At 46.5% G+C, this 116,256-nt stretch overlaps 1 protein-coding gene across 2 annotated transcripts; it reads left to right on the top strand.

The window, feature by feature from the left end:
- Positions 1 to 16,049: 16,049 nt before the first annotated feature.
- PLCD1 (phospholipase C delta 1) lies at positions 16,050 to 114,729 on the top strand. Of its 2 annotated transcripts, none has more exons than XM_050942529.1 (15): positions 16,050 to 16,261; positions 41,873 to 42,037; positions 62,075 to 62,303; positions 71,727 to 71,856; positions 77,483 to 77,714; positions 83,620 to 83,821; positions 85,320 to 85,464; positions 86,856 to 87,005; positions 98,622 to 98,789; positions 100,631 to 100,787; positions 101,364 to 101,480; positions 103,663 to 103,841; positions 105,544 to 105,676; positions 112,160 to 112,309; positions 113,498 to 114,729. In XM_050942529.1, exons 1-15 carry the CDS (start codon positions 16,228 to 16,230, stop codon positions 113,587 to 113,589), a joined length of 2,283 nt encoding a protein of 760 aa, XP_050798486.1. In that variant the 5' UTR covers positions 16,050 to 16,227; the 3' UTR covers positions 113,590 to 114,729. The 2 variants fall into 2 exon arrangements, with proteins under 2 accessions (XP_050798486.1, XP_050798485.1); XM_050942528.1 differs by lacking the exon at positions 16,050 to 16,261 and adding an exon at positions 29,234 to 29,810.
- Positions 114,730 to 116,256: the final 1,527 nt, after the last annotated feature.

The raw sequence follows: 116,256 nt of genomic DNA, 5'->3' as shown, positions 1-116,256 counted from the left end.
GCTGCCAGTTAATGGTAGAGAAGCATGATGTTGCCATTTGCTTCAGAAGAATTGCAACATTCTCTCTTATTACAAATCCACAGATTTTGTTCTTTTGCCACTTTTGCCATACCAAGATGGTGGAAATAAGATTTTTCCCTTAAACCAAGTTTTTGCACTCCCATAATAATGTGTTTCCCAGATGCACTTTCTTCCTGTGTTCCTCTGCCACTCTGCTGCCCTGTAATGAGGGGACTCTGTTCTCCATAAGCCCACAGTAAAACCTTCAAAAACAAACACTGTATTAAGGCAACTGTTATGATCAGACACACAACTATGTAAAAATACCTCCTGTTTATTTAATCATTCTCTTCTTCTCTGTGTGTGCCTTCAAAGGGTATCTTTTCCTTTACTGGCAAAACCATGTGTTTCCTCCTGTTAGCATTGCACAGCCAATACAGCTGTGAAAGAGCCATCTGGATTCTGCTCTCCCTCATGTATTATCAGTAGAATTATCACCTTTACTACTGATGATGATATCTGGTAAGAGCAGAAATAACAGGATTTTCAAATCCCAAGCTGAGGTTGCACGTCTGATGGCTGAAAAAAAAATATTATTTTGTCTTATGCACTGAGCAGTCTTCATGCTGATTGGTTAAAATCCCAAACAGATCAGTTTTTGAAAATTTCTTCTCAGTTTTTCAACCCTCCTTTGTCTTATCTCTGTAAGGATCAACCCCTCTCAGGAGCTCTGACTCATGCCCAAGGCATCTGCCAATTTCTCCCCAAAGGAGGCTGGGAACTTGCCTAGTTTTCTAGGAGTTATTTGGAAATCTCCTGTGTTTGGTAGTTTCATCTGGATATTCTTCTTCATTTCCTGTCCTAAGCTACTGTGTAACATTTCTGTGCTGCTCTCTCTCTCCAGAAGCTAGCCCTCTCCTTTTCTTCCGTTGCTCACATTCTTGACATTGAACCTTCCTCCACTTCCCAACTCTCTCCTAGGTCTGCAGATTTGCCCATCGCCATAATACTGCCCTCATTCACATTAATTCTGCGCCACCTTCCCCTTAAGTTGTCCTCTCTCAAAATGGCTGCCACATCCCATTGTTCCCAGACAAGAGTGAAGCCAAGTGGCCCTCATCTGCCCCTCCAATGCCAGGAGGCTAAGGGGAATGCTTGGTCTCATTGAAAGCTATGGAAAATAGATGCCCTTCTCAAGATGGCCACATGAGGCCACTGTATGGCGCCTCAATCCCATTGAAAACAATGGGAGAAAGCAGCCATTTTGGAGGAGGGCAATTCTGAATGGGACTCTCTTGAGTAGGTTGTAAGGCCCTGCAGAAAGAAAACCTTTCAGTTCTGACAAATGGGGTGGTGGAAGAAATGAACATTAATCCCCAAGAGAAACGTAGCCCAGGCACAGGATTTCAGAGAGTATTAACAATAGGGGAAGTGATTTTTAAGGCCAGAGGGGACCATCACCAGTATTGCCAGCCTCATGAGTTCAGAAATGCTGAGTCAGGCCCCCAAGGTTATAAGCCTGGCCTAAAAATGAGATGTTTTTAAAAGAAAGATTATAGCATGGGTTTTTTTGGTCTGTCTTTGGATTGACACCCCCTCACCCCAACCCCGCACTTCCACCTAAGTGTGTGTGTGTGTGTGACAGGTAGTGTGTCAACACTCCCCAATTTCTAGGTGTAACCCTTCTGCCCCTCTGAGTTGGCAGCAACAAGGGCCGGGTTCAGTATCTAGGGGTTCCGTTTCAATAACACAATGCATAACCAGCTCGAGCCCCCACCCAGTGACCTGGGACACTTACATACCACCCCCCTGGGCGCCTCTAGGAGGCAATACTTCCCCTCTCGCAAGCACGGAGTCTGAGTGTAGCAAAATCCTTTTAATAAAGGAGGGAAACAATGCGTCACATTGGAGAAACACCACAAACAGGATTATAACACAAACCATAAGCAAAAAACCCACCTCCAAGTATGTTTGGCAATGTCCTTTCCCCTTTAGGGTCTTAAGTCCAATCACCCCAAAGTCCAACAACCCAAAAGTCTCTGGTCAGAGCCACCCCAGAGTTCAAAAGTTTATCTGCAGAGTTTTATCCCCCTCAGCCTGGGTGGAAATGGGGAGGGCAACACAGGGTGGTGGGGCCCACACAGAGTGGTAAGGGGCACCTTATGTGGGCCAAGGCCAACTGCTCCGCCTCTCCGTGGAGTTCTGCTGCAGCCTTCACCACAACCAGCTCCACTTCACCAGCTGTGCCACCCTTCCAGCCAACCCACAAGCCACTCCAGCCGTCCCTGCAAACAGCTCCAGTCTGCTCACTGTTCCATGGGCTGCTCCAACATGCTGCAAACTGCTCCACTCTGCCAGCCACTTAGCAACAGGTGTAACCCTTCAGGCTCCCCCACTAGTTAACACAGCACTCAGTGCTCTCAGCTCAGCAATTCCAGCTCTTTAGTGAGTTCAACTCTTAGCAATTTCAGCTCATAGTAGGGGAGCCCCAGTGCTGATGCACCATTGGCCCAACATGAATTCAGCTCAGTAGCTTTAAATAGACTCCTAATGGAATCAAAATTAGCTCTACTCTTTAAGAGAGGCAGCTGTGCAATTGCTACTCCAGACCCACAGGCAAGCCCCAACCTCCCTCAGTTCACTGGGCATTGGAACCCATGTCCCTTGTCTAGCAAGTGCTACTTAATTGAAGTTGAGTCATTTCTGTCATAGAGCAGTCTCATAGTTCCTCATTCACATAGTCAGGGTAACTCACTTTATTCTTCCTGCCCCAATAACAAAGAAATTGGGGATCCCAGAGCTGTCAAAATAACCATCCCAGGCTGCCGTGTGCTATGCTAGGTGGAGTGGGTGTGCCAATGCAAATACCTAAAATTCCTTTCCACACTCCCCATAATTCACCACCAGATGTCAGGGTAGGGCTCTTCCTGACTCTGCTTACATAGTTAAAGGTGATTTCAGCCCCAGCTGCAGCTCTCACTTCCATGTCTGCCCATCCTCTGCCCAGCAATTAATTGGCTCCCAACCTTCAAATCAAATCAATCCTCCAGTTGCCTCAACAATTCTGGACTTCCCAACCCTCCCATCAGTTTGGACCTCCAAACTCACTTTTGCTTCTCCTGGGGTTCTTCACCCCTTCCTCTTGAAGACTAGGTTTGAGGGGAGGGTGTGCTTGCAGTGCAGTCCCCTCCTCTCTTCCAGGCTGGAGGGTGCGTGCGTGCGTGCGTGCATGCGTGCGTGTGTGTATGAGAAACTCCAGGGGATCCTTACCCCATACTACGTCCCAGGCTGGGTGTTGCGGGAGCAGTAGGAGATGACCTCTCAAGGTCCCTTCCAGTCCTAGAGTCTAGAGTCTATGAGTCTATGAACAGAGGTGCCATTCTGCATCCTTCATTGCTCCTGTGAGGGAAGGGGTGCAGAGGGAGTAGAACTGTCCTAATCTGCTGGGCTATTGCCAGAACCCCGTGTTTTTCGCAAATGCGATATAACATGACATTTTAAAAAAAAATTAAAAATTAAAATCATTAAAATGAAATAAATAAATAAACAAAAACACCCTGCAGCAGCAGTGCCTGTGGAACTCCCTGCTCCAGGTGTGGTGAAATGACACCATGGGGTTGCAGCACCACTCAGTATTGTCAAATTTGAGTGAATGGCCCTGTACACTGGGTTACAACACCCAGAGCATGGAGCTCAGCCCTGCCTTGTGGGACAGAAGCTGCTGCTGCAGAGTGAATGTGGAGTGAACTTATTCTGAAACACCCCCTAAGACCTCCCATCCCCCTGGGATCAGTACCAGACCCACCCCACACTGGAGATTCCTGCCCCCCCCCCCCGAGGCAGAAACAGACCCCTTCCCCAGGGAAGAGGAGAGGAAATGGATAAAATGAAATAACAAGAAAGTCCCCCAAATAAAATTAAAAATATATATATAAAGGGGCTTTACCAATTTCTGCTTCGCCCTCCCCCTCATGGGAATGCCTTTGGGGGTTTTTTGGGGGGCCGCAGGGGAGAAGAGAGCTCTTCCTTCAGCTGCTCTGATTGATTGCCCAGCCTCAAGAGGCATGACAGTAGGGAAGGCCGCCAATGAGAAGAGGTTCTCCCAGGCAGGGCTCACATTTGCTACAGGGCTGGAGCTTCTCACATCTGTGACACTCCCCAGGGGTACCCAGGGTTGTGAGGTATCTCCCCACTACCTGCCCTTACTGTAAAGTGATATGGTGTAGGCTTGCTGTGGGTCAGCTCCCAGAAATGAACAGCTTCTGGTAACACAAGCACTGCCTTCCAGGCCTCCGCAGTCCTTGCTCTGTCTGTGCAGGCTAGGAGCAGGCACACCCTAACTCCTGAGACCTCTGAGGGTTTCCTGTAGCATCCAGCCCCTTATCCACTGAACTTACAGAATGACCAGGCATGCTGTTCCCACAGAAGCAGTACATACCAGCTAGTAAGATTCAACTCAAGATCACCACTTTGCTTAACACCACAGCACTGAGATCTATTTATAGCAAAAAGCAAAATAAACATTTATTATCAAAGAACAGAGATTCCAGTGATAGTGAGTAAGACAATCGGAAACAAACAGTTACATATAAAAAGAAATCATAACACACTTTCAAGAGACTAAACTGAACTTACAGGTTACCACTCCTATCTAAAGAAGCTTATCTCACACAAAGTTCTCTCCAGCATTTTCAACCAAGCCTGGTTGAGACCCATTTTTCATGAAGCAAACTCACTGTCCTTTTACTTGGTCAGTGACAAATGAGCTGTGTCTTCTTTGCCCTCCAAACAGAGTGGAGCAAACCCTTGATCTGCACCACCAGATAGGGTTCTTTCCCCCACTCCCTATTTTTGTTTTAGGATTAGTTTCTTTCTTTGAAGTTCTTCCAATCCTTCATTTGCATTAATTTCAGACTCGTGATAAGGGAACCCCTATGAATAAGACAATACTCAATTTGCACAGAAACATAGATAGACAGACAAACATCTCTTGTCTGACAGAAAACCTGATTTTCATCTTTGCTGGTGACCAGTCCCTAGACACAGTTTAAGAACATATTTTCAGTATGTAAGCAGAGTCAGGATGAACTCTACCCTGACATCTGATGGTGAATTGTGGCGAGTGTGGAAAAGAACTTCAGGGGCTGGTCTTGTTTGCATAGGCATACCCACTCCACCTAGCATGAGCCCACAGCTGCCCCAAATGGTCTCTTTGGCTGCTGTGGGATCCCCAGTTTCTCTGATATTGGGGCAGAAAGAATATAGTATTGTTACCCTGATTATGTGAATCAAGGCCAGTGGAACTGTTTTATGACAGAGGCACTCACCATCAACTAAGTAGCTCTCGCTAGACAAGGGACATGGGTCCCAAAACCCAGTGAATTGAGAGAGTGAGTTTGAGGAGATATGTATTTGATGGTCTGGGTGCTGAAACAGCCATTGTACTCTTTCCACTGTTGAATAGTAATGTTAATTTTGAGTCCATTAAGGGTCTAGTTACAGGCTACTGTGCTGAATTCACCTTGGGCTAATGGTGCACCAGTACTGGGGCTCCTCTACTGCAAGCAGAAATCAGTAAGAGCTGAAATCGTTGAGTGCTGTGTTAACTAGTGGGTGAGCCTGAAGATATATTGCTAAGTAGCTGGCAGAGCAGAGCAGTTTGTGGGATGTTTGGAGCAGCCCATGGGATGGCAAATGGAGCAGAGCAGTTTGCAGGATGGTTGGAGTGGCCCATGGGAGGGTAAGTGGAGTGAAGTGGTGCAGAGTGGAGCAGTTTGTGGGGATGGTGGGAGTGGCTTGTGGGGAAGGCTGCAACAGAACCCCATGGAGAGGTGGGGCAGTCAGCCTTGGACCACATAAGGTTGCCCCTTAACCCTCTGTTTGCCCCTTTCTCTCCCACCACCATTTCCACCCTGCTTGGGCAGGGGTGGGTGTAGACCTCTGCAGATAAACTTTTGAACTCTGGGGCTGCACTGACCAGGGACAGAGACTTTTGGGTTGTTGGACTTTTGGGGGGATTTTTGGGTCGCTGGACTCAAGAGACTCTTGGGGTGTTGGACTTTTGGGACTTTGGGGTGATCTTTTGGGTGGCTGGATTTAAGACCCTAAAGGGAAAAGGACACTGCCAAACTAGCTTGAGGGTGGGTCTTTTGCTTATGGTTTGTGTTATAAATACTGTTTGTGGTGTTTCTCTAACTGTATGCCACATTGTTTCCATCTTTTATTAAAAAGATTTTGCTACATTCAGACTCTGTGCTTGCGAGAGGGGAAGTACTGCCTCCTAGAAGCACCCGGGGGATGGTATTTAATTGTCCCAGGTCACTGGGTGGGAGAGTATCCCAAAGTGGGGACACCCCAGCCCAGGGGTGGACAAACTTTTTAGCTTGAGGGCCACATCGGGGTTGCAAAACTGTATGGAAGGCTGGGTAGGGAAGGCTGTGCCTCCCCAAACAGCCTGGCCCCCACCCCCTATCTGCCCCCTCTCTCTTCCTGCCCCCTGACTGCCCCCCTCAAAACCCCAGACCCATCCAATCCTCCCTGCTCCTTGTCTCCTGACCGCTCCCTCCTGGGGCCCCCTGCCCGTAACTGACCCCTGGGACCCCACCCCTATCCAACCCCCCCTGCTCCCTGTCCTCTGATTTCCCCCTCCCAGGACCCCCACCCCTAACCGCCGCCCCTGGGGCCCCACCCCGTATCCAACCCCCCCGCTGGCGGCACGGTGAGCTGAGGATGCGGGGGAGGGGCCAGGGGCTAGCCTCCCCATCCGGGAGCTCATGGACTGGACAGGATGGTCCCGCGAGCCATAGTTTGCTCACCTCTGCCCTAGCCCCTGGCCTAAGTGACCATGACAAGACTGGGGGTTGTCGAGCACCAGCCCTGCCACATAGGAGAGTGGAAGGTGAGTCTCTGAGGTCAGGCAGACCTCAGGTAAAAGGAGTGGGCTCGAGGACTCAGATCCTTTCGCTAGCCAATTTCACCCAAGTAGTGCATAAGCCAGGAAATTTCCGCACAATAGCGAGACCATTCCCCCACTTACACAGAGAAAAGAACGCAGTCACCACAAGGCAATAGGGAACTTTTTGGTGGTGAGGGTGTGTGGGCAAGAATGAGGGGTGGGTGGAGGCAGCCAGGAGGCACCTTCTTCTTAGGAAATACCTGGTTATCCTGAAATGTCACATTCCTTTGAGATGATGACTTCTTCCTATAAGTGTCATTCAGCAAACACATTCCTCAGGCCTTCATCAGATCAGCACATCAATCTCTGCTTAATTTGAGTTTCATTGTGGTTTAGAGTTTGCCTCTAAATAAAAGCACAACAACCCTCCTTCCCTTTAAATTCCATAAGCATCTGGCTTCCCATGGGTGGATAGTCCCTGATTTAACCTGTGTCTACATGGAATGTGCCAAGGGGTGGGGTTAGCTGTCCTTTACCATACACATTCCCTATTTGATTGAGGAATTTATCATTACAGTGAGTATGGGAAGCTAGGTAGGTGGTGGGGGCCTTTTTACACAGATCCTGCCCCCATCTCCACAAAGGTTACTCTGGTCTCCTTTCCACTGCACATGTGAGGCTAATCAAGGTTTAGAACATTATCCTTAGTAAAATTTGTAGCACTGTCCTCACAGTCTTTGGGGTTGCAGTAGAAGTGACTTGGGCAGCCAACTGTAAACCTACAGTATATGTTAGCCAGGCACTGCAAATACCCTGATCTTCCCTCCTAATCACATTGGGAAAAAGAGTCAATTTCTACACTGAGAACTGGGAAGTTAAGGTTCAAACTGGATGTTTTTAAACCTCTGTTTTTGCAAATTCCTTTCTGAGCATTTTAAATTGGCAGATGAAATTGAGCAAGAAAAGCAGTCTGTTAGAGCTCACAGTAACTTCTTTGGCTGATTACGCAATGGCTGTGATTGTGGTCCATTCATGCTCTGAAATAGCAATGCTTAAACACAGTAAATCAGATTCTGATCTGAGTTACATTGGTTAAAATCTGGAATAACTCCACCGATTTCTATGGAGTGACTCTGGATTGACACTATTGTAAATGAGATCAGAATCTGGCCTACTCGCTATGGTGTACGAGCTATGTAACCAAAAGGAGATGGTGTCTTTCTGTTTCCTATGTATATTTCACCTTTCAAGGTAGAGAATTCCCATCCTATTACCATTTTGTGCTTCACTCCAGATGGAGATTATTACTGAGCGAGTCACTATTTTCTCTTTCTGTCTCTGTCATGGAGTCTTTAGCCCTAACTGCGGATGAACTGAGCCATGGAATATGTGGGAACAAGAATAGCTGTGTGCCATCTTTATGCCTCCTTGATTCTGGAGGCCGCTGGGGGAATGAGGCTGTCCCCAGTAAAAGCCAGAAGTTCTGGCTGCAGAAATAGCCTGTTTGTGAGAATCAAGGAGAGCACTGTGCTTGAAGACCAGTGTGTGTGAAGGGATTTATTATCAATGTTGAAGACCAATGCCTCTCTCCATCTCCAGAAATGTTCCCTGGGCAACACAGCCCCTTAGCACTCAGCATCGAGTGAATACCTTCCAGAGTTTATGCAGGAACTGTTTTTGCACAGGATTCAGAACCAGGTCTGGGTGATGGAGCTGAGATGTTAAGGCCATGAACATCAGAAAAATCAAGGCGATGGTTTCCACAGAAGCTGTAACTCCTGCCCAGTCAGACAGTGGGCCAGATTTTGGCTGGCAGCTGCACAAAGAAACTCTTCCCCCTCCGGTGACCCTGTGCCCAATGTGGGGCTGAGGAATGCAGGTCTTGCTCCACCCTTAGCAACCTTGTGGCTCCTACCTCTGTCAAAGGGATGGAAAGAGGTGGTGTGAGGGTGGAGCCATGACCACTTCCCCTGTCTCATCTTTGGTGAGCAGAGCTAGCCAGGCAGAGAAAGGCGAGCATGTGGCACCATTTCTAAAGCTGGTGTAGCTATTATGCTGGTGTGTGTTGTCTGGGCACACTGGCTGTGTATGCCTTACTGCATGTACTGTATGCCTTAGAATACAGTGTGTGTTCAGTGTGTCAGTGAGATCTGTTAGACTGTGGGATAGTCTCTCAAGAGTGGGAATGGAAAGTCTATTGCCTGAGTCATTTAAAACCGATTTGGAGTACTGGAAGGAACTATCCTGCTGCACTGGCAGAGGATGGATACGTAGCCTATTACTACTATGTGTCTTCTGTAACTGGGATGGGTTCTATTAATGCTCACTTTAATATAAGACAAATAATGGTAGAAGAGTAATTCAGTATATTGACATTATTTACTAGGGAATGATTGCATAATTCACGATGAATGACTGAGTGAATCATTGTATGATAATCCCTAAGAAAAGCAGTGATGTACTTAAACCATCTCTCCTCCTCTTGGTGTGTGTTTTACTGCCCAATTTATTCTGCAGAGAGCTGGAAAACACAACAGTGATGTGATGCACAGAGAACAGGCATAAATGTGTGGGTGAGAACTAGGGCCCTACCAAATTCACGATCCATTTTGATCAATTTCATGGTCAGAGAATTTTTAAAATTGTAAATTTCATGATTTCATCTATTTAAATCTGAAATTTCACAGTGTTGTAATGGTAGGGGTCCTGACCCAAAAAGGACTTGCGGGGGGAGTCACAAGATTTTTTTAGGGGGGAATTGCAGTATTGCTAGTCTTACTTCTGTGCTGCTGCTGTCAGCAGTGCTGCCTTCGGAGATGGGCAGCTGGAGAGTGGTGGCTGCTGGCCGGGAGGAATACTATTACCACCTTACTTCTCCGCTGGTGCCTGCAATGCTGGGGCCTCAGTCAGTAGCCACCACTCTCTGTCCGCCCAGCTCTGAAGGCAGCAGCACAGAAGTAAGGGTGGCATGGTGTCATATTGCCGCCCTTACTTCTGTGCTGCTGCTGGCAGGGCGCTGCATTCAGAGCTGGGCACCTGGCCAACAGCCACCACTCTCCAGCCGCCCAGCTCTGAAGGCAGTGCAGAAGTAAGGATGGCAATACCACAATGCCTCTAAAATAACCTTGCAACCCCCATGCACCTCCCTTTTAGGTCAAGACCCCCAATTTGAGAAACGCTGGTCTCCCCTATGAAATCTGTATACTATAGGGTAAAAGCACACAAAAGGCTAGATTTCACCAGGTGGGGGGAAGACCAAATTTCATGGTCCGTGACATGTTTTTCATGGCTGTGAATTTGGTAGGGCCCTAGTGATGACCAGAAGATATGGAGAGTGTAAATGATTGCTTCCTGGTCCATCAATGTAGTATTTTGATTCCTGATCCGGCAGCCATTTTCCTTGTGAGTAAAGATTGCAGAATCTTGTGCTAGATAGAGAATGAAGAATCACATAAGAACTGCATGCAAAGGGCTTTCCTCTCCTTGAGTCAGGTGCCATTATTCAGTTGCTGTTGTCATTTTTATTGTTACTATATTTCTTTCTTCTTCCTCATCTCCAACCCAGCCCTTCTTACTGACAAAGGGCTGGAGAGAAGGGGTGGATCTTACATCAAGCTCTGGAGATGGGTCAATGTAAGATGAGTATATTGCAGGGTTTAATCACCAACTCTAGAGCTGGCAGAGGCTGGCAGTGCCATGAAGGCAGAGCACACGGCCTTGAGTAGGGGAACGGAGACGCAGTTTGAGGAGCACTGCCAATAGACCCTGGGGAATTCCATCCTTTCCTCTTTGGCCAGGAAAGATGATTCTGGGACTAAATGTGATGGCAACAAAGGAAGGGAAGGAAGGTCACTTCACAGCCATAGAATGCCAGCTGACTGGGATTTATTAAATAAAGTGCCCTAAAATGCACATAAAACACTGTGGTGGGAGGCATAGCTGCACTCAGCTTTAAGGCCATTGCTCACCATGAGATTTTGGGTGCATTTGGAGTGTGCACAGGACACCAAAGCGAACAAATGTAGCTCCCCGAAGTGATTTATTGAAGTATTGTGGAATTCAGGATTTCATCTTATTGTCAGAGCAGGGCAGGGCTGGGCTGGGCCCATGTTGGTGGATAGGCCCAACTATGCCAACTTTTTGGTTTTTGACTGGTTGCAGTAGGAAGGAGACCTCCACACCCTGAGGATTCTTCCCATATCCTCCCTCTCCCTTCACTATGGCACAGTGCCCCTCCTTTTGGCCTGGTGAAAATCCCTCCCAAGTCCACACAGCAATCCTCCAGTTAGCCCAAGAGAGATCACTAGACCAGGGGTTCTCAACCTTTTTCTTTTTGAGGCCCCCCCAACATGCTATAAAAACTCCATGGCCTATCTGTGCCACAACAACTGGTTTTCTGCATATAAAAGCCGGAGCCAGCATTAAGGGGTCGCAAGCAGGGCAATTGCCCAGGGCCCCATGCCACAGGGGTCTCCGCAAACTAAGTTTGGCTTCAGCCTCGGGTGGCAGGGTTTAAGGCTGTGGACTTCAGCCCCATGTGGTGAAGCTTTGGCCCTAGTGAGTCTAATACTGGCTCTGCTTGGTGGCCCCCCATAAACCTGGCTGTGGCCCCCCAGGGGGCCCCAGACTCCTGGTTGAGAACCACTGCACTAGAGAGCAATGCCAGGTGCTTTCTCAGTACTCCTCCTCAGTTCCCTGTAAGTCAGATCAGAGCAATCCTGCACGGGTGGGAGATGGACCCGATGACCAACGCCATATGTCTTTTTCATTTCTATCTTCTATGATTCTATGAAGATGGAAGCTTCTTAGAAAGCAATGATATGTGGTGATGTGGAGTATGTATGGTGGAGCTGTAACTAAGGTCACACATTTATACACTTCTGAGACTGCCAGCACATAACTCAGTCCTGATTGTGGTGGTGACGTTTTGTGATATAGACATTTGAGACCTAACTTCCAGAGATGTCGTGACTACCCATAACTCCAGCAAAAGACAGTGGGAGGAGGAGGCATTCAGCAGCTCTGAAAATTAGGTTCACGTTGCTCCTCAGGAAAAGGACTGAGGCCACAAATTCATTGCAAATGCAATAAGCCATTGAGAGGCTGTCTGGTGGGAATGAACGACTTTTGGTTGCTACTAACTTGTTCTGTATTTGAAGAGTCTATCCAGGGGTAAAATAATCTTCATCCAATTTCCAGCCCTGTGGTCCATTCACTCTTCCTGAAGATGGACATGCTTGATCTCTCAGATGTTGACCCATCTCCACAACCAGTGCTGCCTGCTGGCTTATTCAAGAAACTACACTAGTGCTGGTTTCTGTGAATGTTACCAAAGCCATATGCTATGTTAATGGCGGAATCTTAGTATTTACCTATCTACCTTGCTAGATATTTGTATCAGAGTCATAGTATAGGAGCTGGGTATTTGAACACCTAGTATCTTTAGAGAGTGGAAAGGTTAGCACAAGAGCCAACTTTAACTGCATTCAGAATGGGGCTAGCAGTTTGAAGATGAAGCTTTAAAGATCAGGAAAGAACCGATAGTACTCGGCACCCAGTGGGAAGTATTTCTCAGCCTCTGTTAACTGTGAATTGAAATGAATTACGAAAAACAAACACATTCTCTTGGAGCTTTCTGGTGATGGCTGCCATTGCGCTAATGTGTCGGTGACATTAAATTGGCTCTCATCCTGTTCTAATACAGGTTTAGCCAGATGAAGAATGGTGTTCTCAACGTTTCATTGTGTTTCTTAAATTCATACCTCTTCACCAGCCAAAGCCCAAATGTGGGATGCAATGTGTGACAAGTATCAGAGGGGTAGCCGTGTTAGTTTGGATCTGTAAAAGCAGCAAAGAATCTTGTGGCACCTTATAGACTAACAGATGTTTTGGAGCATGAGCTTTCGTGGGTGAATACCCACTTCGCTGGATGCATGAGGCAATGTGTGACAAAGACCCAAAATGACGGTCACACAGATTTCATTTATGGAGGAATCTTAAATTGCTGTGGGCTTCCCTCCATTACTATAAATGACTCTGTCCATCTCCTCAGTTTCCTAATTCTTTATTTCTGACATAAATTATTTTCCACAAACAAAGAAGGGGAGCCCTATATGTGCATGGAAGGCAAGTAATGCTGGGACTAAAAGGAGTGTCCTCTTTTGAAATAAGGTACCAGCTGAGAGGTACGCAGCATCCCACGTGCTTGCAATCAGCTGTAAGGCTTAATTATGTAAGTATATTGTCCCGGCTTCTGAAGTTTGGACACCATAGGCCTATCCTTTAGATCAGGGGTAAGCAACCTATGGCACATGTGCCGAAGGCAAGACGTGAGTTGATTTTCAATGGCACTCACACTACCTGGGTCCTGGCCACCAGTCCGGGGGGCTCTGCATTTTAATTTAATTTTAAATGAAGTTTCTTAAACATTTAAAAAACCTTATTTACTTTACATACAACAATAGTTTAGTTATATATTATTGACTTATAGAAGGAGACCTTCTAAAAACATTAAAATATATTACTGGCATGCAAAACCTTAAATTAGAGTGAATAAATGAGGACTCGGCATACCACTTCTGAAAGGTTGCGACCCTACTTTAGATATACAGGTACAACTCCCATTGCTTTCCTTTATTTGAGGTCAGAACTTGGGCCCTAAGTGGGTTATTTTCTTGTTGGTCTATTTTGCCCTGAGTTTGCATGTATAACTCCTGCTAGCCTCACGGTGTTATGTTTGTGTTCACCAAGGAGACAAAACATACCCATAAGGCTGTGAGTTAGTGAATTAGCTGATTCATGCACAATTTAATCTTCTCCTTTCTGTTACCACTGGTTCCTGAAGCCCTTCAAAGTGCCGTGCATCCTCCATTCATCTCAAGGGATGACAGCACAGAAACTTAAACAGTTTCATTCACGTACATGAATTCTGTTGATCTTGAGAGGACCAAGAGCATGTGGGCTGGATCTGAGGGAGCCCTACCCCAAATGTAATAATTCTCTGCACTGCTGTGGTGTGACTATTTCTGGAATACTGTTCTGGGCACTAATTTACCAGAGAGATAGTGGTAACTGGAGAGAAACAGAGAACAGCAAAATGACAACATCATTTAAGTTTCATGTGACCACTTTGAAAAAACTCTGCTCCTCTTCACTTATCCCCACTTGTCGAGATTGTGTTGCCCTCATCACTTCCGCTCCACTAATGTTCCCAAGCTTCTTTGCCCATTTGTTAGTTTCTTATGCAATCACCTCTGTGCTTTCTTCCACACGGCCCACAATATATGTGATAGAACTTCCCCGAGCACATCTGTAAAGCCCTGACCCTGTCTATATCAAGACCCATGTCTGCCATGTTCCCTATAATGAAACTAGCTGACTCGTATATAAATTGCCTATTCCCCTTCCCCAGCCGATATCTCCATATTCATTCTGAAACGGTGGGGTCCTCAGACCAGAGACAGTCCTTCTTGAGTGTTTGAAAAATGTCTGGCTAATGGTGAGCGTATGGATGATAATATATAATAAAAATAGTAACAACAGCAAGGAGATGGGAGGACTGGTTTGTAGAAAGGCAGTGAAGGAGCTAAATGTCTACAGCTTGGTTAAGATTTAGATTATAAATTCTTTGTGGCAGGACTTTCTTTGTGTTCTGTGTCTGTGCAGGACCTAGCATAATGGACTCCCAGGTGCTATTGCAGTACAAAGACAAGTAAGAATGATTCAGAGAGCTGGTTGAAAATGGTTCATCTAAAAGGTTTTTTTTTGACAAAAAAATGACTTGTTGACCAAAATGAAAATTTTTCAATTTGCTTAAAATTTTTCCTTTTCTTGACCAAAAAAAAAAAAGGTAAATGGAAATGAGAATACTCATTTTGTTTTGAAAACTTTCTCTTTTCGTGTTGTTTTATTTTTTGGCTGGGCTTTGCCACTTTTTTACTTTGATCCTCTTTTCAAGTAGAAAATAGCAAAAATGGGAGGGGAGGGAGTAGGGGTATGTCTACACTACCCGCCAGATCGGCGAGCAGTGATCTATCCAGTGAGGATCAATTTATCATGTCTAGTCTAGACACGATAAATCAACTCCCGAGCCCTCTCCCATCGACTCCTGTACTCCAGCGCAGCGAGAGGCGACGGGGGAGCAGCAGCAATTGACTCACCGTGGTGAAGACACCACGGTAAGTCGATCTACGTGCGTCGACTTCAGCGACGTTATTGACGTAGCTGAAGTTGCGTAACTTAGATTGATATCCCACCCCTCCCCCGCAGTGCAGACCAGGGCTAAGTGAGCTAATAGCACTTGTTTTCAACATCTGTGTCCCAGATCTTCAGCTGCGGCAAACTGGCAAAGTTCCATTGACGGCTATAAATCTATGCCAATTTATACCAGCTGAAGCTCTTGCATTGTACCTCTTCTAGTTTTGTATCCAAATGCCCCTGATTAAAAAACAATTTGTTTTTTAGGGGAGGTTTCCCCCCAAACTGGAGTGCTCTACTCTCACCATGCAAGCAGTGCCTTTCTGTTGTAGGCCAAAATGTAACTCAAGAACAGGGAAAGACGTCTGTAGAAAATCAATTTAACAGAGTAAAATTTTGGGGCAAGGCAGAGTCCTTCTACATTCCACTTCTGTGTCTAGAATTTATAGCCTGTAAAGTCTCCCATCTCTGAGTTCCTGTGTCTATTCTGAGTGTGCTTGTGGTTTGCAGATTCTATTTCTGCTCTTGGCAATTTGTTCCATACACTTTTACTCCCTCTGCAGAATGTAATTTCTCCTGACAACCCGTTTAGTCTTACTGCCCAGGCCTTGGCTTCTGTAAGTGTCTTTCTCTGGATTGGGGGCCTCTTACCCTCTGGGATAGTTTTGTGGCATCCACTTTCTTCTGTGAACCGCAAATGTCTCTGAAAAGAGCAGACAGTGAATGAAAGGGTGTTTCTGCCAATCTCAGCCACAGCAGAAACAGGGCTGGGATGAACCAATGGGCGGAGGCCTAGATTTCAGCTGCAGGCAGAGACTTGAGAGCTGGGAGGGGTTTGTGCTGTGTGCAGAGCAGGCATTTGGGCTCTTGGCATCTCATAATCATTCTCTGTGTTGTGGCTGTAGCAGCTCTCTGCTGCAACAGAGAAATAAATGAGTCACCCGTGCAGAGGAATACGTCCACGCAAAGTGAGGGTCCAGTGATACCAACCAGCCTGGCCAACGGACTTGTCACGAGGACAGAAAACAGAGTGAGCCTGGCACATCAGGCTCCCACACCAAGTCACGTTCCAGCATCTGGGCACATCTGTTCCAGGAGCTCTTTGCTGCTTCTTCACATCTGCACTTTTCCCCACAATGGAATACAATGGCAGTTTCTTTCCTTGCAATAGTAAGTCAATAGCAGAGACTATAAATATCTATGTATTTGCAGGACGTCTTCTAACTCTTCCAGAAGGGTGTGTGTGCATGTGTGTAAAACTTTATACAGAACCGTTGCAGTGAGTAATGTTACAGTGATGTGTCACTGGTCAAACCTTACACCTAGGAAACAACTGATGTTTCGTTTTCATTGGGGTTATTTGTGTTTGTTGGAAGGTGTTTCAAGGATGTGGAGCTGTGATAATATGAATGGAAGATTCCAAAAAGTTATGCTTCAACTATCCTTTTGAAACACACTAAAATTTCTTCATGATGAGACTGAGGCTTTGTCTACACTGCACTTTTGTCTGTAAAACTTTTGTCATTCAGGGGTGTGAACCCCCACCCCAACGTGAAAAGTTTTACTAAAGAAAAGCACCGGTGTGGACAGTGCTGCTCTCGTTGGAGGTGGATTTATTTTGTTGGCGGGAGTCCTCTCTCCGGCCGACAAAGAGCGGCTACACTGCGCATCTTTTAGCGGCATGGCCGGAGCAGCACAGCTGTGTTGTTAAAAGATGCGTAGTGTAGACGTGGCTTGAGACAATGGTACAGGACAGATCCTCAGCTGGTGTAAACTGTCCTAGCCCCTTTGAAATCACTGGAACTATGACCATTCACACCACCTGAGGAGCTGCTTCCCATTCAGGATAAAAGCTACTTTAAAAATGTATCTAAAATGAAGAAATCTCCTCGTTTCCAGTGAGGGAGACTTATGTGGTCTGAATCTATGTATTTACAGCAACTAGGAGCTTGATAACAGGAAGAGGAGTTAATCAGAATTCCCTTATTCCCTTCCCCAACTTTACTATGTTATTATGTTACCACTTCATGTTATTTTATTCTCTTTACTGAGCAGAAACAGATAAGCACCATGCATACCTATGGCTTATGTACTGTAATGGGACATTATGATCTAGTAGTAATTGAAAGAGTGTATTCAAGTGCCTATTCTTTTTCAAAGGCATCTGTGTAGGTGATCTCTTGTTATAGAGGCAATTTAAACTGAAATATATAGATAGATAGATAAATGAATAAGTGCCATGCATATCTGTGGCATTAAATATAATCATCCGTTTTCAACGAGAGAAATAGGAGTAGGTCCCACATGCTCAGGATATCTTTTCTCCGGGGTTGTCAGATGTTATAAATCCATCGGTGGGGTGAAATCGGGGTTAATGTTAGTCATTGCAGGGGAATTGTTCGTTATGCAGCTCATCAGGGAAAAGAAAGGCGAGGAAGGCATCTGGAACTATTAGGAATCATTCCCATTCTGACTTCTAGGTCATTTTTAAGTGGCTATTATTCAGTCTTGGGAACTGGCTAGTTGTTAGGCAGGATTTCAGTGGCTGTTTGTATTCTTCACTGCTTGTCTGAAGCAAAAAAGAAGTAAATATTGCATAATCTTAGCACTTTTTTTAAAATGGCAATTCTTAAGATTAGAGCCCTTTCATGCACACACACAAACACAGCAGTACCTTCACATGCCAAACTGCTCAGGTGAGCAGACTTACTCACATGCTTACCTGTGTGCAGAATCAGGGGAAATATTGACCCATCATGTATGTCAAAGTGTCTAAACTGCAGAAACTCTCTGGTGATAGGTGCATTGTAAAACGGGTTGGCAGTGTGGCAGATAGACGTTGAGGCTCTTGCTGTTTCTAAATCTGGGTCTAGTGGAGATATGGTAATTAATGTATGTTACAAAATTAAAATAATTAACAAGGAGAAGACCATCAGAAGAAACAACAAACACAGAATAAGTCTGAGCTTAATTAATCCAGTGGTTTTTAAAAGATTATCTGGGTATATTTTACTTAATCAGTTCTCTACCTGCGGCATACAATAGTTTAGTCTCCTATGGGCTGTAATACATTGGTCTAATGTTGGTACTAAAGGATAGCTAGCAGGTGCTAGGTGGTGTTGGTGGCCTGTTATATACAGGAGGTCAGACTGGATGATATGGGGGGGTCTCTTCCGGCCTTTAACACTATGCCTCTAAAGACATTCAAGAGATCGTCCAGACTAAAAAGCCATAAAAGTCCAATACATGTATTACAAGCTAGTGAGTGTGCTCAGTGAATTTGTAGGCTGGTTTGTTGAGTAGAGATGGGCGGAGAGCTGGACTGGTCCAGTTTTGCCAGTTACACCGGTACAGCTCCAATCAATTAACTTTTCTGTGCTTCATGTCTGGACTTGTTTGGTTCAACTGTAGGCGCCTCAAGGCTGAGATCTTATCTTATTACTTGTTCTGTGAAATGCCATCTCCAGTTATCGGGCAAGAAATCTGCCAGATTCCGCAGTCCATTAATTGTTTCTCTTCTGCCTCTACCTGGTGTTTCTATCACAGTTCATCAGTTAAAACATGGCCTACACTGTGTGTGAAGGGCCACAGCCACATTAAAGGAAGGCGACTGCATTATGTTGCAGCAAAAATACTGGAGTGGGAGTCAATAGTAAAGAGGTTACAAGTATTCATAAAATCCTTATTGAATGGCTCACTTTCTTGTTTCCCATGTCCCCATCAGGGCCCTGAGGACTGTTCCCTTCCCCTCCCTGAATTAAACCCTTGAAGCCACATGTCATAGTCCCCTATCTTTTCTACCTAGGGCACTGGACCAGCTCTGTTTGGAATCTAACACTGTTAGGCAGAGAGGGGTTCCTGTTGAGTAGTCTGCAGCCATCCCTTAACCACCCCAAAGGTTTGGCATCGTGCTGATCTTTGCAGCACAGTTAGTTCTGGGTAGGGAATGGGTGGGACCAGGACTCTCTATTAAACTGGAGAGGATTCCTGACCCACACATAACTAACCTCAGGGGCTGTTCTGACTAGTAGTGAATAGTGTTGGTAGCACCCAAAGCCCTCAGTTGGGATTGGGACCCTGTTGTGCTGGGTGCTGAAATGTACATGGACCCCAGGGTGAAGACCAGGCCCAAGCACAGACAAAAATAATGCATGGGGCAACAGTTCGGGCATGCCAGGGTGTGAAGGCAGAGCTGTAGGGTGGATTCATGGGGGCGGGGGGAATGGGCCTTCATGAGGAACTTGAAGAGGAAGAAGGAGCACACTTGGCAGGTCGGGAGGCTGCTCCATGCAAAGGGGCAGGGATACAGCTGCTGAGAGTGGGAGAAGGCAATGACAGGAGGTGGAAAGGTTGGAAGGTGTGCAAGAAATGGGGGAGAGGGGGAAGGGAGAGCAGAGATAGAGCTGAGATCGTGCAGGGCAATGAAGGCCAGGATGAGGATCTTCAACTGCTGACCTTGAATGCACAGCACTGGCAGGCAGGGCCAGCCTTACGGGTCGGCAGTGTGGCAGACTGCCCCAGGCGCCGTGGTTGGGGGGAGGGGTGCCATGGAGGCAAGGAGCAGGGCAGGGCTGGGGTGTGAGGCTGAGGAAGGGAGCTTGGGGCAATGTGGGGGAGAGGCAGTGGGGTCTGGGGGCGATGGGGGGTGGGGAGGCCCGAGGAAGCAACACAGGCCAGGGGTTCCAAAATACACGTTCTCCCAGGATGACATTTTCCCTAAGGCCAGCCCAGCTGGTAGACATCATTGCAACCGATGTGGGGAGCAAAGAGTAATTCCACCTAATACAGCGATAAAAGAGGTGTAACCAAGCGTGGCTGCAGGAAAGCCACAGAGAAGTATGAGGTGCTTGTAGATAACCCTGTCTCCAGTGACCGTGCAGTTTCAAACGATTCCCAGTTAACACCAGACATAGGTCTCAGCCTGCTGGAAACTCAGGCCCCAGGTTCACTGAAGGGCTTCTGAATGTTTCTGCAAACAAGGGCCATATTTCGAATTGGTAGCAACCCTCCTGCTCGGAACCATAGCCCTGTCCATGCTAGCAATAATCTAACCTGGTTTGGAGGAAAATTATTACACAGACCATGACCCCATTGTGCTAGGTGCTGTACAAACACAGAACAAAAAGAGTCCCTGCCTCCGAGAGCTGACAATCCAAATTTAAGAGACGTTTCAATAATGTGGTTTCATCAATGGAAGTGAAATGTTGCTACATGAAACAGTTTTCCAAACTGGTTTAGTGTTCCCACATTACCCCTCCAACAACAAAAGTCTTATGCACTCAACCATATTAAGAGAGAACAGGATTCAAAACCCAGTCCCCTAGCAGCATTCAAACACTGCTCTGAAATGCAGTTTTTGAATGACTGAGAAATTACTTATTGCAGGCAAACCCTGTGCTTGTGTTTGAAAGTGGCAGTGTGGCCACAGATTCAGAGTGATCCCTGAAACGGCCTGGCAGGTGTTTAAAGTGAACATCCGTGGCTCAACGGGTAAACTTTAAAGCTCTCACAAGACAAAATGGATCAGCACAAACACCCTCAAGCACGTTTGCTGTTGTGAAGGGAGGAGCGGGCAAAGGAGAGGAGTGGAACAGGCAGAGAAAGTCTAAGTCTAAGCAAACCTGCAATGGAGAAATGAGGCTAGAACTCACACTACCTGCTTCATGAATTAGCTTATTCCTAGCGTCAACACAAGGTGGAACTTGTTACATATTCTGCATACTAGAGGATGTGAAACTAAAAGCAAACAACTGTGAAGCAGCAGAATCATAGGCCTGGAAGTCACTGCTTTCCTTGGAAGCATGGGACACACTGGAGAAGCCAAGGGCATTGTTGATGAGGAATTTCTTTGTTCTTCTGCTGCAGGTTCTTTTAAACTTATGGAGATGTGTAAGTAACATAGCTTAGTTAGAAGATGGTGGGTAGGGCCAAGGAAAGCAATTCTGCACCTTTCACCAGCAGTAATTTTTTTTTTTTTTAATAATTGGAGATATACCTATCTCCTAGAACTGGAAGGGACCTTGAAAGATCATCGAGTCCAGCCCCCTGCCTTCACTAGCAGGACCAAGTACTGATTTTTGCTCCAGATCCCTAAGTGGTCCCCTCAAGGATTGAACCCACAACCCTGGGTTTAGCAGGCCAATGTTCAAACCATTCACTAAGAAAAATGGAAACTACCCCCAGGAAGTGTCACCTTCGGTCTTCTTAGATTGTTTCCTCAACACAGTGTGAAAGCTCTAGTGCAGATTATGGTGTATAGAGAATGATGGCTGATTAGAGGTGAAGTTAGCCCCCTAACACTGAGATGACCTGGGAATTATTTACACCCCCTGCCAATGGCTAAGAGTGTCTGAAGTACTGTAACATGCATCTTGACTGTCTCAGTTCCTGTAACAGGCATATTGCATACAGATTTTCCTCTCGCAACAGTTTTACACGGGTATAACTCCATTGACTTCAAAAGAATCTGGCCTCAAGGGTGGCAAAAATGATGTCTCCCAGGGCAGTCTGAATAGCTGTAATATTGCAGTGACCCTGCCTGACACATAGTAAGGGCTAGTCAACACTGAAAACTTACATAGCTACATATCTCAAGACTAGACTGAAAAATCCACACCCCTGAGAGACATTGTTAAAACAACCTAACTCCAGTGTAGACAGCATGAGGTCAATGGAAGAATTCTTCTGGCAACCTAGAAACTGTCTCTTGTGGAGGTGGATTAATTACAGGGGTGAGAGAATCCCCCTCATTATTGTAGTGTCAACACTGAAGCGGTCCAGTGGCATAGATGCAGTATTTTCAGTGTAGACATGACCTCTGATAAACCTCAAAAGGAACCACAGTCAAGGGAAAGGAGTGCTGTGAAAGCTGAGAGCTCCCCCTCCCCACGGTTCTCATTCCCTTTGACAAACGCTTCTCTGTAGACGTTGGTTTCCACAGTGATGTCTTAGGGCCAGATCCTCCTACCCTCACTCACATCTCAGTTTCTGGATTCCTTGGGACTGTTCTAGTGGTGGCAAGAGGCCTTAGTGTAGCTGAGAGGCAGCTTATTCTGGGAGTGGTCCCATTGGTTTCAGTAGGGCTATTCACAAAGAAAGGTGCTACTCAGCAGGATGAGGAGTATCTGAATCTGGCATTAAATGAATGTTGCCTGGAGGGATTTTTTCAGAGGGTGGTGGGTGTCGATCTGAGTGCCAGCTTTCTCCTCCTGTTTTTAGTCTCTGTAATGCAAGTGTATGCTTTGCATGGCACGGTTTAGGCCCCATGCAGGAGCAGGAGCAAATTAAGAAACACAGTAAAAAAACTAAAGAAGAGCCACCATGGCTTAACAACCATGTAAAAGAAGCAGTGAGAGAGAAAAAGACTTCCTTTAAAAAGTGGAAGTCAAATCCTAGTGAGGCAAATAGAAAGGAGCACAAACACTGCCAGCTTAAGTGCAAGAGTGTAATAAGAAAAGCCAAAGAGGAGTTTGAAGAACGACTAGCCAAAAACTCCAAAAGTAATAACAAAATTATTACATCAGAAGCAGGAAGCCTGCTAAACAACCAGTGGGGCCCCTTGACGATCGAAATACAAAAGGTGCACTTAAAGACGATAAAGTCATTGCGGAGAAACTAAATGGATTCTTTGCTTCAGTCTTCACGGCTGAGGATGTTAGGGAGATTCCCAAACCAGATCTGGCTTCTGTAGGTGACAAATCTGAGGGACTGTCACAGATTGAAGTGTCACTAGAGGAGGTTTTGGAATTAATTGATAAACTCAACATTAACAAGTCACCGGGACCAGATGGCATTCACCCAAGAGTTCTGGAAGAACTCAAATATGAAGTTGTGGAACTATTAACGAAGGTTTGTAACCTGTCCTTTAAATCGGCTTCGGTACCCAATGACTGGAAGTTAGCTAATGTAATGCCAATATTTAAAAAGGGCTCTAGAGGTGATCCTGGCAAATACAGACCGGTAAGTCTAACATTGGTACTGGGCAAATTAGTCGAAACAATAGTTAAGAATAAAATTGTCAGACACATAGAAAAACATAAACTGTTGAGCAATAGTCAACATGGTTTCTATAAAGGGAAATCGTGTCTTACTAATCTATTAGAATTCTTTGAAGGGGTCAACAAACATGTGGACAAGGGGGATCCAGTGGACATAGTGTACTTAGATTTCCAGAAAGCCTTTGACAAGGTCCCTCACCAAAGGCTCTTATGTAAATTAAGCTGTCATGGGATAAAAGGGAAGGTCCTTTCATGGATTGAGAACTGGCTAAAAGACAGGGAACAAAGGGTAGGAATTAATGGTAAATTCTCAGAATGGAGAGAGGTAACTAGTGGTGTTCCCCAAGGGTCAGTCCTAGGACCAATCCTTTTCAATTTATTCATAAATGATCTGGAGAAAGGGGTAAACAGTGAGGTGGCAAAGTTTGCAGATGATACTAAACTGCTCAAGATAGTTAAGACCAAAGCAGATTGTGAAGAACTTCAAAAAGATCTCACAAAACTAAGTGATTGGGCAACAAAATGGCAAATGAAATTTAATGTGGATAAATGTAAAGTAATGCACATTGGAAAAAAATAACCCCAACTATACATACAATATGATGGGGGCTAATTTAGCTACAACGAGTCAGGAAAAAGATCTTGGCGTCATCGTGGATAGTTCTCTGAAGATGTCCACGCAGTGTGCAGAGGCAGTCAAAAAAGCAAACAAGATGTTAGGAATCACTAAAAAGGGGATAGAGAATAAGACTGAGAATATATTAGTGCCGTTATATAAATCCATGGTACGCCCACATCTCGAATATTGTGTACAGATGTGGTCTCCTCACCTCAAAAAAGATATTCTAGCACTAGAAAAGGTTCAGAAAAGGGCAACTAAAATGATTAGGGGTTTGGAGAGGGTCCCATACGAGGAAAGATTAAAGAGGCTAGGCCTCTTCAGCTTGGAAAAGAGGAGACTAAGGGGGGATATGATAGAGGTATATAAAAGCACGAGTGATGTTGAGAAAGTGGATAAGGAAAAGTTATTTACTTATTCCCATAATACAAGAACTAGGGGTCACCAAATGAAATTAATAGGTAGCAGGTTTAAAACAAATAAAAGGAAGTTCTTCTTCACACAGTCAACTTGTGGAACTCCTTACCTGAGGAGGTTGTGAAGGCTGGGACTGTAACAATCATAGATTATTAGGGTTGGAAGGGACCTCAGGAGAGCATCAAGTCCATCCCACTGCTTAGAGCAAACCCAATCCCCAGATTGCCCCCTCAAGGGCTGAACTCACAACCCTGGGTTTAGCAGGCCAATGCTCAAATCACTGAGCTATCCCTCCTCTGATGTTTAAAAGGGAACTGGATAAATTCATGGTGGCTAAGTCCATAAATGGCTATTAGCCAGGAAGGGTAAAGAATGGTGTCCCTAGCCTCTGTTCTCAGAGGATGGAGATGGATGGCAGGAGAGAGATCACTTGATCATTGCCTGTTCTGTTCACTCCCTCTGGGGCACCTTGCATTGGCCACTGTCGGTAGACAGATACTGGGCTAGATGGACCTTTGGTCTGACCCGGGACGGCCGTTCTTATGTTCTTATGATGTAACAGTTAGGCTATGACTGCCCTGGAGAGCATACAGTGGGGCAGTCGCACTGATGCAGCTGTGCTTCTGTAAGCTCTCTGTGTGGCCGCTCTAAGCCAACGGGAGAGAGGTCTCCTGTTGGCTTAATTACTCCAGCCCCAGCGAGTGGCAGTAGCTGTGTTGGCAGGAGAAGCTCTCCCACCGACATAGTGCTGCCCACTCCGGCACTTAAATTGGCATAAGTTATGTTACGTCAGAGGGGGTGGCTAATTCACACCCTTGAGCAACATAATTTATGTTGACTTAAGCTGTAATGTAGCCATAGTCTTAGTTCAGTAAACTAGGAGCACATCAACATTCCAAATGAAGGCGTGATTGCAGTGCAAGGAGGCATAATTACACAACCTTTAATCTAGCTGGCAGAGGTAACAGTGGTAGTCAGGAGGTGGTGGCATGGCCTTCAGTGTGAACTATTCACCCCGGTATGTACCCGCTGGGGATCCTGGGCATGAACTCGAGTTGCTGGCTCACACCAGGGTCTGTGCTGCTGTGTCTTCAATATGGTTGTTATCCGTGCTAGCTAGATTAAAGCTAGCACAGGAACGCCTACCTGCATTACAATTACATCCTAATTTGCTATAGACCAGGGGTAGTCAAAATTTTTTTGTCAAGGTCCAAATTTCTTGGTCAAGGTATAGTCAAGATCCAAACTCAAGAGAAAAATAATAAAAAAATAATAATGATACTGATAATAAGTAAATAAAGAGATTTTGGAGTCTGTTCAAAAGCATCTGGCGGTCTGGATTAGGCCCGCAGTTCGCCTATTGACTACCCCTGCTGTAGACATATGTACTCACAGGGTTGAATTAGAACCCCGGAACCAATTTTGAATGTGGATCTGGATTTAAACTTTGCAACTTGGTCCCTTCTTTGTATTTTGGTGTGAACAGCATATTGTTGTTTTCCCTTGCGTGATGTTCTGGTTGTCTGAGTGCAGTTCCTGAGTATCTCGTCCAATGGGCTCATTCCAGCCCCTTCTGCGAGAAAGTTGGAAACTTTTCCCACTTCACCTTCAGACATTCACATTCTTGCAATTCAAGTTCTTTGGAGATCGTATTGGGGTTTGGGAAGGTACAAGAGGAAATGTGGCACTGGCTCTTTTCACTATTATTCAGTACGATTCTCCAAGGAGCAGTCAGTATCTAATGATGGAGGTGTCGTGCTCATTTTCCAAGAGACAATGCAGTGAATGTACTATTCGCACTAGGCTTACAATTCTGTGGAATAACATTATTCCTATGTTACATACCATAATGACAGAAAATTCAGCAAATCCCAGGTTGGGGAATATTGTCCAGGTTTGACACTATTGCCATTTTGTAAGGAATTCTGACATTAACTGGGCAAGCACATGAAGTGGAGGTGAGATTATAGTGTCATTTAAAAGAGATGTATTTTTCCTACATTTACAGGTGTAGGGCCTGTAATGTGTGACCTTTGCCCTCTGGGGGAAATTCCCATTGACATCAGCAGGAGTTACCTAACGGGCATGTGCTAAATAGTCATGATTATTCATGGTACAGGATCTTTCATCCCTTACATAATAATGAGTTACAGCATCTTAAGTCACCAAAGACCTCGTGCTCTGGTTGTGTGAGCATGGGGCTAGGAGCCAAGCATTCCTGTATTCTAATCCCAAATCAGACATTAATTTGGGCAAATCAATTAACTTTTCTGTTGTTATTTGTATTACAGTAGTAATCAATAATCAGACCCCCTTCGAGATCACAGGCCCATTGTGCTAGGTGCTGTACAGGTGGAGAGTAGAAGGACCGTTCCTGACCCAAAAAGCTCAAAAATTGATCTGCATCCTATAAAATAATAATGCTACTTTTAATAGGAGCATGGTGAAGAGTAATTCGTATATTTGGAAAATGCTTTGAAGCTGTGAGCTGTATGTATAATTATTGTTATACATGTATACTCCTTTTCATTCCAAAGAATCCCTAGATCGTTTCCTTTTTACTGTCTCTAGGATCCCCACCTTTCTCTCCATCTAACGGGCTCACTTCCTTGGCATCTAAGGCCCAGATCCTCAAACTATTTAGGTACCTAACTCCCTTTGAAATAAGGCAACTGGGCCTGAGGATCTGGGTCTAAGTACTTGGCTAACTTTGGGACAAGATTCTGCCATCCTTTCAGTGAGTACTGCCTTACTGCATGAGTAACCCTACTGAAATCAGTGGGACTGCTAACTAAAGCCCTGATCCTGCAAACACTTATGTACATGGAAAACTGTACTCACATGAGTAATCTCATGTGATTTCAGTGAGATTGCTCATATGGGTAAAGTTGCATGGTTGCGGAAGCATTTTGAGGACTGGCATCCAAGCAAGGTACTATCCAGTTGAGTAAGGGTAGGAGAATCTGGCCTGTAACATATACACAGGAATCATTCCCTTCCACGCTGAATGCAGCCAGCTCTGGAATGTAACATGATATCATGTAACACATATTGTGATTAGGTAATAATGTATAACACATAATGTCATCCTCTCGCCATCAGGAAGATATACGCAACGTTTGTAAAATATGTCACCTTTCTGTAACCCCAAACTCCAATGAAATAAAGATCTATTGTTTTCCGAAGCAAGGATTTCTGGCCCAAAACCTTCACCTTTGTTTTAAAACCAAACAGTTTCCTGTCTCCAAAGCCCCAAAGTAAAATCTAGCTTGCACCTTGCTGTGTTTGTGATCTGCCTAACCTGGGTAAATGCCCATACTGCTCCAGATAGTTTGTCCAACTTCAGTGAAGGGGGACAGCTCTTTACTCAGAACAGTCTTGAAGATCAGGTAGATCTTGCACTTGAGCAACCTGCATTGTTTAAAAATGAATTAGTGCTGGTAAGAACATAAAGCAGGGATGTTCCGTGTGCTCCAAGTTGGAGCCCTAGGGGAGTGACACTAGCTGCTGCCAGGTCAGAAAGACATGTTAAAGGAAGCAAATTGCCAGCGTTGCCAGGTGATTGGTGTTATGCTATGGTGCTTTGTTTTTCTGTTTAATTAGGCTGGTATCCAGTGCCATGCTGTGTGAATTAAAAGTGCTGTTTAGAGCCCCATCTTGTAGTTCATAGATATTATAAGACCTATTAGATCATCCAGTCCGTCTCCAGGCCAAGGTAGGATTTCTCCCTAGAGTTCATAACTCCCAATGAGAGCCTTGCCAGAGAACACTCTGCAGGGGCAGGCCCTTAAACATCTGTGAAGAGTAAAAAAACCCAAACAATTATGTACTTATAAGTGAGAAATTTTCCTCTCTAACCTGTCTAATCCCTGGTTAAAATGGTCAGTAACTTCCTAGCCAGAGGATGCATTTCCCCTGTCCTCCAGTTATTTGTCTGTGGCTTGCAATCACATTCGCTAAATATGACAAAATCTTGTTTGTTTATTGCAGTTCCAAAACCCGTCAGTGGCTCTCACTGATCCCCAAGGCATTTCACTATTTAAACTCTGCAGAGGGCAGCGGCAAATGATTCTGATCATGTCTTTGGGTTTGATCAAAAGAGCCAGATTATCTATGCTGATGCATGAGTTTTTGACTTATGGTTCCTGTGAAAGGTGTAGTGGGAACGGACAGAGTATAGTGGTACTAGATAAAGTGTCTCCTCTCCCCCTCCCCGCCCCGTACTATAAAACCTCTTTTCTCTGCCACTTGGAGTTTTGATCTAAAAACCAATGACTGGCTTAGCCTCCTTATGGAAAGACTAAAACCAGGGTTAGAAATACATAGTAGCTTCCTCTTATCACCACTACATCTCAAAGCCTGATACAAAGGAGGTCAGTATCATTGCCCTCACTTTACAATTGGAGAAGCGAAGATGCAGAGAGGTGAAGTAACTTTTCCAAAGTTACCTGGCAGGACAGTGTCAGAGCCCGGCTCTTCTGAGTCTGAGTCAGTGCTCTGTCCACTAGGCAGCACTGCTCCTCTCCTTGTTACCCACACAGGGAGCTGCGCATGCGGCAGTAACAGGAAATATTAGGGAAACAAGGCTAGTGAAGCTAAGACCTCACCTCTAAAAGTGCCAGCCAGGATTCAGAAAAGAAAGATGCTCTGCTCTTTGGGAGTCTGTCTTTAGAGGTCCCAGCTGAGGTCATGACTCCATTGTGCTAGGCACTGTACAAAGATGTGGTAAGTGACCCAAAGAACTCCCAGTACAAGTAGATAAGACAGACAAAGGGTGGGAGAAGAGAAATATTATCCTGGTTTAGCACATGGGGAATGGAGCCACAGAGTAAGTGACTTGCCTGGGGTCACACAGGAAGCCTTTGGCAGAACTGGGAACTGAACCCAGATCCCTACTCTAATGCATTAACCACAACTGATACAAACACAAGGGTGCGGTAGCACCCTCTGGCTTGAAGTGCTTTCCACCATATGCAGGGTTTACAGTTTGGTTCAGTGGCTCTCAGCACCCCCACTACACCAACTGTTCCAGTGCCACTGTACAAAATGCAGTTCACACGCACATTTGGACTCTTTTAACCCCATTTTCACGCGCCGAAGGAAATGCCTTCGCCCCGCTTCACCAACAGGGGTTGCTAGCCTACAGGCTCCTTGAAACAAGCAGGGCTGTCGACGTTGTCAGGGTCGCTACAACAGACCATCCTTTGCATCTGCTAGCGCTGAGCTGACAAGCCCCGAGCAGAGGCAGGAGTGACCTCTGGGAAGCTATTTGCCCTGGAGGTGACGCACAAAGAGTTTAATTGCGCGGGGACTTTACCCTTCTCCACCCGGGGAGCTGCTGTAACTTCTCCTCCAGTCTCTGCTGCATGTGCGGCAGGCTGTGAACAAGCCAGGGAGGAGAGACATCCCATCGGCACACCCACAGCCTGCCGCCTCCTCCTCCTGCTGCTGTTGCTGGCTTCCTGAAGCTTGGGAGTTGTTTAACAACAATCCCTGGAGGGGAATTTGGATGATCAGAGAAGGACCAGGGAGGCTGACGGCTCCCCAGTCCCCTCCAGTGCCTCCCCCTGAATCCCAGGCTGGACCATGCAGTGCTTCTGGAGACAACCCAAACACAGCAAATCCCGGGATAACTTCTTGCAGGAGCAGAGCAATAGAGTGGCAACGCAGAATGGCATCAGACTGGGTAAGGGACGAGTCAGAGCCAAGCCCTCAGTGCTGGTTTGCTAGCGGCCCGTCTAAATCTAATCTTGGCACTCTCTTTGTAGCGGTGGCAGAGGCACTAGTCTCTACCCCACCCAAAAGCAAACTCCGAAGCTCTTTTTAAACCCCGGAGGTTTCGTTTCTCTAACCACCCTCCAGATGTGCAGGCTGTTTGGTTTCAGGCATGGAAGAAGATTGGATCTTTCGGGCTAAGAGCCCATTTCTAAATCTCTTGTTGCCTTTGTGCTGAAATGTTACTGAGCTGTTGATGGCTGTGCGGTGGATGTATAGGGCACAGTGATTTTCCAGCCTGGTTATTAATACTACATTATTATTAATTATTTGTATTGTTATGGAGCCTAAAGTTACATGAAAGGGTCTGAATTAGATTGGTTAAAAAACCCAAGAAATTCAGAGCAAGTTTCCTAATCTCTGCATTATTCACCGATTACTGGTTACTGTTGTGTGGATTTACACAGGGATGATTTTGGCTCAGCGTCTTTCCTCTCAGCAGATCTACCCTGGGTACAAGGGTGCAGTGGAAGTTGGAGGAGTTTCAGACTTTACCACAGCATTGCTCTGGCTTTTATCCAAAAGACCTGTTTGCTCTTTAAACTAACACCATTAGATCTGAGCTACAGCAGATAGTAAAGACAGGGTGTGGGTGTGCGTTACAGTAGTTGAAATTTAAAATATTGTCAAAGCATATAAATCCTGCTCATCTGTAGATGATATGGAAATGCCTATTGTTACAGTCTCATGTACACATCTCATGAGTGCATCTGTCTTCTGGGTCTCTATTTCAGCGCCATCACTGAAATTTTCACTGTAAGATTGGGACAGATCATGTACTGGGGTTATAAGGGATGCCATTTTTAGGGTCTTTAAATTGAAATCCTTCCCAGTCAGGGACTTTGTTTGTGAAGGCTCATCTACTCTGTAGGATTGTGTGTTCTCAGTGTGTTATTTTACTATTATTAAATATGACACATTTTACTCTAACCATTGTACACTAAATAGCCCAGGATTATAATATTTTAAAGTATGCGGTTGGTATTTATTGGGGAGAGGGGAAGGTGGCTGCCTTTTGAAACCATATTTTTGGAGATTTAATTTTTTTTGATCCATACAAAGATGTGTCAATAATTTTAGGGTCAAAATGTATTTTGTATAATGCCGAGGCTGCTAACTAAGTGAGGCCCCAGTCCTGCAGCCTAATCTGTGCAGGTTTAGGACCTAAAATGGAAATTGACCCCAGTGTGGAGGGCTTGGAAAAGGCCCTCAGTGTGAGGTATGCCTACTATTTGCCCAATTTAAGTTCTGTTATCATCATATAACTGGAAAGAAATGTCTTTAGACTACTCTGTAATATTCTCAAGATCTTTAAATAACGTGGTAATAAAACTGGTGTGTATTGTGACTGTGGTTTCTTTCATACAAAATCTTCTGAAGCCACAGTGGATGGATTTCCCATTGATGCAGAAAGTAGATATTCAGAGCAAATCCCATTAGCTCCAAACAGGATGTTAGACAAGAAAATCTTGTCAATGGGAAAATCAAGTCTGAGATTATGAGGCTTCTAAGAATAGATTTGTTTATAGAAAGTAGTTCAAATAAACACCTAGGAGTGTTGTCCCATTGACATCTCGCTCTGGTATTTATCTGGGATCTTATCACTATAGTATCTGAACACCTCACAGTCTCTCATGAATTTATCTTCACAGCATCCCTGTGGGCTAGGAAGGTACTGTTATCCCCATTTTACAGAGTGGAAACTGAGGCACAGAAGAGTACAGTGACTTGCCTAAGCAGGGGTGCTAGAACAGTTTGTATGGTAGGGGTGCTGAAAGCCATTAAACCAAACTGCAAACCCTGTATATGATGGAAATCACTTCAAGCCCAGGGGTGCTCTAGCACCCCACATTACATAGGAAGTCTGTGGTGGAACAGGGACTCAAACATGGGTCTCTTAACACTTAGGCTAGGGCCCTAACCACTGGACCATTTTTCCTCTAGAGAGCAAAGCCCACAGTTATCCCCAGAGCAGGTATACCGCAGACAGTGCCCGCTCAGCTATACCAGTGTGCTTCCACACTTTGGAAAGAGGGTAGCTCACTCTGGACTTTGTGTCACTATTGATATGGCCGAGATTTGAACTGTTCTTTAGCCAAAAGGGCCTGTGTCATTATAGAATCATAGAATCATAAACACAAAAACAACAAGGAGTCCAGTGGCTCCTTAAAGACTAACGGATTTATTTGGGCAGAAGCTTTTGTTACCCACGAAAGTGTATGCCCAAATAAATCTATTAGAATCATAGAAGTGTAGGACTAGAAGGGACCTTGAGAGGTGTTCTAGCCAGTCCCCTAGACTCAAGACCAGACTAAGCATTATCAATCATTCTAGACCATCCCTGACCGGTGTTTGTCTAACCTGCTCTTAAAAACCTCCAATGAACGAGATTCCACAGTCTCACTAGGCAATTTATTCCAGGGCTTAACCCCCTTGACAGTTAGGAAGTTTTTCGTAATGTCCAACCTCTAAGCCTCCCTTGTTGCAATTTAAGCCCATTGCTTCTTGTCCTAACCTCAGAGATTAACGAGAACAAATTTTGTCCCTCCTCCTTGTAACAACCTTTTATGTACTTGAAAAACTGTTATCATGTCCCCTCTCAGTCTTCTCTTCTCCGACTAAACAAACCCAATTTTTCCAATCTTCCCTCATAGGTCATGTTTTCTAGACCTGTAATCATTTTTGTTGCTCTTCTCTGGACTTCTCCAATTTGCCTAATCTTTCCTGAAAGGTGGCTTCCAGAACTGGACGCAATATTCCAGTTGAGACCTAATCAGCCCAGAGTAGACCAGAAGAATTACTTCTTGTGTCTTGCTTACAACACTCCAGCTAATACATCCCAGAATGATGTTTGCTTTTTTTTTTTTTTTTTGCAAGTGTTACATTGTTGACTCATATTTAGCTTTTGATACACTATGACTCCCAGATTCCTTTCTGCAGTACCCCTTCCTATACCAGCCTCCTGAGCCATACAGTGCCCATCAGGGGTGGGAAAAGGGAGCTAGTCACATCCCTCCATCAGCCTCCTCTTTCTTCCCCCAAGTTCTCAGCCTTGGCTTTTCCACTGGCCCTGCCCTCTCTGCTCTCATTTCCCCCTAGCTTCCCTGCCTCCTTGCTCTCTCCCATCTTTTTCCATGCAGCCTCTTTTCCTGGAACCTCCCTCTGGCCAGGGCATCCAAGGTGACTGCTTTCTTTGTTCAAATTCCTTCCGAAGTCCATACGGCTTCTGCCCAGCCTCTCAGTGTTAGTTGGAAGGGCTGTGATACACCTACTAGCAAACCATGCAGGGCTCTGTAGCCTCCCTCTGGCCACTCAGATCATGTGTGTCTGTAGTGACTTGCATCCTCGCATACAATTTGGTGTTCCGTGATCCCGCTGGAAGCAGAGGGAGTATTGGCTAGTCTGTCGGTTCAGGCCTTTAGTCTGCAAGCAACTTGGGACAGGGATCGTGTCTTCCACTGGATTTCGTACAGCGCCAAGCATATTGTCAGCACTCGATATTGATGCCCATGTTTAATGTATTGTGGCAGCAGAATGTAATGGTTGTGCATAACACAGTGCATGTGTGTAATGGAACATGTTACACTTAATGGGCGTTACTCACTACACATTCATGTTCTGATCAGTTCCTTCCATGCCCAGATCTCACCTTGGGTGAGGAGCACAGCTGCCTCTGCAGGACTGTTCACCCTACTGCCCACTCCCAGGACTCCTCCATGGATTCAGGACCTGAGCCTGGAGCGGGGGAAGGCCGGGAGCAGGAATGGGAGTTTGGTGAGTCGGGTCAGGAGGAATGAAGCTTGAATCTGCATTATCTCCTCTCACCCATTTCATACTGGCAGAGGCAGCAATGGAGCTGGAAGTGCGGCTCTAAGCGAGGATGGAATCCCCATTCTGGGATGGAAGGCACAAAACGTCCACATGGCTGATGCTGGGCTTCCATAGATTCTCCCCAGAGCTGCATGAATCTCATCAATCCGTGAGACTGGGGGGTCCAGGCAATTGCTGATTCCATGAGTAGGGTGAACCCTACCCAGGAATGATTTGAGGGGAAAGGTTCATGTTCTCCCCCCCACCCAGAACTTTCCTATGGGAGTTTCCTAGAAGAAGAAGTGATCAGCAGGGATCCTAGAAATCTGTTTCCCGTGGAAAGATGCTGAATTTGCATTTTTACAGAGAATCTTAAGTTTTTACATTTTGTGAAAAAAAAATATATTAACTAGGAACTATATTTTACTGAAAGTACCAGTGACACTTACTCAATGCATGCAATGTCCTCCACTTCTGGTTGATTGTTAAACGGCTTTAAATGTATAGTGGAGTCCCGTTTATCTGATTTAATTGATACCGGAGCCAGATCGGATAATCAAAAATTGGGATGATCAGGAGAACTGGCAAAGAGCTTTCTATCCCTTATTTTAAGATGGGAGAGGGACTCGGGTGATCATTCCCTTGTATGCTGGAGTCCACTCACCTGGGGGTGACCACCCGAGTCTTGTCGCTGTCATCCCCAGGTGGCTGGTGGTTCGGTTAATATGGAGAGCTTGATAAATTAGGTTCAACTGTATATCAATAAAGCATTTGGTTCAATTGATACCTATATATATTGTGGCCTGGGAAACTAAAGTTCAACATTTCATTTTAATCACAGACAAATGCTGATTTTTATGTTTTGATTTTTTTTTAATCAGAGAATTTTGGTGTTTTTTTTAAATCATTGTGGTCCCGGGTGATCAGGCCCTAGTTTAGTTAACCTCGATCACCACCAAATCAGAGAACAAAGCTCAGAGGCCCAGGGGTGCTCTCAGACAGAGAGGCGTCTAACAAAAGTGAGCTGAGATGTGAAAGAGTTAGCCAAGGCAGTGCCGGGAAGAGAGGCCTTGATAACCTTGCCAGAATCTCCATCTCGTTTCTACATCTGTAGTTTCTGTAATACCCCTTGCTTGTGACTCCTGAGCTAGCCTCAGGATCTAGGCCTCCTTCTCGGCCTCTGTAAAGTGAGTCCCGTGCTGGTGAAATGTATCACAAGGAAAACCCTGGAGAGGGAAGTCTGCCATCTTTCCACAGGGCATGTATGGCACAGGCAGCATGGCAGAGGTAAATTGAGGGAGTGGCCAGGTGCTGTGCCCTAGAGGAGACCCGAGAGCAATGACTTGGTGGGATCAAAGAGAGGTTAAGACCCAGAGCTCCTGGACTGTATTCCCACTTTGCTATAAACTCCCTGAGTGACACTGGACAAGTTGCATGTTAATGTCTCAAGGCCTGAGTTTCTGTGTAAAGTGGATATGATAATACTCACCCATTTCACAGAGTGCTGTGAGGTTAGTTACTTAATGTTTGTACCATGCTGTGAGATCCTTGCTAGGAAGGTGCCTGAAATCCCAAAATCCAAAGTTATTTTTACTGAGATCTCAGGCTGTGCTTGGCAACCGAAAATGTTACCTTCAGTCTGATCCACTACAGCGCAGTCTTTCTGCCTCTTCTCTAGCCTACAAGCACACAGCTGTGCAGTTGTCTGCATGTTCCTGGCCCTGCTATTATAATAACTATTATATATTATTTGTATTACCATGACACTTAACGAGTCCCAGTCATGGATCAGGACCCCACTTTGCTATGTGCTCTACAAACACAGAACAAAAGACAGCTATCTCAAACTGGCCACACTAGTTTTGGGGCTGGCTCATAAATTCTGAATATTTGGGGATGGCAACACTGACTCAGGTGATCAGCTGCTCCTACCCACATCCCCAGCTTAGCCTGTAGCTTAAAGACACATTTCAGCTCTAAATATGATGCTGTTACACTTCCTTTAGTGGTAGCTAAGCCTAGTTAGGTTTCCTGTCTGACCTGTCAGGCGTTTGCTGTTGATGTGTCACAGGAGGTTCTTAACTGCAGACAAACGTGTACTAATCAGCTGTGGATTTTCGTGCCTGAAATGGTGCCTGGGTAACCTGTTACCAGCTGGGTGGATTTGATTTAAATCAATTTGATTTCAACCATGGTTTAAATCACCAGTCAGGAAGACTCAATTTAATCATGGATTTCTACGTAAAAATTCTTGTTGGTTGTTATAACCTTCATACATATTCTTCACAACTCATTAATAGATGTAGGTTTCATTTTTAGAAGGTACAAACTATACATTTTTAAAGTGATTTATTTTGAAAAATTTTCAGATTCAATTTACAGCTATATCAGAAAATGAACGATTGTTTGGTTATTAATTTACCAAAGGTAATTGAAGCAGATAGTTCACCTCCCAATGACTTCATAACTATGTCCAATTCAACAGGTTAATCATTAATATTTGTAGGATTTTGTTGCCATGCTGTATTAGGAGGAGAACATCACCAGACAGACATTTAAATTGTTTTATTTAACTAAAACAACAATGTTATGTTTTCTGGATTTTTTTTCTTCAATGGCAAACATAATATTTTAACAAAACATGATTCTTTGAATTTAATGAAACATTCAAGTTTTTTAAAATCAGGTTTGTTTTTGTTAAAATTGTTTTTAACTAAAATAGTTCAATGAAATATTTAAAAAAAAATTAAATCAACTATGTCAGCCAGGTCAAAACAAGAAACTTAAAATATTAGCCTCTGCAGCTAACTCAGTCATCTTCACCTTCATTTTCCTGTTTAGTTCATAATATGGAAAAGAAAAACAAGCGTTCCGGCTTTTTCAGGTCCCAAATGATCTCTCAATTTGGAATGAATTAGTCCAAAGGAAGAAAATAGTCTTTCTACACCGGCAGAAGAAGCTACTGCTCTTAAAAGTGAGATGATCACTTCAACAGTCTCTGAATCCAAGTGCTTAAGTGACTTCCAGCAGTTCACTGGTGGGACTTTCTTTAAAACATCAGCAGCAAACATATTTCTTGAATGGTTCTTATTCCCAAACTGACTCTCTCTTATGGCCTGCTGCCATTATAGGTTTTCCCTTCTAGTGAGAGAATGGCATGGTAGACCTCAAATCAATGAAGGCTACACTCAGAAAGACCTCAAGACTTCTGGAATGAGCTGCTCAGACAGTTTCACTTTTGTTTCTACTGCCTGTCCCTCCCTTCTCACATTTATCTCCAGACTTCTCCTTGTCCAGATCTATTCCGCCCCCAACAATCTTCTATTCAATGAACTTTTTGAAACGTTGCACTTTTAGAGAGAGGTAAGGGATTGACTCTGTGTACACAAATTTACAGGGGGGACAATAGGGGTGAGGTCTGTTATTTCTCACCTCCATATATTATTTATTTGTTTAAAAACATTTTGCTGCTAACAAGCGTGTTATCTCTGGAGACACAAATCTCGAGTTTGAGAACTGCAAAACTAAGCATCTCTGATGGTATCTTCTAGACCAGTGCTTCTCAAAGTGGTAGTCCACCATCAGCTGCCGGTCTGCAGCGAGTTTCCTCATAAGAGCGTGGAATAGGATAATAACATGGCACCAGTCCCTGGCACATTGGAAAAAAAAATTGCCAGTCCCCCACATCAGATAGCATGAGAAGCAGTGTTCTAGATTGAGCACTGAGTCCCATTGGGGAGATAGAAAGATTAACCTAAATAATCTATACAGAAGCCCCTGGAACCCCATAAGATTGGGTCCCTAATCCATGAACTATTGGAACTCATTTACAGAACTTTTCTTACACATTACATGAATATGTTGTCTCATACTATAGAATTAGAATTTATAATCCCTATTCCATGGTGAGAGATCTTTGAGCTATAATGTATCTCAATTAAAACTATCTGATTTAAATGATTTTTAAAAAAAAAAATCATTGATTTTTATCCACCCTGGTTACTAGCCCCTTCCAGAGGGCAGCGGCTCACATCAGCTGTATGTTTAAAGCAGGAACTAAGTTAATGACACAATGGAAATCTGCACAACAATCACATTACTATCCCATAGCCCAGTTCAAATTCCTTTTATCGGTTATGAATCACACTGCTGGAATGACCATTATGCTGCATTATGTAGCGCTGGGAAGTGTCCTAGGGAACTGAATTATTCTGATGACTGTGAATACCAGTGAGTGCTGCTTAATCAGGAAGATGTTGGCAAAAATTGGACTTAATGGGGGTGCATTTGACGCGTGCCAAGGAGTTAAGTGGTGTTTAACCAGCTCTGGAGTGTGGCTTTTTATATAAGGCCAGAGGTGTGCATGATGCCTCAAAACTGACACATACTGTGTCTGGAGAACTGAGACCAGGTCCGGTGCAACCATTTAGGCAGACTAGGCGGTTGCCTAGGGCGCCGAGATTTGGGGGTGCCAAAAAGCAGGCGCCCCCCAATTTTTTTTTTAAATGGTTGAGCAGCCGCTGCCGCTGGGACAGAGAGGGAGTCTGAGCTGCCGGCAGCAGTCGGCAGCCCAGGGTATCCCCTGGGTCAGGGCGCCTCCGCAGCAGCCCACAGTCCAGGGTGTCCCCTGGGTCACGGCTCTGCCGGAGGGGGCGACAGGCAGCTCCCGTGGAGCTGCCGCAGTGGTGCCTGCGGGCGGTCCGGTGGTCCGCAGCTTGGGTGGAGCTGCCACAGTTGTGCCTGCGGACGGTCGGCTGCTCGCGTGGCTTCGGTGGACCTCCTGCAGACACCACTGCAGCAGCTCCACCGGAGCCATGGAGCACCGGACCCTCCGCAGGCACAACTGTGGCAGCTCCACCGGAGCCGTGGAGCACCGGATCCTCCGCAGGCACCACTGCGACAGCTCCACCGGAGCCGTGGGACCAGCTCGCAGGGCGGTGAAATTGCCGTGCGCCTAGGGCGCTCAAAACCCTAGCGCCGGTCCTGACCGAGACGTTGTTGTCATCATCTCCCATTCCTATGTTCTTCCCAACACATGCTCCATATTGTTCATTATAATGTTCTGCCATCTGGTTTCCCCCAAAGGAAATAGTTTAGTGGTCTAAGAACTAGGCTGAGAATTTCTATTGTCTCTGGAACTCCAGGTTCCGATTATTATGGATTTAAAATGGTGTCTAGGTGTCCCAACCAAGGTCAGGGCTCCATTGTGCTAGGCACAAAACAAACAGTGAGGCGCAAACACTCTCTGTCTATCTTCATATATATGTGGCTATCCGTTACTATAATATCTCAATATGTCATAGTCTTCATTGTACAGTAGAACTAGGGCTGTCAAGCGATTAAAAAAGTTAATTGCGATTAATCGCACTGTTAGACAATAATAAATACTATTTATATAAATATTTATGGATGTTTTCCACATTTTCAAATATATTGATTTCAATTACAACACAGAATACAAAGGGTACAGTGCTGTTTATATTTATTTTTATTATAAATATTTGCACTGTAAAAATAAAATAAATAGTATTTTTCAGTTTACTGTAGTGCAATCTCTTTATCATGAAAGTTGAACTTACAAATGTAGAATTATATACAAAAAAAACTGCATTCAAAAATAAAACAATGTAAAACTTTAGAGCCTACAAGTCCACTCAGTCCTACTTCTTGTTCAGCCAATCACTCAGATAAACAAGTTTGTTTACATTTACAGGAGATAATGCTGCCCGCTGCTTATTTACAGTGTCACCTGAAAGGGAACAGACTTTCACATGGCACTGTTGCAGCCGTACAAGATATTTACATGCCAAATGGACTAAAGGTTCATATGTCCCTCATGCTTCAATCACCATTCCAGACTATATCCATCCATGCTGAAGATGGGTTCTGCTCAATAACTATCCAAAGCAGTGCAGACCAATGCATGTTAATTTTCATCATCAGAGTCAGATGCCACCGGCAGAAGGTTGATTTTCTTTTTAGTGGTTCAGTTTCTATAGTTTCCACATTGCTCTTTTAAGACTTCTGAAAGCATACTCCACACCCTGTCCTGATCAGATTTTGGAAAGCACTTCAGATTCTTAAATCTTGGGTCGAGTGCTGTAGCTATCTTTAGAAATCTCACATTGGTACCTTCTTTGCGTTTTTGTGAAATCTGCAGTAAAAGTGTTCTTAAAATGAACATGTGCTGGGTCATTGTCCAAGACTGCTATAACATGAAATATATGGCAGAATACGGGTAAGACACAGAGCAGGAAACATACAATTCTCCCCCAAGGAGTTCAGTCACAAATTTAATTAACACATTATTTTTTTAACTAATGTCATGAGCATGGAATCATGTCCTCTGAAATGGTGACTGAAGCATGAAGGGGCATACGAATGTTTAGCACATCTGGCCTGTAAATACCTTACAATGCTGGCTACAAAATTGCCATGTGGACATCTGTTCTCACTTTCAGGTATCATTGTAAATAAGAAGTGGACAGCATTATGTTCCGTAAATGTAAACAAACTTGTTTGTCTTAGCGATTGGCTGAACAAGAAGTAGGACTGAGTGGACTTGTAGGCTCTAAAGTTTTACATTGTTTTGTTTTTGAGTGCAGTTATGTAACAAAAATAAAATCTACATTTGTAAGTTGTGCTTTCATGATAAAGTGATTGTACTATGACAGTGGTTTTCAAACTTTTTTTCTGGGGACCCAGTTGAAGAAAATTGTTGATGCCTGTGACCCAACAGAGCTGGGGATGAGGGGTTTTGGGTGTGGGGTGTGGAAGGAGCTCAGGGCTGGGGCAGAGGGTTGGGCTGTGGGGTGAGGGCTGTGGGGTTGGGTCAGGAATCAGGGGTTCAGGATGTGGGAGGGGGCTCTGGGCTGGGGCAGGGGATTGGGGTAAGGCAGTGGGTTCAGGCTCTGGGCTGGGGTACAGGTTCTGAAGTGGGGCAGGGATGAGGGGTTTGGGGTGCAGGAGAGGGCTCTGGGTTTGGGGGGCTTAGGGCTGGGGCAGGGGGTTGGGGTGCGGGATGGTGTCAGGGCTCTGGGCTGGGGGGGCTGGGGTGCAGGAAGGGGTTCTGGTTTTGGGGAGGCACAGGGCTGGGGCAGGGGATTGGGTACAGGGTTGGGGTGTGGACTTGCCTCCAGTGGTTCCAGGGTGCAAATGCAGGCTTCCCGCCTGTCCTGGCACCGCGGACCATCTGCGCCTCGGAAGTGGCCAGCAATAGGTCCAGAATGGAGGTTGTTCATAACTTTGAAATGTTCGTAACTCTGAACAAAACATTATGGTTGTTCTTTCAAAAGTTTACAACCGAACATTGACTTAATACAGCTTTGAAACTTTACTAAGCAGAAGAAAAATGCTGCTTTTAACCATCTTAATGTAAATGAAACAAGCACAGAAACAGTTTCCTTACCTTGTCAAATCTTTTTGTAAAACTTTCCATTTATTTTTGTAGTAGTTTACATTTATCACAGTACTTCATTTTTTTTTTTTTTTTTTGGTCTCTGCTGCTGCCTGATTGAGTACTTGTGGTTTGAAAGGAGGCGTGTGGTTGACTGGTTGGTTCATAACTCTGAGGTTCTACCGTATTGATTCTCACACCACCACGAGGGACAACAATGCTATCATCTCCATTGCATAAGAAAGGAGTTGATGCACAGAGATATTAACTGAGTTGCCTAATCTCACACAGGAAGTCTGTAGCAGAGTGGGGTTTTGAACTTAAAGCTCCAGTCTCAGAGTTGTGTCTGAACCACAAGACCCTAGTTCCTCTTCTGTAGAGCACAATACCTCCTCTGTTTGGATCCTAGTCACTGGCTTTTTAAAATCTAAACTGCATTAACACAGCCTTTATGAAGAAGATAATTTGAGTATCACGGATTTACTATATGGCAATCTTTTGGACAAGACCATAAAAGCAAGGGTCCAGGCTCTTTGTGTGGGAAAGAAAAAAAGATCCTGGATATTTTTTGTTTTGCAAGGGAGGAGTTTGCCCCAGTGTTTTCCAAAATTCTCTCTCCCTCTACATTGTGCTAATTATTCTCTGCTCTCCAGCCCAGAGCTGGTTGCATTTCATTGGTGTATGTATATGACTTGGGGATTCTTCTGGATGGAAAGCTCTGTGTACATAGATATTTATTATACTAATGCTAATGCTCTTCTGTGCAGGCCTGCAAGGTGACAGGGATCTGTCATTCCTCCTGAAGGGCAGCCAGCTGCTGAAAGTGAAGTCTGGCTCTTGGAGAAAGGAGAGGTTTTACAAGCTCCAGGAAGACTGCAAAACCATATGGCAGGAATCCAAGAAGATGCTGAGGTCTCCAGAATCACAGATCTGTAAGTGACCGTCCCCTTATCCTAGGGATAGTGTAATGTCCAGCTGTGCAGTGGCTAGAGAGGTAATTGGTTGGGAGAGTAGGCCCTAGGGTGATCAGATGTCCCAATTTTATAGAGACAGTCCTGATTTTTGGGTCTTTTTCTTGTATAGGCTTCTGTTCCCCCCACCCCCTGTCCCAATTTTTCACACTTGCTGTCTGGTGACCCTTGTAGTAGGCCCAGGAGACAGGAAAGGAAAAGCAGGCATTCCCTTTATAGTCAGTGAGTCTGATCCAGTGCTCAGTCTCCTGGTGTCATAGAATATCAGGGCTGGAAGGGAGCTCAGGAGGTATCTAGTTCAACCCCCTGCTCAGTGCAGGGCCAATCCCCAAATAGATTTTTGCCCTAGATCCCTAGGTGGCCCCTTCAAGGATTAAACTCACAACCCTGGGTTTAGCAGACCAATGCTAAAAACCACTGAGTAATCCTTCCCCCCACCCCTTAAGCTAACTTTATGCCTTCTGGATTCAAGGTTACTCTAGGGGCTGAAATGGCCCCTGGCAAAACCTAGGCAGCTCTGAGGGCTCCCTATGTCTCCCAGTACTGCTCTGCACTTGTGGGACAGGGCCAGCGTAGGAATTCTCCCCTCAGCCTTTGTGGGCTGTTGACGGTTGCTGTACGCTCCCAGAGTGGTGTAAAACAGCTGTTTCAGAATGAGACCGGGGGAAAGACTCTCCACCTACACCAAGCCCACCTAAGCCAGCAAAGGCTGCAGCCAGTGAGGACAGGCAGAGCTACTTCTGGGTGTGGACTGGGTCACACCCACAGACAAGGGAAAGCCCAGCACAGAGCCATAGGGGCTCCCGTTTACTGCAGCTGTGGAGAATTGCAGCGTCACCATGAGAAAGCAGAGCGAGGGGCCGAGGAGATAGTGGGAGCCTGCTGGCTCAGAATCAGGTCTCAGAACGAAAGAGAGAGCTGCAGGGATCAAAGAGAAAGGGCAGGCGGCAGGTGTGCATTGTTGTTCCTCTGGCTTTGCCAGGGTGAGGTTGTGCTCATGGCTGATTTAGAAACATGAATCCTGCCCATCATTGTCAGTAATAAAACATCCCAGCACCACAATTGGTATTGAATGAGTGCCAGGAAAACCCAGTTGTGTCACAATCACCCCCTGCTGACATAGTTATTTATTATTTGTGTTACTGTAGCGCATACGAGGCCCAGTCCTGGACTGGGGCCCCATTGTGCTAGGAGCTATAGGAGCACAGAACAAAAGACAGTCCCTACCCCCAAGAGCTTACAATCTAAGTACTCCCCTGCCCACAGATAATAAATGCGCTCCTGGACCTTGACCTTATAGGGAAGAGGCTCAATCAAACAGTTGTCCTCTGCCTCCACCCTAGCATCCGCCACGTGCCCAGGGGTCTGAATTGCAAAGGTGAGTGCTCCACTGCCTGCCTCCAGAAGTTCAGTCCTGGGGACAAATGTGGCTAGAAAGGCCATAGTGGAGAGAGAGAATCTCTGAGTTTGTCAGGTCATAGGCCATTCTGGGCTTCACCACTCAGAACGCACACCTGAGAGTGAACAGTGATCCTGAACTACTACATGCTGTGACGAGAGAGGGTGACAAACACTGGCAGAGGCTGGGGGAAAAGGTGGCTGGTTGTTAACAACTGTAAGCTCACATGCCTGTGCTTGGGGGAATGCATCAGGCATGTGAGCTTACTGGCTCACACAGCAATTTGTGTTTCTTTTTGCTCTCCTTCTCAGCTGGCCGTGGGTTTGTCTGATACAATTCTCCTGCACTAATCTTTGTTTTATAAGCTGCTAGGTGAATAATACCAAATATATTTTTATAGTGTGCTGCAGTGCAAGGTCACATTGCCCAGGTTGTTTGTATAATGTTTGCCTGTTACAATTGAAACTAACCAAGCTAAGGGCCCAGACTTTCAATCTCAGGTGAGTAGTTCTTACTCTTTGAGTAGTTTATGGGATTAACCCCGGGGTAAGGGCTACTCACCCGAGTGAGGGTTCAGGTAGGACTGGGACCTGGAAAGGAAATGTGGTCTTGTTAAAGAACTGGATTAGGATTCAAGCAATCTGGCTTCCATTCCTGGCTCTGCCATAGGACTCCTTGTGTGCATCTCTTAATCTCTCTGTGCTTCCATTCCCATCTGTAATGGGAGGGATTATAATATTTCCTTTCTCCTACCCTGTTTATGCTGTAAACTCTTCAGAACAGGGACTGTCTCATTAGGTGTTTGCACAGTGCCTAGCATAACCGGGGCCCAAAGTCAGTGGAAGCTTTCAGTCACCACTGTAATAGACATAATAATAATTAATAATTAATAAAGGCCCTAGCTAACTCACTCTCTCTCTGCAGTTCAGTCCCATTCTATATAGGTGATAGGTGTGAATGAAAGTAACTATCATAAAGTCCTTGCCCAGATAACATTTAGTTACAAGAAAAACCAGGGTGTGAATTAAAATAGCAGACTGTTCACACAGGGAAAAGGAAAATGGCAAATGTAATGCGTGTGAGTATTCTCCAGGCTTGCTGAGGCCCTGAATGCACTGGGCTTTTAAGGGTTTTAGGGAACTGTGTTAGAATTTGATCTATTCAGTTACCTGTATTTAGTTTCTTTGATGCTGTAAGCCACCACCATAATATCTGGACATATGACATAGATTAACCGAACTATCCACAATGTTATATGGCCTGATCTATTCAGGTAACATCGAGAGAGCCCCACTGAGATCAGGTCCCCATATACTAGGTGCTGTACACTCATTTAGTGAGAGATGTCCTTGCCCCAAGGAGCTTAAATAGGCAAGACAAGGGAGAGCTCAGGCACAGGCAGATTCAGTGACTTGCCCAAAGTCATACTGGAAGTTTGCAGCAGAGCTGGGAACTGGACCAAGATCTCTTGAATTCCAGTCTGGAGCCATAACCAGAAGCCCAGCCTGCATTGCTGTTCGGTCTTTGTGTTCGCCGTTTGCATTCCATCCCAGTGGGTTACCTCATGGTGCTAGCTGGGTTATAGCTGATAATGGTTTGAGTTTGATTCTGATTCATCGTCTGTGTGCATCTGGGCTTGCACAAGCATATCAATGTATATTTTCCTGATCACAGCATAAACTGACTTTAGTTTTAAGGCCCTGGGTGTATAGTGGATTACACTTAACTGGTGTAGTTTCCCTCTCCCAGGCACCGTGCTACAGCTGCCTTCATTTGGTGGTCTGGTATTGGAAAGCATTCAACAGAAAGGAGATGCATAGTAGAGTCATCATTTAAAATAAGATATCATGGAACATAGAAAGCTAACAAAGAACACAAGGGCAAAGATGTTCTGTCAGGTGCTTGACATTTTGCTTTTAATTGACTTTTATTTTGGATTTTAGTTTGGAATCTCTATAAAATCCCAGGATTAGCATCTACACAAGCTGACTAGCATTTTCCAGAAGGAAAAAAGAATCAGTAATGTGAAAGCTGTGAGGTTTCAGAAGCTGGTCAAGTCTTATCTGCAGCATAGCTAAGAACAGTGAGATAGGTTATTATGCTCAGGTTCCTCGCTCAGCAGAGCACAGGTCATATTTCTGATTTGAGGGATTTCCTGCTATTGTGGGTACTGGATGTAAGATCACACAGAAATAACAGGGCTGTAACAGACTCACATCCTCTATGTGGGTCAGGCACAGCGCGGGATCTGTAACACACATCAGCGGGTTATAATTGCTCCTCCTGGTAATGAAGAATATACATTTTAAATGTTCTGATTATACATTTAAAATAGTTGTGAAAGATGCTGGCTTGACATCTTGGGTGACTGATGGCTCCGTTTTCAGAACTCATCTTTGAGCTAATCTGGGAGCCAGCTAGTACAGGAGCCCAATGATTTGTGTGATTCTGGCATGGTTCAGTGGGCCTACAGGGCCAGATTTTCCAAGGAGGATAGTACATTGGATGCTTGGCTCTTTTGGAAATCCGGTCATGAGTGTCGCATGAGGAGCTGACTAGTGCCGAGCGCTTTTGAAAAACTGGCCCTAATTGTGGGTATAAATCTGGCCGTAATGCCCAAGCCTTCTTGCACTGCCAGGCATTCTGGTTCACCTCTTTTTGCTTTTAAGATGGAATGATTACATTGCAATCACCCTTTCATTCGTTTCTGTAACACCAATCATAAACGTCAAAGCCACAGAGGCCTAGTAAATTCATATAGACACATGACCAGTGAGAGCTCTCATGGGAGAGAGATGGGAATGGAGGATGAGGAGCAGGAGAAAGAAGGAAGGGGGTGAAAAATCCTGAATGCTAATAATTTTCTGTAGTCAGCTGCTACTCAGATATTTTGACACACAGTGTGGGTTTCATAGTACACTGAAACACCGTATGCAGCCATCTAGGATAGGAAGTGAAGGGGTATATCCTACCCAGTCCAGAGTACAGCAGGAATTTAGAAAGTTGGGCCCAGATTTTCAAACATATTCAGGCACCTAACTCTCATTGATTTCAATGGGAGTTAGGCACTGAAGTCCCTTTGAGAATCTGGGCCCTGGACGCGCATCAGGATTTGGGAAGATCCCTGGGGCTAGTCCTTATGCTTTTGTTAAAGTGTTCATAGGGTCTGACACTGCTCTTCCTGAATTTAATAGCACTTTTGCCTCTGACTTCAGTGGTAGCGGGATCAGGCCTTAAATGACCACGACCTTGGCTTTTATGTCTCCCAATCCTCTGTCAATCCCAGGCCTAGCACCATAATGAGGCAGGAGTTTAGTGCTGGCCCAGCCCAGCAGCACTTCCTGCAGCATTCTGGGTTTCTCTTGGCTTGTCCTGGCACTGCCCCAGCCTGGCGCTGCTAGGCTGCTGAGAGCTGGCTTGCAGCCTGAAGGTGTTGTGGCTCCAGGACTCATCCCCTGCTCGTTAACTACAAAATCTCACTGGAAAGCAGCTCCCGTGACTTCCTGTGCACTGCCCTGTACAAGGGGGAGAAGTAGAGCTGCAGCAGGCATCAGAAACGTCTCCTCCAATGCAGCAGGGAGAGGGAGTTGTGTTTTCTCCTCAGTATGACACACAGCTTTGAAAGCAAACAGATGTATGTGTTGGATGGCAGAAATGAGAGAGAGTTTAGAAAGCTCCCTGCAGCCTGTTCCTGGAATGGAGAGAAACACTCTTGACCCTGTGGGACTGTATTTCTAGTTACCACCATCCCCCCTTCATATAACGAACTGGCAGAGAGTCCTCTTGGTTAGTGGCTAGCATAATAAATTCATAGATTTCAAGGCCTGAAGGAACCGTTGTGATCATCTAGTCCAGGGGTTCTCAAACTTCATTGCACCACAACCCCCCTTCTGACAATAAAATTACTACATGACCCCTGGGGAAGATGGGGGGTCAGAGCCTGAGCTCTGCTGCCCTGGGTGGGCGCAGAGGGGGCTGTAGTCCGAGCCCCATTGCTTCAGGGGCAGGTGGAGCTCAGGCTTCAGCTTCAGCCCTGGGTCCCAGCAAGTATAATGCTGGCCCTGGTGACCCCATTAAAATAGGGTCATGACCCACTTTGGGGTCCCAAACCACAGTCTGAGAACCACTGATCTAGTCTGACCCCCTGTATAACACAGGCTATAGCGTCTTCCCAAAATAATTCCTTGATCATATCTTGCAGAGAAACATCCAACCTTGATTTAAAAAATTGTCTGTGGTGGGGACTCCACTTTGACCCTTGATAGGTTGTTCCAATGATCAGTTTCTCTACCGTTAAAAATTTGTGTCTTATGTCCAGTCTGAATTTGTCTAGCTTCAGCTTCCAGTCGTTGGCTCATGTTATATCTTTCTCTGCTAGACTGAAGAGCCCATTATTAAATATTTGTTCCCCAGGAAAATTCTTATAGAATGTGTTTAAGTAACCCCTTAACCTTCTCTCTGGTAAGCTAAGTAGACTGAACTCAGGGAGTCTGTCATTGTAAGGCAGGTTTTCTAATCTTTTAATCATTCTCGTGGCTCTTCTCTGAACCCACTCCAATTTATCAACATCCTGCTGGAATGGTGGGTGTCAGAACTGGATGCAGCATTTGAGCACAGTGGATGGCAGTGAGTAGTTTGTTTAGGATTAAAAGCAAACGCCGGGCTGGAGTGACAGAACTGAGTTCAGCTATTTGCCCAGAAAGGGTGAGTTCACTCCACTCATAAAGCCCAAGTTTTTGGGCCCTTTGAGTGTGGGAGATCCAGGAGCTGACCTCTACCTTCCAAACCCCGGGCCAGCTGTGGCGCTCAAAAAATCTGAATGTGAGTGACTTGGCCCTAGTGCCAGAGGAAGCCTGTGTCAGAAGCAGGGGGACTGCCCTGGTGGTCAAACCCTCAGGTGTGAGCTTAGCCCCACAAGGCCATTCTTCCCTTCAGCCAGATTTGTTACCTCAGGAATTAGTGTTTCAGGTTTAGGTGCATGGAGCAAGGCAACAGCTCACCAGTACAGCACCTCCTGCTGGTCATCCCAGGAATTAGCTTTCCAGCTCCAAAGCACCCTCTGTTGGCTGATGTCTCACCTGCCGCTGGCCCCCAGGTCCCTCCCTGACCCCAGTACCCCTCTATGTCAGGGTTCTGACTCAGCAGTAACCCACACTCTGGGTCTCCCCACCCAGGGGAACCCCCAACTCCTTATCCCCACCTTGCCTCAGTGGCTACTGCCAGTCATCATCTAGCCCCCACTCACTGGGGCGGATTGCAGTCTGTAAACCACTCATCATCAGCAATGGAGGTTTGGACCTGCTGCCTTTGCCTGCCCTGGGCTGCACCTCTGCAACCCCACTACCCTTCCCGGCCTTTAGCAAGGTCTGCAGCCTGTGGGTTTTCCAGGCTGGAGCTCCACAGCTCCTCTGGCCTTCGCCCAGCCCTGCTCTGCTTTGCTCTAGGTACCCTGCTCAGTTCTCAGGCACCCAGGCCCGTCTCTCTCCACAACTAGAGAGAGACTCTGTCAGCGCCTGGCTCACTGGCCTTTTATAGGAATCAGCCTAACGTATTGGCTCCCAGGGGCAGCCCTTTTCCAGGGCTGTTTCAACCCCTCCCAGGCCAGTGCATTATAAGGTTTTACACCCTCCTCTGAATCATCGTCCCTATCTGAGACTGGTCTGTGCTACATTGATCTGTGGTGACCCCCACGAGCCCTGACACCAGGCACATCCCAGCCTCGTCACAGCTTTTGCTGCGCTGTCTCAAGCCCCCTGCACTTGGGGCCGGATGGTCGCAGTGGTAAACTGCCCTGCAGTTGGGTTGGTCTGAAGCCACGTGATTCTGGCAGAAGTAGGGAATGGTTCAGCTCTTCCGGGAGTGCACACATGGAGCAGGCCTGCTGCATCATTTCTTAGGATAGTGCATCCTTTGTACTCCTTTGCAGCATATCTGGTCCACTGGTCGATTTGGAGTGGCAGAGCCATGTTGCCTGCCCCCATTGTGGTGCCTTGTGTCCTGGGAGCACTAGGTCGGAGCAGTCACTGGTCTTGAACCCAGCACAGGGGGGGGATGTGATGAGAAGGAAGGGTCTCGGCACCTTTCCTGCCCTGCGAGGGCACCCATCCACAGGGCTTTCACAGTCTGGCCCCTTGATGTGCAGCCTGCATTAGATATAACAGACAGAGCAGGACTCCTTGTTCATACCTTGGAGATGGAACACAGATGTAGGGCCAATATGGTGTATCCAGGCTTTCACACTACTTCAGTAGGCTCCCGGCCTCCACACACAGCATACAGCATGGGGGCTTCTTGTTTGTGCACTTTGGAAGCTGCCAGGTCGGCCAGGAGCCCCCTATGTGCTTTATTCACTCCAGAGAGGTCAGGCTATAGATCTGTTACTCTGTGTTGTGTTACTTGTCATTCAATTGCAGCGGCAGCATGGAGCCTGTATTGTTGCTGTCACTTATCTGCTCCCACAGGCTTCTGCTTATGAGAAGGATTTCTGTCTGGGAACAAAAAACGCGCCAAACATCAGGTCCCAGCTTTTAATGGAAAAGGGAGAGATTAGGCTGGTCTCTTGATAACAGGTCGTTCAAATGACAGGATTAACAGATGGCCAAGAGGAAATGTCTGCTTTGGGAAGCGGCAAATAGCCAGTCAGAACAATACCTCGCACTTTCCATTGTCAAAGCATGTTACAAACTGCACTGCATTAATGAATGGAGGAGGTAGTATGTTCTTCAGGCGAAGGCCTCAGGACAGATTTGTCCTATTGCCAGCTCTGATTCTGTCCTGTCATTAAACCATGGCCAAATCACGTAGCCCTTATACTAAAAGTTGCAGTGCTTTAACTAAAATTAATTTTAATCCATCTTGTTAAGATGGAGGAAATCTCTAATGTAGACTCACTTAAACCAGTGTAGTTCCTGCTTAACTTGGTTTAGATTAATTCAGTAAGGCCTTGTCTAAACTAGGGCTGGTCGAAAACTTGACATTGAAATTATTTTCTGAGTAAATGATATTTTTCACCAAAAATGTCTGCTTTTTGTGCAAAATGGCTTTTTGTAAACACCCCAAAACTAAAACATTTTGGCTGAAAAATGTTGATCAAGAAATGCCACTTCAGTGCCTCATGGGAGTTGTAGTTCAGATACCTTGTTCCCCCATTCTCCTCTATGGGTTGGATTCCCCAGCTGGACTACATCTCCCATGATACAACATGACCAGGGACTCCCATCATACACTGCAGTGGCTCAGCCAGATGGGAAATGTAGTCCAGATAGGGAGCCCAGCTCATAAAAGAAAACTGGGGCATGGAGCACATGAACTATAACTCCCATGAGCAATCATGGCAGTATTTTCAAATCAAATTGTTTGGGCATTGATTGAAAATGTTTAATTTTGGCTTAACAATTTTAGCTTTCAAATTTTTGCTGAAATGTTTTAATTTTCCGATCAGCTCTAGAACATCAGAGTAATGGATTCAATTTAAAAAGTAACTTGCTGATGCAAGCTAAACTGATTTAAGCACAGCTTAAAACATTTTAAGTGCATCTACCATAGGAATTTGCACCAGTTTAACTAGATCAAATTTAAATCAATTTACTTTAACCAGAGCAACTCTTTGAGTATAGACAAGGCATTAACCTCTCCATGTCTCAGTTCCATCTTCTATAAAATAGGAATAATAACAGGGGTATTGTGGGGCTTCAGGTCTGTAAGGCATTTTACAGTCTTTAATTGGAAGGTGTTCTACAAGTCCAGAGTAGTATTACTCAATAATCCTCTCAACACTCTTGTGTAGTAGGTAAGTATTATCCCTGCTTACCCTTATTGAAAAACCTTATAGAATTGAATACAAAATGGTAACTTTCCGATAGAATGTTTGAGCCATCCTTTAGACTGGCTACTGAATCCCATGCATGGTTTAAAACCTACTGAAAAGATCTCATTCCTTTCAAATTCTATAGGTATGCAGAGTAATTCTAGAGAACCTTGTTATTTTCCTTGGTTTCTGTTTAGTCCCTGTTAATTTCTACAGCATTTTTCCATATGGGTTTGCAGAAGATTTACCGTAAAATTTGGTGAAAATGTGACTGCCTAAATATTCCAATGGGAATAACACACAAGGGACCAAATGCTTAGCTAGTGTAAATCAGGATAGCTCCAGTGAAGTCTGTTTATACCAGCCATTAGAAGTGATAGATTTTAAGGCCAGAAAGGACCATTATAATCCACTAGCCTGACCTCCTGCATAGCACAGGCCAAAGAATTTCACCCAGTGATTTCTCATCTAGCTCAATAACTTGTGGTTAAAATAGAATGTACCCGTTTGAAGAACATCCAATCCCGATTTAAAGATTCCAAAGGATGATGAATCCACCACATCCCTGGGGGATCTGTTCTAACAGCTAATTACCCCCACTGTTTAAAAAATGCCTTATTGCCAGCTGAACATTGCCGACTTCAACTTCCAGCTGTATAAAGGATGTGTTTTTATATAGTTTGGGCATAGTGCATGATTAGTGCAAAAACGGATCCATTGATGGACTGTATGATCAGTGTTTATCAGAAAGCCATTCATGACTGAGTTATTATGGGAGTTTAGGCGTTTGCTTTAAAACCCTTTCGAAAAGTTAAAAGAGTTACAAATCAGGGTTACTGGTTTTACCAAAAGCAGCAAAGAGTCCTGTGGCACCTTATAGACTAACAGACGTTTTGGAGCTTGGTTTTACCAAGCGGATGCAATGTTTGAGTCTCCGATGCATCAACCCAGCTAAATTTACTGTAGAAAGAAAGGGAAGGGTGTGATATGGTGCCAAGCTTACTCTTTACCAGTCAATGAATGAAATGCTGAGGGCAATGAAGTCAACATACTTATTACTATGGAAATATACCTATCTCATAGAGCTAGAAGGGTCCTTGAAAGGTTGTGGAGCCTTCACCAGCAGGACCAAGTACTGATTTTACCCCAGATCCCTAAATGGCCCCCTCAAGAATTGAACTCATAACCCTGGGTTTAGGGGGCCAATGCTCAAACCACTGAGCTATCCCCCCCCATTGTATCATCTAGTAGCCCCAGTCATGTACTAGGACTCTACTGTGCTAGGCGCTGTACATAAACAGAACAAAACAAGCTTACAGTGCAAGTACTGTATAACACAAGAGACGTCAAACAGATAGATACTGACAGACAGATGAGGGAGTACAAGGAAACAGTGAGATAATATTGGTCTGCATGATGCACAGTGGACTCAGCTTACCAACAACCTAATTGTTGTCAAGATCTTTGTAGGCTTTATGGAAAAGGAGAGCTTAAAGGAGGGTTTTGAAGGAGAATCATGCATTGGTTTTACAGATGTTTACAGGGAGCTCCTCTCAAGCATGTGGGGCAGCAGAGGAGAAAGCACAAGGTGCTTGATTGGAAATTTAACAAGTGGGGGATGGAGGGTAGCATGAGGGATTCAGAGGCAGTAGCTGACCTTTCACTACTGAACAAGAGCTGAGAGGTAGGGTGGGTTTAGGCTGTGAAGGGCCTTAATCATGAAGAGAAGTAGCTCATGTTTGCTGTGATCCAGACGAGGGAGCCAGTGGAGAGATGCAAAGAGAGGGGTGACATGCCAAAACTATACACCCAACAACCAATCCACTGAAATGAACACTTCTCCCCCCGATTGGCTGTACAGTTTTTCAGGAATTTAGGCTCCACATCCAGATGTCTTTGTCTCTGAAAATATTTGCTGATGGGAATGTATTATGGAAGGCTCAAGTCACGGTGAAAACAAAACCATCTGACTGATAAGTCTTTTGATAATGAGTGTTTACCAAAGTCTCTCAAGTTTTATCAAATGCAGACCTGCCCAGCTTTGCATTTTAAATCAGCCTATTGCGTATCTTGGGCTATTTGCCTGCTGGACAGTCTGCTGGCAAGATCTTGTCCCTATTCTCCTTGGCACACGTTCTGCGTGGATTGTGACAGGCCACATGTGTCATGTTTTAGGGCCAAATTCAAAGGCTATGTGTAAGGGGCAGTCAGGGATGAAAGTAACTTAAAGGACTTATCGGTACTTCAGAGTCCTTAGGAGGGGCGGGGCCTCAACCAGAAGAGGCGTGGCCTCTACTGGAAGAGGCGGGGCCTTTAAATTCCAGAGCACTTTAAATCAGGATTTAAAGGGGCTGGGGCTGTGGTAGCAGCAGCTGAGAGCCCCGGGCCCTTTAATTCACTCCTGTAGCTACTGCTGTGGAGCCCCAGGCACTTTAAATCACCATCAGAGGGGGCTCCCTGCTGCTGCCACTATCCCAGGACCTCGGGGGCTCTGGTGAAGCTTTAAAGGTCCCAGGGCTCTGCTGTGGTAGCAGCAGCCAGGAGCCCTTGGCCTTTTAAATCACTGCCAGAGCCCCACCGCCACTACCCTAGGGCTCCAGCAGTGGGGATAGGGTGGCGATTTAAAGGGTCCCAGAGGGTAGCGGCAGTGGGAGCCCCGGGCCCTTTAAATTGCCACCCAAGCCCCGCAGCCCAGGTGGTGATTTAAAGGGCCCAGGCTCCGACTGCCACTACCACCCCTGTAGCAGCGGCTGGAGCCCCAGGCTCTTTAAGTCACTGCCGGAGCCCCGCCACCGCTTCCCCAGGGCTCTGGCAGCAGGGCTCTGGTGACAATTTAAAGGGCCCCTGGCTCCAGCCGCAGCTATCGCCCAGGGCCCTTTAAATCATCCCCGGAGCCTGCCCGAGCCTGGGGTAGCAGCAGCAGGGCTCTGGCGGCAATTTAAAGGGCCTGGGGCTCCAGCCGCTGCTGGGAGCCTCAGGCCCTTTAAATTGCTGCCAGGGGAAGCCGATCCACCCCGGTACGGCGCACCAGGGCGTACCAGCTTACTTTCACCTCTGGGGGCAGGGGTGGTAAGTGGGTGTGAGCCTAAAAATAGAACTAAGGGATTCTGAAGGCAGTCTAAACAGGTCTCCCATACCGTGGTGCTGAGCATGACATAAAAATCTAGATGAATGGATTATAGAGGGAATCTTATAATATGCTTAAAATGTATGCACCAGATTCTTGTAAAATGTGGGTACATCTTAGATGATCTCACAATGAGGAGCAATGTTTTACAACCCTGGACCTTCTCTGTGACGGGAGATTGGTTGAATTCTAGGCTGAGCTGGTTGCAGAAGTCATAAAATCATTTTAGCTTTTAGCCCTTAATTGTTAATCACCTGCAGTGCAGCTGAAAGAAACTACGTTACCCTGTTTTACCCTGTTAAACAAACAGAATAATGTTGAGGCTTGTTGTGCCCAGCACGTTGTGTTTATTGTGATATGCAGGCTCTCTCACTGCAGATGTCCTAGCTGATGCTGTGGCTTTGTGGTTGGATAGTGTCTGGTATCTGCTCTTGACAGTGTGCCAGACAGATCTTGGAGAGCTTAAACTGAAAGGCAGCTGGATAGAGAACGGTGAGCTCTACCTTGACAGTTTTGTATGCAAATACTGTGGCTAGCTATTAGCATGTGGATAAACCTCTCATTTACATTTCCTGGCGGTAAACAGATCTGATTCACTGAGTCAATTACAGTGTATGAGAATAACTCAATGTCACTGAATACCACATGGTACTGTCAGCTAATTAATAGGGAGAGGAATGTTGTCTGGCAGTTACATTAGGTGACGCCTGGTTTCCATTTCCAACCCTGACACTGATGTGCTGTGTGATCGTACCGAATCACTTAACTTTTCTGTTCCTGAGGTTAGCCACCTGAAAAGAAGGGATAATAAAGCCTGGTGCACAGGAGTGTTTGGAGACTAAGGGCTTGTCTACACATGAGCGTTAATCTGTAAAAAATTAGGGTTTACATTTAAAGCAGATTATCTGTTTGAACTGATGTCCCGAGGCCAGGGCTGGATTAACCTTTCTTTGGCCTGGCTCCAAACATATCTGTGGGCCTCCCATGGGGGTAATGGAGCATGGCATGGGGGAGTCAGTCCCTGGAGCGAGGGGCTGGACAGGGACATGGTATGGCAGGGAAGGTCCTGCTCCACCAAGCCCAGTGTGAGGGCACTATTTACGAACGGGCAGTTGCCAGATGCACAGTGGCCTGCCTGGTCCTGTGCTGCCAGCATGCCCCTTCCCCTCAGGGGCTGGCCATGCCATGTGACACATACCCCCTGCCGAACACCAGAATCCCCCCCCGTGATTTCCCTAAGACCAGAGCCTCCCCAGACCCTCTATGCCCATCACACATACCCCAGGTCCTGCCACAAATGCACACTGCCCTGGCCAACACCACCCCTGCTCAGCGCCTCCCTGCCCACAGCCCTACCACAACTGCCCAGCCCCCCCCCCACAAAACCCCCATTCCCTAGTGCCCCAACACACAGAGATCTTCCCTGTCCCCTCACAGCCCAGCATCCTCCACCCCATGCCCTCTCCCCCAAGATCTGCTTCCAGGACGCACTCACCAGCCCTGCTGGGAGGCGACTGTGTCTGCCGGGCTGAGCTGCGAGCCACAACCAGCGCTGGTCCCGGGGTGGGGAATCACTCTGGCCCCTCAGAAGTGGTGCAATCAGCCAGACCAGGGCCTGTCCCGGACAGGTTCCCTCAGGACCCTCTTGCCTGGAGGGGCCTAGCGAACCCTCCTGTACTGTCTCCCTCCCACAACTGGCTGAGACTGGCCAGGCTTCTGCACCAGTCCCAGGTGGCTCAGCTCCGGGGAGACAGGTGGGGCCCCACTGGTGATGGGAAGCAGAGACTGCCGTGAGCGGAGGTACACTGGGGTGTGGCCAGGGGGCAGAGAGGAGCTGGTGTGTGGGGTCAGGGGGTGAAGAGGAGCCCTCTGCTAGCTGGCGGGCAGGCCGAAAGGAGCAAGGGGGAGCCTGCGGCCTGGTGGGGTCTCAGGGTGCAGTGCAAGCAGAGCAGGTCGGGGTCCCTTCTGAGGATGGGCCCAGCTCCGTGGTGCCACTGGTGCCATTGTAAACCCGGCACTGCCCAGGGCCAGAACTATGCAAGTCTCCCTGTGTTTTGCTGCAGGCATTTGCCTATATACAAATCAACTCCTTAGCAGATATTAACATCCAGGCAAAGCAGGAAGCAGTGATAAACTTTCTGTTCTGTTCTCAGTTACACCCTTGCATCTCCATGAACGTTCATTAGGTCTATCTGTTTGCTAAATTTGTCCCATTTTTGTTCCTCTGCTATAAACATCTCTGTTTCTGATTACTTTTCACTGTTAGCTGATCTGTGTGTCCCTGCTATACAGTGTTTGCTTAGTTTGGGGCTCAGCCTTAGCTATTCATGTACAGTAGCCTCCCTATTCTGTGGCAGCTGATAAGGTTTTTGCACTAGGCCTGGTCTCAGATTTTCCAATGGGAGCAAAGAGATAATATTTGGAAATAGACCAGCCCAGTTGCTTTGGCTTTAGCTCTTGTCGTTAGAGATGAATGCATTCTTTGAGCTGTATAAAGCTTTTTTTAAAAATCCCCATCCACCCAATAAATGTCTTTTAAAAATCTCCACACTCACAAGCTGTCTCTTGAGCTCTTGCTTAATTAGTTATCCCTGAGGGAATCCTGCATCAAAAACTTAAAAATTCTGCACACAATACTGTAAAATTCTGCAAATGTTATATGTCAATAAATAAATGTGGAAGCTCCAGCATGGCAGTGGGGAGCACTGGCTTCATGGAGCTGGGAGATCTCTGCCGGCTGCTCTGGGCACCCAAAACGATGGGCCTGTGCTGCTGGGGAGGGGCGTGTGGCTGCTCTTGCAGCTTCCCTTAGCTTCGCTGTCAGAAAGTCATTTTTCTGCCTGGAAGCAAAGAAATCTGTGCGGGACATGAATTCTGTGCACTCAAAGTGGTGCAGAATTTCTTCAGGAGTAACGAGTTTAGATGTTGACCAGTATCCTGTCCCCAGCCTCCCACTTACCTTCTCTAACCAGAGCAACTCTTTTGACTCCATCCCCCGTCCTGGAAGACGGACCCACCAGTGAGGTTGCAGCCAACCCTGACACAGGACAAGGGCTGGGCCTGGCCTGCCTCAGAGGCCTGTGTCTGGGGATGGAGGTGGGGATGGGGAGGGCTGCAGAGTGATCTTCCACCTCCGTGCAGTCAGTTGCCAGTGCTCCCCACTGCCATGCTGGAACCGCCACATTTATTTATTGACAAATAAAATTTGCAGATTTTTGCAGAATTTTAAAACATTGTGTACAGAATTTTATTTTTTTGATGCAGAATTCTCTCAGGAGTAGGCAGCGAAGCAACTCACCAGGGTTAGTAGCGCCACACCAGTTGCATCAGGTGCGGGCAGGCAGGCTCAGCCTGGTAGGATCCAAGTGTGGAGGGGCTTAGTGTGGGGGATCCAGATGTGGGGTGAGAGGGTTCTGTGTGGGGCAATCTGGGTGTGGGAGGTGCAGTGTGGGAGTCTGGGTGCAGGGGGATGCGGGTGCACCGAGGCTCATTGGGGGGTTCCAGGTGCCGAGGCAATGGAACTCTGCAGGGGGGTCCAGTTGAAGGTGTTTGGGGCTCAGCAGGGGGGTCTGGGTCCTGGGGGAGTGGGACTTGGTGGGGTAAGGGTCTGAATGCAGCTGGTTGGGGCTCAGTGGAGTCGGGGTTTGGGTGTGGGGGGGCTTGTAGGTTGTCCAGGTGCATAGGGGGTGGTGATCGTTAGGATAGGGGTTCTAGTATGGGGGGCTCAGTGGGTGGTGGTCTGTGGTGGTCCAGATGTAAGGGGGAGGGACTCAGCAGCGAGTGGTCTGGGTGCAGGGATGGAGGTCCAGAGGCGGGAGGCTTGGGGCTCAGTGTGGGGATCTCGGTATGAGGGGATGCAGATGCCCGGGGGTTGGGCAGACAGAGGAGCAGCTTCCCGTACAGTGACCCCTCGTCTTGTGGCTGAGGACTGATGGGGGCAGGAAGTGTGGGCAAGTGCGGAGCTGGGCTAGGTTTCTGACCTGGCCATGGCTGCTCCGTGCAGGGGAAGCGTGCTCCTTCCCCACCCCGAGCCCAGCCAGAACTAGCGGCTGAGCCCTCTGCAGGTGCAGGAGGAGGGGCTTGGTGAGGTGGGGGTTCAGGTGTGAGGGCTCATTTGTGGGGTTCTGGGTGTGGGGAGTGAGGCTTGGCTGGTGGGGCTGGGTTCTGGGTATGGGGTTTGGGTGGATGGGAGATGAGTCTGACCTGGACAGGCAGGTGCATCTCCAGCCCCGCCCCACTGCAGTGATTTACTTCTCTGCCAACTGCTCTGGGTGCCCAAAAGGATGGGCCCACGCTGCTGGGGAGGGGCATGTGAATGCTCTTGCAGCTTCCCTTAGCTTTGCTGTCAGAAAGTCATTTTTCTGCATGGAAGCAAAGAAATCTGCACGGGACATGAATTCTGTGCACACACAGTGGTGCAGAATTCCTTCAGGAGTAATCAGTCTATATCCTGTCCTCAGCCTCCCTCTTACCTTCTCTAACCAGAGCAGCTCTCTCTACCCAATCCCCCTTGTATCAGAGGTAGCCCTTGCAGTGTACCATACAGTCTTTTCAGGGACAGTTTTTAAGTTCTTCACCTGTTTCCACCCCCAATGGACTCATCTTGCAAGACCAGTGGTCTCCAACCTTTTTACATCCAAGATCACTTTTTGAATTTTTAAGGGCAGCCCAGGATCTGCCCCACCCCACTCATTCTATTCCTCCCCCTCTCCATCACTCATTCTCCCCCACCCTCACTCACTTTCACCAGGCTGGGGTAGGGGATTGGAGTTCGAGAGGGGGTGCGGGCTCTGGGTTGGGGCCACAGGGTTTGCAGTGTGGGAGGGGGCTCTGGGCTGAGCCTGGGGCAGGGGGTTGGGGTCCAGTAGGAGGTGAAGGGTGCAAGTTCTGGAAGGGAGTTTGGGTGCAGGAGAGGGCTCTAGGCTGGGGTAGTGTTGAAGTGCAGGAGAGGGTATGGGATGCTGGCTCTGGGAGGGGGAGGTCAGGGCTGGGGCATGGGGTTGGGGTTCGGGGGGGGATACAGGGTGCTGGCTCTGGGAAGGAGTTTGGGTGCAGGAGGGGGATCTGGGCTGGGGCAGAGTGTTGGGGCTCAGGAGGGGGTACGGGGTGCTGGCTCTGGGAGGCGGGCCAGGGCTGGGGCTTTGGGTGCAGGAGGGGAGGTTGGGGTGCAGGAGGTGCTATGAGGTGCTGGCTCTGGGAGAGGGATCAGTGCTGGGGTTTGGGGTGCAGGAGGGGGTATGAGGTGCTGGCTCTGGGAGGCGGGCCAGGGCTGGGGCTTTGGGTGCAGGAAGGGGGGTTGGGGTGCAGGAGGTGCTATGAGGTGCTGGCTCTGGGAGAGGGATCAGTGCTGGGGTTTGGGGTGCAGGAGGGGGTATGGGGTGCTGGCTCTGGGAGGCGGGCCAGGGCTGGGGCTTTGGGTGCAGGAAGGGGGGTTGGGGTGCAGGAGGTGCTATGAGGTGCTGGCTCTGGGAGAGGGATCAGTGCTGGGGTTTGGGGTGCAGGAGGGGGTTTGGGGTGCTGGCTCTTGGAGGGGGCTCAGGGTGGGGGTCGGGATGCAGCCTCCCACTGGGCAGCACTTACCTCCGGCGGCTCCCAGTTGGTGATGCAGCATGGCTGCTGCTAAGGCAGGCTCCTTGCCTACCCTGGCCCGATGCTGCTCCCAGAAGGGGCCAACGTGCCCCTGCAGCCTCTGGGTGTGGGAGGAGGCGGGGGGCATGTGGCTCCACGCACTGCCCCTCTCTGCAAGCTCTGCCCTGCAGCTCCCATTGGCCACAGCTCCCCATTCCCGACTTATGGGAGCTGCGGGGGCGATGCGTGTAGGCAGGAGCAGCGCGTGAAGGGAGACCCCTGCCCCTATTGGGGCTGCAGGGCCATGCTGGCCGCTTCCAGGAGTGGCGTGGGGCTGGGGCAGGGAGGGAGCCTGCCTTAGCAGCAGCCCCGCTACCCCACCGGAGAACACGATTGACTGGGAGATCCTCTAGTATCGATCACTGTGCTAGACCATGGGTTTTGGACCATGGATTCCAGAGAATCAGTTCTAGATTTCCTATTGGATTAAAAACTTCTGAAGTTTTATTTATTGTTTGCACAAGCAGCCATCCTTTCCTAAGCCCTAAACATCTAGGAATCGACAGTTAAAACTTCTGCAGTGACATGTTAGGAGTAAGTGTGGTCTGTGCTCTACTGCTGCCCAGCCACTGGTTCATATGGGGCGGAGTGGCTGAGGACATAGCTAAGTGGTAGGGCACAGGCTTAGCCCAGATTTAATCCATGGCATTTCTTCCACATAGAAACTGGTGGGCCAACTCACCAGCCAGAGTATCAGATAAATTTCCTAATAGCAGCACGTCAGCTCCTTTCTTCAGGATGAGTTTATTTCTCCAAACCAAAAGAGTCCAGCATAAATAAAACAGATAAACTAGGCCCTTTCCTCTGACCCAGCGTCCCCTGCAGGTCTCTCCCTCCCTACTGAGCAGTTAGTCAGTGCTTAGGGCCTTGGGTCACACAGATTTGTTTAATAAGGTGAGTTTCTGTTCATATATTAAACAGGCATCTGTTTCTCTATTTATTTAGGTTTTCTCCAATATCCACCTTAATTATTTGGCATGGATTTAGCTTCTAAAGCTGGGGCCAATTTCCCCCAGAGGATGCCACACAGATCAGATTGTGTGGTTTATATTTGAACTGAGTGTCCTGATTCCCTACAGCAAATGGGATCAAATCTGCCCTCGATGATGGGACTGGAGTAGCATGGGCGTAGCTGAGGCCCGTAGTTTGGCCTGTTATTGCCAGTTTTGGCCAACTGCTTTGACGCTTTATCTTGAACAAACAAGAAAATGGGCCTGATTCTCCTCCCACTTATACCAATTTAACACGAGTGTGACTCTTGATTTACATCAGTGTGAGAAGAGAATCTAGCCCGAAGTGCTTTCCCTTTTCATAGTCTTCAAACAGAAGGCAGACAGTATTGACAGAAGAGACCAGTGTTCTGGCCCTGATCCTTCTCCCATTGAAGATTAGACCCTCTGCTTTAATTAGGGTTGGTTTTTTTAAGCAATTCTAATGTGATAAGAGTAGATGAAGTTGATATGATTAGCAGGCTGAGATATTGTTATACACTGATGGGGTATCAAAGGCATGTGAGAGTCCTTATTAGTGATTTTGGGTGTTTGTTTCTGGGCACCATTTGAGACACCTAAAGAGTAAACTTCAGAATGTGATGAGCATCTTCTCTCTGAAAATTAGCCCCTGTAAATGTGTTTCAAGTTGTGCACCCAAAATAATTACTTTTGTTTGAAAAATCTTGGCCTTAATGACAAGATTGCACATCAAGTCAATAGCAGAGTCAGGAATAGATTCCAGGGCTCTAAACTGTACACATCGCTAGTCTCACATTGCTTCTTCCAGTATGAGTCCTGTTTATTTGTTAAAATGATGTCAGAAGCGAAGAACAAAGGAGAGCTTCCTCCTCTCTTGATATGCTGCTCCCTTCTTTTGATCATTCTGTTTGCGAGAAGTGGAGGGAAAAGTCCTTCGGGCCTTGCAGGAAGTGGTTATTGGAAAAGGAAAATAGAGTTATTTGTTAATATCTGCCTCAGAGCAGAGATAAGACTGGCTAACCCTCTCCCCCCTCCCAAGTGATAGCAAGAGCCTTTGTTTCCACAGTCTCCATTGAAGATATTCGGGATGTGAGGCCTGGTCACAAGACAGAGGGGATGGAAAAGTATGCCAAAGATGTCCCTGAGCATCGCTGTTTTTCCATCATCTTTAAAGACCAACGGAAAAACCTGGATCTCATCGCCAGTTCTGAAGATGATGCCAACCACTGGATTTCAGGCCTGAAGAAAATCATAGCCAAGAACAATTCCATGAGCCAGAGGCAGAAACTCCAACAGTATCCTTTGCATTTTAAAAGTGATTAATTATTCAACCACAACAAAGATGCACTTGTCTGTCTCAGTTGGGGTATTTGTATGTGTGTGCGGGGGTGCAAAACTGCACTACGAACAGGGCACTGAGTCAGTCTCCTCTCACTGGCTTTACATCTGTATAACTCCATGGACTTACGCCTGGTTTACCCTGATGTGAGAGTCCTTTAAACAAAGAATTGTCTCATTGAGGACTTAAGATAAAAAAGCCATTAGTTCCTAGATTCTTCAGGGATTTGTTTCATTCACCATGATCTCCAGGATGGGAATTTCTTGGCAATTAGTGAAAGGCTTGTAGTGTTTATGATGTTTTATAGAAATGTAATGCAAAGGAACTGATTTTCCTCTTTTGTGCACCAATTTTACATCAGAGTAGTTCCACTGACTTTGATGGAGTCCCTCCTCATTTACGCCAGCGTGGGAGGAATACTTCTCCCTGAAGAGCCTGTATGCTATATAGACACACTGCAGACAAGGAGAGGGGGAAAGGAATGAAACAGAGAAGCAAAGCCAGTGAGTTACTGGGTGAAATCCTGGCTCCATTGAAGTCAATGGGAGTTTCCCCTCTGGCTTCAATGGAACCAGGATTTCATGAACTGGACTGTAGATCCCTGAGCATCCGTAGACTTCGCTGCCATATTAAAAGTGAGGGTGGTTGTGGGCTGCATTTTTTTAACTCTTTGGACCACATTTGGCCTTTTGGATGCTCTGCGGGTCTCCCTGCTATTAAAGCAACCTACCTGAATCACCATTCTTGAGAAGTGCTGACTCACTGGTTGTCTTGTGAGTGCCAAGTACACTAACCTGAATGGACTTTACAGATATTGCACCATCCCTTGTCCTTTTATAGGTTATTCAACAGACTTATTCATGCTGTGGTCTCACGCTCTGTGGGGGAGAGAGGGACAGGTTTTTCTCCCCACAGAGGTCTCTCGATACCACCAGCAGGACTCTCAAGTTGAATTAGTCGGCCTGCCACATCCCTCTCTCCCCTAGGTTGTGCTTTGACTAGAACCTGGGGTGTTAAGTCGATTGAAGTTAGATTTCTCAGTGGGACCTGCATTGTCTTTTCACTGGAGACAGAGCATCTCTTGAAGCTCATGGCAGAAGCTTTTGGTAAGACACAGAATCTCCCGTGAACACTTACTGCATTTAACCTGTGAGTGATTCGGAGTCCTAGTTCCAATGTTATTGCATGGCAAGCACAAACCCTGATTGCCATTCAGAAACAAACACCAGCTCTGGAGAGAGAAAAAGGTGCCAGCACTTCTTATCTGGAGGCAAAACAGTAGCAGACATAGAGGTTTTATTGTAGTTTGCTGCCACTATTGAGAGTTGGTTGGAAAATTAACTCTGGAAGGGAGAGGCTTAAAGATTCTTTGAGTGGCAAAACAGTCATCAGGAGCAGGGAAGTTTGCCATTCATCTCTCAATTTTGCATCTATTGCTGCAGCACAGTGCATGCAAGCTACTGACTTGCAGATAATGAGGGATCTCATGCCCTTCATGGAATCATAGAAGGGTAAGACTGGAAGGGACCTTGAGAGGTCATCTAGTCCAGTCCCCTGCACTCAAGGCAGGACTAAGTAATAACTAGACCATTCCTGACAGGTGTTTGTCCAACCTGTTCTTAAAAACCTCTAATGATGGAGACTCCGCAGCCTCCCTAGACAATTTGTTCCAGTGCTTAGTTACCCTGACAGGAAGTTTTTCTTGATGACCTTTCTAAGTCTGCCTTGCTGCAGTTTAAGCCCATTGCTTCTTTTCTTGTCCTCGGAGGTTAAGGAGAACAATTTTTCACCCCCCCTTCTTGTAACAACCTTTTATATACTTGAAAACTGTTATCATGTCTCCCTTCAGTCTTCTCTTCTGCATACTACACAAACTCAGCGTTTTCAATCTTTCCTTATAGGTCATGTTTTCTAGACCTTTAATCATTTTTGTTGCTCTCCTCTTGACTTTCTCCAGTTTCTCCACATCTTTCCTGAAATGTGGTGCCCAGAACTGGACACAGTACTCCAGCTGAGGCCTTATAAGTGCTGAGTAGAGTAGAAGAATTACTTTTCCTGTTTTTCTTTTCTGATAGCAGTCTGTGATTGTCGCTAAACAGCATGATACTTCAAGAGAGTGAGATGAAACCAGATAGCTTTTGCTTACCACCAGTTCCAAGGTTGTTAAAGCCACTAGGAGATTGTGTGTTTTTTCAACACTTAGGCCCAGATTCTGCCATCAGATATATGCAGGCATGTCTGGTTGAAGTTACTGGCTTGACCAGCACTGACCAAACAATGCAGAACTGTTGCCACAGTGCCACTGAGTGAATGATGTAGCCCATCCTCACTGCCTGGTCAGCAAAGCTCAAATTTAGATCCCTCCTTATTTCAGTTCAGCTGCTCCTCTCACACTGTGCCTTGTGCTCCTATCTGGAGCCAACCCACTGCTGGGTCAGTACTTTCTCCTCTGTCGCCACCATCCTGCTATATTAGCTCCTCTGTGCCTTGTTGTCACTCATGGGTGGGGGACCTTCACTAGGTCTTTCTACTCCTTCATAACCTCTGGATGTACCAGAGGTTCTAGTGCTGGCCCCAGCATCTTTGGCTGGAGGGCTCTATACCTGGATGTTAGCTAGTCTGTCTCATACTTATAGGAATTGTCATAGTGGACCAGACAAGATTTCCTGTCTTCAACAGCAACCAAGGCCAGATGTTTCAGAGGCAGATGGAAACCCCAAGCTGCACCTAACTGCAATATTGTAGAATATCATAGCATAGGGAGAGGGAATTTATTATACTGTATCATGTAATACGGACTCACCAGAATTTCTTCCTGACCCCAGCTAGTGATCAGGGTATGTCCTGAACTCTGAGGAGGGATGGCCATTGTTTCCCAAACATTTTTGGCATCCCCACTTCAGTTGAGGCTTTTCTCACCGCTTGGGCTGACCCCCAAATTTAGCTCCCTTCTTAACTCAGTTCAGCCACTCCTCTTGCACTGTGCCTCATGCTCCCACATGGAGCCGAACCACTATCTCACTGCTAGGTTTCACTTTGGTGGCCACCATCTCGCTACACTGGCTCCTCTATGCCTTATTGGTACTCATGGGTGGGGGGCCTTCACTAGGGCTCATGAAAGTTATTGCCTTCTAGAGCCTTCCTTTCTGGAGAAGCCCATGGCTGGGATGGGGGGCTGCCAGAAATAATATTTGCCTGGCTGTTTTCATTCTAGTTAATATCTGTGATGACTGTACCCCTCGACCACCATCTCTGTGGGAGTCATAGCTACAAAAAAGCCACCTCTGGAGCATGTGCAATTGAAACCACTGAACTATTTCCGTCTAAGAGTAGAGATGATTGTATCTAAATAACAATAACATTTGTTCAGAGCAAAGGCTGCAATTTCCAAAGTGGAAACATGCCGCTCTCTCTTTAACTCCTAGTCAGAATCCAAGTTAAATGAGGTGGGGAGGCAAACAGTATTTCTGGAAGAATAATTATGGTGGACTCTTGGTGTCCAGTCTGGGACAGTTACTATCAGTCTTACCCAACCTGGAATTACAGAACAGCAAGATTCTCATTTTAGGTTTGCTGATGTTTAATTAAAGCCTGGAATTTAAACTTAGTCTTTCTTCAGTGGATGTGTCTGGAAGTGTGGTTTGATGTGAAAGTTTCTTGAAAAGAAATGGGCATCATATATATATAAATACAGATAGATAGGAAAGAAGTGTTGGGGGCCTTGGTCCATTCTTCCCCCTGCCAGGGCAGGGTTGTTCTCTGCAGTATATTTTCCCATGCTTGCCACCCCAGTTTAAAGACATGAACATGGAATAAAATCAAGCAGTTGACAGGTGGTTTTTGATGCTTCTATATATACAGTAGTGCCTGATTAACAGTCCAGTTCAGCTCTAGAGCAAGCAGGCATAGCTTCAATTGATTTCAGCGGAAGTTGCACGCAGTTTTGCCTGGGATGACTTTGGTCCATAGAATAGATGGGAACTTTCAACCTAAGCTGTGAGAAATGAAGCAGCTTTGCTTTTTTGGTTTTTTTTTTCTGCTTTGGAATCACATCCCCTGAATTTCTAATTTGAACAAATTCACTAGATGCCTTAGAATTCTTCAGTCATTCTTCCTTAGTTTCTAGTGGAAGATGGTAGCCTCAGGAGCCAGCAAATTCTTTAAAAGGGCAAGGAGACAATATTGTCTCCCTGTTCAGACAGGAATGAAAGCCATAGCTTTCTATCCCTCCTAGATACGTAAATGGTCCCCATCCCCCTTGTGTTTGAGCACTTCATTCTTTATCATATTTATCGTCACAACATTCCTGTGAAGTAGGGCAGTGCTGTCAGCCCCATTTCACATTGAAGCCCAGAAAGGCTACGTCAGTGGTCCCCAACCTTTTCGTCTGGTGGGTGCCAGACAAAGGACTGTGGCGGCGGTGGAGCATCCGCCAAAATGCCACCGAATTTTGGCAGCATTTTGGCAATGACGCCTCTTGATGATGTCACTTGTCGGCAGCAAGCGGCATCATCGAGAGGCATCACTGTCAAAATGCCGCAGAAATTCGGTGGCATTTCGGTGGATGCTCCACCACTGGCCAAGATGTAGGCGCATTTTGATGCCCCCGCGTTGGGGAGCCCTGGACTACGTGATTTGACCAAGGTCACACAGAAGTCTGTGGCAGAGGAGGAAATCAAATCCAGGTCTCCCAAATCACAGGCTAGTGCCCCAACCACTCAAGCAACCCACTCTCAACCTGCTAAGGCCCAAACCTAGGATGCAATATGCGACAAAGATCCAGAATGAGGAGCACAAACAATTAGCCTTGCAGGACACTTCTAATGTTGTAGGATTCATCCATTTAGCATGAGTGATGCTTTCTATGTGATCTCTCTGATCCTTGATTCTTTATTTCTGATGTAAATCATTTTTAAGAACAGAAGTGAGGGAACATAGTTACCCTTGGGACTGAAATGAGGGATATGTCAGAGGGAGGATGAGGCCCAGGAAATCTTCAGTTGTGTTTGAGGCTCTACCATTAAACGGTTGTGTGACCGTTGCGGTTAGATGGCTAGCTGTATTTCTGCCCCCTTTCTAGTCTCTCTGAGTGTTTGGCCTCTTGTCCTCACCTCCCTCAGGGTGGAACCTTGCAAATCTTCTACTTTTGGACTGGGACTCAGGTACTGTGTTGGGACGCTCCAATCACTGCTTGTCTGGTGCCTCCTCCTGGTCACTTTAAGGATTAATCTCGAGTCTGACACCCGTTCCCGTGGTCGCATGCTGTCACGTCGTCTCTCTCTCTCTCATCCCAGGAAATGCAGCATTCTCTTCATGACTCAGCCCTCCAGCTAGATCACTCAGTGTCCTCCCATTCAGGATATATCAAAGTCTTACCTTCAGCCGTCCTAGGTAGTCTTCCCATTCACTGCCTCAGGTGCCACTCCTTCAGTGGCTGGTAGGGGAACCCGGGCCCCCTCTCTACTCCAAATTCCAGTCCAGGGACCCTCAATCTAGCAGTTCTGTGCTTTATCCTCCCAGCCTCACTGCTCCTTCCCTGGACTGCTTTCTACCACTTCCTGTTGCCAGCTTCCTGTCTTTATTGGCCCTGGCTGAACCTGCTTCCTACCAATACCCTGCTCCCTAGCTCTTGCTCCAGGTACAGATGTTAATAGACCTTAACCCTTTTCAGTCCTGTGTGGGGTGAACACCCCATCACAGATATACTGCCCTGTGTATACCAATTGCTTATTGCCCCACGGGTCTGTCATAACATTTTTTCCCAGATCTGGACCTTAGCGTCCAAAATATGGGTGTTAGCATGAAAATCTCCAAGCTTAGTTACCAGCTTGGACCTGGTATTGCTGCCACCAGCTAAGAATTATACAGTGCCTAGCTCACTGTGGTCTCCCCAAAACCTTCCCTGGGGGACCCCCAGACTCAGATGCCTTGAGTCTTACAACAAAGGGAAATAACTCCCTCCCCTTGTTTCCTTGTTACTTCCTCCCAGGCTCCCCTCCCTGGACGACCCTAGGAGATTCCCTGCTTCCAGCCCTGGAAACACAAGTACCGAGAGATCTAATCTCTCCCCCTCACCCAGAGGGTATGCAAAGTCAGGCTTAGTAAATCTAACACAAAGAGATTTTCCCCTTGACTTTTTCCTTCCACCAATTCCCTGGTGAGCTGCAGACTCAATTCCCTGGAGTCCCCACTAAAGAAAAACTCCAACAGGTCTTAAAAAGAAAGCTTTGTATAAAAAAAGAAAGAAAAAGACATTAAAAATAGTCTCTGTAATAAGATGACAATATACAGGGTCAATTGCTTAAAGGAAAAAAATGAATAAACAGCCTTATCCAAAAAGAATACAATTTAACACATTCCAGCAACTACACACATGTAAATACAAAAGAAAACAATATAAACCTATTGTCTTACTATCCTTGTACTTACAACTTGGAAACAGAATATTAGAAAGGCAGGAGATAGAAAAATCACTCTCAGAGCTGAGAGGGTCAGACCCAAGACAAAGAACAAAGAACTCACACTCAAAACTTCCCTCCACCCAGATTTGAAAAAGTCTTGTTTCCTGATTGGTCCTCTGGTCAGGTGTTTCAGGTAAAAGAACATTAAACCTTAGCTATCTGTTTATGACAGGGTCTGACTGGGTTTCTGGTACCTGCATTTCTTCCCTTCAGAAATATGTGATCAGTGATATAGTGAGAAATGGCCTTCTGAAAAAGACAGTATTTTTATTTAGCAGTTGGAACTAAGTATTTTAGGAAAAAAGGGATTTGAAAGCAACAAGCAGCAGATGTAATTAGTCTCATGTAACCTTATGCTGCACTAGCAGCTAAATTAGATAGGATTTGTTCCAGGAGCAGAACAAAAGTAATTCACAATCTCTTGCTTTCCTACATCCTCCTGTGAGTCTGGGTTTTGACCCAAGGTGCCTAGTGTAGCCCACACTGAAAATGCTAAGGTGTGGGCAGACTGCAAAAAGGAGAGCAGATTCTCCCAAAGCTGGTGATTAACACTACAATTCACCAACCAGTCACAAACTGTGCTCTTGATCCCACACACTGGTTATCAAGAAGCTGAAAAAAAAGAAATCACACAGCTCCCTTTATTGCATTCAAGTCTCTGGCTCCCAATCAGCACCTAGGTCAAATACAGTGAGAAATTATTTAAAACTCTATTCACTATACAAAATGTTCTTCTGATCCCCAAAGGGCAAGTCACATTACCAGATCAGTACTAGTTTGGATCTTACCCAAAATACCACACTGCCAGCCAATGCTTTAGTATCTAAAACGAAAAGTTTATTATAAAAACAAAGAAAAGAATGAAAGAGCTGTTAAATGGTCAAAGCAATAAGATACATACATGTGAGTTCAGAGTCCGTATATCGAGTTCTTAGCAACGTTGGTCAGTTTGCTGGCTTGTAAAGTCTCTTTGGAACACATCCAGTACTTGGATGGGTCTGTCAGTCCTTTGTTCAAAGTTTCAGTTTGTAGAGAAGTTACTTCTGAGGTAGAAAGCAGGACTGAAGACAAAATGGAGATGATGCAGCTGCCCGTTGATATCCTTTGTATCGTGGTGGCATGTACATCCTCTGTCCCAAACAGAAGCTCACAGGACATGGACATGGAAAAGCACTTGGAGTCCCCTGTCCACAGGCATGTCCCTACATGTCCTGCTGACTCGTGGGCATAGCCTCTGGCTTCTCTTAATGGGTTCTTTGTACAATTGATTGCACTTGATGGGTCAGTAAGCAGGCTGGATAGTGCTGATGCCAATCTGTCTGGCGGTGTCACCCAGAAACATTTGAGATGCACATATAGCACACACATTTAGTTGGGGTTAGTCCTGCTTTGAGCAGGGGGTTGCACTAGATGACCTCCTGTGGTCTCTTCCAACTCTAATCTTCTATGATTCTACGATTTATAATTCATGATACAAAGATGATGCATACATATAAATAAGCTTACCATATTTAGCAAATTATAACTTTTCCAGCAGCCCATGTGACATCCTCAGGGCCATACAGGTAGCATATATATTGTGTGGATGTGGCCCACATAACACATAGAGCACTACAATGCTAAAGGGGTTGAGAACCACTGCTTTAGATACAAATGTGGCAATTGTAGGTAAATATTCACATATTAAGGGTTACCACTGAGGACGCTATTGGTATCTGTAAACATCTTTTTCTCTCAGGGAAAATATGATGAGCCCAGTTAAAATATTGTCCCTTAGGGTCAGTTAATCGTATTCTAGCTCAGGCCCTCATCTCCCAGAATGGGCATTTTTTAGTCTTTTTGGAATGATTTTTGAAATAGTGCCTTCTGTCTTAGTCCCATTTATGGCAGTGAGGACTATGTCCATAGAGATTTGATGACCTGATCTTAGTTTGATAATTTTCCTACTTTAAAAATAGAATGCTTTCCCTGAAGGCCTCGTTCATTTGATGATTAAACTAGCAGAAAGAAATACGGTGCTCTGCTGCAGTAATAGCCATTCCTATTTTGAAAAATCGCCAAGATATTTAACAGTCTGACATAATCTTCCAGAAAAGACATAGGAATGCGAGTGGAAATTTCCTGAGCATCATTCTTTTAAAAAATTGCAGATATTTTATTGTAATCGGTTGAAACAGTGCAGTAACATTGCAAGCTGTAATGTTAGGGTAGTGTAGAATACAGTGATATATACCTTATGTGTTTTACAAGGGAACGTCATAACCTACCATCTGCACCAGTTCTATTTTTAAACAAATGGTAAGAAATATAGGGACAGATCCTCAAGTATATACCAGAGTAGACAGCATATAACTTTCACAAGATGAACAGTAATGTTTCTGCTGGGGAATCTTTTCCCAATATCCAGGCACAAGTTCTTTAGCATCTTCCCCAGCTCCAACCAAATGTTAGTTGATATACTGGATCTCGATCAAATCCCACCTATCCATGCAGGAAACCATCAGTTTTGCCTTCTGGGAGCTCTTTGCCCTCCTTCCCTCACCCTCAAGCCCCTGTTAACGGCCTTGAATGCAGTGCTCATTCTCTTCCAAAAATGTTTTGTGATTTAGCTGGGACAAGAAGCAATTGTGGAGCAAATAATGTTTTCCCCGCTCCCAGTGGGTGAAAGATCTCTCCTCGGCCGGGGGCTCCTATGTGACAGAGTGCTCTGCTGCCACCTAAGCAACCCTTAACATGCTCTTTAAAAACAGAGGGCCAGATCCTCAGTTGGTGTAAATTGGCTTGATGGCACCATGCTGATTTACACCAGCTGAAGACCTGGCCCAGAATCTCTAGGTGAGGTTTTTTTTCCCCAGGAGAAGGGATGATAGATGGGGGAAGGAATCGATCTGGAGTGATTTCCTTACATCAGCTTGCAGCTGGATTCACTCCTGCTTGCGGAAGGCCGATAAGAACAAAGACAACAAGATGAGCTTTAAAGAGCTCAAGAGCTTCCTGAAAGAAGTGAACATTCAAATGGATGACAGTTATGCCAAGCAGATCTTTCAGGTAAGGAGAATTCACAATTAGCTTGGCAGTGAATGGGCTGGCTTGGCGTCACAGTCCCTGAACCTCACACCAACTGGCTGGAGACTTAAGCAGAGGCAAACTCTCAACATGCTGACCGAGCCCTAGGATCGTGCATGTGCCTTAGGATCTTCAAAGTGCTCACTGTTGGCCTAACTGGGCTCCCAGTTAAATCAATGGAGTTTTGAAAACTCCACCCACGGTGAATGGGGCACCCACTGTGAGAGCTGCAATGTCCCAAAGGTATAATTGAGTCCAAGAACGGAGGGGGATGCGGAGAAGGATCAGACATTGATATGGATAATGCGAGATAAATGGATAAGATCAGGGAGCGAGCAGGTGCCCTTGGGCACTGGTGGGTCAGGACTTCAGAGTATAACGACTACACACCGAAAACTTTAGTCCTCATGGAATGAGTTCTGCTATAGTCACTCACCCTAACACAGTGGAGTGAAATACCAAGTGGCTTCTGTAAAATCAAGGAAAGTTATACAAGGCAGGGGAAAGTGTGAATTAAAGGAATACAGTCATGATAGTGATGCAGCCCTGTACACTGGCTTGGAGCAGTTAATGACCCAAGAAAACATGAACTCTGCTCAGGGATACGCACTGCTAATTTCTTGAGCTTCAACTTGCTGGCGAAGCCAATGAGAAGGTAATGACGGTGACAAGAAGTCCTGAGTGGTTGAGTTTTTAGTGTTCCTAAAACCCAGCCTTCCTGCTTGCATGAGCTAAAGCCCATTGGATTGATTTCTAGGCCCTCATCACATCTGTCACTTAACTTCCCTGAAGTGGGCAGTGTCAGAAAGAGCTGTTCCTTTCTCTTCAGAGCACTGCTAAATGGTAAAAGCGCACACAGTCGTCGAAACCCAGTAGTGGTTCTGATGCTCCCCTCTGCTTCTGCAAGTGGAGGGCTGGGGAGTAAAGCCCTGCGCAGGGCTATTTTTTAAATCCTGTGCCCGTCCCGCCCCGCAGTACCCACGGGTCACCCACGGAAACCTTCGATCCCGCAAGAGAGACAGATTCCCCCACACTACTAAAAACAAACAAAAAAAACCCCAGATTGATTAATCTATTCTATATATAAACAGAATTCAGACACAATTCTTACCACTAAAAAAATAAAACAAATCTTGCTTAAACCACGTAAAAAAATATTTTAACTCCTGTTATGAGACATCAGCTCTCTTTCTATCCCTTGCTTAAAGTTAAATATTAAAACCTTTTTAAAAAAAAAGAGAAAAGAAAAATTTGCTTTCCATTGCTGAAATTCTATTTTGACAAATCAACGAGAGATTTAGTATTTTCCCACAAATTACCGCAGTCAGGATTTTTTTGCCCACCCAATCCCAACCACAACAAAGTACATTTTACCTGCTCCCGCTCTTATGGCAATGGGTCCTTTGGGACCCCAGTCCCACTGAAGGGCTCTACTGGGGAGCCTCAGACTGCAGGTCCTAGCTGGGGATTGCATAGAAAGGAGGCATGCCAGCTCTTTGTGCTCTCCTAACCCTAGATCTGTGGAGACCTCTCTGTGTGAGAGCACCACACAGATTCACGGGGAGGTTGGCCAGCAGATCTCTACCGATTTCTTGCTGCAGAACCCCCAGAATAAAGCTGCATAAACACAAGCTCTGGCTGCAGTAACGTGCTTCCTTCCTTTTCCACATGGTGGACCAGGCCTGCTCCTCTGGGGGTGCTCCTCTTGGAGCAGCTGCTGTCAGGGAGCACCCAGAAGAACAGCTTTCAGACTGAGCTCTGTGGGGCAGGGACTATCTTTCACTGTCTGTGCATACAGCACCTAGCCATGGGGACCTAACCTGGGGCCTGTAGGTGTAGCTGAAATGCAAACTGCAGTAATGATAATGAGCTGCTCTCACAGAGCATGTGCTCTGTGGGGTCTCCAGAGGAGGCGGGGAAGGGGTTGGCAGTGGAGAAATGAGAGACGTCACACAGACATGCTTGTCTCTGACAGATCTAGGGAGCATAATCCCCTGCCACTTCCTAACCCCCTCCCTCAATGGAATAATTAGAAGGAAACTCTGGGAGTGGAGACTTGAGGCATTTCAGTTCCTGCATAGGGGAGCATTGGGCTCAATGAATTAAAGCTATAAATAGAGACTAAGCACTTGACAGTGTTGGTTCATGTAGCAATGTGCTGTTTTTTGTACAGGCACAGTAATGAAGGATGATTGATCAGTCAGACAGTGGCTATAAGGGTGTTTTCCTAAATTAGTCCTGTTTTCTGTTAAGACGGCCTCCCATACCTGTGTGGTCCCTCTATAAGTTCTAAGTAGACCTGAGTACAACGTCTCCAATGAAACCAGAAGCCACATAAAACTCACCTGGTTGTGCATTTCATTTCAAACTTGATCTCAGCTGTTTCTTCACAAAGGTTCCCCACTCCTTCTGGCAAACTCACTCTGATTCAGGGTGTCAGGATGCATCAAAGCTAGGTAAAACCCAGCAGTTTGGACCAAGATTCTCTCTGTCATTTGGTGCTCATTCAAACCCAAAGTAAGGGGACCACGCCATACAGGTCAAACTCAGAGAACATGTTCACACACACAGAGCAACCCAAACTGGAATCTGGCCACGATGGCAGCACTTGCACTCCTGTTCTTTTGGAAAGGGCAGTGAAGTCTGTCTAAAGACCACTAATGGCCAGGCTTCCAAGAGGTGGCCCTTACCGCAGCACAAACCTCCATACAGCCGTACTCGGGCATTGGCTCAGTTCTGTCTCAAAGGAAAGAGCATCATTGGCCAAATCCCCACTATTGCCAGTCTGCATTTGTCTTTGTGCCTCTTCTCCAAGAATTCAACAAATCTAACTCTGCTTAGGTGACAAGCTTTACCAAGCTGACACCACAGGATGGTATAGACACAAACAGCAGCAACCAAAATAATTGCTTTCAAGAGTGTAGAAAACTATCTTGTTGGATTAACATTTTTATTGTTTTTATGCTTTTCAATGCACACATCAGAATACAGAAAACAAAAAACATAAACTTGTAACAACACCATCTGTATCGTACAGCATAGTGTTAACATGCATCTGCAAAAACCATTTTACAACCTTAATATTAAACTAAAAAAGCAAATAAGTTGAAACCTATGTAGAGGGTGTCCTTGTAAATTACTACGCATGTCAGGAGAAACAGCATGTAAGTAGGCCACTTTCTCAGCTTCTCTTGTCATTAAGGTGAATAAAGGCCACCTCTGTCACTTTGATCATGCCAGTTGTGAGATCATAGTTTTGACTTGTAGAATGCAACGAGCTGCTGGATAGTTTTGTTTGGTTCATAACTAGGCAGCCCAATGGCTCCCAAAGTGTTCCAGTGGAGACTTTCCATAGGGAGCAATAATATCAGTGCTCCAAAGACCTCATTATCATCTTGCTAGAGGAAACCTCAGGGGCATCATTATTGTCTTCTATGTGATTAGCAGTGCTTGGCTTGGGTCCTAACAGGATGGTTGGTTAAACTGAAATGTACATTTTGTTTCTAGGAATCAGGGCTATAACAATATCTTCCATTTATACCGTGTCTACCATCCTGAGGGATCCCAGAGCCAGTACAGAGTACTATGCACGTAGAGAGCCCCTGAAAGGTTGCTACCTCTGAAGTGGGTGGTGACCACCAAATGGCACACAGGGTGGTCTACAGCACTCAGGGCTGGGGAATGGGACCTTTTTTGGCCAAGGACCTTGGGGCAAACCAAGTACTATGGGAATTTTGAGATCTGTGCAGAGAGGGCAGGACTTAGGTTCTCAGAGTCCCACCTGAAAGACCATCTAGACTTAATTGACCTCAATGGGCCAGATCCTCACCTATGGAAGAGCTGGCTGTCTATATTAGATATTTAAAGAGAGCCAGTCATCAAAATATCTAGGCATCAATTGATAAGCTAGGTACAGAGAATCCTGCGCCAAAAATCCCTCAATCCTAATAAGAGATTCCGTCTTAAGCAACCACTTTGATGTATGCCCAGGTTTTCCATTACAGTTTGTTTTTTTTGACCTTTAGTTAATTAAAATGTTTACCAGCAAAAATCCTACCAAAGTAATTAACATTACGGTGGGATAGGGAGCACTGCTGTAATATTGCTTGCAGAGGCAACATTGTGAAAATTGTAAGGGCAACCATTAAATCACATCTAGTCAGCTGCTAACTAGAGCTGGTAGGAAAAATGGCTTTTTCCCCATTGGAAATGTTGATGAAAACTCATTAATTCTCATGGAAAAGTTTGACTTTTAATAAACCATCAAAAACTGAAGTATTTGAACCAGAAACTGAAACTTTTCCATTCAGAAATTCTGTCGTAGTGCCTCAGGGGTGCTGTAGTTTGAGTGCCTTATGCTCCCATTCTCCTTAATGAGCTAAGCTTCTGGAAGGGCTACATCTTCCATAATGCATCCCAGTCTCCCCTTATGGGAGGTGGTGGCCTCATGGGAGTCTCTAGTTGTGATGCATCATGGGAGACATAGTCTAGCTGGGGAGCCCAACCTGTAGAGGAGACTGGGGACGCAAGGAAACTGAACTACAACTCCCCTGAGGCACCAAGATAGGATATCTGGAACAAAATATTTTGGTTTGGGGGCATTTGTTTTTCTGAGGAGAAATTAAAGCTTTCCATAGAACGCAGGAACTTTTCACCAAAAAACTCACTTTGCTGAAAACCCAGATTTTCCATCCAAAAGTAGTTTTTATGGAACATCTTCAACGAGCCTTTCTGCCTCAGCTTGCTAGTCTCTTAGTGCCAAATCCCAAACCCATTTTCCGTTGACTTTAATTGGCTGTATGCCAGTCCCTTCATTTCTTCCTTAATACATGTTTCACTTATTGTTTCCTTGTACTCCCCTGTCTGTCTGTCTCCTGCTGTTGTATCTTGGCTTATTTTAGATTGTAAGCTATCGGAAGCAGAGACAGTCTTTTTGCTCTGTGTTTGTACAGCACTGAGCACAACAAGGTCCTGTTCTATGATGAGTGCTCTTAGTTGCTACAGTAATACAAATAATAAGTCATAATAACCAGGGGCGGCTCTAGCCATTTCGCTGCCCCAAGCACGGCGGCACACCATGGGGGGGGCGCTCTGCCGGTCGCCGGTCCTGCGGCTCTGGTGGACCTTCCACAGACATGCCTGCGGAGGGTCCACCGATCCCGCGGCTCCGGTGGACCTCCCGCAGATGTGCCTGCGGAGGGTCCACCTGTCCCGCGGCTCTGGTGGACCTCCCGCAGGCGTCCCTGCGGAGGGTCCGCCTGTCCCACTGGACCGGCGGACCCTCTAGAGGGACGCCTGCAGGAGGTCCATCAGAGCCGCCTGCCGCCCTCCTGTCGACTGGCAAAGCGCCCCCTGTGACATGCCGCTCCAAGCACGCGCTTGGCGTGCTGGGGCCTGGAGCCGCCCTTGATAATAACTGTTGATGTTTCAGTGATAGAAAATGACCCTGGATAGGTCAGTGAGAGCCATCAATCAAGGGCTTCTCATTAGGCGGCAAATAACTTTCCAGTTATTTTGTGTTCTACACTGTTTAGAGCTGGTGCAGATTATGGCTCGAATATGCTATAAGGAAAAAGGTTTTCACTCCTTCTCCCCTCTACATTTACAGCAGTGTGACAAATCCAAGACAGAGACCTTGGAAGATGAGGAGATAGAGACATTTTACAAGATGCTGACTGAGCGGGCAGAGATAGATGAGATCTTTGCAAAATACTCCAGTGCTGAAGGGATCATGTCCAGGGACAACCTCCTGAGGTTCCTCCGAGAAAAGCAACAGGAGGACGATGCTGTCCCTGAGTCTGCACTCTCCCTGATTGAGAGATATGAACCCAACGAAACAGGTGGGCTGGCAGCACTGGCTGTTTGGGTGAGAGTCTAAAATTCTTGCTCTGGGTAGAGCAATTCCTGGAACTATTTTGCTGCTGGTTCCTTCTTCAGCCTTGCGTGTCCTTGTATTGCAGCAGCCATCTCTGATGTGTCAATATTCCAGAAGAATGTTAGCAGCTCCACAGGGATGTGTTGGGTAGACTGGAAAGTGTCTTTTTTCTCAGGTCTTTGCTCTGGTGCAGTACCCAGCAGGAAAATGGTTGATGTATAGAGTTTTAAGGGTTACTGTAGTCCTTGTGGGGAAGCGACAGATGGTTTATTTAATAATAATCCTTGTATAATATTTAGCACTACTGTAGCACCTGTCATCTGATGATCTCAAAGCACTTTGCAAAGGCAGATTTGTATTGTCATTTCCATTTTCCAGATGGGGAAACTGAGTCACAAAAAGCTAGATTCACGATAGGATTTAGGCACCTAACTGCCACTTTATGCACCTAAATCCCAGAATCAGGTCCTACTGGGATTCACAAAGCTCCTTCTCAGCTGCCACCAAACTTTGTAGGCACCGAAGCTCACTCAGAACCTAAATTTTTGGAGTAAAAGTTCCCTAGGTGCCTATGTTCCTGCCTCTGAGCATGCCCATGGCAGCCTCAAGCCAGGCATCTGGATAATACACATGGCTGGGCTATTGGTATAGAAGGGTACAGCTTGCTCAGGAAGGACAGGTAGGGAGAAAAGGGAGGAGGGGTTGCCTTGTATATCAAAGATGTATATGCTTGTGCTGAGGTTGAGATGGAAAAAAGACAAACTTCTTAAAAGTCTCTGGGTAAGGATAAAAGGGGTAAAAAACAAGGGTGATGTCATGGTAGAGGTCTATGACAGACCACCAAGCCAGGAAGAAGAGGTGGGTGAAGTTATTTTTAAACAACTAACAAGATCATCCCAAGCACAGGACTTGGTGGTGATGGTGGACTTCAACTACCCAGGCATGTGTTGGGAAAACAATACAATAGGACACAGATTATCCATCAAGTTCTTGAAATACATTGGAGACAATTTTTTATTACAGAGGGTGGAGAAAGTGATTAGGTGAGAGGCTGTTCCAGATTTGATTCTGACAAATAGGGAGGAACTGGTTGAGTATTGGAAACTGGAAGGCAGATTGAGTGACAATGGATCATGAAATGATAGAGCTCATGAGTCTAAGGAATGTCAGGAGGAAGACAGCAAAAGAAAGACAATGGACTTCAAGAAGGCAGATGTTAGCAAACTCGGAGAATTGCTCGGTAAGATCCTGTGGGTCAAACCAAGTACTATGGGAATTTTGAGAACTGTGCAGAGTGAGCAGAACTTAGGTTTTCAGAGTCCCACCTGAAAGACCATCTAGACTTAACTCAATGGGCCAGATCCTCAGCTACTTTCTCTACACCAGTTATGATTTTTTAGACCTCAATCGTATCTCCCCTCCACCCTAAGTCATATGTGGAGCCGGATTGGGTAAGAACTTCCTACAAGATCTGGCCCCTGCAGATGAGCTTACACAAAACAGGGTAAGATTCACTGGGCCAAGGAGAGAGCAAGCACCAGTCTGAGAATGACTCAGTAACCTGGCAGTTGGAGCACTCCCCTGGGAGGTAAGCGACCTGGGATCCAGTCCCCCTGCCCCAAGGGCTCTTTATATGATTTATCCACAGTGGAACTGCTTCAGCGGGAGAGACTGAGCAAGCCCCACTTCAGAATAACCCAGAGCTCAGTTAGGGCACTCTCTAGAGAGGTGGCAGATCCTTGTTCTAATCCCTTACTCCCTTCACGAGGAAGGGAAATTTGAACTAGGGGTCTCCCAAATCCCATATAAGTACACTAACCACTGGGCTAAAAGTTAGGCAGGAGCTAGCTCTGGTCCTCCCCTGGCAGCTTGCAAAAACATCATAGATGCCACATGCCAAGAGAGGGTTCACAGCTGAGAATCCCAAGCAGAGGGAGGTGCCTCCCTGCAGCCTGCACTTAGGGCCCATCTCTGTGAGAGCAATGCGGCTTAGGACACACTCCTGTTGCTGGCATTTCCCATTGGCTTGTATAGGTGAGGTAGGTTTGCCACCTTTCTAATGGCTAGTAACCAGACCCTGGTGGCTCTGCCCCCTGCCCCACCTCTTCCCCCCAAGCCCCGTCCCTGCTCCACCTCTTCCCTCGAGGCCCCGCCCCTCCTCCATCTCTTCCTCCCATGACTCTGCCCCTGCTCTGCTTCTTCCACCCCAGATCAAAAAATACTGGACATCAGGGTTTGTCAAATGGCACCCGGACACACAAGCCAAAACCTGGACTGCAAAGGTGAAAACTGGACAGGTGGCAACCCTAAGGGGAAGAGTCACCTAGCACGCTGGCTTTTGTGAATCTCATTCTGAGGCCCTGCTGCCTATCTCTCCTTGGTCATTGTATAGGGAGCCTAGGCACCCCAACTCAGTGAATTTCCAAGCACCTGAGAAACACGGTAATGCTCAGCATCGCCATGTCTGCATTTCTTAGCCAAATCTAGCCCAAAGAGAATAAGGAGAAGCTTTTGAAACTTGGGTACCTAAATATAGTTAGGCACCTAAATACATATTTAGGCAGCCAGTTAAGTGACCTGCATTTCAATAGAGCAAATACGGAATTATTTTATTTCTACTCGGAGATGAAATGAGTAACCACCGTGCAGCATCTTAGACTGAATATTCCAGACAGCAAAAAGGCCATGATCCTGGGCTGTGACTGGCACAGCTCAGGAATGGGGTGGGGACAAAAGTAGCTGTGTCATTCCCTGGTTTTGGGCCTGGCCTGGGGACCAGTTCAGTTCCCAGCATAAGCTAGAGCACCCTGTAGTCAAGCCAGTACTGCTGTACATCATTGGCCTTGCCCTTTGCAAGTCGTGCTTTACTCAAACGATACATTATTAGTGTTTCCTAGGGAATTTGAGGGATGTGACAGGGATATAAAGCTGGATGTTCATTTTTTATTCGAAAAGCATTATCAGGCAAAGGGGGCTATCAGCTTCTACTGAACAACAGTAACAGCTTTAGTATCACTAAGGGCAAATTCAGCACAGGCAGCTCACTGAAGTCAGTGGGAGCTGTATGCAGGCATCTGTGGGTACGGTTATTAAACCTTTCAGATTTAGTTCTTTGTGACCCAAAAATCTCGTAATGTCTATTGGCCAGGGGGTGCTGAGGGCAGAGGTGCCGATTCCGGGAGTGCTCTGGGACTGGAACACCCAAGAAAAAAAAATAGTGGGTGCTCAGCCACCTGCCCGATCAGCTGTTTGGCAGCCGGCAGGAGGCACTGGGGGGAAGGGGCAGAGCAGGGGCGGAAAGAGATGGAGCTAGATTGGGGCTGGGGGGAAAGGGCAGAGTGGGGGTGGGGCCTCTTGTGGAGTGAAGGTGGAGCACCCACCCGGAAAGAAGAAAGTCGGTGGCCGAGGGGCTCCAGGAATCCCTTGAGTCTTGCATGTAAGTTCTAGTTCATCAGATAATGTCCTGTGAGGTCTCAAATAAAAGCCAGTGTCACACTGGTCATCAATATTATGAACTCACATATTGAGATATACCTATCTCATAGAACTGGAAGGGACCCCAAAGGGTCATTGAGTCCAACCCCCGCCTTCACCAGCAGGACCAAGTACTGATTTTGCCCCAGATCCCTAAGTGTCCCCCTCAAGGGTTGAATTCACAACCCTGAGTTTAGCAGACCAGTGCTCAAACCACTGAGCTATGTTGTGTAAAGAGCTATGTTTACACATAATATTTGACTGGAAATTACATCCTGTGTCTAGGGACTAGTCACAGGTGAAAAGATGAAAAACAGGTTTTCTGTCAGACAAAAATGTTTATCTGACGGTTCACTGTATGGTTCACGGTGAATCTCCTCTCACCAGTCTGAACCGAATGCTAATGAAGGATTGTAAAAACTTCAAAGCAAGAAGAGTAGCAGAAGAGGTGAACCGTGGGGGCGTGGAGCCCTATCTGGAGGTGCACATCAAAGGCTAGTTCTGGCCTGTTTGGGAGTCAAAGAAGATCTGTCATACTTCACCTAGGACATAAACAAACAGTGAGTTTGCTTCATGAAAGAGGGGTCTCAGGCAGGCTGGGTTGAAACCACTGGAGATAACTTTGGGTGAGATAAGCTTCTTTAGACAAGAGGGTAACTTGTTAGTTAAGTTTAGTCTCTAGAAAGCATGTTATAATTTTATTTTATATGTACCCGTTTGTTTCCGGTATTCCTACTCATTATCACTGGAATGTCTGTATTTGAGAATGAATTTGTTCTTGTTTTCACTGTAAATAGATCTCAGTTCTGTGGTGTTAAGCAAAGTGGTGATCCCTCACCAAAGGCTCTTATGTAAATTGAGTTGTCATAGGATAAAAGGAAAGATCCTTTCATGGAATGAGAACTGGGTAAAAGACAGGGAACAAAGGGTAGGAATAAATGGTAAATTTTCAGAATGGAGAGGGGTAACTAGTGGTGTTCCCCAAAAGTCAGTCCTAGGACCAATCCTATTCAATTTGTCATAAATGATCTGGAGAAAGGGGTAAACAATGAGGTGGCAAAGTTTGCAGATGATACTAGACTGCTCAAGATAGTTAAGACCAAAGCAGACTGTGAAGAGCTTCAAAAAGATCTCATAAAACTAAGTGATTGGGCAACAAAATGGCAAATGAAATTTAATGTGGATAAATGTAAAGTAATGCACATTGGAAAAAATAATCCCAACTATGCATACAATATGATGGGGGCTAATTTAGCTACAACTAATCAGGAAAAAGATCTTGCAGTCATCGTGGATAGTTCTCTGAAGACGTCCATGTAGTGTGCAGTGGCAGTCAGAAAAGCAAACAGGATGTTAGGAATCATTGAAAAAGGGATAGAGAATATCTTATTTCCCTTATATAAATCCATGGTACGCCCACATCTTGAATACTGCGTACAGATGTGGTCTCTTCATCTCAAAAAATATATACTGACATTAGAAAAGGTTCAGAGAAGGGCAACTAAAATTATTAGGGGTTTGGAACGGGTCCCGTATGAGGAGAGATTAAAGAGGCTAGGACTTTCAGCTTGGAAAAGAGGAGACTAAGGAGGGATATGATAGAGGTATATAAAATCATGAATGGTGTGAAGAAAGTGAATAAGAAAAAGTTATTTATTTATTCCCATAATATAAGAACTAGGGGCCACCAAATGAAATTAATGGGCAACAGGTTTATAACAAACAAAAGGAAGTTCTTCTTCACACAGCACACAGTCAACCTGTGGAACTCCTTGCCTAAGGAGGTTGTGAAGGCTAGGACTATAACAGGGTTTAAAAGAGAACTGGATAAATTCATGGAGGTTAAGTCCATTAATGGCTATTAGCCAGGATGGGTCAGGAATGGTGTCCTTAGCCTCTGTTTGTCAGAGGGTGATGATGGACGGTAGGAGAGAGATCACTTGATCATTACCTGTTAGCTTCACTCCCTCTGGGGCACTGGCATTGGCCTCTGTCAGCAGACAGGATATTGGGCTGGATGGACCTTTGATCTGACCCAGTATGGCCATTCTTATACTCTTATGAGTTGAATCTTACAAGCTGGTGTGTCCTGCTCTTTTGGGAACAGCAGGCCTGGTCATTGGGAGGGGCTGGACACTACCAGGAATGCTCTGAAGACTTGGGGGTTGCTGTGTGCCATTAGCTAACCCGTTCAGAGAGAGTGGAGTGCTTGTGTAGCCAGAACCTGGTTGTGTCAGAGAGCTGACCCACAGCAAGGCACAGATAAAACTTCCTCACACTAGGGCAGGTGGTGTCGAGGGGCTGCACAGCCCAGGGTACTCTTAGGGTGTTTCACATTCTTCCAGTACCGAGCTGTCATATTTTCACCGCTGGTTTATATTTCTTTTGTCTGGTAGCCAAGAAACAACAGATCATGACCAAAGATGGTTTCCTGATGTATCTGCTGTCTGCTGAGGGGAACATATTCAACTCCTCTCACAGTAAAGTTTACCAGGACATGACTCAGCCCCTCAGTCACTACTTGGTGTCGTCGTCGCATAATACCTATCTAATGGAAGACCAGATCACAGGGCCCAGTAGCACGGAGGCCTATATCAGGTAAAGGGGGAATCTCCCAACACAGATTGTACCAGGATACAGAACACATACAGGCAGGCTTGATCCTAGAATGTTCAATTCCATCCTTACATGAACTGACCCTAACCTTATTGCTGATTGTTGTGTCTGCCAGCTAGTGGCCAGATGTTGGAATGGCATCAAACAGCTGCAAACAGGCCAGCCAACAAGAAACTTCCCTGTAGCTAAGCCAGCAGAGAGGTATTGCCAACTGTAAGCATGCAATAATCCTGAGTCAGGCCCCCAAAATAATGAGATTTTAAAACTAATAAATGTAACATGCTTTGTATTTGTCTTCTGGAGTTGGGGACTTCACGGGTCATGTTTTCAAGCTTTCTCTGCAGCCATGAGGGCTAGACATTGACTCTTTTTTCAGTGAAAGCTGAATTCTCAGGCAATAGCATGATTCCAGGAAGAACCCCCCAAAATCACGCGAGTCATGATCAGATTGTGAGCGATAGTTACACTGTGTAGGTGCTCTGCTACCATGGCTCTTTTCCTACCTGATGGACTTGTTGGGGAGCAGCAGCTATCTAATCAAAAGCGACAGGGAGTGGGCAGAGGATTTAGCTCAGAGAATTGCTTTCATTGGTTATTTGAATGCATTTTGCAATATCAGGAAATTACTTAATTCTGATTCCATTGTGGTTAACTGTGTGGTTCCCACAGGTCTTGTAGCAGTGCTTATAGGAGATGGGTCACTTTAAGCATATGGGGAATTACTGTACACGTGGCCTACTGTACATATATGCCTCTGTAGAGAAAAGTGGAAAAATCATCTTCAGAAGCCTACAGTGATGAATATATAGACAAGAACTTACATTTGAAGGCAGGAAATGACTGAACCAGACAATGCAGGGCAGGGGCTTTCTGAGTGCACATTCAAGCTGTATAATCTGTGGGGTGAACTTTCTAAAGGAGATTTCATCTCATTAAATGCCAGTGGAGTTCGCATAGCTACATCATTGAGCCCAGCTTTGAAAATGCGTCCCCAACTCCTTGTCAAATCTGCATGAAGAATGCACATGGTCTAGGCCTCTCTGATTGTGGCAGCTGCTGATGGCTTCTTTGATCCACTCTCTTTATGCCCAGTCAGCCTTTCTTGATCTGCTCTTCACCATCTTGGGGCTTCCCTAATCTCCTTTCTCTCCAACCCCCCTGTGCTTTTCAGATCCCCCTTATCTTCAGCTGCCCTGAGCTTTTCCCATCTCTCCTCTCCTCCGATTCTTTTATGCATTTCTGAGCTTGTTCAATAGTTTCTCTGAGCTCCTCTCTTTTCAGTTGCTCTGATCTCTCTTGAGCTCCCCTCTCCTCAGTCCCATTACACTTTTACAGGTTCCCCTGTTTTCACTTACTCTGCACGTATCAAAGCCGCCCATCAGCCTCTGGCATATATTGAAATGCCCATATACGATATCGTCCCATTTTGGGGACGGGAAGGGGGGAGAAAAACCCAAATGCCTCCATTCTTTGTTTCCAGAGCCCTGACCAAAGGCTGCCGCTGTGTGGAGCTGGACTGCTGGGATGGTCCTAACTCAGAGCCTGTCATTTATCATGGCTACACACTCACCTCCAAGATCCTCTTCAGTGACGCCATAAAAGCCATCAAGAACTATGCTTTCAAAGTAAGAACAAAGGGGGGGGGGTAATCCTGCAGCTTTATTTATTTTCCCTGAGAACAAACAGGCAGACATTCTGCTCCAGTGAAATACTCAGCTTTCCATTGTGCATGCAGAATGAAATCTGCATACTTCCATTTCTCATTGGTCCTTTTCTGTGCCTGGCCCTTTGCAGTGAGCAGTACCTGAGGGTTATTGAAATGCTGAGCCCTTTGGGGCAGAGATTGTCTTTGCATTGCACAAGGGCTCAGCACTTAGCCTGATGGGAACTGGACCCCTGCCACAGTGAAGACAGTAACTAGAAATTAGAACAATAATGCATGTAGGCAATGGGAAATGCAGGCAGTCAAATTAACTTGTCTGTTCAGTTCATGCTTAGCTTGGCTGTGATGTCTGATGGCTCAGCCTTATTTATCCAGAGGTTTTAGAGAAATCCATGTGTGTGCATGTGAGGCATTGATGGGAGATATTCCCTCTCTCTTCCTACTAAGAGTAAATTATAGGGTATAGCAGTCAAACCTGGGTGTCTTGCATAGCAGCCCTTGGCTTTCATCCATTATACCAAGACTGTTGTTCTTCCAGACTCACTGGGGACTCAGGCTTGCTCCTTCTTCAGTTAATTTGCCTTTAGAGCCAACATCCAGTTTTCCCCAGGATTTTAGGATGCAGAAATCAGAAGCCTACAGTGCAAGGAAATATCCAGGAGGGTGCACAGCGGGTAGCACTTCCCAGGGGTCCTAAAACCCGTTAGATGTGTTATCAGGAAAGGAAGAAATGACTTGATGATATGGGATCTGTCTTGCCCTTGTCACACTAGTATCTGAGCATCTCACAGGCATTAATGGATGTTACTTTCAGAACACCCCTCTGAGGTCAGGAAGCATTATCCCCATTGTACAGCTGGGGAACTGAGGCACTGGGAAAATTAAATGACTTGTTTGAGGTCTGTGGACCAATTGACCTGGGAATTGAGCCACTGCGTCCTACTTCAGTGCCCTAGCCTCTAGGTTATGCTTCCTGGGAGGCTTCAGAAGATGGCTACCAAAATGGTGCTATGAATGTGTATTTGAACTTCTCTGCACTGCTGTGTTAACAGCCTGGTTTCCAATGAAATGTGCTGCTAGCAGCACATTGGTTTTGTAACACATGGAGGGAAGAGATTGCTAGAGTTAATATGGATGTATGCCTCTCTCAGAGCTGGGAGGGACCTTGAAAGGTTATTGAGTTCAGCCCCCTGCCTTCACAGCAGGCCCAGGTGCTGTCCCTGACAGTTTTTGCCCCAGATCCCTAAGTGGCCCCCTTAAGGATTGAACTTACAACTCTGGATTTAGCAAGCCAATGCTCAAACCACTGAGCTATCCCTCCCTCCTATTATGTATGTTGCTGTCCTACCACAGACCTCTCCGTACCCAGTAATCATTTCCTTGGAGAACCACTGTAGCCTGGAACAGCAAAAGATGATGGTTCAGCACATGAAGACAATCCTAGGGGACATGCTGCTGGTAATGCCAGTTGATGGAAATATATCAGACTTCCCCTCGCCAGAGGTGAGTGGAGCTACTTTACTGTTTTGTGTGTTGTTACATGGCCTGCGTTCTTACCAGACTGATGTAATATCACTCACCGTGATAAGGAGAGTCACTGAGGAGTTGCAGTTGAAGACAGGCTCTGTGGAACTCAGGGACTTTCTGGTCCAGAGGCCAGACAATGTCTTCAGCCCTGTTAGCAATTGCTTTCTCACAGGGCATGTCCAGTCAGCTGGGTATTACAGGTCTGTTTTGTATATGCTCACCTTACACAGAACTTGGTTAATATGACCTTCCGGGGCCTAATGTCCACTGGATACTGGTGTTATCCTAATTAGTTTTAGTATATATGAGGTGAAGACTAACTCTTTGGGAGCAGTAGCTAGGGGAGTTGTCTCCACGTGTCTGAATAGGCAGAATGGACCACTGCTTGATTATAATATAGAGGAGCAGCACTGTTCTGTACTGAAAGAAGAAGAGCTCTCACTGGCTTGTTTTCTGCTGCCCTTCCGTCCCTTGGAAGCTATTCCATGAGGATTCTGGCACATTCCCAGGGAGTAGACAGAGTAACTGAGACAGTCATGCTGCATTGATTTCCCCTTCCCCTTCCCTTCCTCAACCTGCATGGGAAAATCCGTGAAGGTTACTGCAAACCATGTCATGTTGCAGACTCTCTTCCCACTGAGAGAGATTCTGAGGGCAGTGGTGGCTTGGGGAGTAATAGAGAGCATGGGGGATGCGTTGTCAAGGGATTGCGAGAAGGGGGATTGCTGGGTGGCAGTGCAGAGGCAATGGATCTTTGCATGGAGGCCCCTTGCCAGTGGCACGTGCCTAGAGATCCTTGCACATCAGTGCAGCCCAAAAGTTTGGGGAGCTGACCCCCAGGCCTGATAGGGGAGGAAGGGACCCAGCAGATTGATGAGGTAAATAAGTGAGTTAACACTTGTGGGCCATTGGCTGGCTGCTATGCATGCTGCTAATAAATTCAATACAGAGCTAAACTCATTAGGACTGTTGCAGTCAATTAGCCAGAGTTTCACTCAGCTGGGAGTGAAGCAGCTTAGCTCCCTGGATGCCAATGACACCGATCTATACCAGCTGAGAATCTGTCCCACGCTGATACTTCAGCCTGATTCCAAAACAGCAGCACATGGAGGAGAAGATAACAGCGACAAACATGACCTTGGATTACCTAGGGCATTTTGAATGCTTTTTTAAACTCTTATTTTTACCCAAAGCTTCATTGGCCCAGAAAGTGCTGGGAGGAGTTTGTGGATGGGGAAAATCCAATGGTCAGTGCAGGAGAGAAGGGAGTGGGGAAAGCAGTCAAAAATACCATAGGAATTTGGCGTCTCTCATGTTCTGCTGTATTTTAAGGCATCTGGGAGTGTTACCTTTTATTTGTAGAGTGCTTAACAAAATGGGGCCCTGTTCTTGGCTCTTCCCTAGGCATTGCTATAATAAACAGAATTTATTATTATGAATAAACACACCATTGTTGCACTGGGACCTTTGCATTAGGGAAAAGAATTTCACTCCATAGTTATGCACTGACTGTGCCATGGCTCGTGCAGGAATAGGACACACTCCAAGGTTGGGGATTGAATAAGATTTTACTGAGTTGGACAAGCAAGCTCTTGAGAGATTGTGTTACTGGCTTTCCCCTCACTTCCTGGCTCCTTGTTTGTCCTCAGTGCAAAATCCTGAAATCAGCTGATTGCTTTTCAAAGGGCTGTTAACTCTTTGTAGCCCAGTAAAATTATATATATAAATAAATCTTTAACAAATAAAATGGGAAATAATAAATCAAACAAAAACCAAAGACATTTTGCACATTTTTGTTTCCTGCTATCTACCTCATGTGCACTCTGGCTCCTCTAATAGACAATGGGCCAGCTCCTCAGCTGGCGTAAGTCAGTGTCGCAGCATTAAAGTCAATGGAGCTATGCTGATTTATATCCGTTAAAGATCTGGTCTAGTCAGCTTTTTTAAAAAAAGGAAAAAATAGTGGTATAAAAATAATTCCTCACTTTTTTCCTCCTGTACTATTCCTCCATCTGCCTAACATGTGTGCCTAGTAGAATCTTTTCTCAAGACCAAATTGTTGACTGTTGTAAAAAATACTTTCATTTATAATTGATATGTAAAAAACATTCCTTGATTTTTCACTTCCTAGTAAAGCTGGCAAGGGGAAAGAGGCAGGGAGCAGTGACTTTTTTACTAGAAAAAAGTGTGTCCATTTATTTTCTCAGTTTGGAATCCACCCCAGCAAACAGCTGGAAGGCTGTAAACAAAATGCAAAGCAGGAGAAGCATCATTATGGAGTCCGTTGGCTAGGCAGTTTTAGGACATAAAGAAATCTACCGCACTGCAGGAAAAGGGAAGTTGACACAGTTTAGATTCTCACTAATGAATTACGGTGCTGTCCAGGGTGTGTATCTAATTTGGTAGGTCCTAATCCTGCAAACGTTACTGATGTGAGTAGTCCTTATGCACATCTCATTGCCTACTCACAACAGGGGCATTAATCCTGTTGCCAAGGGCCAGGATAAACCCCTGCACCACTTAAGCTATGCCCAGGGGTTGCCCAGGGAGGTTCACTGGCAGATGGCTGCGTGGATGCCAGTGCACCCCCACGGGCCATGGAACCAGTCTGTGTAACATCCCTGCATAGGCCAGCATGGAAGGCTGCTGTGGGGCTTGGAGGTGAAAGGAGAGGCTAGAGTCACACATATAGTGCGGGTTTGACCTCCTCAGCCACTCTTCACTCCACCAGCCCGGAGCACAAACAGTCTCCTAGCAGCACTGGGGCTAGGCGCTTTATACAGATGGATGATTGATTTCCATGGCTGGGCACATGATATGTCCATTCTCACATCCAAGGTAAAGATGTACTATGGATAATCCCATCCCATCCCCACTAGTTCACCCTCCACGGAAACTTCCTTCTCCATGAAACCATCTTCCCCTGGAGAAAGCAGCAAAGAGTCCTGTGGCACCTTATAGACTAACAGATGTATTGGAGCATGAACTTTTGTGGGTGAATACCCACTTCGTTCATGCGTCTGATGAAGTGGGTATTTACCCACGAAAGCTTACGCTCCAATACGTCTGTTAGTCTATAAGCTGCTATAGGACTCTTTGTTGCTTTTTACAGATCCAGACTAACGCGGCTACTCCTCTGATACTTCCCCCAGAGGTTTCCCTGGTAAGGCTCTCTACGTTTGTCTCTCTTGTTCTTTATCACATTGCCCATGGCCTCCATCTGGGAACAAAATCCAGTTGCTTCATTTGCCATTCTGAAAGGCACCTGGGTTTTTATTTCCCCCTATCTCTGAGAAAGCTCATTCGGGAGCCAAGTGGAAGAAATAATTAGATCAGAATGGAACAATAACTCACGGGTGGGTGATCCTAACTGCAGAGCATGCAGAAAATAGCCTCACCAGCTCAGCACTGGAATTGAAATAAGCACTCGTTAAAGTCATTGGTGAGTAGAGGAATCAGATGGGTTAAATAATAAAGAACCCTCATAAAACACTCCAGATTGATAGAGTGGATAGCGCTTGCTATGACCCTGAAATCCCCATGCTGCAGGCATTTAGCCAATGGTTTCTCACCTTGACTACAGCATCTCCCTTCTCAGCGGCTGCCTCAGAAGCCATGGCTGTATGGGCTGGTGTGCCCAGAGTGCTGCTGCCCACCATCTCACATACAGAAAGACATGTGACCATGTCCCTCGGTCTCTCATAGACTCATAGACTTTAAGGTCAGAAGGGACCATTATGATCATCTAGTCTGACCTCCTGCACAGCGCAGGCCACAGAATCTCACCACCCACTCCTGTAACAAACCCTTAACCTATGTCTGAGCTACTGAAGTCCTCAAATCGTGGTTTGAAGACCTCAAGCTGCAGAGAATCCTCCAGCAAGTGACCCATGCCCCACGCTGCAGAGGAAGACGAAAAACCTCCAGGGCCTCTGCCAATCTGCCCTGGAGGAAAATTCCTTCCCGATCCCAAATATGGGAATCAGTTAACCCTGAGCATGTGGGCAAGAATCACCAGCAGCACCCAGGAAAGAATTCTCTGTAGTAACTTAGATCCCACCCCATCTAACATCCCATCACAGACCACTGGGCATACTTACCTGCTCATAATCAAAGATCAGTTGCCAAATTATTTGCCAAAATTAGGCTATCCCATCATACCTCTCAACACTTCAGAGTTGTTAACTCTCCACGGAGTGGCCCCCTGCCCATCTAACCTTCCTTGGGCTTGATTCACTCCTCAGTGGCAGAAAGTCTGCCTGAGTCAGAGCCATCATTGCACAAGCCTCCTGCAATCCCCAGTCTGCTGTGGTGTGTCTACACTGCAATTAAAAACCCACGGTTGGCCCATGCCAGCTGACTTGGGCTCAGGCTACAGGGCTGTTTATGATGTTGAGGCTCGGGCTGAAGCCCCAAGCTCTAGGCCCCTGCAAAGAAGGAGGGTCCCAAAGCTCGGGCTGCAGCCCAAGCTGGAATGTTTGCACTGCAATTAAACAGCCCCTTAGACCGAGGCCCATGAGCCCAAGTCAGCAGGTCTGGGCCGGCTCTGGGTTTTTAATTCAAGTGCAGACATACCCTGTGAGATGTGGAGTGAGCTTGTGCCATCCGTAGAGTAGCAGCGCTGCCCCAAAAGACAAGGGACCAGGCCATTTGGTCAGGCAACTTACTCTGAAAGCCTCTTCCATCAGTGTTTCTTTTGAGTCCTGACCCCACATGTATAATGGAGTGGAAATTGCGTGTGTGTGTGTGTGTGTGTGTGTGTGTGTGTGTGTGTGTGTGTGTGTGTGTGTGTGTGTGTGTGTGTGTGTGTGTGTGTGTGTGTGTGTGTGTGTGTGTGTGTGTGTGTGTGTGTGTGTGTGTGTGTGTGTGAGAGTGAGAGAGAGAGAGAGAGAGAGAGCAAGAGAGAGAATCTAGGCCTGATCCTCTACCTCCTCCCCCAGCTCCTCTTCTGTGTCTTTTCCCAAAGTTATTCTGGTGCTGGAGGGAGCCGCCTTTGCAGCCCCTCCTTTCTGGGCTCACTTTCCTCTCTCTCCGCCTCTCTTAAAAACCTCACCAGAAAATGTCTCTCCTCCTCTCTTGCTCCTCCCCCAGCTCCTCTTCTGTGTCTTTTCCCAAAGTTATTCTGGTGCTGGAGGGAGCCGCCTTTGCAGCCCCTCCTTTCTGGGATCGCTTTCCTCTCTCTCCGCCTCTCTTAAAAACCTCACCGGAAAATGTCTCTCCTCCTTTCTTGCTGATGCCCCTTAATTTTTCCCATCCTCTGCCATTGTTTCTCATTTAACTTCATTGTGCACTTATTGCTACTTCACCCAACAAAAGAGCTCAGGAGACAATTTCCCCGAAAGACACTGTACAAAACAAGGGTGTAATAAGAATTAGTGTATTGGCTCTTCAGAGCCCGTGACAAGCAGTATCTCATTAACCCTCACAGCTTCCCTGTCAGATAGGTAAGAAAGTATCTTTATTCTGCACACTGGGGAAACTGGGACAAAGTGCTGAGCCCTTTTAATTCTCACCTGAATTTAGCCCCTACCAGGATCATGCTCACAGCGAGGTTAAGTAAAGTGCCCAAGGCAATGTATCAGGTCAGTGGCAGAACAGTATCAAGTTCTTTCACTTGTGCTATACAGGAGCTCAGTCTTGATGAGCTAATGGTCCCTGTGAATCTGAGAAACTGTGTGTGATGTATTTGGAGCTACTCTGTAATAATTTACGAATACTGTGTTTTGGCCGGGTTATTGGGATGTTTACTTTGTGCATAGACTGGTTGAGTTTAAAAGGGGCTGTTGGGAAAAACGAGCAGGACAGAAAGGAATGGCTGAAGATAAGCCACTTCTCGACAAACACCCGAGAGCTGTTAAGAGACAATGCCACAGCAGGGGAAGGTTAGGAACACAGGAGATCAGAAGAACCTGGCCAAGTTTAAAAAGGAACCTCTGTCAAGGTGGGGTGGGGAGGGATATTTGGAGGGGTGTTTGAGGGCACCAGACTGAGACACCAGGGACCTGCTGGGGAGTCTGAAGAATTTAGGGCTGCTTAAGTGACCATCAGGGGATAATAGGGCTTTAGGTAAGAAAGACACACATGTAGAGAAGAAGGATAGGGCTTTAGGTAAGAAAGACACACTGTTTAGAGAAGAAGGATTTTAGGACCACAAATGCTTTGTTCCTGTTGTTAAAATAATCAGTACTTTGGTTCAAAAAGACTATCTGGTCATGTATGCCACTGGTCACAGACTCCCACAGGGGAGAACTGCAGGTGCCTGCCCTCAGCATGGTGGATGTGCAGGGTATTGGAGCCCGGAGCCAGATCTGAGAGCGGAAGAATCACAGGATTCCACCCTAGGGAAGGCTAAAGGCACGAGGGCTGAGACATGCAGGGCTGCACTCAGAGAGAGCAGAAGGCAGGCAGAGGTGTGGCTAGCTCTGCAACCAGGACTCTCTATCCCTGGCTTCAAGTCCTGAGTTCCATCTACTCCCAATCCTGCTGCCTCTCAGGAGATATTGTGTTGTATTTGGCCTTGTGCTTCCCACAGGTAAACGAAGTGGGTTTTGTGGTCAAGCCTTGCCAGTTGCCATTACTTACCGAGGCATTTCAGGAACGCTGAGGCTGCTACACAGCACAAAGGATATGCTCAGCAGAGCTGAACTAATTAGTTGATTCTCTTTCCCCTCAGGTGTAGTTTGGCAGGAACTACTTAATATCACATGGAGGGAAACTGAACTGCCATAATGAGAGTTTAGTTTTTTAAACTGTATCCTGGGGGAAAGCCACTGAAAATCAAGATGTCAGCATGTCTTGTTCCAGATAGACATACTGACTGTCAAGTGCCAGTGCTCAGCATACCTGCCTCATGGGGCTAAGGTTCAATGCAACTTTTATTATAGTACAGCAGTGGTCACCAACCAGTTGATCACGATCAACTGGTCGATCCTAGAGGATCTCCCAGTTGACTGCAATCTCTGGAGGTACAGCGGGGCTGCCGCTAAGACAGGCTCCCTGGCTGCTCCGGCCCCACGCTGCTCCTGGAAGCGGCCAGCGCAGCCTTAGAGGTGAGGGACAGGGGTCCCCCTCTGCACTCTGCTCCTGCCTGCCAGCATTGCCGCCGCAGCTCCCATTGGCTGGGAATGTGGGGCTGTGGCCAATGGGAGCTGTGGGAGCGGTGCTTGCAGAGAGAGGCAGCATGCAGAGCCATGTGCTGCCCACCCCCAGGGGTGCGTTGGCCCCTTCCTGGAGTAGCATAGGACTGAGGTAGGCCGGGAGCCTGCCTTAGTGGCAGCCACACTACACCAGCAATCAGGAGCCGCCGGAGGTAAGTGCTGCCCAGCGGGAGGCTGCACTCCAACTCCTGAGCCCCCTCCCTAAGCCAGCACCCCAAACTCCCTCCTGCACCCCAAACCACCTCCTGCACTCGAAGTGCCAGCCCTGAGCCCCCTTCCAGATCTGGCACTCCAAACCAGCCTTGAGCCCCCTCCTGGAGCCAGCACCCTGAACTCCCTCCTGCACCCCTAACCCCAGCCCTGCCGCCCTCCCAGAGCCAGCACCCTGCACCTCCTTCTGCACCCCAACACTTTGCTCCAGCCCAGAGCCCCCTCCTGCACCTGAACTCCCTCCCAGAGCGTGCACCCCTCACCCCCTCCTGCACCCCAACCCCCTGCCCCAGGCACAGCCCAGAGCCCCCTCCCACACTGGGAACCCCTCAGGTCCAGCCCAGAGCCCGCACCCCGTCTCAAACCCCAACCCCCTACCACAGCCTGGTGAAAGTGAGCAAGGGTTGGGGAGAGCGAGTAACGGGGGGGGGGGGGAATGGAGTGAATGGGGCAGGGCTTTAGGGAAGGGGTGGGGTCTCGGGGAAAAGGCGGGGTAGATCCTGGGTTGCCTTTAAATTCAAAAAGTGATTTTGAGTGTAAAAAGGTTGGAGGCCACTGTAATACAGCATCTTCTACAGAAACAGGAGCCTTCACACAGCTCAGTTATGAACCTCACCTCTGTGTGAGAGGGTAGCACCGAGATCAGTATGCCACTTAAACTCTCAGAATAGGACTTAAGACTGACCTACCAACAGTGAAGGGGGAATTTCACCCTCACTGATAAATACCAGATCACAACAGAATTAGAGAGAAATCAAAAGGTATAGGCGAGGGCAGGGGGGAAGCAGGGAGACATTATTCATAGGCCAAAAAGGGACCATTGTGATCAGGTAGTCTGGCCTCCTGTATAACACAGGCCAAAGAGCTTCACTGATTCTTGCATCAGCCCATAACGTCTGTTTGAGGTAGACTGTATCTTTTAGAAAGACCATCTGGTCTTGATTTAAAGGCTCAAAAAATGGGAAAAGATTATTAGTCCCTTCTTGCCAGCAGAGAGCTGAGGAATTAAGTCATTTGCCTAAGGTTTCGCACAATGTCAGTGGCAAAGTTGGGAATTAAATCTAGATCTCCTACGTTTTATGCCATAGCCCTAACTGCAAGACCATCCTTTTTCTTTCTTCTGGACCCAGAAATGAGGCTGTAGCCAGGAGGCCTGAAATGCCCTTCCCTAGAGAACTCTGTGATAAAAAGGCAGTGTCACAGAGAGAAAGTACCAATGAGGTGGAGTGGTAATAACTAATAGCAACACACAGCTTTTGTATACAGTAGAGGCTGGCCCAGAATCTGCATGGGAGAAGGCTCTTGCGCTGGTGAGATGAAGTTCACCCTTGTGGGATGTAAGTGGTGTACAGGCCTCTGTGCAGGGATGAATTTCTCCTGCAGGGTCTAGACGTTATGAAAGGACAGAGGAATAGGGGGAGGCTAAAGTACTGCAGGGCGTAAGGAAGGTGCAAAGACAGGAATGCTGGATACTGGTGTTATCCTAATTAGTTTTAGTATATATGAGGTGAAGACTAGCTCCTTGGGAGCAGTAGCTAGGGGACTTGTCTCCACATGTCTGAATAGGAATGCTCTGGGGAGACTGTTTACAAAAGGGGGACGGATTTCAACTGGCTCCTGAAATGAATGCAGAGAAATGAAATCACCAGCTCATTTAGTCTGACCTCTTGTATACCACAGGCCACCTGGACCCACATACTCACTCCAACAACTGCAATTAAACCAGAGTATTGCACCCCTAAAGAGACACAACTATTTTATGCCCAAGGCAAAGAATAGGAGGGGGTGGTGTGCACCAATCCCAGAGGCCCTAGCAGTGGCAGGAAATCAAGTGAGCTATACCCAGATGAGGACTGGCAATGTCTGTTCCTGCCATGTGTTGCCTGGTAATTGGTACCCTCCTGCTGGCAGCTTTTGTGCAGTCTTTTGAGTGCCAGGAGGAGTGTTCCAAAGTAAACAGCTTGTTTGTGATGTCTTAAAAAAAAAAAAAAAAAAAAAAAAAAAAAAAGTTTGGCTCCTTTATCAGGTTCCAGTGGTAAATTTCAGTTCAAGCCAGACTTTGCGGTGAGGCCAGCAAAATCTGCAACTTGACTGTGTGATGTGTCAGGCTGGTCTCTGCTGAGACACGGTACAATGTGCTGTCACCCACAAAGAGAGAAAAATGGTCTTTGAAAACTGCTTGATTGCTTTAAAAAGATCCCTGTTTTACTACAGCCCTGTCATTTAAAAACAGCATGACTGTTGCCTCTCCCATCACAGCACTCAGAAATATAGAGGAAGGATCGTTCAGTGGTTAGGGCGTTAGCTGAGGATTTAGAAAACGCGAGTTCAATTCTTTGCTCCACCACAATCATCCCGTGTGACCTTGGGCAAGGCACTTAGCCCCTTAGTTCCCCAGCTGTAAAATGGGGCTACGAGCACTGCTCCGCCTCACAGGGGTGTTGAGAGAATAAATACATTAAAGATTGCGGGTGCTCGGCAGGACGTAAAAGAATGGGGGTGTGCATGTCATACAAAACCAAAGTGAGCAGAGTGGTTATTTGTGTATTCCATCTTTCCTTGGGAAGATAAGGACAGTGCTGTGCACTGAGGGTAGGATTTTCCTAACACTCAGTACTACTGACTTAAGCAGCCAGACTGGAGTCCATGGTACATCTCCGACTGTGTTTGCTGGGAGCAGAGGTGGGCCAGTGCTAAGTGCTTTTGAAAATCCCAACCCACTTGAGTAAAAAAGTAACAAGCCGCAGAGTGTGCTTCTGGAGTTCATACATTGTAAGGCCAGAAGGGACCATTCTGGTCATGTAACCTGCCCTCCAGCGTAACACGGGCCAGAGAGTGTCACACAGTGATCCCGGCATCAGGCCCATAACTTCTGTTTGAGCCATAACAGAACTTCTAAAAAGATGTCCAGTCTTGGTTTTAAGCTAGCAAGTGATGGAGATGCCACCACATCCCTAAATAAATAGTTCCAATGGTTCATTACCCTCACCGTTAAATGTTTACCACTTGTTTCTCTTCTAAATATATCTAGCTTCAGCTTCCAACCCTAAAGCACCCTCTACTATCAGAAATCTTTCCCCTGTCTTGCTACTTGTAGACTGTGGTCAAGTCACGCAGGACCGTCTTGTGGGTTATGATAAGCCATATAATACAAAAATTGAATGTCTTGGGCCAGCTCCTCAGCTGGTGCAAATTGGCATTGCTGTATTGGAGGATGCTGATCTGCTCTGGGGGTGGGATCTGGCACCTAATCTTTTTGTTTTGCTTATAAAGAATCTGTCTCTGAGATGGGCTAAAAACCCAGCACTCTCCTTGAGTTTGAGCACAGAATATCTTCAAAGCGGGCCCTGAACATTGACCAAGATACTGACCAGTGCATCATGATCATGTGGAATCCTTTGGTCAAATACATGCTGTCACTTACTGGCATATAGCATTTTTCAACCATGGCTCTCAAGAGGTTTACAAAACAGTGTAAAGTATCAGAGGGGTAGCCGTGTTAGCCTGGATCTGTAAAAGCAGCAAAGAATCCTGTGGCACCTTATAGACTAACAGACGTTTTGGAGCATGAGCTTTCGTGGGTGACGAAGTGGGTATTCACCCACGAAAGCTCATGCTCCAAAACGTCTGTTAGTCTATAAGGTGCCACAGGATTCTTTGCTGCTAAAACGGTGTAAGTTTCCCTATGCACATTTTACAGACGAGGAAACAGAGGCAGAAGGAGGTTAAGTGACTTGCATAAGGTCACTCAGCAAGGCAGTAACAGAGCTAGGAATAGATCCCATCTGTCCTAACTCCCAGTCTTGTTCTGTGACCATTGGGTGATGTTAGATACTTTAAAAGAATTGAATAATTTTGTACTCTTTAATAGGACTTGTAGTTATGTCTGGTAATTTAAGGTGGATCACACTGCATGTTTCAGAGAGCATGCTGATTACCTGGGGCATTCAGACAGGAACTTTTTCTGATCATCGGTTTCTGCAGATGAGCTGGGAGATGGTTGCCATTCTTTGAAATCTCAGGCATTGGCCACTTCAGGGTGTAGAGTACAGCCTTGGTGGGCTGATGGCTTTGTCCATTAACTGGATTCCTTTGGCTAATAACCAGTGACTGGTGAAGCTCAAATGGGCCTTGGTCCTGCCAAGCATCCTTCTCTGATTTATTACAGATGAGGCCAGATTTTGCTCTGATTTACAACCCATTTTTGCCACAACTCCTTTTGCAGCAATTAAAGGGGAAGATCCTTGTGAAAGGAAAAAAGTTGAACAGCCTGGAAGACACCATAGGGATGAACGGGAACAGTAGCATGGAGGCTGAGGATGTCTCCGATGAGGATGAAGCCGCCGAAATGGAAGACGAGTCTGTGAAGAAGGAGGTAGAGCAGAAGAGGACGGTAAGTCAAAGCCCTGACCAGATCACTGAATGGAGAGAATTATGTGGAGAGGGAAAGGGCATAAGCTAGATCCTGGCTGTCCAGCCTGCAGAAGGCCTTGAAATTTTATTGAAGCTAATGTTAAAATGATATAATACTCAGGTTGAGAAAAGAGTGTCTGTACAGCTGGGTATAGTGCTTAGATTATCCATAATACAAAGTCTGTTTTAAAAAGTCATAAGATCCATGTAGTGCATAATAAGCAATAACCCAAATTAAGGTGAATAAATTACATTAGTACTTTATCCCATTGCACCCATCCTGGGGCTGTGAAACCTAGACCCTTCTACATGGGGCTTTGAACGTAGTGTAGGTCCAACAAACCCACTTTCTAATATGGGACCAGGTCCTCAACTGGTATAAATTAGTGTCTCTCCAGTGGAACTCTGCTGATTTACACCAAGGGGCAAGGTTTGATTTGTTCAGGCAAGGCAGGGCCAAACTTTATGAATCTTGGTCCTTCCCTAGACTCAAACATAGCTTTTGAAAGCGCTGCCCTTAGACACACGTGCATAACTCATTGCCGCATCCAGGTGCAGAATTTGGCCCTTTATCTCAGACCACTGATCTTTCCCAGCCTCCAGGTGTGTGTGAATGTCCCTATGCACTATGGGCCAGATTCACTATGGGTGTATAACAGTGAAGTCTATGATGATGAACACCCGCTGTGGTTCTGGTCCATCGTGTGTTTTCCCTAGTTTCCAAAGGTTTATATTTCATGTCTAATCTGGAATCAAGCAGGTGTTTCCTTGGACGTTGGTTATTTTTCTTTCCTGCTTCTTTCCCTCACAGGAGCTGCCTGCTCCTGTTAAATCCCGGAAGTAATTAAGGTGGCTGCAGCAGCAAGGGGGCCAAAGCATCACATGACCAAATCAGAACCCATCTATCCCAGAACAAAGAGCTTCAAACTTTGTGGAGCCAGAAATCCTTCCCTCTCTGTTCCCTTCTTCCCAGCCAGGCTAGATCTTCCGATTTGCATGGCTGGCCCTGAGACAATCAATTGCTGAGACTCAATTGAAAAGTCTGAGTGCTGGAGTCGAGGGCTCACATGCACAGCCCAGACCTTTCCCAGACCTCCCACTGCTAGCAGCCTGCGAGCCAGAAGCATAGGCGCTGACTCCGTGGGTGCTCCGGGGCAGGAGCACCCATGGGGAAAAATTGGTGCAGCTCCCCTCTGCCTGCTCCCCTGAGTGCACCACATCCCTGCTTCTCCCCCTAGCTCCCAGTGCTTGCCGCCGCGAAACAGCTGTTTCATGGCGGCAGGTGCTGGGAGGGAAGGGGGAGGAGGGGGAATGCGGCGCGCTCAGGGAAGAGGCGGGGCTGGGGTGGGGATTTGGGAAAGGAGTCCAATGGGGTAGGGAGGGGACAGAGTTGGGGCGAGGACTGGAATGGAGGCGGGGCAGGGGCGGGGCTGGGGGCACGAGCATCCTCCGGCGCCAGGAATAGTTGGTGCCTATGGCCAGAAGAGTGAACTGAGTAACAGCATGCAAACGCCAATCCCACAGCCATCCTGAGTTTTTTCTTAACTGGAATGGGGTTTGCCTAGACCAAATGTGCAACCAGGAATCAGCCTGTTCATGTGGTCAGCATTGAAAGCAACCTGTTCTGGGAGAGGAGGAGAAGCCGAGTACAGTCCAGTTGCATTAAAGGTTCTGAGTGTTAAAAACTGGGGGATCCCTCTGTGAAGGAGACAGGAATGAGGCCCTGGTGTCCTTCCCCGGTGATCACTGGAGTGCGTACACTGCGCAGTTGGGAGGGCGTGTGTGGAAGAAAGGCCAAACCTGTTCCTTTCTTGTCTCCAGAGCGCCAAATTAAAGCTGGCCAAGGAGTTATCGGACATCGTCATCTACTGCAAGAGCGTCCACTTCCAGGGCTTCGACAACACCACCTCCCCCCGTGCCTTCTACGAGATGTCGTCCTTCACTGAGAGCAAAGCCCAGAAACTGGCGCAGGAGTCAGGTACGTGCCTCCAGCCTTGTCAACAGGCTTTGCTAGTCCCCTCCGTGTCAGTGCCCTTGTTCGTGAACCCACACACTCTGTGCTCGCTTCCTTCTCTAGTCTTGCCATTTGATGATTCGCTTTTAAAGGCAAGATGGCCAGAAAAAGAGAGTCCTCTCCTGCATGATTGGTAGCGCCTTAGAATCTAAAAACAACTTAGCATTGTCTCTCTACATATAAATCGCAACTTCCCTCCCTACCCTACATTAAGTATTTGTGCTGCTTTCAGTGCTGTCTTTTGGATCTCTTTTGTAATCCACAACTGGTACCTTGAGGGTATTTTAGCCAGAGCAGCATTTTACACTCCTTAAGCATGGTAGCAAAAATCTTAAATAGATATTGTAATGTGGTGAATTGTGTGTGTGTATGTAAGTAATGTAGGTACAACACTGCAGTTGGCCGGACAGAATTATTTCAGCGATGTCTCCCAGCTGGGTTAAAAGTTAAAATACAGGCGAAGACAAGTAAAGGAGCTGCATGACATTAAAAAGGAATAAAAATAGCACAAATCACTCAAAAGGGTGTTTATTTCTCTAGGAACCAGTTTTATTCATCACAACATCAGGCATTTGAGCCGGGTCTATCCTGCTGGCTGGAGGACAGATTCTTCCAACTATAACCCAGTTGACTTGTGGAACGTTGGCTGTCAGATCAGTAAGTGCAATTGAAAGCTACCAGGTTGCAAACTGGACCCAGATCAACAGGGACCTAAATGTTGTTAGTATCTGACTGACCTGTGTGTGGCCTCAGTCCCTGAAGAGAGGCTAAGCGCTGATTCGGCATGGAGACCGATCAACCCTGTAACCCAGCACACTGACGGAGAAGATTATTTATAGACCTGGTCTGTGGTAATTCACCACTATTGTCAATAGAGCACATCACGCACGTTGATGAATGTTTGCTCACAACACGCTATACTATGCTATGCTGTGCAGGTTCTTATACTGTGCTTATCACTGTAGTATCTCATTCTAGCACATTCTAGTAAACACATTCTAGCAATGCATTAAACAACATGATTAACATCTGTCATGAGTTTTGTTTTCTGTGAGATAGTGAACTCTTGGTATTTGTGTTTAACAAATGGGGAACGCAGAAACAGAAGATACATACCCCAGGTCAGACAGAAAACTTGTGGCTAGCCAGGAATGAATGTAGACCTCCTGAGTCCCAGTGCAGTGCTGTAACTATGAAGCTCCATATTTCCTCATTTTCTGCAGCTGCTTCCTGTATTCAGAGCGTAATGTAGGTAATGTAATTGTGTGTGTTCCATGCCTAACCACTAGAAAAGTATTTCTCAATGACCGGTTCCTGGACTGGTATTAGTTCCTGAGATCTCCCTGACACAGTTTAGGAAGGCAGCAAGCCAGTCCCTGGTATCAAAAAGGTTGAGAAATACTGCACTAGAGGGCACCAATATGTATCAAGACCCATAGTAGTGGAGGGATACAGTGTGACAAAGAAAGAAGCAACATCAGGTGAATAAGCAAGCCGGTTATTTAGCCTGCTGTCTGTGCCTTAGCTGGTGAGTTCCTGGGTACAAAAGTAACAGATCTAACACAAAGTAGCAATCTTTAAACATTCCTGGAACACTGAAACTTTGAGGAGATACGAATGTTTCAAAAACAAATTGTGAAAACAAGGGCTCCATGAAGCTACTCATGAAATAAAGTATTATTGCCCGTTCCATGGTCCAATGGTTAGAGAATGCGCTTGAAGGTCTGGCATTCTGGGTTCTATTCCCAACTGCTGCTGTGACCTTGGAGAATTCACTGAGACCAACATTGTTAAACATGGGTGCTGAAAATTGGGCACCTATGTAAGTGGGCAGATTATGTTGCATTTATTTGTTTTATTTATTGGTGAAAAAATAGAGGTGTGAATGAGAGGATCATTTTTGTCTTTAATTTTTGTAGGGCACTTAGGACTTAGTGGTCATGGTGGAAAACCAGCTGAACATGAGCTCCCACTACAGCATGGTGGCAAGGAACGTTAACACGCTCCTCGTCTGTATAAGCAAAGGAATATCGAGTAGAAGCAGAGACGTAGTATTATCTCTGTATGCGGCACTTGTGAGACCACTACTGGATATAGTGTCCAGTTCTGGTGTACACACTTCAAAAAAGGTGTTGATAACCTGGAGAGGGGCTCAGAAAAGAGCTACCACAATGATTCGAGGTCTGGAAAACCTGCCATATAGTGCGAGAGTAAAGAAGTTCAGTCTATTTAGTCTAGCCAAGAGAAGGCTGAGAGGTGATTTGATCAGTCTATAAGGCTCAGGTCCCCAGAGGTATGTAGGTTTCTAAATACCTTTGAAGATCTGGGTCTAAGTAACTACATGGAAATTTCTGAAAATAGAGAGCTTCTTAATCTAGCAGACAAAGGCCTAAAAATCTCAGATGGCTGGAAACTGAAGCTGGATAAATTCAGAGTGGAAGAAAAGTGCAGTTTTCAGTGAGTTAATTAGCCATTGAAACAACTTACCTATGGATGTGGTGGGTTCTTCAGCACTGGAAATCTTTTAACCAGTATTGAAAGTCTCTCTCAAAGATACTCTCCATTTCAACCTGAGGGTGTAGTCTCAGTTTAGGAATTACTGGGTGAAACTCTGTGTTATGCAGGAGGTCAGACTAGATGGTCAGGATGGTCCCTTTAAAGTCTGTGAAATCCTCAGGTGAAAAGTGCTCTGGGAAGCAAAGTTTATCACTATTGTGCTGCAGATCACAAAGGCAAATCTTTATATGCATGAAGGTAGCTGTATTCTGTAAAAAGCACTATAAAACCAGGTGTGTTGGCTTACAGGAAGGTGAATTTATTTTATTTTTTTTTGTTCCAGTTGCCTTGAATTTCCAGACGCCAGGCCCAGAAATGGATATTTACCAGGGTCGATTCCAGGACAATGGGTTTTCTGGGTATGTCCTAAAGCCACACTTCCTTCGGGACAAGCAATCCAAATTCAATCCCAAATCCATCACTGAAGGAGCCTGGTGGATGCGGAAGAAACTCCAGATTAAAGTAAGAATTGGAATAGGAAAATTGTAACAGCAATGCCAACTTTGTGTGCTTCTACAAATCTAAATTCTGCCACCTCTCCCTGCACTGAGCAGTACCTTCACGGGCCTGACTCACCAAGATTGAAACTCCTGCTTAAATCCAGCTCTAGTCATCGAAGTAATCAATCATGTGCATGAGTCCCCATTGACTTCAGTTTTCAGAGTAGCAGCCGTGTTAGTCTGTATCCGCAAAAAGAACAGGAGCACTTGTGGCACCTTAGAGACTAACAAATTTATTTCAGCATGAGCTTTCATGAGCTACAGTTCACTTCTTTGGATGCGCAGAATGGAACACAGACAGGAGATATTTATACGTACAGAGAACATGAAAAGGTGGAAATATGCATACCAACAGGAAGAGTCTAATCAATTGAGATGAGCTGTCATCAGCAGGAGAAAAAAAACTTTTGAAGTGATAATTAAGATGACCTATAGAAGGTGTGAGGAGAACTTAACATAGGGAAATAGATTCAATTAGTGTAATGACCCAACTATTCCCAGTCTCTGTTTAGGCCTGAGTTAATTGTATCTAATTTGCATATTAATTCGAGTTCAGCAGTCTCTCTTTGGAGTCTGTTTTTGAAGTTTTTTTGTAGCAAAATTGCCACCTTCAAGTCTGTCACTGAGTGGTTAGAGAGGTTGAAGTGTTCTCCCACTGGTTTTTGAATGTTATGATTCCTGATGTCAGATTTGTGTCCATTTATTCTTTTGCATAGAGACTGTCCGGTTTGGCCAATGTACATGGCAGAGGGGCATTGCTGGCACATGATGGCACATATCACATTGGTAGATGTGCAGGTGAACGAGCCCCTGATGGTGTGGCTGATGTGATTAGGTCCTATCTTGGTGTCACTTGAATAGATATGTGGAGAGAGCTGGCATCGGGCTTTGTTGACTTCAGTGTGAATCGGGGCCTCTGCGAGAATTCCTTTCAAAGTCAAAGGAACTGCTCACAAAGTAAAGCCCCAGTTCAGCAAAGACTCACGCACATGCTTAACTTGATGCACAGTGTAGTCAATGGGATTATTCAGTATTCATAAAGTGAAGGAGATGTGTAAATCTTGGTAGGCTCGGGGCCTATGGTACTATAAGGTCTGTGGGGCAGGGGCTGTCTTGGTCTGTGTTTGAACAGTGCCTAGCACAGTGCGGTCCTGATCCATGACTGCAGCTGCTAAGACGATCGCAATTCAAATAATAAATTATGATAATAATGCGTTGGGGTGGCAGAGCCCAGCTCACAGACAGCACTCTCTTTTCATGACTTCGCCTTCTTGGTTTAGTATAAAATGTGTGAAGAGGATAAAACAAGGGTAGTCAGGGCTCATAGGTCATTATTTATTGTTATGGCTACAAGCATTTATTTGGTAAACATCCTTCAGTTTTGGTTCAGGGGATAAATTGCTCATCAGCAGGCGTCCATTAGGAATTCTTTCTCCCTGCCCCTTGCCATGGCTGGTGGAGCATTGCACAGTTGACCAAGAACACTGTGGCCTTTTCACACCTTTCCCTGAAGCATCAGGTGCTGGAGTTTTGCGAGAACGGTGGTCTGACTTGCTATACTTGCTGTATTCCCAAGGGATATTGCCTTGAGAAAAGAGATGACAGTTTTGCAAATCAGGTCTCATCCTGAGTGTGTGCCACTGTCCCCTCTGCTTCCTCTGCAGATCATCTCCGGCCAGCAGCTGCCCAAGGTGAACAAAAGCAAAAACTCCATTGTGGATCCAAGGGTGACAGTCGAGGTTCATGGGGTCCAGCGGGACAATGGCAAGAAACAAAGCAAAGTCATTGAAAACAACGGTAAGAGAGATTTCTGCATCACAGCTTGGCTTCCCACTCCATCAGAGCATCCCACGGACACGCTGGCATGGTTTCACTCTATGCACAAGTAATGTAATGTAATTCACACCCCAACATGCTTTCGTGCGATGACACCCTCCAAAGTGCAGCTAAACGTGGCCTCCCCTCACCCACCCTGATGTACCCACCGGCAGGTAGAACAGCTCATGGTACAGAGCAGCAGGCTCAGATCTGGACCCGCTGCCATGCCTCTGCTCCTGGGTATGGACAGTGAGCCAGATCCTGAGCTCATTAACACTGGTGCAAAAACAGGATAACTGCATGGATTTGTTACCATTGGGCTCAGGCCTCAGTGACCTTTCAGAAGGAAAGAAATTTCCTCTGGAGGGATCGGCCTGTCCTTTGCCTGCTCTCAAGCCTGGAGAGGATTCATGAGAGGCCACAGCCGTATGCCTCTGCAGTGGCTGTGCCACTCTTGCCCTTGCCCCTGGACTTGTCTGCTGGGATCTGTCCACAGAGGGTCCCCTCTGTACATGGGTCTGGTGGGAATGGTCTCACCCACTCAATGGGCCGTAGGGACTGAACCATCCTCCTCATAGCATGGTGCTTACACTCTTTGATGGGACAGGGTGGGGAAACTTCGGATCTGTCCTGTGGATAAATATAGGACTTAATTCACCAGGGAAGCCAAACTGGCACCTTTCACCAGTGCTAAATTCACATACATCATGGACATCTAGGACAGGGAGTCTCAAACTAGGGCTCAGGACCCCTGAGGGGGTTGCAAGGTTATTACATGGGAGGGTCATGAGCTGTCAGGCTCTACCCCAAACCCCACTTTGCCTCCAGCAATTATAAAGGTGTTAAATATATTAAAATGTGTTTTTCATTTATAAGGGGGGGGGTTCACACTCAGATGCTTGGCATGTGAAAGGGGTCACCAGTACAAAAGTTTGAGAACCACTGCTCTAGGAGGAAGGATGAAAGGTCTTGTGGTTACAGACTGTGGCCCTGAAGAGCCGGGGTCAATTACTGCTCTGCCACAGACTTCCTCTGTGACCTTGGGGAAGTCACTTATTCTCTCCTACGTGCAGTTCCCTATCAGCAAAATGGAGACAATGATACTTCCCTCCTCACAGGCTGTTGTGAGGATGGATCATTAGTAACAGTGAGGCTAGCTGCTACTTCATTGATGAGTGCCATATAATTACCTAGAGCAAGAAATAACTTTAGATTCCTCTCCTGCAAGACTGATCCAGGCAGTAAATAGCTGTCAAATCAACACGCACTTTCCTCACAGAGACAGGGAAAGATGCTGCTCACAATGCACACACACAGACTACACTATTGTGTGGCATCAAAGCCAAGTGCATGTAAACACCATCCACATTTTCTCCAGGGCGAGCGGTATTTCCCTTTTCCTCCTTTCCTTCCTTCCTGGTTTAGATTTCAGTTAGTAAAACGTGGCCCCGCTCCAGAGGTTCGTGTCTGTTTCCTTTCAGTCACATGCCTGTGGGTTTAGAAACAGCTCAGTAACTTCCTCGCCAAATTCTGCCCTGTGCATGTACCATCACAAGGCCTGGAGCTACAGAGCTGCTGGGCACCTACCGCTCCCGTTGACTTTAGGGGAGTTTACTGTCAGGAATGTTTACAGAAAGAGGGACTTTTCAGTGAATGTTGCAAAATGGGACAGGAATTCCAAATTTGTTGGGGTCACTGTTTGAGCTGGAAACCTGATACAAGTTACATCAAGGGCTCTGTCCTGCATGGCCCTGAGGCCCAGATCCTCAAAAGTATTTGGGCACCTAACTCCCATCAGCACTTAAATACCTCTGCGGATCTAAGCCTGAGTGCCCTGAGCTTCCATTGAAATCAGTGAGATGTTCTCACCCCACAGGAGGAGGGGAAGTCCCAAATCAAGGAACAGTCTCAAATCAGGGAACAGATTCAATGGGCACTGGGAATGCTTGGGATTTCTGACTGTTACCAGGTAGGGGCCACAGGGCACAATGTTGAGCTGTTGCTTTGCACATGCAAATCCCCTAGTGACCAAAGCATAGTCTTGGGACTAATGCTGTCAAATCCGCCCAGGACCAGTCAGTGACGATCTTGCCTTCCCACAAAATCTAAATGGACCAGATGCCGGAGATTAGACCTTAACTGTTAGCGCTGCCTTGTCTTGTGACATCAAGGAAGCTGCTCTCCATAAACAAGCTATGAAGATATTGACCTTTAATCGTGTCATTGTGATGCCCAATCAAAACATCGCAGGGAGTGGTTCTTAGATCAAAGGGTTGTAGATCCAGGCTGAGCTTTCCGGAGCACATCCCTCACTGTTCCTCCTGCACCCCCACCTGGGAAGGAGATGGATGACATGACTCTGTGGACGGTTGTGTGAAATCAGTGCTTCCTGATGAGTTCATGTAGGAATCATCAGCTTAGTAGCTAAGGCTCTTAATTCCCATTAGGAGTGAATAAGAGGTGGGAGTTGTGTCTCTGAAAATCTCCTCGTAGCTCGTCAATTATCTATTTACATATATTTTACATTCACATCAGCTCACAGTTTTGCTGCAAGGCTTGCAACTTTGTAGTGTTTTTTCACAGTCCCTCCCAGCTCCTGGAGTTACGCGGTTACACAAGACTTTCAACTTTCATTAGTAAAGAGTAAGTGGCTGAGCCCTTGTCGTTGCAGGGCAGAGCTTGGAAAGAGGACCCGAGTGTGCCCTAAAGACTCAAACCAGAAAGCAAAGAAGAAGCACCCCAACTTTATTACTTTTAAAACCTCTCAGGGGTTTTAAGCCAAACATTAGGATTTTTTTTGGATCCTGACTCATGCTTTTTGAATGGTTGGGCGTGGCAATACTGATCCTAGTCCAGGCAAGAAGGGGTTCAGAAGTGCGTTTGTTCAACTTAAATGTCCCATTTAATGCCTTTGTCTGATGAGAGCATCAGACTGAAAATGGACTACCCGCAAATGTTCCCCTTGTGAATAGTATTCCCAGCAAACCACTGTGTGTCTGAGGCCCAATTCTGCAATGCTCTCAGTTCCTGTGCCCTTCAGTGGATGCTGAGGGCACGCAGTGCCCTGCAGGGGTGAGCCCACTGTTTGCTTCGCTAGAGCAGGCCTCGCCCAGAACCACTGTCCTCTGAACAATTTGTATAGAGCTCCGCTGAGTTTTGAACAGGATGTTCTATCCATCTCCTTGTTTGTTTCTTGGGAGTGGCTTGTTTAAACGACAAACAAACCAGCTGAGCTCAGACATTCTGAAGTGTGGGTGCCTCTGATCTGATTAGCCCGTTTGTTACTTTGTCAGCTGCTCAGCTTTGATTTTGTGGTTCTGATCATCTGGTCGCAAGATCCCCATCAGCAGTAGAAATGAGGCTGAACCAAAGCCCAAACCTGAATGTCCCCAGCTCCAATCAGTGCCCAAATCTAGTGTTTGGGTTCTGGCCTCTGCAGCGTTGACGGGATGAATGAATGTCCAAAAGATCAGAGCTTTGCTTCAGATATTCCTCTGAAACGCAATACTACAGTACTTAGTACTTCTTGGCCAGAGATCTCACAGGGCTTTACTCAGGCATCTGTATCCTCTTGTTACAGATGTGGAAACTGAAGTGGGTGAGGGCTGGATTGTGCCTTTTGGCAGGGTCCTGAGCCTTGCTAGAAGGCAGCCACACCACTGAGGCATAATTCCCTCCCTGCTTCACTCTAGCTTTGGGGGTCTAGCAATGTGCTGCTGACCCAAACCAGCAGCAAACTCTGCCACCCCCTGCACCAGCACAGCTGTATGGTCAGCGCTTTATGGGTGGAGCCAAAGCTCACTCCATTCACCATCTACTTGCTCCTGGGTCTGCGTAGCTGACCTGAGTAGCGCGTGCAGGGGCGTTCGTACTGCCCCTTATCCCACAGCACAGATGTGTCGTCCAAGTCACAAGGTAGCCTCAGTGATTTACGTAACATCAGTCAGTATCAGAGCTGGGCAGGAAGCGTCTGGCTGTCTGCCTGGGTCCCTATGCACTCCCTCATTTCCAGCTGACCCAGACCTTTACAACTGATCAGATTGGCCAGAGCAGCCTCTGTTCTTCAAACAAAGGGTAATGTGTGATTTGAGTAAGATGCTGGGAATTTCAGTGATCCAAAAGAGGGGGTGGCTCTTGTGTTCCTCGCAACCAGATTGTCCAATCCTGTGAGGATGGAGAGAAACCCCAGAGGTATCACCTTTGGCTCCCGATCCACTGTTCAGATCTGGGGTTTGTTCCAGCTCTCTGGGGCATTTTTGACCTCCAGAGCCAGATCTCAGGTCAGCTAGTGACCAGCCCACCCTCAGGGTGTAGGTGGGGACCAGGGCTGCGTTTATGATAGGGCTCCTCTCTGCAAAAAGCTGATGGATTTTTTGCCCAGGTCTGTTCTATCACAGGAGAGTGGAGATGACTGTGATCCCTTCCAGCTCTGCTATTTCTTTTACTAACTGGTAAATGAAACTTCAGCAGCTCTTTTAGTTAAAGTGGGTCTAACAAAGAAAAGCTGCAGCAGATCTCAGTCAGTTTCATTACTGACTAAGTGCTATTGTCTGTATGCAGAAAAGAAATCCCAATTCAAAAACTATAAACCAGTTGGGCAGAGACCTAATCCTATCTCGGGCAGAACTGCGTACTCAGCCAGTTGGAGCTTTGCCTGAATCAAGACAGCAGGGCTGGGCCTGTTGAATTCTCCCCGGCACTCAGGGCTGTTCCCCTGAACAGTTGCACTTCTTCCTGTTCATCTTAGACCAGAGGTGGGTAAACTACGGCCCACAAGCCACATCCGGCCCTTGGGACCATCCTGCTCAGCCCCTGAGCTCCTGCCCCGGGAGGCTAGCCCCCAGCCCCTCCCCTGATGTTCCCCCGCAGCCTCAGCTCACTCGCTCCACCGCCGGCGCAAGCCTCTGTGGGGTGGGGCTGTGAGCTCCTGGGGCAGCTCCGTTGCAGAACCCAGCCTGACCAGGGCTCTGTGCTGCACGGCAGCGGTGTGGCCCGGCTCCAGCCGGGCAGCACGGCTGTAGCGCCGCCAGCCACCGGTGCTCCAGGTAGCGCAGTAAGGGGACAGGGAACAGGGGGGGTTGGATAGAGGGCAGGGGAGTTTGGGGTGGTGGTCGGGGGCGGGGGTATGGATAGTGGTTCGGGCGGTTGGGGGAGGAACAGGGGGGTTGAATGGGGGCAGGAGTTCCGGGAGGGCAGTCAGGAAAATGGGAGGGTTGGATGGGGCAGCAGAGGGCAGTCAGGGGCAGGGGTTCCGGGGGGCTGTCAGGGGACAGGGAGAAGGGGTGGTTGGATGGGACGGGGGTCCCGAGGGGGCCATCAGGAAGGAGGGGGGATTGGATGGGGTGGTGGGGGGCAGTCAGGGGCAGGGATTCTAGGGGCAGTCAGGAATTAGAGGAGGGGTTGTATGGGGCAACGGGGGCCTGAGGGTGGTCAGGGGACAGGGAGTGGCGGTGTGTGGATGGGGCAGGGATCCCATAGAGGCCATCAGGGAATGGGAGGGGTTGGGGCAGGAGTCCGGGGGACGCAGATAGGTGGGGCAGGCCACAACCCCCTCCCCTAACCGACTATCCATACAGTTTACGAAACCCAATGCAGCCCTCAGGTTTGCTCGCCCCATCTTTGACTTATCCCCACATGAGACAACTGCTTTGCTGAATTCAGCAGCAGTTTGCATCTGAACCACCCACTACATCATTGGAGAAGTATCCTGCTTCTTTTAAAAAGATGCCCTATGAACCACAATTTGGGCTAGGTCAGGTAGCGGTGCCATGTACTCACAAACAGGTAGGTGGGTAATTTTGGATGAAAGAGGGATTTTCTCTTTCCCCTTAAGATTTACCTATTGAATTCCTGGGGTCAATTCTCAGAATACTTGTGCAGCACTGGACCTGCAGATCTTTGCTCACCTTGGTAATCTAGGTGACATCAACACTCAACAGGAGTCAGTGTTGGTTAGTCCCAAATGGGAATTTACAGCCTCTGAGTCAGTTCACCATGGAAAGGCTTCTGCAGAGTACCAAGAGGATAAGGCCAATCCCCCACAACTAGATGAGAGCCACTGGGTCTTGTTGCAGTAGAGGGGACTCCATGAGCCAATGTATGGTCAGAAATGCCATAGTAGAGTGAAAAAGCTTGTTTCCAGTCCAATTGTTTGTGGTTCGCATTGTTCCAATCAGTTCATGGATTTCTAGAGCAAATTCTGGACCTCACTGAAGTCAGTGGCAAAACACCCATTGATTTCGGTGGGACTGAGATTTCATGCATGGGTTTTAAGGCCAGAACAGACCGTTCTGATCAGCTGGTCTGACCTCCTGTGTAATGCAGGCCAGAGAATTCCGCCCCGTGATTCCTGCGTCAAGCCTAATAGCTTGTGTCTGAGCTGGAGCCTATCTGCCAAGCAAGATATCCCATCTTGATTTCAGCTTGGCATGACTGGTTTTATTTTTCTTCACCCTTTCTCAGGGTTTAACCCAAAGTGGGATGAAGAGTTTGGATTTGACATTGACGTCCCCGAACTTGCTCTGGTCCGTTTTGTGGTGGAAGACTTCGATGTATCAACCAAAAACGACTTCATTGGACAGTACACCATCCCCTTCACCTGTCTAAAGCAAGGTAAGGAGCTTTGGAGCAGAGCAAACAACACCAGCTTGGCCCTTTAAAAGCAAGCAGTGCCCTAGAGAGGCTAACAGCCTGGGTTTTCCCGCATGACCAGCTGTTACCCTGAGACCACTGACTGCCTGAGTCTTTGTTTGTTAGGATTAGGGTAGCGTGGCCTCCAGAGACTTCCCTTAAAGGCCCAGCATAAGCCATTACATTGACCACTGCGGAATGGTGTCATTGTTTTGGAGACCCGAGTAATACATTGTAAGAAAGATGCTGGGAAAACGCACACGATGGATTCACTTGCAGGCGTGCAGCAGGAAACAGGATGTGGTTTGAGCATACTCTGAAGTGAAGCAGCTTCACTTCAGCATGCTCTCAGCCTGCCTCGGAAAGGCCAGGTGCTACAGGAAGCAGTGGTGTTAATGCCGAAGGCAGTTCACTTCTGTCGGGGTCGGTACGGAGCCAGTGCCTCAGGGGCACTCTGATACTAGTGCTGCCCTCTTTGCCAGCACAATACGAACCAAAGGGTCTGAACACGAGTGATCATGAGTGATCTATTGTAAACGTAGTGGGACCAGACCCAGTTTCAGGTTAAATGGGAACTCTGCCCAGTGTATTCCTAGCAACGTAATAAGCACTGTAATTAGGGGGTGGATAAGTAGGGACCTTTAAAAAATATCTGGATATATTGTTTATGGAGTAGCACCAATAGGGAAGCAGTGATTAGGGCAGGGTGGCAGTAGTAGGATTCTTGGTTCCTATTCTTGGCTCTCCCACTGCCTGTGAGCCACTGGGCAAGTCATGTAAAGCTAACGTATTCACTGAACCAGCTAATGCTTGTTGAGGGCTTTGAGACCCTCCGATGGAAAGAGCTGTAGAAGCGGTGTGAAGTGTAATTGTGGAGTCATAACATATCACTGTATTGTACCATAACACAGTGCACTGGTGTACCTGTTCTATATGGCCCAAAGTTAAAGGTCAGGGAAGGGGAAGACTCGGGCATAGGAAATGGAAGTGATGTGGGATGGTCACTCTTTAGCATTGCAGTAGAAATGCCCCAGTCCTGCGTATAAAAAATAAGCTGCTCTCTCACATCTTTACATCCAAGCCCATGGTGCTGCGTGTAAAATATTCAGAGTAGCAACCACGGCGTCACTTGAAACTTAACGTTTGTGTCTGTGTATTTCCTCATTCCAGGCTACCGCCACATTCATCTTTTGACCAAGAATGGGGACCCGTACCCATCAGCCATGCTTTTTGTGCACATCAATATTCTGGACAATAATTAGAAACAGCAGCGGAACCTATCTTTCAAGAATCAATGGACACTGCTACAGACTAAAAATGAACCGAAATCTGCCCTCATCCCTACCCTGTGCAATCCCCAGTGCTGTCTCTGGGGTTGGAAGAGGTATAAGTCAGTGCAGCCTGACTGCCGTGCTGCTAAAAATACTCTTTGTTTCTGTACACACCCTCCATTCATTATGCTGAAAAGATTCTGAGACAGCTGTTGAGATTTTGTTAATAAGACTATTCAACGCATTTTGATTTTTAATGACTGGTCATTCTTATTTTACTCCTATTTTTATAGAGCAGTTTAGGGATTTTAAATGAATTTTTGATTTAGTGAAAGGGGTTGTGTTTGTTCACTGGAAGGCAGATGTGACACTTGGATCCTTGTCATTCTAAAGGTGCACATCCAAACTTTGTATAAGCAATATACGGTGGACAAATAAGCCGTGAGCCAAAGGCCAATGACGTCAGTGAACAAACACCTCTTGGCTTCAGATCAGGCCCATACGCCACTCTTTTAAATCCTAAATTGAGGCACAGTTCTGTCCTCTTTACTACAGTATAAAAAGCTACACTGCAAAGATTGCCTTTCTTTTGTAATATGATGAAAAATACGTGAACACTACTCCACTGGCTTGCCGTTTGCATCCAGCATGAACAGGGCTGAGTCGCATTCTTCAAAGGAAAGAAGTGGTTGTAAGCGGGGGAATTCTTTTTTAAACACAGGATGACCACAGAGACTTAATTTCACAGAAGACAATGTAAGCGTATTAAACTGAACGTATGGAAAGTGATTGTTTTTAAATACAATCTGTAAAACATTTTCAGTGTGTACGGAAAACATCTTTTTGAAGAAGGAGATGCCGAGAAAAAGGCGGTCGAAAGAATAATTGTAAATGTTTCGCTGGTTATTATTTGACTGGGTTGAACTGAACATCACAGCACAGTAAAAACAGGTAGCAGCTCTCTGAAAATGAAGGCAGAAAGGTGTGTGGGTTGTTTTGTTTTTTCCCAAAATACAGCTACAGAGCTAGAGGAATAATGTAGAGAGAAAATAATATATTTTCAAAAATTGTCCACACTTGTATTACTGATCATACTTCAGACTATTAAAAATGGAAGCATTCTGAAAAAGAGCCGATTTATTTTTCATCCTCTCTCTTCTTTGGTTACTTCTTGTAATGCACAGGGGAAGAATGTAAGTCTTGTCTGTTTCATCTTCCATATTTAGTCAGTTTCACTTTGTTCTAATGCATGACACAAGAAGAGGCCCAAAGCAATTGGGAGAAGGAAAGATGTCAGTGTCTCTTTGAGTCCTGTTCCACTCACTCCCCAACACTCCCGGGGCCCAAAATAGCCCAGGTGAGTCACCTTTAGCCAACACAACAAAGCCCCACTATTCAACTAGACTTCTGGTGGAAGATGTATTTTGCTGCAGTGTTTGCTAGCAGATATGTGAACCTTTCTTCTGGACACGCTGCTGTTGGCTGGTGTTCTAAACCATGAACTGTTTGATTGTTGTTTGGGGACTTAGGCTTTGTGTCTAAGCATTAAAAATACCCACTGAAACCCTTACTTTAAATTAGTTACTAGCAGCTAGGGGAGCACAAGTGCTAGCGGCAGCAGCACAAGCAGGTAAGATCTATTTCAGCATAACCTTGTTTTCTACAAACATAGTATATTGCTACAAGAGCTAACAGCTCTTTGATAGCACGCACTCATGCTATAGAGCTCTCCCTGTTCAGGAATACCCTGATCACACACGATGCTTTACCTAGCTGCTTACCAAAACTTCCCAGAGTCATTTTTATAGTCTTGTGGCAATCAAGAGGGCCCACCTGGGTTTCCCCAGGTGCCTCTTACGAAAGAGGCTGCAAACTGCCTGCTCAGGTCTTTGGAATCCATCTTCACCTTAAACAAACCCCTCCATAGCATAACCTTCCCTTTTAGCCAAAGGACAAAGACTGTTGTTTTTGGAGCAGATTGAGCAGGACTTCCATGCTGGCATCCTGTAGCACATGGATTTGTTACAAACTGGCAGCCAACTCTTGTGTTTTACCCCTTAGGAAGTTCAGACTCCAGGTGTGTGTTGTGTGACTGCTGGAGAGCAGGAATGTTGGTTCAGAAAAAAATCAGTGGAGAGACAACACTGCAGCTGAATCCCTGCTGTTGCCTTCCTGCTGAGGCTCTGGCTGCTTGTGAGGGGTTAGTGGGCTGGTCCCATCCTAGAGTGGGGGGCCAGGCTAAGGGGTGACTCACCAATAGCTGGCCTGGGGCATCCCTGCTTTCTCTTCACTGAACATTGGACTTTCTATTTGGCTGGCCAGAGGCTGCCTGAGACAATCTGCCATCCCCATCTTCATAGGCTTGGGGCAGCCCCCATTCCTTTCTTTAGGGCTAGTTTCAGGGGGCTCCTGAAACTTTGTGCTGTTGTATTCTGGAGTCATTGGTCAAGGTTGTGATTAGATCCACTGCATTAATGCTCTGGTGGTGAGTCTCAGTTTAATCTCTGGTTGCAGGCGCTGCCTGTGTTCTGCAAGTTCTGTGGATAAATAGGGGCGGAGGCACTAACTCAGCTGAAGGGTAAGGGGCAGCGAACTGCTCGGCTCGGGGAGATGTTACACCAGTGTCCTACTCACTTGGCATTGTTAAAGAACCTGCTG

The sequence above is a fragment of the Gopherus flavomarginatus genome, chromosome 2 (assembly GCF_025201925.1).
Source record: "Gopherus flavomarginatus isolate rGopFla2 chromosome 2, rGopFla2.mat.asm, whole genome shotgun sequence".
In the NCBI taxonomy this organism is placed as follows: domain Eukaryota; kingdom Metazoa; phylum Chordata; order Testudines; family Testudinidae; genus Gopherus; species Gopherus flavomarginatus.
This window is presented reverse-complemented; position numbering and strand designations above follow the sequence as displayed.

Excerpts from the sequence above, each read along its gene's own strand:
- PLCD1 (XM_050942528.1), top strand. The coding sequence starts at position 29,711 with ATGCAGTGCTTCTGGAGACAACCCAAACACAGCAAATCCCGGGATAAC. Across the intron at positions 71,857-77,482 it reads ATGCCAAGCAGATCTTTCAG|CAGTGTGACAAATCCAAGAC; the intron begins GTAAGGAGAATT and ends CTACATTTACAG. Across the intron at positions 112,310-113,497 it reads CTTCACCTGTCTAAAGCAAG|GCTACCGCCACATTCATCTT; the intron begins GTAAGGAGCTTT and ends TCCTCATTCCAG.